We start from the raw sequence: 144,179 nt of genomic DNA on the forward strand, positions 1-144,179 counted from the left end.
GAAATCAACGTCATAAGGCTAGTAGCAGCATGATGAGTGGATTTAGGTACGACGATTCTAAGTGAAATAAGTCACACAGAAAAAGACACTTATCATAAGATATCACTTATAGAGGGAATGTAAAAACCGCGACCTTGAACTGAATTACAAAACAGAACAGAGGCACACGTTTAGAAAAAACACTATGGCTGCTTAACGGGAAAGGTGAGGTGGGGTGATGCATAAAAGAAGGGTTTCAAATTAGCTCAGAGACCGTTCCATAAACCCAATATGTAATAGACACGACCTACTCCTTGCTCAGTGAACTGGACTCAACACCCCCTATTCACCGCCCAAGAATATATCTGACTAGTAAGAATCTTCAAACCTATGTATTGATATCTCTCTGAAAGTGAGTCAAGTGGCTGTAAAGTGGCATAAACACAGCAGTGAAAAGCAGCTAAACCCCTTTATAAAAATCAATCACTTTTAAAAACCCGTGAAACAAAGACAGTGAAAGAGAGAGAAATTCTTACTAAATTCGGTCAGGGGCTGTGATGCCACCTGGATTGACCATATATAGACCCACAGCTGATTGAGACATAAGGGTGGACACTCTTGGGGCTGAGAGGTTTGTGAGGTTGGGTGAGCAAACGTAGACCCTTTAAAGTAATACTGCATGGTTCCCATCCCATGGGTCCCAAATCTCCAGGTTCAAGGGCATCTTCCCACTTTGAAAACAGGCATGAGAAACCCAGAAGATGGTGCACCGTGTGATCGGGAAAGGTTTCTAAAACGCACCTCATTTCTCATCTCCTTGTGCTCGGGTTCGCCATTCCAGCCGCTTTACTAGCAATCTCCCTCCTTGGAGAATCAGCACCTTTAACCTCCTGTTCCGTACAGGTTGCAATTTGTCCTGAGGATGAACGGGAAGAGGGGGAACCAATGAGACACTAGCTCTAGGTGTTGGGACAGGCACAGGTCACTCTATTTTCCCATCAGGAAGAAGAATGAACCACAGGCTCAGCCTGCCGCCAGGAAACAGAATAGTGCCTGAAGCAATCCTGCGCTTTTGCGGCCAGCTCCCAAGAAAGGGAGTTGAAAAATGGAGCTCAGGGGCACTGCAATTCACAAACCTGCAGAGTTATAAATCATAACTCTCGTCCTCAAATATATTGATGGAAGACAACGAAGAGGATTTGAAAGCAAGGCAGAATTGCAGGAAACATATTTCAGGAGGTAGATTCGAATCGCCTTTAAAGCACGGGAAAAGCGGCAAAACCTCGACAATGATGCCCTTGGCCAAAAAGGGCGTATGCGTTTTTTCCTGAATATATTCAGGAAAAAACGCATACGCCCTTTTTGGCCAACCAAGCAACCTGGAAAGGCAAATCAGCGCTACAAAGAAGTCTCGCTTCCCATCGGTCAAAAGGGCCATGCTGAATAAAGTGTCAAAACCAGAAATGCAGGACAGGCCATGGAGAAACGGGAGCCTTGCTACGCTGATGGGCGGGATGTAAATTGCCAACAGCCACTCTGGAGAAGAGTACGGTGTGTCCTGAAACATCGAAAAAACTCAGCTTAGAGAGCATAGGGCACTTCCACTCATGGGCGTATAAATTGGGAAAACTACAAATCAGCAAGACACAGGCACCCCAAAGTTTAGGGCTGCTCTGTTGACAAGAACCTCCACTTCGTTACACCCTAAATATCCCAGGAAAGAGAAAACTGGATAAAGAAGTTGTGGTCCTTATGTACAATGGAATATCACTCAGCCATGAAATCAACATCATAAGGCTAGTAGCAGCATGATGAGTGGATTTAGGTACGACGATTCTAAGTGAAATAAGTCACACAGAAAAAGACACTTATCATAAGATATCACTTATAGAGGGAATGTAAAAACCGCGACCCTTGTACTGAATTACAAAACAGAACAGAGTCATACGTTTAGAAAACACACTATGGCTGCTTAACGGGAAAGGTGAGGTGGGGTGATGCATAAAAGAAGGGTTTCAAATTAGCTCAGATACCATTCCATAAACCCAATATGTAACAGACACGACCTACTCCTTGCTCAGTGAACTGGACTCAACACCCCCTATTCACCGCCCAAGAATATATCTGACTAGTAAGAATCTTCAAACCTATGTATTGATATCTCTCTGAAAGTGAGTCAAGTGGCTGTAAAGCGGCATAAACACAGCAGTGAAAAGCAGCTAAACTCCTTTATAAAAATCAATCACTTTTAAAAACCCGTGAAACAAAGACAGTGAAAGAGAGAGAAATTCTTACTAAATTCGTTCAGGGGCTGTGATGCCACCTGGATTGACGATATCTAGACCCACAGCTGATTGAGACATAAGGGTGGACACTCTTGGGGCTGAGAGGTTTGGTGAGGTTGGGTGAGCAAACGCAGACCCTTTAGAGTAATACTGCGTGGTACCCATCCCATGGGTCCCAAATCTCCAGATTCAAGGGCATCTTCCTACATCCAAAACAGGCATGAGAAACCCAGAAGATGGTGCACCGTGTGATCGGGAAAGGTTTCTAAAACGCACCTCATTTCTCATCTCCTTGTGCTCGGGTTCGCCATTCCAGCCGCTTTACTAGCAATCTCCCTCCTTGGAGAATCAGCACCTTTAACCTCCTGTTCCGTACAGGTTGCAATTTGTCCTGAGGATGAACGGGAAGAGGGGGAACCAATGAGACACTAGCTCTAGGTGTTGGGACAGGCACAGGTCACTCTATTTTCCCATCAGGAAGAAGAATGAACCACAGGCTCAGCCTGCCGCCAGGAAACAGAATAGTGCCTGAAGCAATCCTGCGCTTTTGCGGCCAGCTCCCAAGAAAGGGAGTTGAAAAATGGAGCTCAGGGGCACTGCAATTCACAAACCTGCAGAGTTATAAATCATAACTCTCGTCCTCAAATATATTGATGGAAGACAACGAAGAGGATTTGAAAGCAAGGCAGAATTGCAGGAAACAGATTTCAGGAGGTAGATTCGAATCGCCTTTAAAGCACGGGAAAAGCGGCAAAACCTCGACAATGATGCCCTTGGCCAAAAAGGGCGTATGCGTTTTTTCCTGAATATATTCAGGAAAAAACGCATACGCCCTTTTTGGCCAACCAAGCAACCTGGAAAGGCAAATCAGCGCTACAAAGAAGTCTCGCTTCCCATCGGTCAAAAGGGCCATGCTGAATAAAGTGTCAAAACCAGAAATGCAGGACAGGCCATGGAGAAACGGGAGCCTTGCTACGCTGATGGGCGGGATGTAAATTGCCAACAGCCACTCTGGAGAAGAGTACGGTGTGTCCTGAAACATCGAAAAAACTCAGCTTAGAGAGCATAGGGCACTTCCACTCATGGGCGTATAAATTGGGAAAACTAAAAACCAGCAAGACACAGGCACACCAAAGTTTAGGGCTGCTCTGTTGACAAGAACCTCCACTTCGTTACACCCTAAATATCCCAGGAAAGAGAAAACTGGATAAAGAAGTTGTGGTCCTTATGTACAATGGAATATCACTCAGCCATGAAATCAACATCATAAGGCTAGTAGCAGCATGATGAGTGGATTTAGGTACGACGATTCTAAGTGAAATAAGTCACACAGAAAAAGACACTTATCATAAGATATCACCTATAGAGGGAATGTAAAAACCGCGACCCTTGTACTGAATTACAAAACAGAACAGAGTCATACGTTTAGAAAACACACTATGGCTGCTTAACGGGAAAGGTGAGGTGGGGTGATGCATAAAAGAAGGGTTTCAAATTAGCTCAGATACCATTCCATAAACCCAATATGTAACAGACACGACCTACTCCTTGCTCAGTGAACTGGACTCAACACCCCCTATTCACCGCCCAAGAATATATCTGACTAGTAAGAATCTTCAAACCTATGTATTGATATCTCTCTGAAAGTGAGTCAAGTGGCTGTAAAGCGGCATAAACACAGCAGTGAAAAGCAGCTAAACTCCTTTATAAAAATCAATCACTTTTAAAAACCCGTGAAACAAAGACAGTGAAAGAGAGAGAAATTCTTACTAAATTCGTTCAGGGGCTGTGATGCCACCTGGATTGACCATATCTAGACCCACAGCTGATTGAGACATAAGGGTGGACACTCTTGGGGCTGAGAGGTTTGGTGAGGTTGGGTGAGCAAACGCAGACCCTTTAGAGTAATACTGCGTGGTACCCATCCCATGGGTCCCAAATCTCCAGGTTCAAGGGCATCTTCCCACTTTGAAAACAGGCATGAGAAACCCAGAAGATGGTGCACCGTGTGATCGGGAAAGGTTTCTAAAACGCACCTCATTTCTCATCTCCTTGTGCTCGGGTTCGCCATTCCAGCCGCTTTACTAGCAATCTCCCTCCTTGGAGAATCAGCACCTTTAACCTCCTGTTCCATACAGGTTGCAATTTGTCCTGAGGATGAACGGGAAGAGGGGGAACCAATGAGACACTAGCTCTAGGTGTTGGGACAGGCACAGGTCACTCTATTTTCCCATCAGGAAGAAGAATTAACCACAGGCTCAGCCTGCCGCCAGGAAACGGAATAGGCCCTGAAGCAATCCTGCGCTTTTGCGGCCAGCTCCCAAGAAAGGGAGTTGAAAAATGGAGCTCAGGGGCACTGCAATTCACAAACCTGCAGAGTTATAAATCATAACTCTCGTCCTCAAATATATTGAGGGAAGGCAACGAAGAGGATTTGAAAGCACGGCAGAATTGCAGGAAACAGATTTCAGGAGGTAGATTCAAATCGCCTTTAAAGCACGGGAAAAGCGGCAAAACCTCGACAATGATGCCCTTGGCCAAAAAGGGCGTATGCGTTTTTTCCTGAATATATTCAGGAAAAAACGCATACGCCCTTTTTGGCCAACCAAGCAACCTGGAAAGGCAAATCAGCGCTACAAAGAAGTCTCGCTTCCCATCGGTCAAAAGGGCCATGCTGAATAAAGTGTCAAAACCAGAAATGCAGGACAGGCCATGGAGAAACGGGAGCCTTGCTACGCTGATGGGCGGGATGTAAATTGCCAACAGCCACTCTGGAGAAGTGTACGGTGTGTCCTGAAACATCGAAAAAACTCAGCTTAGAGAGCATAGGGTACTTCCACTCATGGGCGTATAAATTGGGAAAACTAAAAATCAGCAAGACACAGGCACACCAAAGTTTAGGGCTGCTCTGTTGACAAGAACCTCCACTTCGTTACACCCTAAATATCCCAGGAAAGAGAAAAATGGATAAAGAAGTTGTGGTCCTTCTGTACAATGGAATATCTCTCAGCCATGAAATCAACGTCATAAGGCTAGTAGCAGCATGATGAGTGGATTTAGGTACGACGATTCTAAGTGAAATAAGTCACACAGAAAAAGACACTTATCATAAGATATCACTTATAGAGGGAATGTAAAAACCGCGACCTTGAACTGAATTACAAAACAGAACAGAGGCACACGTTTAGAAAAAACACTATGGCTGCTTAACGGGAAAGGTGAGGTGGGGTGATGCATAAAAGAAGGGTTTCAAATTAGCTCAGAGACCGTTCCATAAACCCAATATGTAATAGACACGACCTACTCCTTGCTCAGTGAACTGGACTCAACACCCCCTATTCACCGCCCAAGAATATATCTGACTAGTAAGAAGGTTAAAACCTATGTATTGATATCTCCCTGAAAGTGAGTCAAGTGGCTGTAAAGCGGCATAAACACAGCAGTGAAAAGCAGCTAAACCCCTTTATAAAAATCAATCACTTTTAAAAACCCGTGAAACAAAGACAGTGAAAGAGAGAGAAATTCTTACTAAATTCGGTCAGGGGCTGTGATGCCACCTGGATTGACCATATATAGACCCACAGCTGATTGAGACATAAGGGTGGACACTCTTGGGGCTGAGAGGTTTGTGAGGTTGGGTGAGCAAACGTAGACCCTTTAAAGTAATACTGCATGGTTCCCATCCCATGGGTCCCAAATCTCCAGGTTCAAGGGCATCTTCCCACTTTGAAAACAGGCATGAGAAACCCAGAAGATGGTGCACCGTGTGATCGGGAAAGGTTTCTAAAACGCACCTCATTTCTCATCTCCTTGTGCTCGGGTTCGCCATTCCAGCCGCTTTACTAGCAATCTCCCTCCTTGGAGAATCAGCACCTTTAACCTCCTGTTCCGTACAGGTTGCAATTTGTCCTGAGGATGAACGGGAAGAGGGGGAACCAATGAGACACTAGCTCTAGGTGTTGGGACAGGCACAGGTCACTCTATTTTCCCATCAGGAAGAAGAATGAACCACAGGCTCAGCCTGCCGCCAGGAAACAGAATAGTGCCTGAAGCAATCCTGCGCTTTTGCGGCCAGCTCCCAAGAAAGGGAGTTGAAAAATGGAGCTCAGGGGCACTGCAATTCACAAACCTGCAGAGTTATAAATCATAACTCTCGTCCTCAAATATATTGATGGAAGACAACGAAGAGGATTTGAAAGCAAGGCAGAATTGCAGGAAACATATTTCAGGAGGTAGATTCGAATCGCCTTTAAAGCACGGGAAAAGCGGCAAAACCTCGACAATGATGCCCTTGGCCAAAAAGGGCGTATGCGTTTTTTCCTGAATATATTCAGGAAAAAACGCATACGCCCTTTTTGGCCAACCAAGCAACCTGGAAAGGCAAATCAGCGCTACAAAGAAGTCTCGCTTCCCATCGGTCAAAAGGGCCATGCTGAATAAAGTGTCAAAACCAGAAATGCAGGACAGGCCATGGAGAAACGGGAGCCTTGCTACGCTGATGGGCGGGATGTAAATTGCCAACAGCCACTCTGGAGAAGAGTACGGTGTGTCCTGAAACATCGAAAAAACTCAGCTTAGAGAGCATAGGGCACTTCCACTCATGGGCGTATAAATTGGGAAAACTACAAATCAGCAAGACACAGGCACCCCAAAGTTTAGGGCTGCTCTGTTGACAAGAACCTCCACTTCGTTACACCCTAAATATCCCAGGAAAGAGAAAACTGGATAAAGAAGTTGTGGTCCTTATGTACAATGGAATATCACTCAGCCATGAAATCAACATCATAAGGCTAGTAGCAGCATGATGAGTGGATTTAGGTACGACGATTCTAAGTGAAATAAGTCACACAGAAAAAGACACTTATCATAAGATATCACTTATAGAGGGAATGTAAAAACCGCGACCCTTGTACTGAATTACAAAACAGAACAGAGTCATACGTTTAGAAAACACACTATGGCTGCTTAACGGGAAAGGTGAGGTGGGGTGATGCATAAAAGAAGGGTTTCAAATTAGCTCAGATACCATTCCATAAACCCAATATGTAACAGACACGACCTACTCCTTGCTCAGTGAACTGGACTCAACACCCCCTATTCACCGCCCAAGAATATATCTGACTAGTAAGAATCTTCAAACCTATGTATTGATATCTCTCTGAAAGTGAGTCAAGTGGCTGTAAAGCGGCATAAACACAGCAGTGAAAAGCAGCTAAACTCCTTTATAAAAATCAATCACTTTTAAAAACCCGTGAAACAAAGACAGTGAAAGAGAGAGAAATTCTTACTAAATTCGTTCAGGGGCTGTGATGCCACCTGGATTGACGATATCTAGACCCACAGCTGATTGAGACATAAGGGTGGACACTCTTGGGGCTGAGAGGTTTGGTGAGGTTGGGTGAGCAAACGCAGACCCTTTAGAGTAATACTGCGTGGTACCCATCCCATGGGTCCCAAATCTCCAGATTCAAGGGCATCTTCCTACATCCAAAACAGGCATGAGAAACCCAGAAGATGGTACACCGTGTGATCGGGAAAGGTTTCTAAAACGCACCTCATTTCTCATTTCCTTGTGCTCGGGTTCCCCATTCCAGCCGCTTTGCTAGCAATCTCCCTCCTTGGAGAATCAGCACCTTTAACCTCCTGTTCCGTACAGGTTGCAATTTGTCCTGAGGATGAACGGGAAGAGGGGGAACCAATGAGACACTAGCTCTAGGTGTTGGGACAGGCACAGGTCACTCTATTTTCCCATCAGGAAGAAGAATTAACCACAGGCTCAGCCTGCCGCCCGGGACCAAAATAGGGCCTAAAGCAATCCTGCGCTTTTGCGGCCAGCTCCCAAGAAAGCGAGTTGAAAAATGGAGCTCAGGGGCACTGCAATTCACAAACCTGCAGAGTTATAAATGATAACTCTCGTCCTCAAATATATTGAGGGAAGGCAACGAAGAGGATTTGAAAGCACGGCAGAATTGCAGGAAACAGATTTCAGGAGGTAGATTCAAATCGCCTTTAAAGCACGGGAAAAGCGGCAAAACCTCGACAATGATGCCCTTGGCCAAAAAGGGCGTATGCGTTTTTTCCTGAATATATTCAGGAAAAAACGCATACGCCCTTTTTGGCCAACCAAGCAACCTGGAAAGGCAAATCAGCGCTACAAAGAAGTCTCACTTCCCATCGGTCAAAAGGGCCATGCTGAATAAAGTGTCAAAACCAGAAATGCAGGACAGGCCATGGAGAAACGGGAGCCTTGCTACGCTGATGGGCGGGATGTAAATTGCCAACAGCCACTCTGGAGAAGTGTACGGTGTGTCCTGAAACATCGAAAAAACTCAGCTTAGAGAGCATAGGGCACTTCCACTCATGGGCGTATAAATTGGGAAAACTACAAATCAGCAAGACACAGGCACCCCAAAGTTTAGGGCTGCTCTGTTGACAAGAACCTCCACTTCGTTACACCCTAAATATCCCAGGAAAGAGAAAAATGGATAAAGAAGTTGTGGTCCTTATGTACAAAGGAATATCACTCAGCCATGAAATCAACGTCATAAGGCTAGTAGCAGCATGATGAGTGGATTTAGGTACGACGATTCTAAGTGAAATAAGTCACACAGAAAAAGACACTTATCATAAGATATCACTTATAGAGGGAATGTAAAAACCGCGACCCTTGAACTGAATTACAAAACAGAACAGAGTCACACGTTTAGAAAACACACTATGGCTGCTTAACGGGAAAGGTGAGGTGGGGTGATGCATAAAAGAAGGGTTTCAAATTAGCTCAGAGACCGTTCCATAAACCCAATATGTAATAGACACGACCTACTCCTTGCTCAGTGAACTGGACTCAACACCCCCTATTCACCGCCCAAGAATATATCTGACTAGTAAGAAGGTTAAAACCTATGTATTGATATCTCCCTGAAAGTGAGTCAAGTGGCTGTAAAGCGGCATAAACACAGCAGTGAAAAGCAGCTAAACCCCTTTATAAAAATCAATCACTTTTAAAAACCCGTGAAACAAAGACAGTGAAAGAGAGAGAAATTCTTACTAAATTCGTTCATGGGCTGTGATGCCACCTGGATTGACCATATCTAGACCCACAGCTGATTGAGACATAAGGGTGGACACTCTTGGGGCTGAGAGGCTTGGTGAGGTTGGGTGAGCAAACGCAGACCCTTTAAAGTAATACTGCGTGGTTCCCAGCCCATGGGTCCCAAATCTCCAGGTTCAAGGGCATCTTCCTACTTCGAAAACATGCATGAGAAACCCAGAAGATGGTACACCGTGTGATCGGGAAAGGTTTCTAAAACGCACCTCATTTCTCATCTCCTTGGGCTCGGGTTCGCCATTCCAGGCGCTTTTCTAGCAATCTCCCTCCTTGGAGAATCAGCACCTTTAACCTCCTGTTCCGTACAGGTTGCAATTTGTCCTGAGGATGAACGGGAAGAGGGGGAACCAATGAGACACTAGCTCTAGGTGTTGGGACAGGCACAGGTCACTCTATTTTCCCATCAGGAAGAAGAATTAACCACAGGCTCAGCCTGCCGCCCGGGACCAAAATAGGGCCTGAAGCAATCCTGCGCTTTTGCGGCCAGCTCCCAAGAAAGCGAGTTGAAAAATGGAGCTCAGGGGCACTGCAATTCACAAACCTGCAGAGTTATAAATGATAACTCTCGTCCTCAAATATATTGAGGGAAGGCAACGAAGAGGATTTGAAAGCAAGGCAGAATTGCAGGAAACAGATTTCAGGAGGTAGATTCGAATCGCCTTTAAAGCACGGGAAAAGCGGCAAAACCTCGACAATGATGCCCTTGGCCAAAAAGGGCGTATGCGTTTTTTCCTGAATATATTCAGGAAAAAACGCATACGCCCTTTTTGGCCAACCAAGCAACCTGGAAAGGCAAATCAGCGCTACAAAGAAGTCTCGCTTCCCATCGGTCAAAAGGGCCATGCTGAATAAAGTGTCAAAACCAGAAATGCAGGACAGGCCATGGAGAAACGGGAGCCTTGCTACGCTGATGGGCGGGATGTAAATTGCCAACAGCCACTCTGGAGAAGTGTACGGTGTGTCCTGATACATCGAAAAAACTCAGCTTAGAGAGCATAGGGCACTTCCACTCATGGGCGTATAAATTGGGAAAACTAAAAATCAGCAAGACACAGGCACCCCAAAGTTTAGGGCTGCTCTGTTGACAAGAACCTCCACTTCGTTACACCCTAAATATCCCAGGAAAGAGAAAACTGGATAAAGAAGTTGTGGTCCTTATGTACAATGGAATATCACTCAGCCATGAAATCAACGTCATAAGGCTAGTAGCAGCATGATGAGTGGATTTAGGTACGACGATTCTAAGTGAAATAAGTCACACAGAAAAAGACACTTATCATAAGATATCACTTATAGAGGGAATGTAAAAACCGCGACCCTTGAACTGAATTACAAAACAGAACAGAGTCACACGTTTAGAAAACACACTATGGCTGCTTAACGGGAAAGGTGAGGTGAGGTGATGCATAAAACAAGGGTTTCAAATGAGCTCAGAGACCGTTCCATAAACCCAATATGTAATAGACACGACCTACTCCTTGCTCAGTGAACTGGACTCAACACCCCCTATTCACCGCCCAAGAATATATCTGACTAGTAAGACGGTTAAAACCTATGTATTGATATCTCCCTGTAAGTGAGTCAAGTGGGTGTAAAGCGGCATAAACACAGCAGTGAAAAGCACCTAAACCCCTTTATAAAAATCAATCACTTTTAAAAACCCGTGAAACAAAGACAGTGAAAGAGAGAGAAATTCTTACTAAATTCGTTCAGGGGCTGTGATGCCACCTGGATTGACCATATCTAGACCCACAGCTGATTGAGACATAAGGGTGGACACTCTTGGGGCTGAGAGGTTTGGTGAGGTTGGGTGAGCAAACGCAGACCCTTTAAAGTAATACTGCGTGGTTCCCATCCCATGGGTCCCAAATCTCCAGGTTCAAGGGCATCTTCCTACTTCGAAAACATGCATGAGAAACCCAGAAGATGGTACACCGTGTGATCGGGAAAGGTTTCTAAAACGCACCTCATTTCTCATCTCCTTGTGCTCGGGTTCGCCATTCCAGGGGCTTTACTAGCAATCTCCCTCCTTGGAGAATCAGCACCTTTAACCTCCTGTTCCGTACAGGTTGCTATTTGTCCTGAGGATGAACGGGAAGAGGGGGAACCAATGAGACACTAGCTCTAGGTGTTGGGACAGGCACAGGTCACTCTATTTTCCCATCAGGAAGAAGAATTAACCACAGGCTCAGCCTGCCGCCAGGAAACAGAATAGTGCCTGAAGCAATCCTGCGCTTTTGCGGCCAGCTCCCAAGAAAGGGAGTTGAAAAATGGAGCTCAGGGGCACTGCAATTCACAAACCTGCAGAGTTATAAATCATAACTCTCGTCCTCAAATATATTGATGGAAGACAACGAAGAGGATTTGAAAGCAAGGCAGAATTGCAGGAAACAGATTTCAGGAGGTAGATTCGAATCGCCTTTAAAGCACGGGAAAAGCGGCAAAACCTCGACAATGATGCCCTTGGCCAAAAAGGGCGTATGCGTTTTTTCCTGAATATATTCAGGAAAAAACGCATACGCCCTTTTTGGCCAACCAAGCAACCTGGAAAGGCAAATCAGCGCTACAAAGAAGTCTCGCTTCCCATCGGTCAAAAGGGCCATGCTGAATAAAGTGTCAAAACCAGAAATGCAGGACAGGCCATGGAGAAACGGGAGCCTTGCTACGCTGATGGGCGGGATGTAAATTGCCAACAGCCACTCTGGAGAAGAGTACGGTGTGTCCTGAAACATCGAAAAAACTCAGCTTAGAGAGCATAGGGCACTTCCACTCATGGGCGTATAAATTGGGAAAACTAAAAATCAGCAAGACACAGGCACCCCAAAGTTTAGGGCTGCTCTGTTGACAAGAACCTCCACTTCGTTACACCCTAAATATCCCAGGAAAGAGAAAACTGGATAAAGAAGTTGTGGTCCTTATGTACAATGGAATATCTCTCAGCCATGAAATCAACATCATAAGGCTAGTAGCAGCATGATGAGTGGATTTAGGTACGACGATTCTAAGTGAAATAAGTCACACAGAAAAAGACACTTATCATAAGATATCACCTATAGAGGGAATGTAAAAACCGCGACCCTTGTACTGAATTACAAAACAGAACAGAGTCATACGTTTAGAAAACACACTATGGCTGCTTAACGGGAAAGGTGAGGTGGGGTGATGCATAAAAGAAGGGTTTCAAATTAGCTCAGATACCATTCCATAAACCCAATATGTAACAGACACGACCTACTCCTTGCTCAGTGAACTGGACTCAACACCCCCTATTCACCGCCCAAGAATATATCTGACTAGTAAGAATCTTCAAACCTATGTATTGATATCTCTCTGAAAGTGAGTCAAGTGGCTGTAAAGCGGCATAAACACAGCAGTGAAAAGCAGCTAAACTCCTTTATAAAAATCAATCACTTTTAAAAACCCGTGAAACAAAGACAGTGAAAGAGAGAGAAATTCTTACTAAATTCGTTCAGGGGCTGTGATGCCACCTGGATTGACCATATCTAGACCCACAGCTGATTGAGACATAAGGGTGGACACTCTTGGGGCTGAGAGGTTTGGTGAGGTTGGGTGAGCAAACGCAGACCCTTTAGAGTAATACTGGGTGGTACCCATCCCATGGGTCCCAAATCTCCAGGTTCAAGGGCATCTTCCCACTTTGAAAACAGGCATGAGAAACCCAGAAGATGGTGCACCGTGTGATCGGGAAAGGTTTCTAAAACGCACCTCATTTCTCATCTCCTTGTGCTCGGGTTCGCCATTCCAGCCGCTTTACTAGCAATCTCCCTCCTTGGAGAATCAGCACCTTTAACCTCCTGTTCCATACAGGTTGCAATTTGTCCTGAGGATGAACGGGAAGAGGGGGAACCAATGAGACACTAGCTCTAGGTGTTGGGACAGGCACAGGTCACTCTATTTTCCCATCAGGAAGAAGAATTAACCACAGGCTCAGCCTGCCGCCAGGAAACAGAATAGGCCCTGAAGCAATCCTGCGCTTTTGCGGCCAGCTCCCAAGAAAGGGAGTTGAAAAATGGAGCTCAGGGGCACTGCAATTCACAAACCTGCAGAGTTATAAATCATAACTCTCGTCCTCAAATATATTGATGGAAGACAACGAAGAGGATTTGAAAGCAAGGCAGAATTGCAGGAAACATATTTCAGGAGGTAGATTCGAATCGCCTTTAAAGCACGGGAAAAGCGGCAAAACCTCGACAATGATGCCCTTGGCCAAAAAGGGCGTATGCGTTTTTTCCTGAATATATTCAGGAAAAAACGCATACGCCCTTTTTGGCCAACCAAGCAACCTGGAAAGGCAAATCAGCGCTACAAAGAAGTCTCGCTTCCCATCGGTCAAAAGGGCCATGCTGAATAAAGTGTCAAAACCAGAAATGCAGGACAGGCCATGGAGAAACGGGAGCCTTGCTACGCTGATGGGCGGGATGTAACTTGCCAACAGCCACTCTGGAGAAGAGTACGGTGTGTCCTGAAACATGGAAAAAACTCAGCTTAGAGAGCATAGGGCACTTCCACTCATGGGCGTATAAATTGGGAAAACTAAAAATCAGCAAGACACAGGCACCCCAAAGTTTAGGGCTGCTCTGTTGACAAGAACCTCCACTTCGTTACACCCTAAATATCCCAGGAAAGAGAAAACTGGATAAAGAAGTTGTGGTCCTTATGTACAATGGAATATCACTCAGCCATGAAATCAACATCATAAGGCTAGTAGCAGCATGATGAGTGGATTTAGGTACGACGATTCTAAGTGAAATAAGTCACACAGAAAAAGACACTTATCATAAGATATCACTTATAGAGGGAATGTAAAAACCGCGACACTTGAACTGAATTACAAAACAGAACAGAGGCACACGTTTAGAAAACACACTATGGCTGCTTAACGGGAAAGGTGAGGTGGGGTGATGCATAAAAGAAGGGTTTCAAATTAGCTCAGATACCATTCCATAAACCCAATATGTAACAGACACGACCTACTCCTTGCTCAGTGAACTGGACTCAACACCCCCTATTCACCACCCAAGAATATATCTGACTAATAAGAATGTTAAAACCTATGTATTGATATCACTCTGTAAGTGAGTCAAGTGGGTGTAAAGCGGCATAAACAGAGCAGTGAAAAGCAGCTAAACTCCTTTATAAAAATCAATCACTTTTAAAAACCCGTGAAACAAAGACAGTGAAAGAGAGAGAAATTCTTACTAAATTCGTTCAGGGGCTGTGATGCCACCTGGATTGACCATATCTAGACCCACAGCTGATTGAGACATAAGGGTGGACACTCTTGGGGCTGAGAGGTTTGGTGAGGTTGGGTGAGCAAACGCAGACCCTTTAGAGTAATACTGCGTGGTACCCATCCCATGGGTCCCAAATCTCCAGATTCAAGGGCATCTTCCTACATCCAAAACATGCATGAGAAACCCAGAAGGTGGTACACCGTGTGATCGGGAAAGGTTTCTAAAACGCACCTCATTTCTCATTTCCTTGTGCTCGGGTTCCCCATTCCAGCCGCTTTACTAGCAATCTCCCTCCTTGGAGAATCAGCACCTTTAACCTCCTGTTCCGTACAGGTTGCAATTTGTCCTGAGGATGAACGGGAAGAGGGGGAACCAATGAGACACTAGCTCTAGGTGTTGGGACAGGCACAGGTCACTCTATTTTCCCATCAGGAAGAAGAATTAACCACAGGCTCAGCCTGCCGCCCGGGACCAAAATAGGGCCTAAAGCAATCCTGCGCTTTTGCGGCCAGCTCCCAAGAAAGCGAGTTGAAAAATGGAGCTCAGGGGCACTGCAATTCACAAACCTGCAGAGTTATAAATGATAACTCTCGTCCTCAAATATATTGAGGGAAGGCAACGAAGAGGATTTGAAAGCACGGCAGAATTGCAGGAAACAGATTTCAGGAGGTAGATTCAAATCGCCTTTAAAGCACGGGAAAAGCGGCAAAACCTCGACAATGATGCCCTTGGCCAAAAAGGGCGTATGCGTTTTTTCCTGAATATATTCAGGAAAAAACGCATACGCCCTTTTTGGCCAACCAAGCAACCTGGAAAGGCAAATCAGCGCTACAAAGAAGTCTCACTTCCCATCGGTCAAAAGGGCCATGCTGAATAAAGTGTCAAAACCAGAAATGCAGGACAGGCCATGGAGAAACGGGAGCCTTGCTACGCTGATGGGCGGGATGTAAATTGCCAACAGCCACTCTGGAGAAGTGTACGGTGTGTCCTGAAACATCGAAAAAACTCAGCTTAGAGAGCATAGGGCACTTCCACTCATGGGCGTATAAATTGGGAAAACTACAAATCAGCAAGACACAGGCACCCCAAAGTTTAGGGCTGCTCTGTTGACAAGAACCTCCACTTCGTTACACCCTAAATATCCCAGGAAAGAGAAAAATGGATAAAGAAGTTGTGGTCCTTATGTACAAAGGAATATCACTCAGCCATGAAATCAACGTCATAAGGCTAGTAGCAGCATGATGAGTGGATTTAGGTACGACGATTCTAAGTGAAATAAGTCACACAGAAAAAGACACTTATCATAAGATATCACTTATAGAGGGAATGTAAAAACCGCGACCCTTGAACTGAATTACAAAACAGAACAGAGTCACACGTTTAGAAAACACACTATGGCTGCTTAACGGGAAAGGTGAGGTGGGGTGATGCATAAAAGAAGGGTTTCAAATTAGCTCAGAGACCGTTCCATAAACCCAATATGTAATAGACACGACCTACTCCTTGCTCAGTGAACTGGACTCAACACCCCCTATTCACCGCCCAAGAATATATCTGACTAGTAAGAAGGTTAAAACCTATGTATTGATATCTCCCTGAAAGTGAGTCAAGTGGCTGTAAAGCGGCATAAACACAGCAGTGAAAAGCAGCTAAACCCCTTTATAAAAATCAATCACTTTTAAAAACCCGTGAAACAAAGACAGTGAAAGAGAGAGAAATTCTTACTAAATTCGTTCATGGGCTGTGATGCCACCTGGATTGACCATATCTAGACCCACAGCTGATTGAGACATAAGGGTGGACACTCTTGGGGCTGAGAGGCTTGGTGAGGTTGGGTGAGCAAACGCAGACCCTTTAAAGTAATACTGCGTGGTTCCCATCCCATGGGTCCCAAATCTCCAGGTTCAAGGGCATCTTCCTACTTCGAAAACATGCATGAGAAACCCAGAAGATGGTACACCGTGTGATCGGGAAAGGTTTCTAAAACGCACCTCATTTCTCATCTCCTTGGGCTCGGGTTCGCCATTCCAGCCGCTTTTCTAGCAATCTCCCTCCTTGGAGAATCAGCACCTTTAACCTCCTGTTCCGTACAGGTTGCAATTTGTCCTGAGGATGAACGGGAAGAGGGGGAACCAATGAGACACTAGCTCTAGGTGTTGGGACAGGCACAGGTCACTCTATTTTCCCATCAGGAAGAAGAATTAACCACAGGCTCAGCCTGCCGCCCGGGACCAAAATAGGGCCTGAAGCAATCCTGCGCTTTTGCGGCCAGCTCCCAAGAAAGCGAGTTGAAAAATGGAGCTCAGGGGCACTGCAATTCACAAACCTGCAGAGTTATAAATGATAACTCTTGTCCTCAAATATATTGAGGGAAGGCAACGAAGAGGATTTGAAAGCAAGGCAGAATTGCAGGAAACAGATTTCAGGAGGTAGATTCGAATCGCCTTTAAAGCACGGGAAAAGCGGCAAAACCTCGACAATGATGCCCTTGGCCAAAAGGGGCGTATGCGTTTTTTCCTGAATATATTCAGGAAAAAACGCATACGCCCTTTTTGGCCAACCAAGCAACCTGGAAAGGCAAATCAGCGCTACAAAGAAGTCTCGCTTCCCATCGGTCAAAAGGGCCATGCTGAATAAAGTGTCAAAACCAGAAATGCAGGACAGGCCATGGAGAAACGGGAGCCTTGCTACGCTGATGGGCGGGATGTAAATTGCCAACAGCCACTCTGGAGAAGTGTACGGTGTGTCCTGATACATCGAAAAAACTCAGCTTAGAGAGCATAGGGCACTTCCACTCATGGGCGTATAAATTGGGAAAACTAAAAATCAGCAAGACACAGGCACCCCAAAGTTTAGGGCTGCTCTGTTGACAAGAACCTCCACTTCGTTACACCCTAAATATCCCAGGAAAGAGAAAACTGGATAAAGAAGTTGTGGTCCTTATGTACAATGGAATATCACTCAGCCATGAAATCAACGTCATAAGGCTAGTAGCAGCATGATGAGTGGATTTAGGTACGACGATTCTAAGTGAAATAAGTCACACAGAAAAAGACACTTATCATAAGATATCACTTATAGAGGGAATGTAAAAACCGCGACCCTTGAACTGAATTACAAAACAGAACAGAGTCACACGTTTAGAAAACACACTATGGCTGCTTAACGGGAAAGGTGAGGTGAGGTGATGCATAAAACAAGGGTTTCAAATGAGCTCAGAGACCGTTCCATAAACCCAATATGTAATAGACACGACCTACTCCTTGCTCAGTGAACTGGACTCAACACCCCCTATTCACCGCCCAAGAATATATCTGACTAGTAAGAAGGTTAAAACCTATGTATTGATATCTCCCTGTAAGTGAGTCAAGTGGGTGTAAAGCGGCATAAACACAGCAGTGAAAAGCACCTAAACCCCTTTATAAAAATCAATCACTTTTAAAAACCCGTGAAACAAAGACAGTGAAAGAGAGAGAAATTCTTACTAAATTCGTTCAGGGGCTGTGATGCCACCTGGATTGACCATATCTAGACCCACAGCTGATTGAGACATAAGGGTGGACACTCTTGGGGCTGAGAGGTTTGGTGAGGTTGGGTGAGCAAACGCAGACCCTTTAAAGTAATACTGCGTGGTTCCCATCCCATGGGTCCCAAATCTCCAGGTTCAAGGGCATCTTCCTACTTCGAAAACATGCATGAGAAACCCAGAAGATGGTACACCGTGTGATCGGGAAAGGTTTCTAAAACGCACCTCATTTCTCATCTCCTTGTGCTCGGGTTCGCCATTCCAGCCGCTTTACTAGCAATCTCCCTCCTTGGAGAATCAGCACCTTTAACCTCCTGTTCCGTACAGGTTGCAATTTGTCCTGAGGATGAACGGGAAGAGGGGGAACCAATGAGACACTAGCTCTAGGTGTTGGGACAGGCACAGGTCACTCTATTTTCCCATCAGGAAGAAGAATTAACCACAGGCTCAGCCTGCCGCCCGGGACCAAAATAGGGCCTGAAGCAATCCTGCGCTTTTGCGGCCAGCTCCCAAGAAAGCGAGTTGAAAAATGGAGCTCAGGGGCACTGCAATTCACAAACCTGCAGAGTTATAAATGATAACTCTCGTCCTCAGATATATTGAGGGAAGGCAACGAAGAGGATTTGAAAGCACGGCAGAATTGCAGGAAACAGATTTCAGGAGGTAGATTCAAATCGCCTTTAAAGCACGGGAAAAGCAGCAAAACCTCGACAATGATGCCCTTGGTCATAAAGGGCGTATGCGTTTTTTCCTGAATATATTCAGGAAAAAACGCATACGCCCTTTTTGGCCAACCAAGCAACCTGGAAAGGCAAATCAGCGCTACAAAGAAGTCTCGCTTCCCATCGGTCAAAAGGGCCATGCTGAATAAAGTGTCAAAACCAGAAATGCAGGACAGGCCATGGAGAAACGGGAGCCTTGCTACGCTGATGGGCGGGATGTAAATTGCCAACAGCCACTCTGGAGAAGTGTACGGTGTGTCCTGAAACATCGAAAAAACTCAGCTTAGAGAGCATAGGGTACTTCCACTCATGGGCGTATAAATTGGGAAAACTAAAAATCAGCAAGACACAGGCACACCAAAGTTTAGGGCTGCTCTGTTGACAAGAACCTCCACTTCGTTACACCCTAAATATCCCAGGAAAGAGAAAAATGGATAAAGAAGTTGTGGTCCTTATGTACAATGGAATATCACTCAGCCATGAAATCAACGTCATAAGGCTAGTAGCAGCATGATGAGTGGATTTAGGTACGACGATTCTAAGTGAAATAAGTCACACAGAAAAAGACACTTATCATAAGATATCACTTATAGAGGGAATGTAAAAACCGCGACCTTGAACTGAATTACAAAACAGAACAGAGGCACACGTTTAGAAAAAACACTATGGCTGCTTAACGGGAAAGGTGAGGTGGGGTGATGCATAAAAGAAGGGTTTCAAATTAGCTCAGAGACCGTTCCATAAATCCAATATGTAATAGACACGACCTACTCCTTGCTCAGTGAACTGGACTCAACACCCCCTATTCACCGCCCAAGAATATATCTGACTAGTAAGAATCTTCAAACCTATGTATTGATATCTCTCTGAAAGTGAGTCAAGTGGCTGTAAAGTGGCATAAACACAGCAGTGAAAAGCAGCTAAACCCCTTTATAAAAATCAATCACTTTTAAAAACCCGTGAAACAAAGACAGTGAAAGAGAGAGAAATTCTTACTAAATTCGGTCAGGGGCTGTGATGCCACCTGGATTGACCATATATAGACCCACAGCTGATTGAGACATAAGGGTGGACACTCTTGAGGCTGAGAGGTTTGTGAGGTTGGGTGAGCAAACGCAGACCCTTTAAAGTAATACTGCATGGTTCCCATCCCATGGGTCCCAAATCTCCAGGTTCAAGGGCATCTTCCCACTTTGAAAACAGGCATGAGAAATCCAGAAGATGGTGCACCGTGTGATCGGGAAAGGTTTCTAAAACACACCTCATTTCTCATCTCCTTGTGCTCGGGTTCGCCGTTCCAGCCGCTTTACTAGCAATCTCCCTCCTTGGAGAATCAGCACCTTTAACCTCCTGTTCCGTACAGGTTGCAATTTGTCCTGAGGATGAACGGGAAGAGGGGGAACCAATGAGACACTAGCTCTAGGTGTTGGGACAGGCACAGGTCACTCTATTTTCCCATCAGGAAGAAGAATGAACCACAGGCTCAGCCTGCCGCCAGGAAACAGAATAGTGCCTGAAGCAATCCTGCGCTTTTGCGGCCAGCTCCCAAGAAAGGGAGTTGAAAAATGGAGCTCAGGGGCACTGCAATTCACAAACCTGCAGAGTTATAAATCATAACTCTCGTCCTCAAATATATTGATGGAAGACAACGAAGAGGATTTGAAAGCAAGGCAGAATTGCAGGAAACAGATTTCAGGAGGTAGATTCGAATCGCCTTTAAAGCACGGGAAAAGCGGCAAAACCTCGACAATGATGCCCTTGGCCAAAAAGGGCGTATGCGTTTTTTCCTGAATATATTCAGGAAAAAACGCATACGCCCTTTTTGGCCAACCAAGCAACCTGGAAAGGCAAATCAGCGCTACAAAGAAGTCTCGCTTCCCATCGGTCAAAAGGGCCATGCTGAATAAAGTGTCAAAACCAGAAATGCAGGACAGGCCATGGAGAAACGGGAGCCTTGCTACGCTGATGGGCGGGATGTAAATTGCCAACAGCCACTCTGGAGAAGAGTACGGTGTGTCCTGAAACATCGAAAAAACTCAGCTTAGAGAGCATAGGGCACTTCCACTCATGGGCGTATAAATTGGGAAAACTAAAAATCAGCAAGACACAGGCACACCAAAGTTTAGGGCTGCTCTGTTGACAAGAACCTCCACTTCGTTACACCCTAAATATCCCAGGAAAGAGAAAACTGGATAAAGAAGTTGTGGTCCTTATGTACAATGGAATATCACTCAGCCATGAAATCAACATCATAAGGCTAGTAGCAGCATGATGAGTGGATTTAGGTACGACGATTCTAAGTGAAATAAGTCACACAGAAAAAGACACTTATCATAAGATATCACCTATAGAGGGAATGTAAAAACCGCGACCCTTGTACTGAATTACAAAACAGAACAGAGTCATACGTTTAGAAAACACACTATGGCTGCTTAACGGGAAAGGTGAGGTGGGGTGATGCATAAAAGAAGGGTTTCAAATTAGCTCAGATACCATTCCATAAACCCAATATGTAACAGACACGACCTACTCCTTGCTCAGTGAACTGGACTCAACACCCCCTATTCACCGCCCAAGAATATATCTGACTAGTAAGAATCTTCAAACCTATGTATTGATATCTCTCTGAAAGTGAGTCAAGTGGCTGTAAAGCGGCATAAACACAGCAGTGAAAAGCAGCTAAACTCCTTTATAAAAATCAATCACTTTTAAAAACCCGTGAAACAAAGACAGTGAAAGAGAGAGAAATTCTTACTAAATTCGTTCAGGGGCTGTGATGCCACCTGGATTGACCATATCTAGACCCACAGCTGATTGAGACATAAGGGTGGACACTCTTGGGGCTGAGAGGTTTGGTGAGGTTGGGTGAGCAAACGCAGACCCTTTAGAGTAATACTGCGTGGTACCCATCCCATGGGTCCCAAATCTCCAGGTTCAAGGGCATCTTCCCACTTTGAAAACAGGCATGAGAAACCCAGAAGATGGTGCACCGTGTGATCGGGAAAGGTTTCTAAAACGCACCTCATTTCTCATCTCCTTGTGCTCGGGTTCGCCATTCCAGCCGCTTTACTAGCAATCTCCCTCCTTGGAGAATCAGCACCTTTAACCTCCTGTTCCATACAGGTTGCAATTTGTCCTGAGGATGAACGGGAAGAGGGGGAACCAATGAGACACTAGCTCTAGGTGTTGGGACAGGCACAGGTCACTCTATTTTCCCATCAGGAAGAAGAATTAACCACAGGCTCAGCCTGCCGCCAGGAAACAGAATAGGCCCTGAAGCAATCCTGCGCTTTTGCGGCCAGCTCCCAAGAAAGGGAGTTGAAAAATGGAGCTCAGGGGCACTGCAATTCACAAACCTGCAGAGTTATAAATCATAACTCTCGTCCTCAAATATATTGATGGAAGACAACGAAGAGGATTTGAAAGCAAGGCAGAATTGCAGGAAACATATTTCAGGAGGTAGATTCGAATCGCCTTTAAAGCACGGGAAAAGCGGCAAAACCTCGACAATGATGCCCTTGGCCAAAAAGGGCGTATGCGTTTTTTCCTGAATATATTCAGGAAAAAACGCATACGCCCTTTTTGGCCAACCAAGCAACCTGGAAAGGCAAATCAGCGCTACAAAGAAGTCTCGCTTCCCATCGGTCAAAAGGGCCATGCTGAATAAAGTGTCAAAACCAGAAATGCAGGACAGGCCATGGAGAAACGGGAGCCTTGCTACGCTGATGGGCGGGATGTAACTTGCCAACAGCCACTCTGGAGAAGAGTACGGTGTGTCCTGAAACATCGAAAAAACTCAGCTTAGAGAGCATAGGGCACTTCCACTCATGGGCGTATAAATTGGGAAAACTAAAAATCAGCAAGACACAGGCACCCCAAAGTTTAGGGCTGCTCTGTTGACAAGAACCTCCACTTCGTTACACCCTAAATATCCCAGGAAAGAGAAAACTGGATAAAGAAGTTGTGGTCCTTATGTACAATGGAATATCACTCAGCCATGAAATCAACATCATAAGGCTAGTAGCAGCATGATGAGTGGATTTAGGTATGACGATTCTAAGTGAAATAAGTCACACAGAAAAAGACACTTATCATAAGATATCACTTATAGAGGGAATGTAAAAACCGCGACCCTTGAACTGAATTACAAAACAGAACAGAGGCACACGTTTAGAAAACACACTATGGCTGCTTAACGGGAAAGGTGAGGTGGGGTGATGCATAAAAGAAGGGTTTCAAATTAGCTCAGATACCATTCCATAAACCCAATATGTAACAGACACGACCTACTCCTTGCTCAGTGAACTGGACTCAACACCCCCTATTCACCACCCAAGAATATATCTGACTAATAAGAATGTTAAAACCTATGTATTGATATCACTCTGTAAGTGAGTCAAGTGGGTGTAAAGCGGCATAAACACAGCAGTGAAAAGCAGCTAAACTCCTTTATAAAAATCAATCACTTTTAAAAACCCGTGAAACAAAGACAGTGAAAGAGAGAGAAATTCTTACTAAATTCGTTCAGGGGCTGTGATGCCACCTGGATTGACCATATCTAGACCCACAGCTGATTGAGACATAAGGGTGGACACTCTTGGGGCTGAGAGGTTTGGTGAGGTTGGGTGAGCAAACGCAGACCCTTTAGAGTAATACTGCGTGGTACCCATCCCATGGGTCCCAAATCTCCAGATTCAAGGGCATCTTCCTACATCCAAAACATGCATGAGAAACCCAGAAGGTGGTACACCGTGTGATCGGGAAAGGTTTCTAAAACGCACCTCATTTCTCATTTCCTTGTGCTCGGGTTCCCCATTCCAGCCGCTTTACTAGCAATCTCCCTCCTTGGAGAATCAGCACCTTTAACCTCCTGTTCCGTACAGGTTGCAATTTGTCCTGAGGATGAACGGGAAGAGGGGGAACCAATGAGACACTAGCTCTAGGTGTTGGGACAGGCACAGGTCACTCTATTTTCCCATCAGGAAGAAGAATTAACCACAGGCTCAGCCTGCCGCCCGGGACCAAAATAGGGCCTAAAGCAATCCTGCGCTTTTGCGGCCAGCTCCCAAGAAAGCGAGTTGAAAAATGGAGCTCAGGGGCACTGCAATTCACAAACCTGCAGAGTTATAAATGATAACTCTCGTCCTCAAATATATTGAGGGAAGGCAACGAAGAGGATTTGAAAGCACGGCAGAATTGCAGGAAACAGATTTCAGGAGGTAGATTCAAATCGCCTTTAAAGCACGGGAAAAGCGGCAAAACCTCGACAATGATGCCCTTGGCCAAAAAGGGCGTATGCGTTTTTTCCTGAATATATTCAGGAAAAAACGCATACGCCCTTTTTGGCCAACCAAGCAACCTGGAAAGGCAAATCAGCGCTACAAAGAAGTCTCACTTCCCATCGGTCAAAAGGGCCATGCTGAATAAAGTGTCAAAACCAGAAATGCAGGACAGGCCATGGAGAAACGGGAGCCTTGCTACGCTGATGGGCGGGATGTAAATTGCCAACAGCCACTCTGGAGAAGTGTACGGTGTGTCCTGAAACATCGAAAAAACTCAGCTTAGAGAGCATAGGGCACTTCCACTCATGGGCGTATAAATTGGGAAAACTACAAATCAGCAAGACACAGGCACCCCAAAGTTTAGGGCTGCTCTGTTGACAAGAACCTCCACTTCGTTACACCCTAAATATCCCAGGAAAGAGAAAAATGGATAAAGAAGTTGTGGTCCTTATGTACAAAGGAATATCACTCAGCCATGAAATCAACGTCATAAGGCTAGTAGCAGCATGATGAGTGGATTTAGGTACGACGATTCTAAGTGAAATAAGTCACACAGAAAAAGACACTTATCATAAGATATCACTTATAGAGGGAATGTAAAAACCGCGACCCTTGAACTGAATTACAAAACAGAACAGAGTCACACGTTTAGAAAACACACTATGGCTGCTTAACGGGAAAGGTGAGGTGGGGTGATGCATAAAAGAAGGGTTTCAAATTAGCTCAGAGACCGTTCCATAAACCCAATATGTAATAGACACGACCTACTCCTTGCTCAGTGAACTGGACTCAACACCCCCTATTCACCGACCAAGAATATATCTGACTAGTAAGAAGGTTAAAACCTATGTATTGATATCTCCCTGTAAGTGAGTCAAATGGGTGTAAAGCGGCATAAACACAGCAGTGAAAAGCAGCTAAACCCCTTTATAAAAATCAATCACTTTTAAAAACCCGTGAAACAAAGACAGTGAAAGAGAGAGAAATTCTTACTAAATTCGTTCATGGGCTGTGATGCCACCTGGATTGACCATATCTAGACCCACAGCTGATTGAGACATAAGGGTGGACACTCTTGGGGCTGAGAGGTTTTGTGAGGTTGGGTGAGCAAACGCAGACCCTTTAAAGTAATACTGCGTGGTTCCCATCCCATGGGTCCCAAATCTCCAGGTTCAAGGGCATCTTCCTACTTCGAAAACATGCATGAGAAACCCAGAAGATGGTACACCGTGTGATCGGGAAAGGTTTCTAAAAGGCACCTCATTTCTCATCTCCTTGGGCTCGGGTTCGCCATTCCAGCCGCTTTTCTAGCAATCTCCCTCCTTGGAGAATCAGCACCTTTAACCTCCTGTTCCGTACAGGTTGCAATTTGTCCTGAGGATGAACGGGAAGAGGGGGAACCAATGAGACACTAGCTCTAGGTGTTGGGACAGGTACAGGTCACTCTATTTTCCCATCAGGAAGAAGAATTAACCACAGGCTCAGCCTGCCGCCCGACACCAAAATAGGGCCTGAAGCAATCCTGCGCTTTTGCGGCCAGCTCCCAAGAAAGCGAGTTGAAAAATGGAGCTCAGGGGCACTGCAATTCACAAACCTGCAGAGTTATAAATGATAACTCTCGTCCACAAATATATTGAGGGAAGGCAACGAAGAGGATTTGAAAGCAAGGCAGAATTGCAGGAAACAGATTTCAGGAGGTAGATTCGAATCGCCTTTAAAGCACGGGAAAAGCGGCAAAACCTCGACAATGATGCCCTTGGCCAAAAAGGGCGTATGCGTTTTTTCCTGAATATATTCAGGAAAAAAGGCATACGCCCTTTTTGGCCAACCAAGCAACCTGGAAAGGCAAATCAGTGCCACAAAGAAGTCTCGCTTCCCATCGGTCAAAAGGGCCATGCTGAATAAAGTGTCAAACCCAGAAATGCAGGACAGGCCATGGAGAAACGGGAGCCTTGCTACGCTGATGGGCGGGATGTAAATTGCCAACAGCCCCTCTGGAGAAGTGTACGGTGTGTCCTGAAACATCGAAAAAACTCAGCTTAGAGAGCATAGGGCACTTCCACTCATGGGCGTATAAATTGGGAAAACTAAAAATCAGCAAGACACAGGCACCCCAAAGTTTAGGGCTGCTTTGTTGACAAGAACCTCCACTTCGTTACACCTTAAATATCCCAGGAAAGAGAAAAATGGATAAAGAAGTTGTGGTCTTATGTACAATGGAATATCACTCAGCCATGAAATCAACGTCATAAGGCTAGTAGCAGCATGATGAGTGGATTTAGGTACGACGATTCTAAGTGAAATAAGTCACACAGAAAAAGACACTTATCATAAGATATCACTTATAGAGGGAATGTAAAAACCGCGACCCTTGAACTGAATTACAAAACAGAACAGAGTCACACGTTTAGAAAACACACTATGGCTGCTTAACGGGAAAGGTGAGGTCGGGTGATGCATAAAAGAAGGGTTTCAAATTAGCTCAGAGACCGTTCCATAAACCCAATATGTAATAGACACGACCTACTCCTTGCTCAGTGAACAGGACTCAACACCCCCTATTCACCGCCCAAGAATATATCTGACTAGTAAGAATCTTAAAACCTATGTATTGATATCTCTCTGTAAGTGAGTCAAGTGGGTGTAAAGCGGCATAAACACAGCAGTGAAAAGCAGCTAAACCCCTTTATAAAAATCAATCACTTTAAAAAACCCGTGAAACAAAGACAGTGAAAGAGAGAGAAATTCTTACTAAATTCGTTCAGGGGCTGTGATGCCACCTGGATTGACCATATCTAGACCCACAGCTGATTGAGACACAAGGGTGGACACTCTTGGGCCTGAGAGGTTTGGTGAGGTTGTGTGAGCAAACGCAGACCCTTTAAAGTAATACTGCGTGGTTCCCAGCCCATGGGTCCCAAATCTCCAGGTTCAAGGGCATCTGCCTACTTCGAAAACATGCATGAGAAACCCAGAAGATGGTACACCGTGTGATCGGGAAAGGTTTCTAAAACGCACCTCATTTCTCATCTCCCTGTGCTCGGGTTCGCCATTCCAGCCGCTTTACTAGCAATCTCCCTCCTTGCAGAATCAGCACCTTTAACCTCCTGTTCCGTACAGGTTGCAATTTGTCCTGAGGATGAACGGGAAGAGGGGGAACCAATGAGACACTAGTTCTAGGTGTTGGGACAGGCACAGGTCACTCTATTTTCCCATCAGGAAGAAGAATTAACCACAGGCTCAGCCTGCCGCCCGGGACCAGAATAGGGCCTGAAGCAATCCTGCGCTTTTGCGGCCAGCTCCCAAGAAAGCGAGTTGAAAAATGGAGCTCAGGGGCACTGCAATTCACAAACCTGCAGAGTTATAAATGATAACTCTCTTCCACAAATATATTGACGGCAGACAACGAAGAGGATTTGAAAGCAAGGCAGAATTGCAGGAAACAGATTTCAGGAGGTAGATTCGAATCGCCTTTAAAGCACGGGAAAAGCGGCAAAACCTCGATAATGATGCCCTTGGCCAAAAAGGGTCTATGCGTTTTTTCCTGAATATATTCAGGAAAAAAGGCATACGCCCTTTTTGGCCAACCAAGCAACCTGGAAAGGCAAATCAGCGCTACAAAGAAGTCTCGCTTCCCATCGGTCAAAAGAGCCATGCTGAATAAAGTGTCAAACCCAGAAATGCAGGACAGGCCATGGAGAAACGGGAGCCTTGCTACGCTGATGGGCGGGATGTAAATTGCCAACAGCCACTCTGGAGAAGTGTACGGTGTGTCCTGAAACATCGAAAAAACTCAGCTTAGAGAGCATAGGGCACTTCCACTCATGGGCGTATAAATTGGGAAAACTAAAAATCAGCAAGACACAGGCACCCCAAAGTTTAGGGCTGCTTTGTTGACAAGAACCTCCACTTCGTTACACCTTAAATATCCCAGGAAAGAGAAAAATGGATAAAGAAGTTGTGGTCCTTATGTACAATGGAATATCACTCAGCCATGAAATCAACGTCATAAGGCTAGTAGCAGCATGATGAGTGGATTTAGGTACGACGATTCTAAGTGAAATAAGTCACACAGAAAAAGACACTTATCATAAGATATCACTTATAGAGGGAATGTAAAAACCGCGACCCTTGAACTGAATTACAAAACAGAACAGAGTCACACGTTTAGAAAACACACTATGGCTGCTTAACGGGAAAGGTGAGGTCGGGTGATGCATAAAAGAAGGGTTTCAAATTAGCTCAGAGACCGTTCCATAAACCCAATATGTAATAGACACGACCTACTCCTTGCTCAGTGAACAGGACTCAACACCCCCTATTCACCGCCCAAGAATATATCTGACTAGTAAGAATCTTAAAACCTATGTATTGATATCTCTCTGTAAGTGAGTCAAGTGGGTGTAAAGCGGCATAAACACAGCAGTGAAAAGCAGCTAAACCCCTTTATAAAAATCAATCACTTTAAAAAACCCGTGAAACAAAGACAGTGAAAGAGAGAGAAATTCTTACTAAATTCGTTCAGGGGCTGTGATGCCACCTGGATTGACCATATCTAGACCCACAGCTGATTGAGACACAAGGGTGGACACTCTTGGGCCTGAGAGGTTTGGTGAGGTTGTGTGAGCAAACGCAGACCCTTTAAAGTAATACTGCGTGGTTCCCAGCCCATGGGTCCCAAATCTCCAGGTTCAAGGGCATCTTCCTACTTCGAAAACATGCATGAGAAACCCAGAAGATGGTACACCGTGTGATCGGGAAAGGTTTCTAAAACGCACCTCATTTCTCATCTCCCTGTGCTCGGGTTCGCCATTCCAGCCGCTTTACTAGCAATCTCCCTCCTTGGAGAATCAGCACCTTTAACCTCCTGTTCCGTACAGGTTGCAATTTGTCCTGAGGATGAACGGGAAGAGGGGGAACCAATGAGACACTAGTTCTAGGTGTTGGGACAGGCACAGGTCACTCTATTTTCCCATCAGGAAGAAGAATTAACCACAGGCTCAGCCTGCCGCCCGGGACCAGAATAGGGCCTGAAGCAATCCTGCGCTTTTGCGGCCAGCTCCCAAGAAAGCGAGTTGAAAAATGGAGCTCAGGGGCACTGCAATTCACAAACCTGCAGAGTTATAAATGATAACTCTCTTCCACAAATATATTGACGGCAGACAACGAAGAGGATTTGAAAGCAAGGCAGAATTGCAGGAAACAGATTTCAGGAGGTAGATTCGAATCGCCTTTAAAGCACGGGAAAAGCGGCAAAACCTCGATAATGATGCCCTTGGCCAAAAAGGGTCTATGCGTTTTTTCCTGAATATATTCAGGAAAAAACGCATACGCCCTTTTTGGCCAACCAAGCAACCTGGAAAGGCAAATCAGCGCTACAAAGAAGTCTCGCTTCCCATCGGTCAAAAGGGCCATGCTGAATAAAGTGTCAAACCCAGAAATGCAGGACAGGCCATGGAGAAAAGGGAGCCTAGCTAGGCTGATGGGCGGGATGTAAATTGCCAACAGCCCCTCTGGAGAAGTGTACGGTGTGTCCTGAAACATCGAAAAAACTCAGCTTAGAGAGCATAGGGCACTTCCACTCATGGGCGTATAAATTGGGAAAACTACAAATCAGCAAGACCCAGGCACCCCAAAGTTTAGAGCTGCTCTGTTGACAAGAACCTCCACTTCGTTACACCTTAAATATCCCAGGAAAGAGAAAAATGGATAAAGAAGTTGTGGTCCTTATGTACAATGGAATATCACTCAGCCATGAAATCAACGTCATAAGGCTAGTAGCAGCATGATGAGTGGATTTAGGTACGACGATTCTAAGTGAAATAAGTCACACAGAAAAAGACACTTATCATAAGATATCACTTATAGAGGGAATGTAAAAATTGCTACCCTTGAACTGAATTACAAAACAGAACAGAGTCACACGTTTAGAAAACACACTATGGCTGCTTAACGGGAAAGGTGAGGTGGGGTGATGCATAAAAGAAGGGTTTCAAATTAGCTCAGAGACCGTTCCATAAACCCAATATGTAACAGACACGACCTACTCCTTGCTCAGTGAACTGGACTCAACACCCCCTATTCACCACCCAAGAATATATCTGACTAATAAGAATGTTAAAACCTATGTATCGATATCTCTCTGTAAGTGAGTCAAGTGGGTGTAAAGCGGCATAAACACAGCAGTAAAAAGCAGCTAAACCCCTTTATAAAAATCAATCACTTTTAAAAACCCGTGAAACAAAGACAGTGAAAGATAGAGAAATTCTTACTAAATTCGTTCAGGGGCTGTGATGCCACCTGGATTGACCATATCTAGACCCACAGCTGACTGAGACATAAGGGTGGACACTCTTGGGCCTGAGAGGTTTGGTGAGGTTGTGTGAGCAAACGCAGACCCTTTAAAGTAATACTGCGTGGTTCCCATCCCATGGGTCCCAAATCTCCAGGTTCAAGGGCATCTTCCTACTTCGAAAACATGCATGAGAAACCCAGAAGATGGTACACCGTGAGATCGGGAAAGGTTTCTAAAACGCACCTCATTTCTCATCTCCTTGTGCTCGGGTTCGCCATTCCAGCCGCTTTACTAGCAATCTCCCTCCTTGGAGAATCAGCACCTTTAACCTCATGTTCCGTACCGGTTGCAATTTGAATTGAGGATGAACGGGAAGAGGGGGAACCAATGAGACACTAGCTCTAGGTGTTGGGACAGGAACAGGTCACTCTATTTTCCCATCAGGAAGAAGAATTAACCACAGGCTCAGCCTGCCGCCCGGGACCAGAATAGGGCCTGAAGCAATCCTGCGCTTTTGCGGCCAGCTCCCAAGAAAGCGAGTTGAAACATGGAGCTCAGGGGCACTGCAATTCACAAACCTGCAGAGTTATAAATGATAACTCTCGTTCTCAAATATATTGAGGGAAGGCAACGAAGAGGATTTGAAAGCAAGGCAGAATTGCAGGAAACAGATTTCAGGAGGTAGATTTAAATCGCCTTTAAAGCACGGGAAAAGCGGCAAAACCTCGACAATGATGCCCTTGGCCAAAAAGGGCGTATGCGTTTTTTCCTGAATATATTCAGGCAAAAACGCATACGCCCTTTTTGGCCAACCAAGCAACCTGGAAAGGCAAATCAGCGCCACAAAGAAGTCTCGCTTCCCATCGGTCAAAAGGGCCATGCTGAATAAAGTGTCAAAACCAGAAATGCAGGACAGGCCATGGAGAAACGGGAGCCTTGCTACGCTGATGGGCGGGATGTAAATTGCCAACAGCCACTCTGGAGAAGTGTACGGTGTGTCCTGAAACATCGAAAAAACTCAGCTTAGAGAGCATAGGGCACTTCCACTCATGGGCGTATAAATTGGGAAAACTACAAATCAGCAAGACACAGGCACCCCAAAGTTTAGGGCTGCTCTGTTGACAAGAACCTCCACTTCGTTACACCTTAAATATCCCAGGAAAGAGAAAACTGGATAAAGAAGTTGTGGTCCTTATGTACAATGGAATATCACTCAGCCATGAAATCAACGTCATAAGGCTAGTAGCAGCATGATGAGTGGATTTAGGTACGACGATTCTAAGTGAAATAAGTCACACAGAAAAAGACACTTATCATAAGATATCACTTATAGAGGGAATGTAAAAACCGCGACCCTTGAACTGAATTACAAAACAGAACAGAGTCACACGTTTAGAAAACACACTATGGCTGCTTAACGGGAAAGGTGAGGTCGGGTGATGCGTAACTGAAGGGTTTCAAATTAGCACAGAGACCGTTCCATAAACCCAATATGTAATAGACACGACCTACTCCTTGCTCAGTGAACTGGACTCAACACCCCCTATTCACCGCCCAAGAATATATCTGACTAGTAAGAATCTTAAAACCTATGTATTGATATCTCTCTGTAAGTGAGTCAAGTGGGTGTAAAGCGGCATAAACACAGCAGTGAAAAGCAGCTAAACCCCTTTATAAAAATCAATCACTTTTAAAAACCCGTGAAACAAAGACAGTGAAAGAGAGAGAAATTCTTACTAAATTCGTTCAGGGGCTGTGATGCCACCTGGATTGACCATATCTAGACCCACAGCTGACTGAGACATAATGGTGGACACTCTTGGGGCTGAGAGGTTTGGTGAGGTTGGGTGAGCAAACACAGACCCTTTAGAGTAATACTGCGTGGTACCCATCCCATGGGTCCCAAATCGCCAGGTTCAAAGGCATCTTACTACATCGAAAACATGCATGAGAAACCCAGAAGATGGTACACCGTGTGATCGGGAAAGGTTTCTAAAACGCACCTCATTTCTCATCTCCTTGTGCTCGGGTTCGCCATTCCAGCCGCTTTACTAGCAATCTCCCTCCTTGGAGAATCAGCACCTTTAACCTCCTGTTCCGTACAGGTTGCAATTTGTCCTGAGGATGAACGGGAAGAGGGGGAACCAATGCGAAACTAGCTCTAGGTGTTGGGACAGGCACAGGTCACTCTATTTTCCCATCAGGAAGAAGAATTAACCACAGGCTCAGCCTGCCGCCCGGAAGCAGAATAGTGCCTGAAGCAATCCTGCGCTTTTGCGGTCAGCTCCCAAGAAAACGAGTTGAAAAATGGAGCTCAGGGGCACTGCAATTCACAAACCTGCAGAGATATAAATGATAACTCTCGTCCACAAATATATTGACGGAAGGCAACGAAGAGGATTTGAAAGCAAGGCAGAATTGCAGGAAACAGATTTCAGGAGGTAGATTCGAATCGCCTTTAAAGCACGGGAAAAGCGGCAAAACCTCGACAATGATGCCCTTGGCCAAAAAGGGCGTATGCGTTTTTTCCTGAGTATATTCAGGAAAAAACGCATACGCCCTTTTTGGCCAACCAAGCAACCTGGAAAGGCAAATCAGCGTTACAAAGAAGTCTCGCTTCCCATAGGTCAAAAGGGCCATGCTGAATAAAGTGTCAAAACCAGATATGCAGGACAGGCCATGGAGAAACGGGAGCCTTGCTACGCTGATGGGCGGGATGTAAATTGCCAATAGCCACTCTGGAGAAGTGTACGGTGTGTCCTGAAACATCGAAAAAACTCAGCTTAGAGAGCCTAAGGCACTACCACTAGTGGGCGTATAAACTGGGGAAACTAAAAATCAGCAAGACACAGGCACCCCAAAGTTTAGGGCTGCTCTGTTGACAAGAACCTCCACTTCGTTACATCTTAAATATCCCAGGAAAGAGAAAAATTAATAAAGAAGTTGTGGTCCTTATGTACAATGGAATATCACTCAGCCATGAAATCAACGTCATAAGGCTAGTAGCAGCATGATGAGTGGATTTAGGTACGACGATTCTAAGTGAAATAAGTCCCACAGAAAAAGACACTTATCATAAGATATCACTTATAGAGGGAATGTAAAAACCGCTACCCTTGAACTGAATTACAAAACAGAACAGAGGCACACGTTTAGAAAACACACTATGGCTGCTTAACGGGAAAGGTGAGGTAGGGTGATGCATAAAAGAAGGGTTTCAAATTAGCTCAGAGACCGTTCCATAAACCCAATATGTAATAGACACGACCTACTCCTTGCTCAGTGAACTGGACTCAACACCCCGTATTCACCGCCCAAGAATATATCTGACTAGTAAGAATCTTAAAACCTATGTATTGATATCTCTCTGTAAGTGAGTCAAGTGGGTGTAAAGCGGAATAAACACAGCAGTGAAAAGCAGCTAAACCCCTTTATAAAAATCAATCACTTTTAAAAACCCGTGAAACAAAGACAGTGAAAGACAGAGAAATTCTTACTAAATTCGTTCAGGGGATGTGATGCCACCTGGATTGACCATATCTAGACCCACAGCAGATTGAGACATAAGGGTGGACACTCTTTGGGCTGAGAGGTTTGGTGAGGTTGGGTGAGCAAACGCAGACCCTTTAAAGTAATACTGCGTGGTTCCCATCCCATGGGTCCCAAATCTCCAGGTTCAAGGGCATCTTCCTACTTCGAAAACATGCATGAAAAACCCAGAAGATGGTACACCGTGAGATTCGGAAAGGTTTCTAAAACGCACCTCATTTCTCATCTCCTTATGCTCGGGTTCGCCATTCCAGCCGCTTTACTAGCAATCTCCCTCCTTGGAAAATCAGCACCTTTAACCTCCTGTTCCGTACCGGTTGCAATTTGAATTGAGGATGAACGGGAAGAGGGGGAACCAATGAGACACTAGCTCTAGGTGTTGGGACAGGCACAGGTCACTCTATTTTCCCATCAGGAAAAAGAATTAACCACAGGCTCAGCCTGCCGATCGGGACCAGAATAGGGCCTGAAGCAATCCTGCGCTTTTGCGGCCAGCTCCCAAGAAAGCGAGTTGAAAAATGGAGCTCAGGGGCACTGCAATTCACAAACCTGCAGAGTTATAAATGATAACTCTCGTCCTCAAATATATTGACGGCAGACAACGAAGAGGATTTGAAAGCAAGGCAGAATTGCAGGAAACAGATTTCTGGAGGTAGATTCGAATCGCCTTTAAAGCACGGGAAAAGCGGCAAAACCTCGACCATGATGCCCTTGGCCAAAAAGGGCGTATGCGTTTTTTCCTGAATATATTCAGGAAAAAACGCATACGCCCTTTTTGGCCAACCAAGCAACCTGGAAAGGCAAATCAGCGCTACAAAGAAGTCTCGCTTCCCATCGGTCAAAAGGGCCATGCTGAATAAAGTGTCAAACCCAGAAATGCAGGACAGGCCATGGAGAAACGGGAGCCTTGCTAGGCTGATGGGCGGGATGTAAATTGCCAACAGCCCCTCTGGAGAAGTGTACGGTGTGTCCTGAAACATCGAAAAAACTCAGCTTAGAGAGCATAGGGCACTTCCACTCATGGGCGTATAAATTGGGAAAAGTACAAAGCAGCAAGACCCAGGCACCCCAAAGTTTAGAGCTGCTCTGTTGACAAGAACCTCCACTTCGTTACACCTTAAATATCCCAGGAAAGAGAAAAATGGATAAAGAAGTTGTGGTCCTTATGTACAATGGAATATCACTCAGCCATGAAATCAACGTCATAAGGCTAGTAGCAGCATGATGAGTGGATTTAGGTACGACGATTCTAAGTGAAATAAGTCACACAGAAAAAGACACTTATCATAAGATATCACTTATAGAGGGAATGTAAAAACCGCTACCCTTGAACTGAATTACAAAACAGAACAGAGTCACACGTTTAGAAAACACACTATGGCTGCTTAACGGGAAAGGTGAGGTGGGGTGATGCATAAAAGAAGGGTTTCAAATTAGCTCAGAGACCGTTCCATAAACCCAATATGTAATAGACACGACCTACTCCTTGCTCAGTGAACTGGACTCAACACCCCCTATTCACCGCCCAAGAATATATCTGACTAGTAAGAATCTTAAAACCCATGTATTGATATCTCTCTGTAAGTGAGTCAAGTGGGTGTAAAGCGGCATAAACACAGCAGTGAAAAGCAGCTAAATCCCTTTATAAAAATCAATCACTTTTAAAAACCCGTGAAACAAAGACAGTGAAAGATAGAGAAATTCTTACTAAATTCGTTCAGGGGCTGTGATGCCACCTGGATTGACCATATCTAGACCCACAGCTGATTGAGACACAAGGGTGGACACTCTTGGGCCTGAGAGGTTTGGTGAGGTTGGGTGAGCAAACGCAGACCCTTTAAAGTAATACTGCGTGGTTCCCAGCCCATGGGTCCCAAATGTCCAGGTTCAAGGGCATCTTCCTACTTCGAAAACATGCATGAGAAACCCAGAAGATGGTACACCGTGTGATCGGGAAAGGTTTCTAAAACGCACCTCATTTCTCATCTCCCTGTGCTCGGGTTCGCCATTCCAGCCGCTTTACTAGCAATCTCCCTCCTTGGAGAATCAGCACCTTTAACCTCCTGTTCCGTACAGGTTGCAATTTGTCCTGAGGATGAACGGGAAGAGGGGGAACCAATGAGACACTAGCTCTAGGTGTTGGGACAGGCACAGGTCACTCTATTTTCCCATCAGGATGAAGAATTAACCACAGGCTCAGCCTGCCGCCCGGGACCAGAATAGGGCCTGAAGCAATCCTGCGCTTTTGCGGCCAGCTCCCAAGAAAGCGAGTTGAAACATGGAGCTCAGGGCCACTGCAATTCACAAACCTGCAGAGTTATAAATGATAACTCTCGTCCACAAATATATTGACGGCAGACAACGAAGAGGATTTGAAAGCAAGGCAGAATTGCAGGAAACAAATTTCAGGAGGTAGATTCGAATCGCCTTTAAAGCACGGGAAAAGCGGCAAAACCTCGACAATGATGCCCTTGGCCAAAAAGGGCGTATGCGTTTTTTCCTGAATATATTCAGGAAAAAAGGCATACGCCCTTTTTGGCCAACCAAGCAACCTGGAAAGGGAAATCAGCGCTACAAAGAAGTCTCGCTTCCCATCGGTCAAAAGGGCCATGCTGAATAAAGTGTCAAAACCAGAAATGCAGGACAGGCCATGGAGAAACAGGAGCCTTGCTACGCTGATGGGCGGGATGTAAATTGCCAACAGCCACTCTGGAGAAGTGTACGGTGTGTCCTGAAACATCTAAAAAACTCAGCTTAGAGAGCATAGGGCACTTCCACTCATGGGCGTATAAATTGGGAAAACTACAAATCAGCAAGACCCAGGCACCCCAAAGTTTAGGGCTGCTCTGTTGACAAGAACCTCCACTTCGTTACACCTTAAATATCCCAGGAAAGAGAAAAATGGATAAAGAAGTTGTGGTCCTTATGTACAATGGAATATCACTCAGCCATGAAATCAACGTCATAAGGCTAGTAGCAGCATGATGAGTGGATTTAGGTACGACGATTCTAAGTGAAATAAGTCACACAGAAAAAGACACTTATCATAAGATATCACTTATAGAGGGAATGTAAAAACCTCTACCCTTGAACTGAATTACAAAACAGAACAGAGTCACACGTTTAGAAAACACACTATGGCTGCTTAACGGGAAAGGTGAGGTGGGGTGATGCGTAAAAGAAGGGTTTCAAATTAGCGCACAGACCGTTCCATAAACCCAATATGTAATAGACACGACCTACTCCTTGCTCAGTGAACTGGACTCAACACCCCCTATTCACCGCCCAAGAATATATCTGACTAGTAAGAATCTTAAAACCTATGTATTGATATCTCTCTGTAAGTGAGTCAAGTGGGTGTAAAGCGGCATAAACACAGCAGTGAAAAGCAGCTAAACCCCTTTATAAAAATCAACCACTTTTAAAAACCCGAGAAACAAAGACAGTGAAAGAGAGAGAAATTCTTACTAAATTCGTTCAGGGGCTGTGATGCCACCTGGATTGACCATATCTAGACCCACAGCTGATTGAGACATAAGGGTGGACACTCTTGGGGCTGAGAGTTTTGGTGAGGTTGGGTGAGCAAACGCAGACCCTTTAAATAATACTGCGTGGTTCCCATCCCATGGGTCCCAAATCTGCAGGTTCAAGGGCATCTTCCTACTTCGAAAACATGCATGAGAAACCCAGAAGATGGTACACCGTGTGATCGGGAAAGGTTTCTAAAACGCACCTCATTTCTCATCTCCCTGTGCTCGGGTTCGCCATTCCAGCCGCTTTACTAGCAATCTCCCTCCTTGGAGAATCAGCACCTTTAACCTCCTGTTCCGAACAGGTTGCAATTTGTCCTGAGGATGAACGGGAAGAGGGGGAACCAATGAGACACTAGCTCTAGGTGTTGGGACAGGCACAGGTCACTCTATTTTCCCATCAGGAAGAAGAATTAACCACAGGCTCAGCCTGCCGCCCGGGACCAAAATAGGGCCTGAAGCAATCCTGCGCTTTTGCGGCCAGCTCCCAAGAAAGCGAGTTGAAACATGGAGCTCAGGGCCACTGCAATTCACAAACCTGCAGAGTTATAAATGATAACTCTCGTCCACAAATATATTGACGGCAGACAACGAAGAGGATTTGAAAGCAAGGCAGAATTGCAGGAAACAGATTTCAGGAGGTAGATTCGAATCGCCTTTAAAGCACGGGAAAAGCGGCAAAACCTCGACAATGATGCCCTTGGCCAAAAAGGGCGTATGCGTTTTTTCCTGAATATATTCAGGAAAAAACGCATACGCCCTTTTTGGCCAACCAAGCAACCTGGAAAGGCAAATCAGCGCTACAAAGAAGTCTCGCTTCCCATCGGTCAAAAGGGCCATGCTGAATAAAGTGTCAAAACCAGAAATGCAGGACAGGCCATGGAGAAACGGGAGCCTTGCTACGCTGATGGGCGGGATGTAAATTGCCAACAGCCACTCTGGAGAAGTGTACGGTGTGTCCTGATACATCGAAAAAACTCAGCTTAGAGAGCATAGGGCACTTCCACTCATGGGCGTATAAATTGGGAAAACTAAAAATCAGCAAGACACAGGCACCCCAAAGTTTAGGGCTGCTCTGTTGACAAGAACCTCCACTTCGTTACACCCTAAATATCCCAGGAAAGAGAAAACTGGATAAAGAAGTTGTGGTCCTTATGTACAATGGAATATCACTCAGCCATGAAATCAACGTCATAAGGCTAGTAGCAGCATGATGAGTGGATTTAGGTACGACGATTCTAAGTGAAATAAGTCACACAGAAAAAGACACTTATCATAAGATATCACTTATAGAGGGAATGTAAAAACCGCTACCCTTGAACTGAATTACAAAACAGAACAGAGGCACACGTTTAGAAAACACACTATGGCTGCTTAACGGGAAAGGTGAGGTAGGGTGATGCATAAAAGAAGGGTTTCAAATTAGCTCAGAGACCGTTCCATAAACCCAATATGTAATAGACACGACCTACTCCTTGCTCAGTGAACTGGACTCAACACCCCCTATTCACCGCCCAAGAATATATCTGACTAGTAAGAATCTTCAAACCTATGTATTGATATCTCTCTGAAAGTGAGTCAAGTGGCTGTAAAGCGGCATAAACACAGCAGTGAAAAGCAGCTAAACTCCTTTATAAAAATCAATCACTTTTAAAAACCCGTGAAACAAAGACAGTGAAAGAGAGAGAAATTCTTACTAAATTCGTTCAGGGGCTGTGATGCCACCTGGATTGACCATATCTAGACCCACAGCTGATTGAGACATAAGGGTGGACACTCTTGGGGCTGAGAGGTTTGGTGAGGTTGGGTGAGCAAACGCAGACCCTTTAGAGTAATACTGCGTGGTACCCATCCCATGGGTCCCAAATCTCCAGATTCAAGGGCATCTTCCTCCATCCAAAACATGCATGAGAAACCCAGAAGGTGGTACACCGTGTGATCGGGAAAGGTTTCTAAAACGCACCTCATTTCTCATTTCCTTGTGCTCGGGGTCCCCATTCCAGCCGCTTTACTAGCAATCTCCCTCCTTGGAGAATCAGCACCTTTAACCTCCTGTTCCGTACAGGTTGCAATTTGTCCTGAGGATGAACGGGAAGAGGGGGAACCAATGAGACACTAGCTCTAGGTGTTGGGACAGGCACAGGTCACTCTATTTTCCCATCAGGAAGAAGAATTAACCACAGGCTCAGCCTGCCGCCCGGGACCAAAATAGGGCCTGAAGCAATCCTGCGCTTTTGCGGCCAGCTCCCAAGAAAGCGAGTTGAAAAATGGAGCTCAGGGGCACTGCAATTCACAAACCTGCAGAGTTATAAATGATAACTCTCGTCCTCAAATATATTGAGGGAAGGCAACGAAGAGGATTTGAAAGCACGGCAGAATTGCAGGAAACAGATTTCAGGAGGTAGATTCGAATCGCCTTTAAAGCACGGGAAAAGCGGCAAAACCTCGACAATGATGCCCTTGGCCAAAAAGGGCGTATGCGTTTTTTCCTGAATATATTCAGGAAAAAACGCATACGCCCTTTTTGGCCAACCAAGCAACCTGGAAAGGCAAATCAGCGCTACAAAGAAGTCTCGCTTCCCATCGGTCAAAAGGGCCATGCTGAATAAAGTGTCAAAACCAGAAATGCAGGACAGGCCATGGAGAAATGGGAGCCTTGCTACGCTGATGGGCGGGATGTAAATTGCCAACAGCCACTCTGGAGAAGTGTACGGTGTGTCCTGAAACATCGAAAAAACTCAGCTTAGAGAGCATAGGGTACTTCCACTCATGGGCGTATAAATTGGGAAAACTAAAAATCAGCAAGACACAGGCACACCAAAGTTTAGGGCTGCTCTGTTGACAAGAACCTCCACTTCGTTACACCCTAAATATCCCAGGAAAGAGAAAAATGGATAAAGAAGTTGTGGTCCTTATGTACAATGGAATATCACTCAGCCATGAAATCAACGTCATAAGGCTAGTAGCAGCATGATGAGTGGATTTAGGTACGACGATTCTAAGTGAAATAAGTCACACAGAAAAAGACACTTATCATAAGATATCACTTATAGAGGGAATGTAAAAACCGCGACCTTGAACTGAATTACAAAACAGAACAGAGGCACACGTTTAGAAAAAACACTATGGCTGCTTAACGGGAAAGGTGAGGTGGGGTGATGCATAAAAGAAGGGTTTCAAATTAGCTCAGAGACCGTTCCATAAACCCAATATGTAATAGACACGACCTACTCCTTGCTCAGTGAACTGGACTCAACACCCCCTATTCACCGCCCAAGAATATATCTGACTAGTAAGAATCTTCAAACCTATGTATTGATATCTCTCTGAAAGTGAGTCAAGTGGCTGTAAAGTGGCATAAACACAGCAGTGAAAAGCAGCTAAACCCCTTTATAAAAATCAATCACTTTTAAAAACCCGTGAAACAAAGACAGTGAAAGAGAGAGAAATTCTTACTAAATTCGGTCAGGGGCTGTGATGCCACCTGGATTGACCATATATAGACCCACAGCTGATTGAGACATAAGGGTGGACACTCTTGGGGCTGAGAGGTTTGTGAGGTTGGGTGAGCAAACGTAGACCCTTTAAAGTAATACTGCATGGTTCCCATCCCATGGGTCCCAAATCTCCAGGTTCAAGGGCATCTTCCCACTTTGAAAACAGGCATGAGAAACCCAGAAGATGGTGCACCGTGTGATCGGGAAAGGTTTCTAAAACGCACCTCATTTCTCATCTCCTTGTGCTCGGGTTCGCCATTCCAGCCGCTTTACTAGCAATCTCCCTCCTTGGAGAATCAGCACCTTTAACCTCCTGTTCCGTACAGGTTGCAATTTGTCCTGAGGATGAACGGGAAGAGGGGGAACCAATGAGACACTAGCTCTAGGTGTTGGGACAGGCACAGGTCACTCTATTTTCCCATCAGGAAGAAGAATGAACCACAGGCTCAGCCTGCCGCCAGGAAACAGAATAGGTCCTGAAGCAATCCTGCGCTTTTGCGGCCAGCTCCCAAGAAAGGGAGTTGAAAAATGGAGCTCAGGGGCACTGCAATTCACAAACCTGCAGAGTTATAAATCATAACTCTCGTCCTCAAATATATTGATGGAAGACAACGAAGAGGATTTGAAAGCAAGGCAGAATTGCAGGAAACAGATTTCAGGAGGTAGATTCGAATCGCCTTTAAAGCACGGGAAAAGCGGCAAAACCTCGACAATGATGCCCTTGGCCAAAAAGGGCGTATGCGTTTTTTCCTGAATATATTCAGGAAAAAACGCATACGCCCTTTTTGGCCAACCAAGCAACCTGGAAAGGCAAATCAGCGCTACAAAGAAGTCTCGCTTCCCATCGGTCAAAAGGGCCATGCTGAATAAAGTGTCAAAACCAGAAATGCAGGACAGGCCATGGAGAAACGGGAGCCTTGCTACGCTGATGGGCGGGATGTAAATTGCCAACAGCCACTCTGGAGAAGAGTACGGTGTGTCCTGAAACATCGAAAAAACTCAGCTTAGAGAGCATAGGGCACTTCCACTCATGGGCGTATAAATTGGGAAAACTAAAAACCAGCAAGACACAGGCACACCAAAGTTTAGGGCTGCTCTGTTGACAAGAACCTCCACTTCGTTACACCCTAAATATCCCAGGAAAGAGAAAACTGGATAAAGAAGTTGTGGTCCTTATGTACAATGGAATATCACTCAGCCATGAAATCAACATCATAAGGCTAGTAGCACCATGATGAGTGGATTTAGGTACGACGATTCTAAGTGAAATAAGTCACACAGAAAAAGACACTTATCATAAGATATCACCTATAGAGGGAATGTAAAAACCGCGACCCTTGTACTGAATTACAAAACAGAACAGAGTCATACGTTTAGAAAACACACTATGGCTGCTTAACGGGAAAGGTGAGGTGGGGTGATGCATAAAAGAAGGGTTTCAAATTAGCTCAGATACCATTCCATAAACCCAATATGTAACAGACACGACCTACTCCTTGCTCAGTGAACTGGACTCAACACCCCCTATTCACCGCCCAAGAATATATCTGACTAGTAAGAATCTTCAAACCTATGTATTGATATCTCTCTGAAAGTGAGTCAAGTGGCTGTAAAGCGGCATAAACACAGCAGTGAAAAGCAGCTAAACTCCTTTATAAAAATCAATCACTTTTAAAAACCCGTGAAACAAAGACAGTGAAAGAGAGAGAAATTCTTACTAAATTCGTTCAGGGGCTGTGATGCCACCTGGATTGACCATATCTAGACCCACAGCTGATTGAGACATAAGGGTGGACACTCTTGGGGCTGAGAGGTTTGGTGAGGTTGGGTGAGCAAACGCAGACCCTTTAGAGTAATACTGCGTGGTACCCATCCCATGGGTCCCAAATCTCCAGGTTCAAGGGCATCTTCCCACTTTGAAAACAGGCATGAGAAACCCAGAAGATGGTGCACCGTGTGATCGGGAAAGGTTTCTAAAACGCACCTCATTTCTCATCTCCTTGTGCTCGGGTTCGCCATTCCAGCCGCTTTACTAGCAATCTCCCTCCTTGGAGAATCAGCACCTTTAACCTCCTGTTCCATACAGGTTGCAATTTGTCCTGAGGATGAACGGGAAGAGGGGGAACCAATGAGACACTAGCTCTAGGTGTTGGGACAGGCACAGGTCACTCTATTTTCCCATCAGGAAGAAGAATTAACCACAGGCTCAGCCTGCCGCCAGGAAACAGAATAGGCCCTGAAGCAATCCTGCGCTTTTGCGGCCAGCTCCCAAGAAAGGGAGTTGAAAAATGGAGCTCAGGGGCACTGCAATTCACAAACCTGCAGAGTTATAAATCATAACTCTCGTCCTCAAATATATTGATGGAAGACAACGAAGAGGATTTGAAAGCAAGGCAGAATTGCAGGAAACAGATTTCAGGAGGTAGATTCGAATCGCCTTTAAAGCACGGGAAAAGCGGCAAAACCTCGACAATGATGCCCTTGGCCAAAAAGGGCGTATGCGTTTTTTCCTGAATATATTCAGGAAAAAACGCATACGCCCTTTTTGGCCAACCAAGCAACCTGGAAAGGCAAATCAGCGCTACAAAGAAGTCTCGCTTCCCATCGGTCAAAAGGGCCATGCTGAATAAAGTGTCAAAACCAGAAATGCAGGACAGGCCATGGAGAAACGGGAGCCTTGCTACGCTGATGGGCGGGATGTAAATTGCCAACAGCCACTCTGGAGAAGTGTACGGTGTGTCCTGAAACATCGAAAAAACTCAGCTTAGAGAGCATAGGGCACTTCCACTCATGGGCGTATAAATTGGGAAAACTACAAATCAGCAAGACACAGGCACCCCAAAGTTTAGGGCTGCTCTGTTGACAAGAACCTCCACTTCGTTACACCCTAAATATCCCAGGAAAGAGAAAAATGGATAAAGAAGTTGTGGTCCTTATGTACAAAGGAATATCACTCAGCCATGAAATCAACGTCATAAGGCTAGTAGCAGCATGATGAGTGGATTTAGGTACGACGATTCTAAGTGAAATAAGTCACACAGAAAAAGACACTTATCATAAGATATCACTTATAGAGGGAATGTAAAAACCGCGACCCTTGAACTGAATTACAAAACAGAACAGAGTCACACGTTTAGAAAACACACTATGGCTGCTTAACGGGAATGGTGAGGTGGGGTGATGCATAAAAGAAGGGTTTCAAATTAGCTCAGAGACCGTTCCATAAACCCAATATGTAATAGACACGACCTACTCCTTGCTCAGTGAACTGGACTCAACACCCCCTATTCACCGCCCAAGAATATATCTGACTAGTAAGAAGGTTAAAACCTATGTATTGATATCTCCCTGAAAGTGAGTCAAGTGGCTGTAAAGCGGCATAAACACAGCAGTGAAAAGCAGCTAAACCCCTTTATAAAAATCAATCACTTTTAAAAACCCGTGAAACAAAGACAGTGAAAGAGAGAGAAATTCTTACTAAATTCGTTCATGGGCTGTGATGCCACCTGGATTGACCATATCTAGACCCACAGCTGATTGAGACATAAGGGTGGACACTCTTGGGGCTGAGAGGCTTGGTGAGGTTGGGTGAGCAAACGCAGACCCTTTAAAGTAATACTGCGTGGTTCCCATCCCATGGGTCCCAAATCTCCAGGTTCAAGGGCATCTTCCTACTTCGAAAACATGCATGAGAAACCCAGAAGATGGTACACCGTGTGATCGGGAAAGGTTTCTAAAACGCACCTCATTTCTCATCTCCTTGGGCTCGGGTTCGCCATTCCAGCCGCTTTTCTAGCAATCTCCCTCCTTGGAGAATCAGCACCTTTAACCTCCTGTTCCGTACAGGTTGCAATTTGTCCTGAGGATGAACGGGAAGAGGGGGAACCAATGAGACACTAGCTCTAGGTGTTGGGACAGGCACAGGTCACTCTATTTTCCCATCAGGAAGAAGAATTAACTACAGGCTCAGCCTGCCGCCCGGGACCAAAATAGGGCCTGAAGCAATCCTGCGCTTTTGCGGCCAGCTCCCAAGAAAGCGAGTTGAAAAATGGAGCTCAGGGGCACTGCAATTCACAAACCTGCAGAGTTATAAATGATAACTCTCGTCCTCAAATATATTGAGGGAAGGCAACGAAGAGGATTTGAAAGCAAGGCAGAATTGCAGGAAACAGATTTCAGGAGGTAGATTCGAATCGCCTTTAAAGCACGGGAAAAGCGGCAAAACCTCGACAATGATGCCCTTGGCCAAAAAGGGCGTATGCGTTTTTTCCTGAATATATTCAGGAAAAAACGCATACGCCCTTTTTGGCCAACCAAGCAACCTGTAAAGGCAAATCAGCGCTACAAAGAAGTCTCGCTTCCCATCGGTCAAAAGGGCCATGCTGAATAAAGTGTCAAAACCAGAAATGCAGGACAGGCCATGGAGAAACGGGAGCCTTGCTACGCTGATGGGCGGGATGTAAATTGCCAACAGCCACTCTGGAGAAGTGTACGGTGTGTCCTGATACATCGAAAAAACTCAGCTTAGAGAGCATAGGGCACTTCCACTCATGGGCGTATAAATTGGGAAAACTAAAAATCAGCAAGACACAGGCACCCCAAAGTTTAGGGCTGCTCTGTTGACAAGAACCTCCACTTCGTTACACCCTAAATATCCCAGGAAAGAGAAAACTGGATAAAGAAGTTGTGGTCCTTATGTACAATGGAATATCACTCAGCCATGAAATCAACGTCATAAGGCTAGTAGCAGCATGATGAGTGGATTTAGGTACGACGATTCTAAGTGAAATAAGTCACACAGAAAAAGACACTTATCATAAGATATCACTTATAGAGGGAATGTAAAAACCGCGACCCTTGAACTGAATTACAAAACAGAACAGAGTCACACGTTTAGAAAACACACTATGGCTGCTTAACGGGAAAGGTGAGGTGAGGTGATGCATAAAACAAGGGTTTCAAATGAGCTCAGAGACCGTTCCATAAACCCAATATGTAATAGACACGACCTACTCCTTGCTCAGTGAACTGGACTCAACACCCCCTATTCACCGCCCAAGAATATATCTGACTAGTAAGAAGGTTAAAACCTATGTATTGATATCTCCCTGTAAGTGAGTCAAGTGGGTGTAAAGCGGCATAAACACAGCAGTGAAAAGCACCTAAACCCCTTTATAAAAATCAATCACTTTTAAAAACCCGTGAAACAAAGACAGTGAAAGAGAGAGAAATTCTTACTAAATTCGTTCAGGGGCTGTGATGCCACCTGGATTGACCATATCTAGACCCACAGCTGATTGAGACATAAGGGTGGACACTCTTGGGGCTGAGAGGTTTGGTGAGGTTGGGTGAGCAAACGCAGACCCTTTAAAGTAATACTGCGTGGTTCCCATCCCATGGGTCCCAAATCTCCAGGTTCAAGGGCATCTTCCTACTTCGAAAACATGCATGAGAAACCCAGAAGATGGTGCACCGTGTGATCGGGAAAGGTTTCTAAAACGCACCTCATTTCTCATCTCCTTGTGCTCGGGTTCGCCATTCCAGGGGCTTTACTAGCAATCTCCCTCCTTGGAGAATCAGCACCTTTAACCTCCTGTTCCGTACAGGTTGCTATTTGTCCTGAGGATGAACGGGAAGAGGGGGAACCAATGAGACACTAGCTCTAGGTGTTGGGACAGGCACAGGTCACTCTATTTTCCCATCAGGAAGAAGAATTAACCACAGGCTCAGCCTGCCGCCCGGGACCAAAATAGGGCCTGAAGCAATCCTGCGCTTTTGCGGCCAGCTCCCAAGAAAGCGAGTTGAAAAATGGAGCTCAGGGGCACTGCAATTCACAAACCTGCAGAGTTATAAATGATAACTCTCGTCCTCAAATATATTGAGGGAAGGCAACGAAGAGGATTTGAAAGCACGGCAGAATTGCAGGAAACAGATTTCAGGAGGTAGATTCAAATCGCCTTTAAAGCACGGGAAAAGCAGCAAAACCTCGACAATGATGCCCTTGGCCAAAAAGGGCGTATGCGTTTTTTCCTGAATATATTCAGGAAAAAACGCATACGCCCTTTTTGGCCAACCAAGCAACCTGGAAAGGCAAATCAGCGCTACAAAGAAGTCTCGCTTCCCATCGGTCAAAAGGGCCATGCTGAATAAAGTGTCAAAACCAGAAATGCAGGACAGGCCATGGAGAAACGGGAGCCTTGCTACGCTGATGGGCGGGATGTAAATTGCCAACAGCCTCTCTGGAGAAGTGTACGGTGTGTCCTGAAACATCGAAAAAACTCAGCTTAGAGAGCATAGGGTACTTCCACTCATGGGCGTATAAATTGGGAAAACTAAAAATCAGCAAGACACAGGCACACCAAAGTTTAGGGCTGCTCTGTTGACAAGAACCTCCACTTCGTTACACCCTAAATATCCCAGGAAAGAGAAAAATGGATAAAGAAGTTGTGGTCCTTATGTACAATGGAATATCACTCAGCCATGAAATCAACGTCATAAGGCTAGTAGCAGCATGATGAGTGGATTTAGGTACGACGATTCTAAGTGAAATAAGTCACACAGAAAAAGACACTTATCATAAGATATCACTTATAGAGGGAATGTAAAAACCGCGACCTTGAACTGAATTACAAAACAGAACAGAGGCACACGTTTAGAAAAAACACTATGGCTGCTTAACGGGAAAGGTGAGGTGGGGTGATGCATAAAAGAAGGGTTTCAAATTAGCTCAGAGACCGTTCCATAAACCCAATATGTAATAGACACGACCTACTCCTTGCTCAGTGAACTGGACTCAACACCCCCTATTCACCGCCCAAGAATATATCTGACTAGTAAGAATCTTCAAACCTATGTATTGATATCTCTCTGAAAGTGAGTCAAGTGGCTGTAAAGTGGCATAAACACAGCAGTGAAAAGCAGCTAAACCCCTTTATAAAAATCAATCACTTTTAAAAACCCGTGAAACAAAGACAGTGAAAGAGAGAGAAATTCTTACTAAATTCGGTCAGGGGCTGTGATGCCACCTGGATTGACCATATATAGACCCACAGCTGATTGAGACATAAGGGTGGACACTCTTGAGGCTGAGAGGTTTGTGAGGTTGGGTGAGCAAACGTAGACCCTTTAAAGTAATACTGCATGGTTCCCATCCCATGGGTCCCAAATCTCCAGGTTCAAGGGCATCTTCCCACTTTGAAAACAGGCATGAGAAATCCAGAAGATGGTGCACCGTGTGATCGGGAAAGGTTTCTAAAACGCACCTCATTTCTCATCTCCTTGTGCTCGGGTTCGCCATTCCAGCCGCTTTACTAGCAATCTCCCTCCTTGGAGAATCAGCACCTTTAACCTCCTGTTCCGTACAGGTTGCAATTTGTCCTGAGGATGAACGGGAAGAGGGGGAACCAATGAGACACTAGCTCTAGGTGTTGGGACAGGCACAGGTCACTCTATTTTCCCATCAGGAAGAAGAATTAACCACAGGCTCAGCCTGCCGCCAGGAAACAGAATAGGCCCTGAAGCAATCCTGCGCTTTTGCGGCCAGCTCCCAAGAAAGGGAGTTGAAAAATGGAGCTCAGGGGCACTGCAATTCACAAACCTGCAGAGTTATAAATCATAACTCTCGTCCTCAAATATATTGATGGAAGACAACGAAGAGGATTTGAAAGCAAGGCAGAATTGCAGGAAACAGATTTCAGGAGGTAGATTCGAATCGCCTTTAAAGCACGGGAAAAGCGGCAAAACCTCGACAATGATGCCCTTGGCCAAAAAGGGCGTATGCGTTTTTTCCTGAATATATTCAGGAAAAAACGCATACGCCCTTTTTGGCCAACCAAGCAACCTGGAAAGGCAAATCAGCGCTACAAAGAAGTCTCGCTTCCCATCGGTCAAAAGGGCCATGCTGAATAAAGTGTCAAAACCAGAAATGCAGGACAGGCCATGGAGAAACGGGAGCCTTGCTACGCTGATGGGCGGGATGTAAATTGCCAACAGCCACTCTGGAGAAGAGTACGGTGTGTCCTGAAACATCGAAAAAACTCAGCTTAGAGAGCATAGGGCACTTCCACTCATGGGCGTATAAATTGGGAAAACTAAAAATCAGCAAGACACAGGCACACCAAAGTTTAGGGCTGCTCTGTTGACAAGAACCTCCACTTCGTTACACCCTAAATATCCCAGGAAAGAGAAAACTGGATAAAGAAGTTGTGGTCCTTATGTACAATGGAATATCACTCAGCCATGAAATCAACATCATAAGGCTAGTAGCAGCATGAAGAGTGGATTTAGGTACGACGATTCTAAGTGAAATAAGTCACACAGAAAAAGACACTTATCATAAGATATCACTTATAGAGGGAATGTAAAAACCGCGACCCTTGTACTGAATTACAAAACAGAACAGAGTCATACGTTTAGAAAACACACTATGGCTGCTTAACGGGAAAGGTGAGGTGGGGTGATGCATAAAAGAAGGGTTTCAAATTAGCTCAGATACCATTCCATAAACCCAATATGTAACAGACACGACCTACTCCTTGCTCAGTGAACTGGACTCAACACCCCCTATTCACCGCCCAAGAATATATCTGACTAGTAAGAATCTTCAAACCTATGTATTGATATCTCTCTGAAAGTGAGTCAAGTGGCTGTAAAGCGGCATAAAGACAGCAGTGAAAAGCAGCTAAACTCCTTTATAAAAATCAATCACTTTTAAAAACCCGTGAAACAAAGACAGTGAAAGAGAGAGAAATTCTTACTAAATTCGTTCAGGGGCTGTGATGCCACCTGGATTGACCATATCTAGACCCACAGCTGATTGAGACATAAGGGTGGACACTCTTGGGGCTGAGAGGTTTGGTGAGGTTGGGTGAGCAAACGCAGACCCTTTAGAGTAATACTGCGTGGTACCCATCCCATGGGTCCCAAATCTCCAGGTTCAAGGGCATCTTCCCACTTTGAAAACAGGCATGAGAAACCCAGAAGATGGTGCACCGTGTGATCGGGAAAGGTTTCTAAAACGCACCTCATTTCTCATCTCCTTGTGCTCGGGTTCGCCATTCCAGCCGCTTTACTAGCAATCTCCCTCCTTGGAGAATCAGCACCTTTAACCTCCTGTTCCATACAGGTTGCAATTTGTCCTGAGGATGAACGGGAAGAGGGGGAACCAATGAGACACTAGCTCTAGGTGTTGGGACAGGCACAGGTCACTCTATTTTCCCATCAGGAAGAAGAATTAACCACAGGCTCAGCCTGCCGCCAGGAAACAGAATAGGCCCTGAAGCAATCCTGCGCTTTTGCGGCGAGCTCCCAAGAAAGGGAGTTGAAAAATGGAGCTCAGGGGCACTGCAATTCACAAACCTGCAGAGTTATAAATCATAACTCTCGTCCTCAAATATATTGATGGAAGACAACGAAGAGGATTTGAAAGCAAGGCAGAATTGCAGGAAACAGATTTCAGGAGGTAGATTCGAATCGCCTTTAAAGCACGGGAAAAGCGGCAAAACCTCGACAATGATGCCCTTGGCCAAAAAGGGCGTATGCGTTTTTTCCTGAATATATTCAGGAAAAAACGCATACGCCCTTTTTGGCCAACCAAGCAACCTGGAAAGGCAAATCAGCGCTACAAAGAAGTCTCGCTTCCCATCGGTCAAAAGGGCCATGCTGAATAAAGTGTCAAAACCAGAAATGCAGGACAGGCCATGGAGAAACGGGAGCCTTGCTACGCTGATGGGCGGGATGTAACTTGCCAACAGCCACTCTGGAGAAGAGTACGGTGTGTCCTGAAACATCGAAAAAACTCAGCTTAGAGAGCATAGGGCACTTCCACTCATGGGCGTATAAATTGGGAAAACTAAAAATCAGCAAGACACAGGCACCCCAAAGTTTAGGGCTGCTCTGTTGACAAGAACCTCCACTTCGTTACACCCTAAATATCCCAGGAAAGAGAAAACTGGATAAAGAAGTTGTGGTCCTTATGTACAATGGAATATCACTCAGCCATGAAATCAACATCATAAGGCTAGTAGCAGCATGATGAGTGGATTTAGGTACGACGATTCTAAGTGAAATAAGTCACACAGAAAAAGACACTTATCATAAGATATCACTTATAGAGGGAATGTAAAAACCGCGACCCTTGTACTGAATTACAAAACAGAACAGAGTCATACGTTTAGAAAACACACTATGGCTGCTTAACGGGAAAGGTGAGGTGGGGTGATGCATAAAAGAAGGGTTTCAAATTAGCTCAGATACCATTCCATAAACCCAATATGTAACAGACACGACCTACTCCTTGCTCAGTGAACTGGACTCAACACCCCCTATTCACCACCCAAGAATATATCTGACTAATAAGAATGTTAAAACCCATGTATTGATATCACTCTGTAAGTGAGTCAAGTGGGTGTAAAGCGGCATAAACACAGCAGTGAAAAGCAGCTAAACTCCTTTATAAAAATCAATCACTTTTAAAAACCCGTGAAACAAAGACAGTGAAAGAGAGAGAAATTCTTACTAAATTCGTTCAGGGGCTGTGATGCCACCTGGATTGACCATATCTAGACCCACAGCTGATTGAGACATAAGGGTGGACACTCTTGGGGCTGAGAGGTTTGGTGAGGTTGGGTGAGCAAACGCAGACCCTTTAGAGTAATACTGCGTGGTACCCATCCCATGGGTCCCAAATCTCCAGATTCAAGGGCATCTTCCTACATCCAAAACATGCATGAGAAACCCAGAAGGTGGTACACCGTGTGATCGGGAAAGGTTTCTAAAACGCACCTCATTTCTCATTTCCTTGTGCTCGGGTTCCCCATTCCAGCCGCTTTACTAGCAATCTCCCTCCTTGGAGAATCAGCACCTTTAACCTCCTGTTCCGTACAGGTTGCAATTTGTCCTGAGGATGAACGGGAAGAGGGGGAACCAATGAGACACTAGCTCTAGGTGTTGGGACAGGCACAGGTCACTCTATTTTCCCATCAGGAAGAAGAATGAACCACAGGCTCAGCCTGCCGCCCGGGACCAAAATAGGGCCTAAAGCAATCCTGCGCTTTTGCGGCCAGCTCCCAAGAAAGCGAGTTGAAAAATGGAGCTCAGGGGCACTGCAATTCACAAACCTGCAGAGTTATAAATGATAACTCTCGTCCTCAAATATATTGAGAGAAGGCAACGAAGAGGATTTGAAAGCACGGCAGAATTGCAGGAAACAGATTTCAGGAGGTAGATTCAAATCGCCTTTAAAGCACGGGAAAAGCGGCAAAACCTAGACAATGATGCCCTTGGCCAAAAAGGGCGTATGCGTTTTTTCCTGAATATATTCAGGAAAAAACGCATACGCCCTTTTTGGCCAACCAAGCAACCTGGAAAGGCAAATCAGCGCTACAAAGAAGTCTCACTTCCCATCGGTCAAAAGGGCCATGCTGAATAAAGTGTCAAAACCAGAAATGCAGGACAGGCCATGGAGAAACGGGAGCCTTGCTACGCTGATGGGCGGGATGTAAATTGCCAACAGCCACTCTGGAGAAGTGTACGGTGTGTCCTGAAACATCGAAAAAACTCAGCTTAGAGAGCATAGGGCACTTCCACTCATGGGCGTATAAATTGGGAAAACTACAAATCAGCAAGACACAGGCACCCCAAAGTTTAGGGCTGCTCTGTTGACAAGAACCTCCACTTCGTTACACCCTAAATATCCCAGGAAAGAGAAAAATGGATAAAGAAGTTGTGGTCCTTATGTACAAAGGAATATCACTCAGCCATGAAATCAACGTCATAAGGCTAGTAGCAGCATGATGAGTGGATTTAGGTACGACGATTCTAAGTGAAATAAGTCACACAGAAAAAGACACTTATCATAAGATATCACTTATAGAGGGAATGTAAAAACCGCGACCCTTGAACTGAATTACAAAACAGAACAGAGTCACACGTTTAGAAAACACACTATGGCTGCTTAACGGGAAAGGTGAGGTGGGGTGATGCATAAAAGAAGGGTTTCAAATTAGCTCAGAGACCGTTCCATAAACCCAATATGTAATAGACACGACCTACTCCTTGCTCAGTGAACTGGACTCAACACCCCCTATTCACCGCCCAAGAATATATCTGACTAGTAAGAAGGTTAAAACCTATGTATTGATATCTCCCTGAAAGTGAGTCAAGTGGCTGTAAAGCGGCATAAACACAGCAGTGAAAAGCAGCTAAACCCCTTTATAAAAATCAATCACTTTTAAAAACCCGTGAAACAAAGACAGTGAAAGAGAGAGAAATTCTTACTAAATTCGGTCAGGGGCTGTGATGCCACCTGGATTGACCATATCTAGACCCACAGCTGATTGAGACATAAGGGTGGACACTCTTGGGGCTGAGAGGCTTGGTGAGGTTGGGTGAGCAAACGCAGACCCTTTAAAGTAATACTGCGTGGTTCCCATCCCATGGGTCCCAAATCTCCAGGTTCAAGGGCATCTTCCTACTTCGAAAACATGCATGAGAAACCCAGAAGATGGTACACCGTGTGATCGGGAAAGGTTTCTAAAACGCACCTCATTTCTCATCTCCTTGGGCTCGGGTTCGCCATTCCAGCCGCTTTTCTAGCAATCTCCCTCCTTGGAGAATCAGCACCTTTAACCTCCTGTTCCGTACAGGTTGCAATTTGTCCTGAGGATGAACGGGAAGAGGGGGAACCAATGAGACACTAGCTCTAGGTGTTGGGACAGGCACAGGTCACTCTATTTTCCCATCAGGAAGAAGAATTAACCACAGGCTCAGCCTGCCGCCCGGGACCAAAATAGGGCCTGAAGCAATCCTGCGCTTTTGCGGCCAGCTCCCAAGAAAGCGAGTTGAAAAATGGAGCTCAGGGGCACTGCAATTCACAAACCTGCAGAGTTATAAATGATAACTCTCGTCCTCAAATATATTGAGGGAAGGCAACGAAGAGGATTTGAAAGCAAGGCAGAATTGCAGGAAACAGATTTCAGGAGGTAGATTCGAATCGCCTTTAAAGCACGGGAAAAGCGGCAAAACCTCGACAATGATGCCCTTGGCCAAAAAGGGCGTATGCGTTTTTTCCTGAATATATTCAGGAAAAAACGCATACGCCCTTTTTGGCCAACCAAGCAACCTGGAAAGGCAAATCAGCGCTACAAAGAAGTCTCGCTTCCCATCGGTCAAAAGGGCCATGCTGAATAAAGTGTCAAAACCAGAAATGCAGGACAGGCCATGGAGAAACGGGAGCCTTGCTACGCTGATGGGCGGGATGTAAATTGCCAACAGCCACTCTGGAGAAGTGTACGGTGTGTCCTGATACATCGAAAAAACTCAGCTTAGAGAGCATAGGGCACTTCCACTCATGGGCGTATAAATTGGGAAAACTAAAAATCAGCAAGACACAGGCACCCCAAAGTTTAGGGCTGCTCTGTTGACAAGAACCTCCACTTCGTTACACCCTAAATATCCCAGGAAAGAGAAAACTGGATAAAGAAGTTGTGGTCCTTATGTACAATGGAATATCACTCAGCCATGAAATCAACGTCATAAGGCTAGTAGCAGCATGATGAGTGGATTTAGGTACGACGATTCTAAGTGAAATAAGTCACACAGAAAAAGACACTTATCATAAGATATCACTTATAGAGGGAATGTAAAAACCGCGACCCTTGAACTGAATTACAAAACAGAACAGAGTCACACGTTTAGAAAACACACTATGGCTGCTTAACGGGAAAGGTGAGGTGAGGTGATGCATAAAACAAGGGTTTCAAATGAGCTCAGAGACCGTTCCATAAACCCAATATGTAATAGACACGACCTACTCCTTGCTCAGTGAACTGGACTCAACACCCCCTATTCACCGCCCAAGAATATATCTGACTAGTAAGAAGGTTAAAACCTATGTATTGATATCTCCCTGTAAGTGAGTCAAGTGGGTGTAAAGCGGCATAAACACAGCAGTGAAAAGCAGCTAAACCCCTTTATAAAAATCAATCACTTTTAAAAACCCGTGAAACAAAGACAGTGAAAGAGAGAGAAATTCTTACTAAATTCGTTCAGGGGCTGTGATGCCACCTGGATTGACCATATCTAGACCCACAGCTGATTGAGACATAAGGGTGGACACTCTTGGGGCTGAGAGGTTTGGTGAGGTTGGGTGAGCAAACGCAGACCCTTTAAAGTAATACTGCGTGGTTCCCATCCCATGGGTCCCAAATCTCCAGGTTCAAGGGCATCTTCCTACTTCGAAAACATGCATGAGAAACCCAGAAGATGGTACACCGTGTGATCGGGAAAGGTTTCTAAAACGCACCTCATTTCTCATCTCCTTGTGCTCGGGTTCGCCATTCCAGGGGCTTTACTAGCAATCTCCCTCCTTGGAGAATCAGCACCTTTAACCTCCTGTTCCGTACAGGTTGCTATTTGTCCTGAGGATGAACGGGAAGAGGGGGAACCAATGAGACACTAGCTCTAGGTGTTGGGACAGGCACAGGTCACTCTATTTTCCCATCAGGAAGAAGAATTAACCACAGGCTCAGCCTGCCGCCCGGGACCAAAATAGGGCCTGAAGCAATCCTGCGCTTTTGCGGCCAGCTCCCAAGAAAGCGAGTTGAAAAATGGAGCTCAGGGGCACTGCAATTCACAAACCTGCAGAGTTATAAATGATAACTCTCGTCCTCAAATATATTGAGGGAAGGCAACGAAGAGGATTTGAAAGCACGGCAGAATTGCAGGAAACAGATTTCAGGAGGTAGATTCAAATCGCCTTTAAAGCACGGGAAAAGCAGCAAAACCTCGACAATGATGCCCTTGGCCAAAAAGGGCGTATGCGTTTTTTCCTGAATATATTCAGGAAAAAACGCATACGCCCTTTTTGGCCAACCAAGCAACCTGGAAAGGCAAATCAGCGCTACAAAGAAGTCTCGCTTCCCATCGGTCAAAAGGGCCATGCTGAATAAAGTGTCAAAACCAGAAATGCAGGACAGGCCATGGAGAAACGGGAGCCTTGCTACGCTGATGGGCGGGATGTAAATTGCCAACAGCCTCTCTGGAGAAGTGTACGGTGTGTCCTGAAACATCGAAAAAACTCAGCTTAGAGAGCATAGGGTACTTCCACTCATGGGCGTATAAATTGGGAAAACTAAAAATCAGCAAGACACAGGCACACCAAAGTTTAGGGCTGCTCTGTTGACAAGAACCTCCACTTCGTTACACCCTAAATATCCCAGGAAAGAGAAAAATGGATAAAGAAGTTGTGGTCCTTATGTACAATGGAATATCACTCAGCCATGAAATCAACGTCATAAGGCTAGTAGCAGCATGATGAGTGGATTTAGGTACGACGATTCTAAGTGAAATAAGTCACACAGAAAAAGACACTTATCATAAGATATCACTTATAGAGGGAATGTAAAAACCGCGACCTTGAACTGAATTACAAAACAGAACAGAGGCACACGTTTAGAAAAAACACTATGGCTGCTTAACGGGAAAGGTGAGGTGGGGTGATGCATAAAAGAAGGGTTTCAAATTAGCTCAGAGACCGTTCCATAAACCCAATATGTAATACACACGACCTACTCCTTGCTCAGTGAACTGGACTCAACACCCCCTATTCACCGCCCAAGAATATATCTGACTAGTAAGAATCTTCAAACCTATGTATTGATATCTCTCTGAAAGTGAGTCAAGTGGCTGTAAAGTGGCATAAACACAGCAGTGAAAAGCAGCTAAACCCCTTTATAAAAATCAATCACTTTTAAAAACCCGTGAAACAAAGACAGTGAAAGAGAGAGAAATTCTTACTAAATTCGGTCAGGGGCTGTGATGCCACCTGGATTGACCATATATAGACCCACAGCTGATTGAGACATAAGGGTGGACACTCTTGAGGCTGAGAGGTTTGTGAGGTTGGGTGAGCAAACGTAGACCCTTTAAAGTAATACTGCATGGTTCCCATCCCATGGGTCCCAAATCTCCAGGTTCAAGGGCATCTTCCCACTTTGAAAACAGGCATGAGAAATCCAGAAGATGGTGCACCGTGTGATCGGGAAAGGTTTCTAAAACGCACCTCATTTCTCATCTCCTTGTGCTCGGGTTCGCCATTCCAGCCGCTTTACTAGCAATCTCCCTCCTTGGAGAATCAGCACCTTTAACCTCCTGTTCCGTACAGGTTGCAATTTGTCCTGAGGATGAACGGGAAGAGGGGGAACCAATGAGACACTAGCTCTAGGTGTTGGGACAGGCACAGGTCACTCTATTTTCCCATCAGGAAGAAGAATTAACCACAGGCTCAGCCTGCCGCCAGGAAACAGAATAGGCCCTGAAGCAATCCTGCGCTTTTGCGGCGAGCTCCCAAGAAAGGGAGTTGAAAAATGGAGCTCAGGGGCACTGCAATTCACAAACCTGCAGAGTTATAAATCATAACTCTCGTCCTCAAATATATTGATGGAAGACAACGAAGAGGATTTGAAAGCAAGGCAGAATTGCAGGAAACAGATTTCAGGAGGTAGATTCGAATCGCCTTTAAAGCACGGGAAAAGCGGCAAAACCTCGACAATGATGCCCTTGGCCAAAAAGGGCGTATGCGTTTTTTCCTGAATATATTCAGGAAAAAACGCATACGCCCTTTTTGGCCAACCAAGCAACCTGGAAAGGCAAATCAGCGCTACAAAGAAGTCTCGCTTCCCATCGGTCAAAAGGGCCATGCTGAATAAAGTGTCAAAACCAGAAATGCAGGACAGGCCATGGAGAAACGGGAGCCTTGCTACGCTGATGGGCGGGATGTAAATTGCCAACAGCCACTCTGGAGAAGAGTACGGTGTGTCCTGAAACATCGAAAAAACTCAGCTTAGAGAGCATAGGGCACTTCCACTCATGGGCGTATAAATTGGGAAAACTAAAAATCAGCAAGACACAGGCACACCAAAGTTTAGGGCTGCTCTGTTGACAAGAACCTCCACTTCGTTACACCCTAAATATCCCAGGAAAGAGAAAACTGGATAAAGAAGTTGTGGTCCTTATGTACAATGGAATATCACTCAGCCATGAAATCAACATCATAAGGCTAGTAGCAGCATGATGAGTGGATTTAGGTACGACGATTCTAAGTGAAATAAGTCACACAGAAAAAGACACTTATCATAAGATATCACCTATAGAGGGAATGTAAAAACCGCGACCCTTGTACTGAATTACAAAACAGAACAGAGTCATACGTTTAGAAAACACACTATGGCTGCTTAACGGGAAAGGTGAGGTGGGGTGATGCATAAAAGAAGGGTTTCAAATTAGCTCAGATACCATTCCATAAACCCAATATGTAACAGACACGACCTACTCCTTGCTCAGTGAACTGGACTCAACACCCCCTATTCACCGCCCAGGAATATATCTGACTAGTAAGAATCTTCAAACCTATGTATTGATATCTCTCTGAAAGTGAGTCAAGTGGCTGTAAAGCGGCATAAACACAGCAGTGAAAAGCAGCTAAACTCCTTTATAAAAATCAATCACTTTTAAAAACCCGTGAAACAAAGACAGTGAAAGAGAGAGAAATTCTTACTAAATTCGTTCAGGGGCTGTGATGCCACCTGGATTGACCATATCTAGACCCACAGCTGATTGAGACATAAGGGTGGACACTCTTGGGGCTGAGAGGTTTGGTGAGGTTGGGTGAGCAAACGCAGACCCTTTAGAGTAATACTGCGTGGTACCCATCCCATGGGTCCCAAATCTCCAGGTTCAAGGGCATCTTCCCACTTTGAAAACAGGCATGAGAAACCCAGAAGATGGTGCACCGTGTGATCGGGAAAGGTTTCTAAAACGCACCTCATTTCTCATCTCCTTGTGCTCGGGTTCGCCATTCCAGCCGCTTTACTAGCAATCTCCCTCCTTGGAGAATCAGCACCTTTAACCTCCTGTTCCATACAGGTTGCAATTTGTCCTGAGGATGAACGGGAAGAGGGGGAACCAATGAGACACTAGCTCTAGGTGTTGGGACAGGCACAGGTCACTCTATTTTCCCATCAGGAAGAAGAATTAACCACAGGCTCAGCCTGCCGCCAGGAAACAGAATAGGCCCTGAAGCAATCCTGCGCTTTTGCGGCCAGCTCCCAAGAAAGGGAGTTGAAAAATGGAGCTCAGGGGCACTGCAATTCACAAACCTGCAGAGTTATAAATCATAACTCTCGTCCTCAAATATATTGATGGAAGACAACGAAGAGGATTTGAAAGCAAGGCAGAATTGCAGGAAACATATTTCAGGAGGTAGATTCGAATCGCCTTTAAAGCACGGGAAAAGCGGCAAAACCTCGACAATGATGCCCTTGGCCAAAAAGGGCGTATGCGTTTTTTCCTGAATATATTCAGGAAAAAACGCATACGCCCTTTTTGGCCAACCAAGCAACCTGGAAAGGCAAATCAGCGCTACAAAGAAGTCTCGCTTCCCATCGGTCAAAAGGGCCATGCTGAATAAAGTGTCAAAACCAGAAATGCAGGACAGGCCATGGAGAAACGGGAGCCTTGCTACGCTGATGGGCGGGATGTAACTTGCCAACAGCCACTCTGGAGAAGAGTACGGTGTGTCCTGAAACATCGAAAAAACTCAGCTTAGAGAGCATAGGGCACTTCCACTCATGGGCGTATAAATTGGGAAAACTAAAAATCAGCAAGACACAGGCACCCCAAAGTTTAGGGCTGCTCTGTTGACAAGAACCTCCACTTCGTTACACCCTAAATATCCCAGGAAAGAGAAAACTGGATAAAGAAGTTGTGGTCCTTATGTACAATGGAATATCACTCAGCCATGAAATCAACATCATAAGGCTAGTAGCAGCATGATGAGTGGATTTAGGTACGACGATTCTAAGTGAAATAAGTCACACAGAAAAAGACACTTATCATAAGATATCACTTATAGAGGGAATGTAAAAACCGCGACCTTGAACTGAATTACAAAACAGAACAGAGGCACACGTTTAGAAAAAACACTATGGCTGCTTAACGGGAAAGGTGAGGTGGGGTGATGCATAAAAGAAGGGTTTCAAATTAGCTCAGAGACCGTTCCATAAACCCAATATGTAATACACACGACCTACTCCTTGCTCAGTGAACTGGACTCAACACCCCCTATTCACCGCCCAAGAATATATCTGACTAGTAAGAATCTTCAAACCTATGTATTGATATCTCTCTGAAAGTGAGTCAAGTGGCTGTAAAGTGGCATAAACACAGCAGTGAAAAGCAGCTAAACCCCTTTATAAAAATCAATCACTTTTAAAAACCCGTGAAACAAAGACAGTGAAAGAGAGAGAAATTCTTACTAAATTCGGTCAGGGGCTGTGATGCCACCTGGATTGACCATATATAGACCCACAGCTGATTGAGACATAAGGGTGGACACTCTTGAGGCTGAGAGGTTTGTGAGGTTGGGTGAGCAAACGTAGACCCTTTAAAGTAATACTGCATGGTTCCCATCCCATGGGTCCCAAATCTCCAGGTTCAAGGGCATCTTCCCACTTTGAAAACAGGCATGAGAAATCCAGAAGATGGTGCACCGTGTGATCGGGAAAGGTTTCTAAAACGCACCTCATTTCTCATCTCCTTGTGCTCGGGTTCGCCATTCCAGCCGCTTTACTAGCAATCTCCCTCCTTGGAGAATCAGCACCTTTAACCTCCTGTTCCGTACAGGTTGCAATTTGTCCTGAGGATGAACGGGAAGAGGGGGAACCAATGAGACACTAGCTCTAGGTGTTGGGACAGGCACAGGTCACTCTATTTTCCCATCAGGAAGAAGAATTAACCACAGGCTCAGCCTGCCGCCAGGAAACAGAATAGGCCCTGAAGCAATCCTGCGCTTTTGCGGCGAGCTCCCAAGAAAGGGAGTTGAAAAATGGAGCTCAGGGGCACTGCAATTCACAAACCTGCAGAGTTATAAATCATAACTCTCGTCCTCAAATATATTGATGGAAGACAACGAAGAGGATTTGAAAGCAAGGCAGAATTGCAGGAAACAGATTTCAGGAGGTAGATTCGAATCGCCTTTAAAGCACGGGAAAAGCGGCAAAACCTCGACAATGATGCCCTTGGCCAAAAAGGGCGTATGCGTTTTTTCCTGAATATATTCAGGAAAAAACGCATACGCCCTTTTTGGCCAACCAAGCAACCTGGAAAGGCAAATCAGCGCTACAAAGAAGTCTCGCTTCCCATCGGTCAAAAGGGCCATGCTGAATAAAGTGTCAAAACCAGAAATGCAGGACAGGCCATGGAGAAACGGGAGCCTTGCTACGCTGATGGGCGGGATGTAAATTGCCAACAGCCACTCTGGAGAAGAGTACGGTGTGTCCTGAAACATCGAAAAAACTCAGCTTAGAGAGCATAGGGCACTTCCACTCATGGGCGTATAAATTGGGAAAACTAAAAATCAGCAAGACACAGGCACACCAAAGTTTAGGGCTGCTCTGTTGACAAGAACCTCCACTTCGTTACACCCTAAATATCCCAGGAAAGAGAAAACTGGATAAAGAAGTTGTGGTCCTTATGTACAATGGAATATCACTCAGCCATGAAATCAACATCATAAGGCTAGTAGCAGCATGATGAGTGGATTTAGGTACGACGATTCTAAGTGAAATAAGTCACACAGAAAAAGACACTTATCATAAGATATCACCTATAGAGGGAATGTAAAAACCGCGACCCTTGTACTGAATTACAAAACAGAACAGAGTCATACGTTTAGAAAACACACTATGGCTGCTTAACGGGAAAGGTGAGGTGGGGTGATGCATAAAAGAAGGGTTTCAAATTAGCTCAGATACCATTCCATAAACCCAATATGTAACAGACACGACCTACTCCTTGCTCAGTGAACTGGACTCAACACCCCCTATTCACCGCCCAAGAATATATCTGACTAGTAAGAATCTTCAAACCTATGTATTGATATCTCTCTGAAAGTGAGTCAAGTGGCTGTAAAGCGGCATAAACACAGCAGTGAAAAGCAGCTAAACTCCTTTATAAAAATCAATCACTTTTAAAAACCCGTGAAACAAAGACAGTGAAAGAGAGAGAAATTCTTACTAAATTCGTTCAGGGGCTGTGATGCCACCTGGATTGACCATATCTAGACCCACAGCTGATTGAGACATAAGGGTGGACACTCTTGGGGCTGAGAGGTTTGGTGAGGTTGGGTGAGCAAACGCAGACCCTTTAGAGTAATACTGCGTGGTACCCATCCCATGGGTCCCAAATCTCCAGGTTCAAGGGCATCTTCCCACTTTGAAAACAGGCATGAGAAACCCAGAAGATGGTGCACCGTGTGATCGGGAAAGGTTTCTAAAACGCACCTCATTTCTCATCTCCTTGTGCTCGGGTTCGCCATTCCAGCCGCTTTACTAGCAATCTCCCTCCTTGGAGAATCAGCACCTTTAACCTCCTGTTCCATACAGGTTGCAATTTGTCCTGAGGATGAACGGGAAGAGGGGGAACCAATGAGACACTAGCTCTAGGTGTTGGGACAGGCACAGGTCACTCTATTTTCCCATCAGGAAGAAGAATTAACCACAGGCTCAGCCTGCCGCCAGGAAACAGAATAGGCCCTGAAGCAATCCTGCGCTTTTGCGGCCAGCTCCCAAGAAAGGGAGTTGAAAAATGGAGCTCAGGGGCACTGCAATTCACAAACCTGCAGAGTTATAAATCATAACTCTCGTCCTCAAATATATTGATGGAAGACAACGAAGAGGATTTGAAAGCAAGGCAGAATTGCAGGAAACATATTTCAGGAGGTAGATTCGAATCGCCTTTAAAGCACGGGAAAAGCGGCAAAACCTCGACAATGATGCCCTTGGCCAAAAAGGGCGTATGCGTTTTTTCCTGAATATATTCAGGAAAAAACGCATACGCCCTTTTTGGCCAACCAAGCAACCTGGAAAGGCAAATCAGCGCTACAAAGAAGTCTCGCTTCCCATCGGTCAAAAGGGCCATGCTGAATAAAGTGTCAAAACCAGAAATGCAGGACAGGCCATGGAGAAACGGGAGCCTTGCTACGCTGATGGGCGGGATGTAACTTGCCAACAGCCACTCTGGAGAAGAGTACGGTGTGTCCTGAAACATCGAAAAAACTCAGCTTAGAGAGCATAGGGCACTTCCACTCATGGGCGTATAAATTGGGAAAACTAAAAATCAGCAAGACACAGGCACCCCAAAGTTTAGGGCTGCTCTGTTGACAAGAACCTCCACTTCGTTACACCCTAAATATCCCAGGAAAGAGAAAACTGGATAAAGAAGTTGTGGTCCTTATGTACAATGGAATATCACTCAGCCATGAAATCAACATCATAAGGCTAGTAGCAGCATGATGAGTGGATTTAGGTACGACGATTCTAAGTGAAATAAGTCACACAGAAAAAGACACTTATCATAAGATATCACTTATAGAGGGAATGTAAAAACCGCGACCCTTGAACTGAATTACAAAACAGAACAGAGGCACACGTTTAGAAAACACACTATGGCTGCTTAACGGGAAAGGTGAGGTGGGGTGATGCATAAAAGAAGGGTTTCAAATTAGCTCAGATACCATTCCATAAACCCAATATGTAACAGACACGACCTACTCCTTGCTCAGTGAACTGGACTCAACACCCCCTATTCACCACCCAAGAATATATCTGACTAATAAGAATGTTAAAACCTATGTATTGATATCACTCTGTAAGTGAGTCAAGTGGGTGTAAAGCGGCATAAACACAGCAGTGAAAAGCAGCTAAACTCCTTTATAAAAATCAATCACTTTTAAAAACCCGTGAAACAAAGACAGTGAAAGAGAGAGAAATTCTTACTAAATTCGTTCAGGGGCTGTGATGCCACCTGGATTGACCATATCTAGACCCACAGCTGATTGAGACATAAGGGTGGACACTCTTGGGGCTGAGAGGTTTGGTGAGGTTGGGTGAGCAAACGCAGACCCTTTAGAGTAATACTGCGTGGTACCCATCCCATGGGTCCCAAATCTCCAGATTCAAGGGCATCTTCCTACATCCAAAACATGCATGAGAAACCCAGAAGGTGGTACACCGTGTGATCGGGAAAGGTTTCTAAAACGCACCTCATTTCTCATTTCCTTGTGCTCGGGTTCCCCATTCCAGCCGCTTTACTAGCAATCTCCCTCCTTGGAGAATCAGCACCTTTAACCTCCTGTTCCGTACAGGTTGCAATTTGTCCTGAGGATGAACGGGAAGAGGGGGAACCAATGAGACACTAGCTCTAGGTGTTGGGACAGGCACAGGTCACTCTATTTTCCCATCAGGAAGAAGAATGAACCACAGGCTCAGCCTGCCGCCCGGGACCAAAATAGGGCCTAAAGCAATCCTGCGCTTTTGCGGCCAGCTCCCAAGAAAGCGAGTTGAAAAATGGAGCTCAGGGGCACTGCAATTCACAAACCTGCAGAGTTATAAATGATAACTCTCGTCCTCAAATATATTGAGGGAAGGCAACGAAGAGGATTTGAAAGCACGGCAGAATTGCAGGAAACAGATTTCAGGAGGTAGATTCAAATCGCCTTTAAAGCACGGGAAAAGCGGCAAAACCTCGACAATGATGCCCTTGGCCAAAAAGGGCGTATGCGTTTTTTCCTGAATATATTCAGGAAAAAACGCATACGCCCTTTTTGGCCAACCAAGCAACCTGGAAAGGCAAATCAGCGCTACAAAGAAGTCTCACTTCCCATCGGTCAAAAGGGCCATGCTGAATAAAGTGTCAAAACCAGAAATGCAGGACAGGCCATGGAGAAACGGGAGCCTTGCTACGCTGATGGGCGGGATGTAAATTGCCAACAGCCACTCTGGAGAAGTGTACGGTGTGTCCTGAAACATCGAAAAAACTCAGCTTAGAGAGCATAGGGCACTTCCACTCATGGGCGTATAAATTGGGAAAACTACAAATCAGCAAGACACAGGCACCCCAAAGTTTAGGGCTGCTCTGTTGACAAGAACCTCCACTTCGTTACACCCTAAATATCCCAGGAAAGAGAAAAATGGATAAAGAAGTTGTGGTCCTTATGTACAAAGGAATATCACTCAGCCATGAAATCAACGTCATAAGGCTAGTAGCAGCATGATGAGTGGATTTAGGTACGACGATTCTAAGTGAAATAAGTCACACAGAAAAAGACACTTATCATAAGATATCACTTATAGAGGGAATGTAAAAACCGCGACCCTTGAACTGAATTACAAAACAGAACAGAGTCACACGTTTAGAAAACACACTATGGCTGCTTAACGGGAAAGGTGAGGTGGGGTGATGCATAAAAGAAGGGTTTCAAATTAGCTCAGAGACCGTTCCATAAACCCAATATGTAATAGACACGACCTACTCCTTGCTCAGTGAACTGGACTCAACACCCCCTATTCACCGCCCAAGAATATATCTGACTAGTAAGAAGGTTAAAACCTATGTATTGATATCTCCCTGAAAGTGAGTCAAGTGGCTGTAAAGCGGCATAAACACAGCAGTGAAAAGCAGCTAAACCCCTTTATAAAAATCAATCACTTTTAAAAACCCGTGAAACAAAGACAGTGAAAGAGAGAGAAATTCTTACTAAATTCGTTCATGGGCTGTGATGCCACCTGGATTGACCATATCTAGACCCACAGCTGATTGAGACATAAGGGTGGACACTCTTGGGGCTGAGAGGCTTGGTGAGGTTGGGTGAGCAAACGCAGACCCTTTAAAGTAATACTGCGTGGTTCCCATCCCATGGGTCCCAAATCTCCAGGTTCAAGGGCATCTTCCTACTTCGAAAACATGCATGAGAAACCCAGAAGATGGTACACCGTGTGATCGGGAAAGGTTTCTAAAACGCACCTCATTTCTCATCTCCTTGGGCTCGGGTTCGCCATTCCAGCCGCTTTTCTAGCAATCTCCCTCCTTGGAGAATCAGCACCTTTAACCTCCTGTTCCGTACAGGTTGCAATTTGTCCTGAGGATGAACGGGAAGAGGGGGAACCAATGAGACACTAGCTCTAGGTGTTGGGACAGGCACAGGTCACTCTATTTTCCCATCAGGAAGAAGAATTAACCACAGGCTCAGCCTGCCGCCCGGGACCAAAATAGGGCCTGAAGCAATCCTGCGCTTTTGCGGCCAGCTCCCAAGAAAGCGAGTTGAAAAATGGAGCTCAGGGGCACTGCAATTCACAAACCTGCAGAGTTATAAATGATAACTCTCGTCCTCAAATATATTGAGGGAAGGCAACGAAGAGGATTTGAAAGCAAGGCAGAATTGCAGGAAACAGATTTCAGGAGGTAGATTCGAATCGCCTTTAAAGCACGGGAAAAGCGGCAAAACCTCGACAATGATGCCCTTGGCCAAAAAGGGCGTATGCGTTTTTTCCTGAATATATTCAGGAAAAAACGCATACGCCCTTTTTGGCCAACCAAGCAACCTGGAAAGGCAAATCAGCGCTACAAAGAAGTCTCGCTTCCCATCGGTCAAAAGGGCCATGCTGAATAAAGTGTCAAAACCAGAAATGCAGGACAGGCCATGGAGAAACGGGAGCCTTGCTACGCTGATGGGCGGGATGTAAATTGCCAACAGCCACTCTGGAGAAGTGTACGGTGTGTCCTGATACATCGAAAAAACTCAGCTTAGAGAGCATAGGGCACTTCCACTCATGGGCGTATAAATTGGGAAAACTAAAAATCAGCAAGACACAGGCACCCCAAAGTTTAGGGCTGCTCTGTTGACAAGAACCTCCACTTCGTTACACCCTAAATATCCCAGGAAAGAGAAAACTGGATAAAGAAGTTGTGGTCCTTATGTACAATGGAATATCACTCAGCCATGAAATCAACGTCATAAGGCTAGTAGCAGCATGATGAGTGGATTTAGGTACGACGATTCTAAGTGAAATAAGTCACACAGAAAAAGACACTTATCATAAGATATCACTTATAGAGGGAATGTAAAAACCGCGACCCTTGAACTGAATTACAAAACAGAACAGAGTCACACGTTTAGAAAACACACTATGGCTGCTTAACGGGAAAGGTGAGGTGAGGTGATGCATAAAACAAGGGTTTCAAATGAGCTCAGAGACCGTTCCATAAACCCAATATGTAATAGACACGACCTACTCCTTGCTCAGTGAACTGGACTCAACACCCCCTATTCACCGCCCAAGAATATATCTGACTAGTAAGAAGGTTAAAACCTATGTATTGATATCTCCCTGTAAGTGAGTCAAGTGGGTGTAAAGCGGCATAAACACAGCAGTGAAAAGCACCTAAACCCCTTTATAAAAATCAATCACTTTTAAAAACCCGTGAAACAAAGACAGTGAAAGAGAGAGAAATTCTTACTAAATTCGTTCAGGGGCTGTGATGCCACCTGGATTGACCATATCTAGACCCACAGCTGATTGAGACATAAGGGTGGACACTCTTGGGGCTGAGAGGTTTGGTGAGGTTGGGTGAGCAAACGCAGACCCTTTAAAGTAATACTGCGTGGTTCCCATCCCATGGGTCCCAAATCTCCAGGTTCAAGGGCATCTTCCTACTTCGAAAACATGCATGAGAAACCCAGAAGATGGTACACCGTGTGATCGGGAAAGGTTTCTAAAACGCACCTCATTTCTCATCTCCTTGTGCTCGGGTTCGCCATTCCAGCCGCTTTACTAGCAATCTCCCTCCTTGGAGAATCAGCACCTTTAACCTCCTGTTCCGTACAGGTTGCAATTTGTCCTGAGGATGAACGGGAAGAGGGGGAACCAATGAGACACTAGCTCTAGGTGTTGGGACAGGCACAGGTCACTCTATTTTCCCATCAGGAAGAAGAATGAACCACAGGCTCAGCCTGCCGCCCGGGACCAAAATAGGGCCTGAAGCAATCCTGCGCTTTTGCGGCCAGCTCCCAAGAAAGCGAGTTGAAAAATGGAGCTCAGGGGCACTGCAATTCACAAACCTGCAGAGTTATAAATGATAACTCTCGTCCTCAGATATATTGAGGGAAGGCAACGAGGAGGATTTGAAAGCACGGCAGAATTGCAGGAAACAGATTTCAGGAGGTAGATTCAAATCGCCTTTAAAGCACGGGAAAAGCGGCAAAACCTCGACAATGATGCCCTTGGCCAAAAAGGGCGTATGCGTTTTTTCCTGAATATATTCAGGAAAAAACGCATACGCCCTTTTTGGCCAACCAAGCAACCTGGAAAGGCAAATCAGCGCTACAAAGAAGTCTCGCTTCCCATCGGTCAAAAGGGCCATGCTGAATAAAGTGTCAAAACCAGAAATGCAGGACAGGCCATGGAGAAACGGGAGCCTTGCTACGCTGATGGGCGGGATGTAAATTGCCAACAGCCACTCTGGAGAAGAGTACGGTGTGTCCTGAAACATCGAAAAAACTCAGCTTAGAGAGCATAGGGCACTTCCACTCATGGGCGTATAAATTGGGAAAACTAAAAATCAGCAAGACACAGGCACACCAAAGTTTAGGGCTGCTCTGTTGACAAGAACCTCCACTTCGTTACACCCTAAATATCCCAGGAAAGAGAAAACTGGATAAAGAAGTTGTGGTCCTTATGTACAATGGAATATCACTCAGCCATGAAATCAACATCATAAGGCTAGTAGCAGCATGATGAGTGGATTTAGGTACGACGATTCTAAGTGAAATAAGTCACACAGAAAAAGACACTTATCATAAGATATCACCTATAGAGGGAATGTAAAAACCGCGACCCTTGTACTGAATTACAAAACAGAACAGAGTCATACGTTTAGAAAACACACTATGGCTGCTTAACGGGAATGGTGAGGTGGGGTGATGCATAAAAGAAGGGTTTCAAATTAGCTCAGATACCATTCCATAAACCCAATATGTAACAGACACGACCTACTCCTTGCTCAGTGAACTGGACTCAACACCCCCTATTCACCGCCCAAGAATATATCTGACTAGTAAGAATCTTCAAACCTATGTATTGATATCTCTCTGAAAGTGAGTCAAGTGGCTGTAAAGCGGCATAAACACAGCAGTGAAAAGCAGCTAAACTCCTTTATAAAAATCAATCACTTTTAAAAACCCGTGAAACAAAGACAGTGAAAGAGAGAGAAATTCTTACTAAATTCGTTCAGGGGCTGTGATGCCACCTGGATTGACCATATCTAGACCCACAGCTGATTGAGACATAAGGGTGGACACTCTTGGGGCTGAGAGGTTTGGTGAGGTTGGGTGAGCAAACGCAGACCCTTTAGAGTAATACTGCGTGGTACCCATCCCATGGGTCCCAAATCTCCAGGTTCAAGGGCATCTTCCCACTTTGAAAACAGGCATGAGAAACCCAGAAGATGGTGCACCGTGTGATCGGGAAAGGTTTCTAAAACGCACCTCATTTCTCATCTCCTTGTGCTCGGGTTCGCCATTCCAGCCGCTTTACTAGCAATCTCCCTCCTTGGAGAATCAGCACCTTTAACCTCCTGTTCCATACAGGTTGCAATTTGTCCTGAGGATGAACGGGAAGAGGGGGAACCAATGAGACACTAGCTCTAGGTGTTGGGACAGGCACAGGTCACTCTATTTTCCCATCAGGAAGAAGAATTAACCACAGGCTCAGCCTGCCGCCAGGAAACAGAATAGGCCCTGAAGCAATCCTGCGCTTTTGCGGCCAGCTCCCAAGAAAGGGAGTTGAAAAATGGAGCTCAGGGGCACTGCAATTCACAAACCTGCAGAGTTATAAATCATAACTCTCGTCCTCAAATATATTGATGGAAGACAACGAAGAGGATTTGAAAGCAAGGCAGAATTGCAGGAAACATATTTCAGGAGGTAGATTCGAATCGCCTTTAAAGCACGGGAAAAGCGGCAAAACCTCGACAATGATGCCCTTGGCCAAAAAGGGCGTATGCGTTTTTTCCTGAATATATTCAGGAAAAAACGCATACGCCCTTTTTGGCCAACCAAGCAACCTGGAAAGGCAAATCAGCGCTACAAAGAAGTCTCACTTCCCATCGGTCAAAAGGGCCATGCTGAATAAAGTGTCAAAACCAGAAATGCAGGACAGGCCATGGAGAAACGGGAGCCTTGCTACGCTGATGGGCGGGATGTAAATTGCCAACAGCCACTCTGGAGAAGTGTACGGTGTGTCCTGAAACATCGAAAAAACTCAGCTTAGAGAGCATAGGGCACTTCCACTCATGGGCGTATAAATTGGGAAAACTAAAAATCAGCAAGACACAGGCACCCCAAAGTTTAGGGCTGCTCTGTTGACAAGAACCTCCACTTCGTTACACCCTAAATATCCCAGGAAAGAGAAAAATGGATAAAGAAGTTGTGGTCCTTATGTACAAAGGAATATCACTCAGCCATGAAATCAACGTCATAAGGCTAGTAGCAGCATGATGAGTGGATTTAGGTACGACGATTCTAAGTGAAATAAGTCACACAGAAAAAGACACTTATCATAAGATATCACTTATAGAGGGAATGTAAAAACCGCGACCCTTGAACTGAATTACAAAACAGAACAGAGTCACACGTTTAGAAAACACACTATGGCTGCTTAACGGGAAAGGTGAGGTGGGGTGATGCATAAAAGAAGGGTTTCAAATGAGCTCAGAGACCGTTCCATAAACCCAATATGTAATAGACACGACCTACTCCTTGCTCAGTGAACTGGACTCAACACCCCCTATTCACCGCCCAAGAATATATCTGACTAGTAAGAAGGTTAAAACCTATGTATTGATATCTCTCTGTAAGTGAGTCAAGTGGGTGTAAAGCGGCATAAACACAGCAGTGAAAAGCAGCTAAACCCCTTTATAAAAATCAATCACTTTTAAAAACCCGTGAAACAAAGACAGTGAAAGATAGAGAAATTCTTACTACATTCGTTCAGGGGCTGTGATGCCACCTGGATTGACCATATCTAGACCCACAGCTGATTGAGACATAAGGGTGGACACTCTTGGGGCTGAGAGGTTTGGTGAGGTTGGGTGAGCAAACGCAGACCCTTTAAAGTAATACTGCGTGGTTCCCATCCCATGGGTCCCAAATCTCCAGGTTCAAGGGCATCTTCCTACTTCGAAAACATGCATGAGAAACCCAGAAGATGGTACACCGTGTGATCGGGAAAGGTTTCTAAAACGCACCTCATTTCTCATCTCCCTGTGCTCGGGTTCGCCATTCCAGCCGCTTTACTAGCAATCTCCCTCCTTGGAGAATCAGCACCTTTAACCTCCTGTTCCGTACAGGTTGCAATTTGTCCTGAGGATGAACGGGAAGAGGGGGAACCAATGAGACACTAGCTCTAGGTGTTGGGACAGGCACAGGTCACTCTATTTTCCCATCAGGAAGAAGAATTAACCACAGGCTCAGCCTGCCGCCCGGGACCAGAATAGGGCCTGAAGCAATCCTGCGCTTTTGCGGCCAGCTCCCAAGAAAGCGAGTTGAAAAATGGAGCTCAGGGGCACTGCAATTCACAAACCTGCAGAGTTATAAATGATAACTCTCGTCCACAAATATATTGATGGCAGACAACGAAGAGGATTTGAAAGCAAGGCAGAATTGCAGGAAACAGATTTCAGGAGGTAGATTCGAATCGCCTTTAAAGCACGGGAAAAGCGGCAAAACCTCGACAATGATGCCCTTGGCCAAAAAGGGCGTATGCGTTTTTTCCTGAATATATTCAGGAAAAAACGCATACGCCCTTTTTGGCCAACCAAGCAACCTGGAAAGGCAAATCAGCGCTACAAAGAAGTCTCGCTTCCCACCGGTCAAAATGGCCATGCTGAATAAAGTGTCAAAACCAGAAATGCAGGACAGGCCATGGAGAAACGGGAGCCTTGCTACGCTGATGGGCGGGATGTAAATTGCCAACAGCCACTCTGGAGAAGTGTACGGTGTGTCGTGAAACATCTAAAAAACTCAGCTTAGAGAGCATAGGGCACTTCCACTCATGGGCGTATAAATTGGGAAAACTAAAAATCAGCAAGACACAGGCACCCCAAAGTTTAGGGCTGCTCTGTTGACAAGAACCTCCACTTCGTTACACCTTAAATATCCCAGGAAAGAGAGAAATGGATAAAGAAGTTGTGGTCCTTATGTACAATGGAATATCACTCAGCCATGAAATCAACGTCATAAGGCTAGTAGCAGCATGATGAGTGGATTTAGGTACGACGATTTTAAGTGAAATAAGTCACGCAGAAAAAGACACTTATCATAAGATATCACTTATAGAGCGAATATAAAAACCGCTACCCTTGAACTGAATTACAAAACAGAACAGAGTCACACGTTTAGAAAACACACTATGGCTGCTTAACGGGAAAGGTGAGGTGGGGTGATGCATAAAACAAGGGTTTCAAATTAGCTCAGATACCGTTCCATAAACCCAATATGTAATAGACACGACCTACTCCTTGCTCAGTGAACTGGACTCAACACCCCCTATTCACCGCCCAAGAATATATCTGACTAGTAGGAATCTTAAAACCTATGTATTGATATCTCCCTGTAAGTGAGTCAAGTGGGTGTAAAGGGGCATAAACACAGCAGTGAAAAGCAGCTAAACCCCTTTATAAAAATCAATCACTTTTAAAAACCCGTGAAACAACGACAGTGAAAGATAGAGAAATTCTTACTAAATTCGTTCAGTGGCTGTGATGCCACCTGGATTGACCATATCTAGACCCACAGCTGATTGAGACATAAGGGTGGACACTCTTGGGGCTAAGAGATTTGGTGAGGTTGGGTGAGCAAACGCACACCCTTTAGAGTAATACTGCGTGGTACCCATTCCATGGGTCCCAACTCTCCAGGTTCAAGGGCATCTTCCTACATCGAAAACATGCATGAGAAACCCAGAAGATGGTACATCGTGTGATCGGGAAAGGTTTCTAAAACGCACCTCATTTCTGATCTCCTTGGGCTCGGGTTCGCCATTCCAGCCGCTTTACTAACAATCTCCCTCCTTGGAGAATCAGCACCTTTAACCTCCTGTTCCCTACAGGTTGCAATTTGTCCTGAGGATGAATGGGAAGAGGGTGAACCAATGAGGCACTAGCTCTAGGTGTTGGGACAGGCACAGGTCACTCTATTTTCCCATCAGGAAGAAGAATTAACCACAGGCTCAGCCTTCCGCCCGGAACCAGAATAGGGCCTGAAGCAATCCTGCACTTTTGCCGCCAGCCCCCAAGAAAGCGAGTTGAAACATGGAGCTCAGGGGCACTGCAATTCACAAACCTGCAGAGTTATAAATGATAACTCTCGTCCACAAATATATTGACGGAAGGCAACGAAGAGGATTTGAAAGCAAGGCAGAATTGCAGGAAACAGATTTCAGGAGGTAGATTCGAATCGCCTTTAAAGCACGGGAAAAGCGGCAAAACCTCGACAATGATGCCCTTGGCCAAAAAGGGCGTATGCGTTTCTTGCTGAATATATTCAGGAAAAAACGCATACGCCGTTTTTGGCCAACCAAGCAACCTGGAAAGGCAAATCAGCGCTACAAAGAAGTCTCGCTTCCCATCGGTCAAAAGGGCCATGCTGAATAAAGTGTCAAAACCAGATATGCAGGACAGGCCATGGAGAAACGGGAGCCTTGCTACGCTGATGGGGGGGATGTAAATTGCCAACAGCCACTCTGGAGAAGTGTACGGTGTGTCCTGAAACATCTAAAAAACTCAGCTTAGAGAGCATAGGGCACTTCCACTCATGGGCGTATAAATTGGGAAAACTAAAAATCAGCAAGACACAGGCACCCCAAAGTTTAGGGCTGCTCTGTTGACAAGAACCTCCACTTCGTTACACCTTAAATATCCCAGGAAAGAGAGAAATGGATAAAGAAGTTGTGGTCCTTATGTACAATGGAATATCACTCAGCCGTGAAATCAACGTCATAAGGCTAGTAGCAGCATGATGAGTGGATTTAGGTACGACGATTCTAAGTGAAATAAGTCACACAGAAAAAGACACTTATCATAAGATATCACTTATGGAGGGAATGTAAAAACCGCTACCCTTGAACTGAATTACAAAACAGAACAGAGTCACACGTTTAGAAAACACACTATGGCTGCTTAACGGGAAAGGTGAGGTGGGGTGATGCATAAAAGAAGGGTTTCCAATTAGCTAAGAGACCGTTCCATAAACCCAATATGTAATAGACACGACCTACTCCTTGCTCAGTGAATTGGACTCAACAACCCCTATTCACCGCCCAAGAATATATCTGAGGAGTAAGAATCTTAAAACCTATTTATTGATATCTCCCTGTAAGTGAGTCAAGTGGGTGTAAAGGGGCATAAACACAGCAGTGAAAAGCAGCTAAACCCCTTTATAAAAATCAATCACTTTTAAAAACCCGTGAAACAAAACAGTGAAAGATAGAGAAATTCTTACTAAATTCGTTCAGTGGCTCTGATGCCACCTGGATTGACCATATGTAGACCCATAGCTGATTGAGACATAAGGGTGGACACTCTTGGGGCTAAGAGGTTTGGTGTGGTTGGGTGAGCAAACTCAGACCCTTTAGAGTAATACTGCGTGGTACCCATTCCATGGGTCCCAAATCTCCAGGTTCAAGGGCATCTTCCTACATCGAAAACATGCATGAGAAATCCAGAAGATGGTACACCGTGTGATCGGGAAAGGTTTCTAAAACGCACCTCATTTCTCATCTCCTTGGTCTCGGGTTCGCCATTCCAGCCGCTTTACTAACAATCTCCCTCCTTGGAGAATCAGCACCTTTAACCTCCTCTTCCGTACAGGTTGCAATTTGTCCTGAGGATGAACGGGAAGAGGGGGAACCAATGAGACACTAGCTCTAGGTGTTGGGACAGGCACAGGTCACTCTATTTTCCCATCAGGAAGAAGAATTAACCACAGGCTCAGCCTGCCGCCCGGGACCAGAATAGGGCCTGAAGCAATCCTGCGCTTTTGCGGCCAGCTCCCAAGAAAGAGAGTTGAAACATGGAGCTCAGGTGCACTGCAATTCACAAACCTGCAGAGTTATAAATGATAACTCTCGTCCACAAATATATTGAAGGAAGGCAACGAAGAGGATTTGAAAGCAAGGCAGAATTGCAGGAAACAGATTTCAGGAGGTAGATTCGAATCGCCTTTAAAGCACGGGAAAAGCGGCAAAACCTCGACCATGATGCCCTTGGCCAAAAAGGGCGTAAGCGTTTTTTCCTGAATATATTCAGGAAAAAACGCTTACGCCCTTTTTGGCCAACGAAGCAACCTGGAAAGGCAAATCAGCGCTACAAAGAAGTCTCGCTTCCCATCGGTCAAAAGGGCCATGCTGAATAAAGTGTCAAAACCAGAAATGCAGGACAGGCCATGGAGAAACGGGAGCCTTGCTATGCTGATGGGCGGGATGTAAATTGCCAACAGCCCCTCTGGAGAAGTGTACGGTGTGTCCTGAAACATCGAAAAAACTCAGCTTAGAGAGCATAGGGCACTTCCACTCATGGGCGTATAAATTGGGAAAACTAAAAATCAGCAAGACACAGGCACCCCAAAGTTTAGGGCTGCTCTGTTGACAAGAACCTCCACTTCGTAACACTTTAAATTTCCCAGGAAAGAGAAAAATGGATAAAGAAGTTGTGGTCCTTATGTACAATGGAATATCACTCAGTCATGAAATCAACGTCATAAGGCTAGTAGCAGCATGATGAGTGGATTTAGGTACGACGATAATAAGTGAAATAAGTCACACAGAAAAACACACTTATCTTAAAATATCTTTTATAGATGGAATGTAAAAACCACTACCCTTGAACTGAATTACAAAACAGAACAGAGTCACACGTTTAGAAAACACACTATGGCTGCTTAACGGGAAAGGTGAGGTGGGGTGATGCATAAAAGAAGGGTTTCAAATTAGCTCAGAGACCGTTCCATAAACCCAATATGTAATAGACAACACCTACTCCTTGCTCAGTGATCTGGACTCAAAACCCCCTATTCACCGCCCAAGAATATATCTGACTAGTAAGAATCTTAAAACCTATGTATTGATATCTCTCTGTATGTGAGTCAAGTGGGTGTAAAGCGGCATAAACACAGAAGTAAAAAACAGCTAAACCCCTTTATAAAAATCAATCACTTTTAAAAACCCGTGAAACAAAGACAGTGAAAGAGAGAAAAATGCTTACAAAATTCGTTCAAGGGCTGTGATGCCACCTGGATTGACCATATCTAGACCCACAGCTGATTGAGACATAAGGGTGGACACTCTTGGGGCTGAGAGGTTTGGTGAGGTTGGGTGAGCAAACGCAGACCCTTTAAAGTAATACTGCGTGGGTCCCATCCCATGGGTCCCAAATCTCCAGGTTCAAGGGCATCTTCCCACTTCGAAAACATGCATGAGAAACCCAGAAGATGGTGCACCGTGTGATCGGGAAAGGTTTCTAAAACGCACCTCATTTCTCATCTCCTTGTGCTCGGGTTCTCCATTCCAGCCGCTTTACTAGCAATCTCCCTCCTTTGAGGATCAGCACCTTTAACCTCCTGTTCCGTACAGGTTGCAATTTGTCCTGAGGATGAACGGGAAGAGGGGGAACCAATGAGAGACTAGCTCTAGGTGTTGGGACAGGCACAGGTCACTCTATTTTCCCATCAGGAAGAAGAATTAACCACAGGCTCAGCCTGCCGCCCGGGACCAAAATAGGGCCTGAAGCAATCCTGCGCTTTTGCGGCCAGCTCCCAAGAAAGCGAGTTGAAAAATGGAGCTCAGGGGCACTGCAATTCACAAACCTGCAGAGTTATAAATGATAACTCTCGTCCTCAAATATATTGAGGGAAGGCAACGAAGAGGATTTGAAAGCAAGGCAGAATTGCAGGAAACAGATTTCAGGAGGTAGATTCGAATCGCCTTTAAAGCACGGGAAAAGCGGCAAAACCTCGACAATGATGCCCTTGGCCAAAAAGGGCGTATGCGTTTTTTCCTGAATATATTCAGGAAAAAACGCATACGCCCTTTTTGGCCAACCAAGCAACCTGGAAAGGCAAATCAGCGCTACAAAGAAGTCTCGCTTCCCATCGGTCAAAAGGGCCATGCTGAATAAAGTGTCAAAACCAGAAATGCAGGACAGGCCATGGAGAAACGGGAGCCTTGCTACGCTGATGGGCGGGATGTAAATTGCCAACAGCCACTCTGGAGAAGTGTACGGTGTGTCCTGATACATCGAAAAAACTCAGCTTAGAGAGCATAGGGCACTTCCACTCATGGGCGTATAAATTGGGAAAACTAAAAATCAGCAAGACACAGGCACCCCAAAGTTTAGGGCTGCTCTGTTGACAAGAACCTCCACTTCGTTACACCCTAAATATCCCAGGAAAGAGAAAACTGGATAAAGAAGTTGTGGTCCTTATGTACAATGGAATATCACTCAGCCATGAAATCAACGTCATAAGGCTAGTAGCAGCATGATGAGTGGATTTAGGTACGACGATTCTAAGTGAAATAAGTCACACAGAAAAAGACACTTATCATAAGATATCACTTATAGAGGGAATGTAAAAACCGCGACCCTTGAACTGAATTACAAAACAGAACAGAGTCACACGTTTAGAAAACACACTATGGCTGCTTAACGGGAAAGGTGAGGTGAGGTGATGCATAAAACAAGGGTTTCAAATGAGCTCAGAGACCGTTCCATAAACCCAATATGTAATAGACACGACCTACTCCTTGCTCAGTGAACTGGACTCAACACCCCCTATTCACCGCCCAAGAATATATCTGACTAGTAAGAAGGTTAAAACCTATGTATTGATATCTCCCTGTAAGTGAGTCAAGTGGGTGTAAAGCGGCATAAACACAGCAGTGAAAAGCACCTAAACCCCTTTATAAAAATCAATCACTTTTAAAAACCCGTGAAACAAAGACAGTGAAAGAGAGAGAAATTCTTACTAAATTCGTTCAGGGGCTGTGATGCCACCTGGATTGACCATATCTAGACCCACAGCTGATTGAGACATAAGGGTGGACACTCTTGGGGCTGAGAGGTTTGGTGAGGTTGGGTGAGCAAACGCAGACCCTTTAAAGTAATACTGCGTGGTTCCCATCCCATGGGTCCCAAATCTCCAGGTTCAAGGGCATCTTCCTACTTCGAAAACATGCATGAGAAACCCAGAAGATGGTACACCGTGTGATCGGGAAAGGTTTCTAAAACGCACCTCATTTCTCATCTCCTTGTGCTCGGGTTCGCCATTCCAGCCGCTTTACTAGCAATCTCCCTCCTTGGAGAATCAGCACCTTTAACCTCCTGTTCCGTACAGGTTGCAATTTGTCCTGAGGATGAACGGGAAGAGGGGGAACCAATGAGACACTAGCTCTAGGTGTTGGGACAGGCACAGGTCACTCTATTTTCCCATCAGGAAGAAGAATGAACCACAGGCTCAGCCTGCCGCCCGGGACCAAAATAGGGCCTGAAGCAATCCTGCGCTTTTGCGGCCAGCTCCCAAGAAAGCGAGTTGAAAAATGGAGCTCAGGGGCACTGCAATTCACAAACCTGCAGAGTTATAAATGATAACTCTCGTCCTCAGATATATTGAGGGAAGGCAACGAGGAGGATTTGAAAGCACGGCAGAATTGCAGGAAACAGATTTCAGGAGGTAGATTCAAATCGCCTTTAAAGCACGGGAAAAGCGGCAAAACCTCGACAATGATGCCCTTGGCCAAAAAGGGCGTATGCGTTTTTTCCTGAATATATTCAGGAAAAAACGCATACGCCCTTTTTGGCCAACCAAGCAACCTGGAAAGGCAAATCAGCGCTACAAAGAAGTCTCGCTTCCCATCGGTCAAAAGGGCCATGCTGAATAAAGTGTCAAAACCAGAAATGCAGGACAGGCCATGGAGAAACGGGAGCCTTGCTACGCTGATGGGCGGGATGTAAATTGCCAACAGCCACTCTGGAGAAGAGTACGGTGTGTCCTGAAACATCGAAAAAACTCAGCTTAGAGAGCATAGGGCACTTCCACTCATGGGCGTATAAATTGGGAAAACTAAAAATCAGCAAGACACAGGCACACCAAAGTTTAGGGCTGCTCTGTTGACAAGAACCTCCACTTCGTTACACCCTAAATATCCCAGGAAAGAGAAAACTGGATAAAGAAGTTGTGGTCCTTATGTACAATGGAATATCACTCAGCCATGAAATCAACATCATAAGGCTAGTAGCAGCATGATGAGTGGATTTAGGTACGACGATTCTAAGTGAAATAAGTCACACAGAAAAAGACACTTATCATAAGATATCACCTATAGGGGAATGTAAAAACCGCGACCCTTGTACTGAATTACAAAACAGAACAGAGTCATACGTTTAGAAAACACACTATGGCTGCTTAACGGGAATGGTGAGGTGGGGTGATGCATAAAAGAAGGGTTTCAAATTAGCTCAGATACCATTCCATAAACCCAATATGTAACAGACACGACCTACTCCTTGCTCAGTGAACTGGACTCAACACCCCCTATTCACCGCCCAAGAATATATCTGACTAGTAAGAATCTTCAAACCTATGTATTGATATCTCTCTGAAAGTGAGTCAAGTGGCTGTAAAGCGGCATAAACACAGCAGTGAAAAGCAGCTAAACTCCTTTATAAAAATCAATCACTTTTAAAAACCCGTGAAACAAAGACAGTGAAAGAGAGAGAAATTCTTACTAAATTCGTTCAGGGGCTGTGATGCCACCTGGATTGACCATATCTAGACCCACAGCTGATTGAGACATAAGGGTGGACACTCTTGGGGCTGAGAGGTTTGGTGAGGTTGGGTGAGCAAACGCAGACCCTTTAGAGTAATACTGCGTGGTACCCATCCCATGGGTCCCAAATCTCCAGGTTCAAGGGCATCTTCCCACTTTGAAAACAGGCATGAGAAACCCAGAAGATGGTGCACCGTGTGATCGGGAAAGGTTTCTAAAACGCACCTCATTTCTCATCTCCTTGTGCTCGGGTTCGCCATTCCAGCCGCTTTACTAGCAATCTCCCTCCTTGGAGAATCAGCACCTTTAACCTCCTGTTCCATACAGGTTGCAATTTGTCCTGAGGATGAACGGGAAGAGGGGGAACCAATGAGACACTAGCTCTAGGTGTTGGGACAGGCACAGGTCACTCTATTTTCCCATCAGGAAGAAGAATTAACCACAGGCTCAGCCTGCCGCCAGGAAACAGAATAGGCCCTGAAGCAATCCTGCGCTTTTGCGGCCAGCTCCCAAGAAAGGGAGTTGAAAAATGGAGCTCAGGGGCACTGCAATTCACAAACCTGCAGAGTTATAAATCATAACTCTCGTCCTCAAATATATTGATGGAAGACAACGAAGAGGATTTGAAAGCAAGGCAGAATTGCAGGAAACATATTTCAGGAGGTAGATTCGAATCGCCTTTAAAGCACGGGAAAAGCGGCAAAACCTCGACAATGATGCCCTTGGCCAAAAAGGGCGTATGCGTTTTTTCCTGAATATATTCAGGAAAAAACGCATACGCCCTTTTTGGCCAACCAAGCAACCTGGAAAGGCAAATCAGCGCTACAAAGAAGTCTCGCTTCCCATCGGTCAAAAGGGCCATGCTGAATAAAGTGTCAAAACCAGAAATGCAGGACAGGCCATGGAGAAACGGGAGCCTTGCTACGCTGATGGGCGGGATGTAACTTGCCAACAGCCACTCTGGAGAAGAGTACGGTGTGTCCTGAAACATCGAAAAAACTCAGCTTAGAGAGCATAGGGCACTTCCACTCATGGGCGTATAAATTGGGAAAACTAAAAATCAGCAAGACACAGGCACCCCAAAGTTTAGGGCTGCTCTGTTGACAAGAACCTCCACTTCGTTACACCCTAAATATCCCAGGAAAGAGAAAACTGGATAAAGAAGTTGTGGTCCTTATGTACAATGGAATATCACTCAGCCATGAAATCAACATCATAAGGCTAGTAGCAGCATGATGAGTGGATTTAGGTACGACGATTCTAAGTGAAATAAGTCACACAGAAAAAGACACTTATCATAAGATATCACTTATAGAGGGAATGTAAAAACCGCGACCCTTGAACTGAATTACAAAACAGAACAGAGTCACACGTTTAGAAAACACACTATGGCTGCTTAACGGGAAAGGTGAGGTGGGGTGATGCATAAAAGAAGGGTTTCAAATTAGCGCAGAGACCGTTCCATAAACCCAATATGTAACAGACACGACCTACTCCTTGCTCAGTGAACTGGACTCAACACCCCCTATTCACCACCCAAGAATATATCTGACTAATAAGAATGTTAAAACCTATGTATTGATATCACTCTGTAAGTGAGTCAAGTGGGTGTAAAGCGGCATAAACACAGCAGTGAAAAGCAGCTAAACTCCTTTATAAAAATCAATCACTTTTAAAAACCCGTGAAACAAAGACAGTGAAAGAGAGAGAAATTCTTACTAAATTCGTTCAGGGGCTGTGATGCCACCTGGATTGACCATATCTAGACCCACAGCTGATTGAGACATAAGGGTGGACACTCTTGGGGCTGAGAGGTTTGGTGAGGTTGGGTGAGCAAACGCAGACCCTTTAGAGTAATACTGCGTGGTACCCATCCCATGGGTCCCAAATCTCCAGATTCAAGGGCATCTTCCTACATCCAAAACATGCATGAGAAACCCAGAAGGTGGTACACCGTGTGATCGGGAAAGGTTTCTAAAACGCACCTCATTTCTCATTTCCTTGTGCTCGGGTTCCCCATTCCAGCCGCTTTACTAGCAATCTCCCTCCTTGGAGAATCAGCACCTTTAACCTCCTGTTCCGTACAGGTTGCAATTTGTCCTGAGGATGAACGGGAAGAGGGGGAACCAATGAGACACTAGCTCTAGGTGTTGGGACAGGCACAGGTCACTCTATTTTCCCATCAGGAAGAAGAATTAACCACAGGCTCAGCCTGCCGCCCGGGACCAAAATAGGGCCTAAAGCAATCCTGCGCTTTTGCGGCCAGCTCCCAAGAAAGCGAGTTGAAAAATGGAGCTCAGGGGCACTGCAATTAACAAACCTGCAGAGTTATAAATGATAACTCTCGTCCTCAAATATATTGAGGGAAGGCAACGAAGAGGATTTGAAAGCACGGCAGAATTGCAGGAAACAGATTTCAGGAGGTAGATTCAAATCGCCTTTAAAGCACGGGAAAAGCGGCAAAACCTCGACAATGATGCCCTTGGCCAAAAAGGGCGTATGCGTTTTTTCCTGAATATATTCAGGAAAAAACGCATATGCCCTTTTTGGCCAACCAAGCAACCTGGAAAGGCAAATCAGCGCTACAAAGAAGTCTCACTTCCCATCGGTCAAAAGGGCCATGCTGAATAAAGTGTCAAAACCAGAAATGCAGGACAGGCCATGGAGAAACGGGAGCCTTGCTACGCTGATGGGCGGGATGTAAATTGCCAACAGCCACTCTGGAGAAGTGTACGGTGTGTCCTGAAACATCGAAAAAACTCAGCTTAGAGAGCATAGGGCACTTCCACTCATGGGCGTATAAATTGGGAAAACTACAAATCAGCAAGACACAGGCACCCCAAAGTTTAGGGCTGCTCTGTTGACAAGAACCTCCACTTCGTTACACCCTAAATATCCCAGGAAAGAGAAAAATGGATAAAGAAGTTGTGGTCCTTATGTACAAAGGAATATCACTCAGCCATGAAATCAACGTCATAAGGCTAGTAGCAGCATGATGAGTGGATTTAGGTACGACGATTCTAAGTGAAATAAGTCACACAGAAAAAGACACTTATCATAAGATATCACTTATAGAGGGAATGTAAAAACCGCGACCCTTGAACTGAATTACAAAACAGAACAGAGTCACACGTTTAGAAAACACACTATGGCTGCTTAACGGGAAAGGTGAGGTGGGGTGATGCATAAAAGAAGGGTTTCAAATGAGCTCAGAGACCGTTCCATAAACCCAATATGTAATAGACACGACCTACTCCTTGCTCAGTGAACTGGACTCAACACCCCCTATTCACCGCCCAAGAATATATCTGACTAGTAAGAAGGTTAAAACCTATGTATTGATATCTCCCTGTAAGTGAGTCAAATGGGTGTAAAGCGGCATAAACACAGCAGTGAAAAGCAGCTAAACCCCTTTATAAAAATCAATCACTTTTAAAAACCCGTGAAACAAAGACAGTGAAAGAGAGAGAAATTCTTACTAAATTCGTTCATGGGCTGTGATGCCACCTGGATTGACCATATCTAGACCCACAGCTGATTGAGACATAAGGGTGGACACTCTTGGGGCTGAGAGGTTTGGTGAGGTTGGGTGAGCAAACGCAGACCCTTTAAAGTAATACTGCGTGGTTCCCATCCCATGGGTCCCAAATCTCCAGGTTCAAGGGCATCTTCCTACTTCGAAAACATGCATGAGAAACCCAGAAGATGGTACACCGTGTGATCGGGAAAGGTTTCTAAAACGCACCTCATTTCTCATCTCCTTGTGCTCGGGTTCGCCATTCCAGCCGCTTTTCTAGCAATCTCGTTCCTTGGAGAATCAGCACCTTTAACCTCCTGTTCCGTACAGGTTGCAATTTGTCCTGAGGATGAACGGGAAGAGGGGGAACCAATGAGACACTAGCTCTAGGTGTTGGGACTTGTACAGGTCACTCTATTTTCCCATCAGGAAGAAGAATTAACCACAGGCTCAGCCTGCCGCCCGGGACCAAAATAGGGCCTGAAGCAATCCTGCGCTTTTGCGGCCAGCTCCCAAGAAAGCGAGTTGAAAAATGGAGCTCAGGGGCACTGCAATTCACAAACCTGCAGAGTTATAAATGATAACTCTCGTCCACAAATATATTGAGGGAAGGCAACGAAGAGGATTTGAAAGCAAGGCAGAATTGCAGGAAACAGATTTCAGGAGGTAGATTCAAATCGCCTTTAAAGCACGGGAAAAGCGGCAAAACCTCGACAATGATGCCCTTGGCCAAAAAGGGCGTATGCGTTTTTTCCTGAATATATTCAGGAAAAAACGCATACGCCCTTTTTGGCCAACCAAGCAACCTGGAAAGGCAAATCAGCGCTACAAAGAAGTCTCACTTCCCATCGGTCAAAAGGGCCATGCTGAATAAAGTGTCAAAACCAGAAATGCAGGACAGGCCATGGAGAAACGGGAGCCTTGCTACGCTGATGGGCGGGATGTAAATTGCCAACAGCCACTCTGGAGAAGTGTACGGTGTGTCCTGAAACATCGAAAAAACTCAGCTTAGAGAGCATAGGGCACTTCCACTCATGGGCGTATAAATTGGGAAAACTAAAAATCAGCAAGACACAGGCACCCCAAAGTTTAGGGCTGCTCTGTTGACAAGAACCTCCACTTCGTTACACCCTAAATATCCCAGGAAAGAGAAAAATGGATAAAGAAGTTGTGGTCCTTATGTACAAAGGAATATCACTCAGCCATGAAATCAACGTCATAAGGCTAGTAGCAGCATGATGAGTGGATTTAGGTACGACGATTCTAAGTGAAATAAGTCACACAGAAAAAGACACTTATCATAAGATATCACTTATAGAGGGAATGTAAAAACCGCGACCCTTGAACTGAATTACAAAACAGAACAGAGTCACACGTTTAGAAAACACACTATGGCTGCTTAACGGGAAAGGTGAGGTGGGGTGATGCATAAAAGAAGGGTTTCAAATGAGCTCAGAGACCGTTCCATAAACCCAATATGTAATAGACACGACCTACTCCTTGCTCAGTGAACTGGACTCAACACCCCCTATTCACCGCCCAAGAATATATCTGACTAGTAAGAAGGTTAAAACCTATGTATTGATATCTCTCTGTAAGTGAGTCAAGTGGGTGTAAAGCGGCATAAACACAGCAGTGAAAAGCAGCTAAACCCCTTTATAAAAATCAATCACTTTTAAAAACCCGTGAAACAAAGACAGTGAAAGATAGAGAAATTCTTACTACATTCGTTCAGGGGCTGTGATGCCACCTGGATTGACCATATCTAGACCCACAGCTGATTGAGACATAAGGGTGGACACTCTTGGGGCTGAGAGGTTTGGTGAGGTTGGGTGAGCAAACGCAGACCCTTTAAAGTAATACTGCGTGGTTCCCATCCCATGGGTCCCAAATCTCCAGGTTCAAGGGCATCTTCCTACTTCGAAAACATGCATGAGAAACCCAGAAGATGGTACACCGTGTGATCGGGAAAGGTTTCTAAAACGCACCTCATTTCTCATCTCCCTGTGCTCGGGTTCGCCATTCCAGCCGCTTTACTAGCAATCTCCCTCCTTGGAGAATCAGCACCTTTAACCTCCTGTTCCGTACAGGTTGCAATTTGTCCTGAGGATGAACGGGAAGAGGGGGAACCAATGAGACACTAGCTCTAGGTGTTGGGACAGGCACAGGTCACTCTATTTTCCCATCAGGAAGAAGAATTAACCACAGGCTCAGCCTGCCGCCCGGGACCAGAATAGGGCCTGAAGCAATCCTGCGCTTTTGCGGCCAGCTCCCAAGAAAGCGAGTTGAAAAATGGAGCTCAGGGGCACTGCAATTCACAAACCTGCAGAGTTATAAATGATAACTCTCGTCCACAAATATATTGATGGCAGACAACGAAGAGGATTTGAAAGCAAGGCAGAATTGCAGGAAACAGATTTCAGGAGGTAGATTCGAATCGCCTTTAAAGCACGGGAAAAGCGGCAAAACCTCGACAATGATGCCCTTGGCCAAAAAGGGCGTATGCGTTTTTTCCTGAATATATTCAGGAAAAAACGCATACGCCCTTTTTGGCCAACCAAGCAACCTGGAAAGGCAAATCAGCGCTACAAAGAAGTCTCGCTTCCCACCGGTCAAAATGGCCATGCTGAATAAAGTGTCAAAACCAGAAATGCAGGACAGGCCATGGAGAAACGGGAGCCTTGCTACGCTGATGGGCGGGATGTAAATTGCCAACAGCCACTCTGGAGAAGTGTACGGTGTGTCGTGAAACATCTAAAAAACTCAGCTTAGAGAGCATAGGGCACTTCCACTCATGGGCGTATAAATTGGGAAAACTAAAAATCAGCAAGACACAGGCACCCCAAAGTTTAGGGCTGCTCTGTTGACAAGAACCTCCACTTCGTTACACCTTAAATATCCCAGGAAAGAGAGAAATGGATAAAGAAGTTGTGGTCCTTATGTACAATGGAATATCACTCAGCCATGAAATCAACGTCATAAGGCTAGTAGCAGCATGATGAGTGGATTTAGGTACGACGATTTTAAGTGAAATAAGTCACACAGAAAAAGACACTTATCATAAGATATCACTTATAGAGCGAATATAAAAACCGCTACCCTTGAACTGAATTACAAAACAGAACAGAGTCACACGTTTAGAAAACACACTATGGCTGCTTAACGGGAAAGGTGAGGTGGGGTGATGCATAAAACAAGGGTTTCAAATTAGCTCAGATACCGTTCCATAAACCCAATATGTAATAGACACGACCTACTCCTTGCTCAGTGAACTGGACTCAACACCCCCTATTCACCGCCCAAGAATATATCTGACTAGTAGGAATCTTAAAACCTATGTATTGATATCTCCCTGTAAGTGAGTCAAGTGGGTGTAAAGGGGCATAAACACAGCAGTGAAAAGCAGCTAAACCCCTTTATAAAAATCAATCACTTTTAAAAACCCGTGAAACAAAGACAGTGAAAGATAGAGAAATTCTTACTAAATTCGTTCAGTGGCTGTGATGCCACCTGGATTGACCATATCTAGACCCACAGCTGATTGAGACATAAGGGTGGACACTCTTGGGGCTAAGAGATTTGGTGAGGTTGGGTGAGCAAACGCACACCCTTTAGAGTAATACTGCGTGGTACCCATTCCATGGGTCCCAACTCTCCAGGTTCAAGGGCATCTTCCTACATCGAAAACATGCATGAGAAACCCAGAAGATGGTACATCGTGTGATCGGGAAAGGTTTCTAAAACGCACCTCATTTCTGATCTCCTTGGGCTCGGGTTCGCCATTCCAGCCGCTTTACTAACAATCTCCCTCCTTGGAGAATCAGCACCTTTAACCTCCTGTTCCCTACAGGTTGCAATTTGTCCTGAGGATGAATGGGAAGAGGGGGAACCAATGAGGCACTAGCTCTAGGTGTTGGGACAGGCACAGGTCACTCTATTTTCCCATCAGGAAGAAGAATTAACCACAGGCTCAGCCTTCCGCCCGGAACCAGAATAGGGCCTGAAGCAATCCTGCACTTTTGCCGCCAGCTCCCAAGAAAGCGAGTTGAAACATGGAGCTCAGGGGCACTGCAATTCACAAACCTGCAGAGTTATAAATGATAACTCTCGTCCACAAATATATTGACGGAAGGCAACGAAGAGGATTTGAAAGCAAGGCAGAATTGCAGGAAACAGATTTCAGGAGGTAGATTCGAATCGCCTTTAAAGCACGGGAAAAGCGGCAAAACCTCGACAATGATGCCCTTGGCCAAAAAGGGCGTATGCGTTTCTTGCTGAATATATTCAGGAAAAAACGCATACGCCGTTTTTGGCCAACCAAGCAACCTGGAAAGGCAAATCAGCGCTACAAAGAAGTCTCGCTTCCCATCGGTCAAAAGGGCCATGCTGAATAAAGTGTCAAAACCAGATATGCAGGACAGGCCATGGAGAAACGGGAGCCTTGCTTCGCTGATGGGGGGGATGTAAATTGCCAACAGCCACTCTGGAGAAGTGTACGGTGTGTCCTGAAACATCGAAAAAACTCAGCTTAGAGAGCATAGGGCACTTCCACTCATGGGCGTATAAATTGGGAAAACTAAAAATCAGCAAGACACAGGCACCCCAAAGTTTAGGGCTGCTCTGTTGACAAGAACCTCCACTTCGTTACACCTTAAATATCCCAGGAAAGAGAGAAATGGATAAAGAAGTTGTGGTCCTTATGTACAATGGAATATCACTCAGCCGTGAAATCAACGTCATAAGGCTAGTAGCAGCATGATGAGTGGATTTAGGTACGACGATTCTAAGTGAAATAAGTCACACAGAAAAAGACACTTATCATAAGATATCACTTATGGAGGGAATGTAAAAACCGCTACCCTTGAACTGAATTACAAAACAGAACAGAGGCACACGTTTAGAAAACACACTATGGCTGCTTAACGGGAAAGGTGAGGTGGGGTGATGCATAAAAGAAGGGTTTCCAATTAGCTAAGAGACCGTTCCATAAACCCAATATGTAATAGACACGACCTACTCCTTGCTCAGTGAATTGGACTCAACAACCCCTATTCACCGCCAAAGAATATATCTGAGGAGTAAGAATCTTAAAACCTATTTATTGATATCTCCCTGTAAGTGAGTCAAGTGGGTGTAAAGGGGCATAAACACAGCAGTGAAAAGCAGCTAAACCCCTTTATAAAAATCAATCACTTTTAAAAACCCGTGAAACAAAACAGTGAAAGATAGAAAAATTCTTACTAAATTCGTTCAGTGGCTCTGATGCCACCTGGATTGACCATATGTAGACCCATAGCTGATTGAGACATAAGGGTGGACACTCTTGGGGCTAAGAGGTTTGGTGTGGTTGGGTGAGCAAACTCAGACCCTTTAGAGTAATACTGCGTGGTACCCATTCCATGGGTCCCAAATCTCCAGGTTCAAGGGCATCTTCCTACATCGAAAACATGCATGAGAAATCCAGAAGATGGTACACCGTGTGATCGGGAAAGGTTTCTAAAACGCACCTCATTTCTCATCTCCTTGGTCTCGGGTTCGCCATTCCAGCCGCTTTACTAACAATCTCCCTCCTTGGAGAATCAGCACCTTTAACCTCCTCTTCCGTACAGGTTGCAATTTGTCCTGAGGATGAACGGGAAGAGGGGGAACCAATGAGACACTAGCTCTAGGTGTTGGGACAGGCACAGGTCACTCTATTTTCCCATCAGGAAGAAGAATTAACCACATGCTCAGCCTGCCGCCCGGGACCAGAATAGGGCCTGAAGCAATCCTGCGCTTTTGCGGCCAGCTCCCAAGAAAGAGAGTTGAAACATGGAGCTCAGGTGCACTGCAATTCACAAACCTGCAGAGTTATAAATGATAACTCTCGTCCACAAATATATTGAAGGAAGGCAACGAAGAGGATTTGAAAGCAAGGCAGAATTGCAGGAAACAGATTTCAGGAGGTAGATTCGAATCGCCTTTAAAGCACGGGAAAAGCGGCAAAACCTCGACCATGATGCCCTCGGCCAAAAAGGGCGTAAGCGTTTTTTCCTGAATATATTCAGGAAAAAACGCTTACGCCCTTTTTGGCCAACGAAGCAACCTGGAAAGGCAAATCAGCGCTACAAAGAAGTCTCGCTTCCCATCGGTCAAAAGGGCCATGCTGAATAAAGTGTCAAAACCAGAAATGCAGGACAGGCCATGGAGAAACGGGAGCCTTGCTATGCTGATGGGCGGGATGTAAATTGCCAACAGCCCCTCTGGAGAAGTGTACGGTGTGTCCTGAAACATCGAAAAAACTCAGCTTAGAGAGCATAGGGCACTTCCACTCATGGGCGTATAAATTGGGAAAACTAAAAATCAGCAAGACACAGGCACCCCAAAGTTTAGGGCTGCTCTGTTGACAAGAACCTCCACTTCGTAACACTTTAAATTTCCCAGGAAAGAGAAAAATGGATAAAGAAGTTGTGGTCCTTATGTACAATGGAATATCACTCAGTCATGAAATCAACGTCATAAGGCTAGTAGCAGCATGATGAGTGGATTTAGGTACGACCATAATAAGTGAAATAAGTCACACAGAAAAACACACTTATCTTAAAATATCACTTATAGATGGAATGTAAAAACCACTACCCTTGAACTGAATTACAAAACAGAACAGAGTCACACGTTTAGAAAACACACTATGGCTGCTTAACGGGAAAGGTGAGGTGGGGTGATGCATAAAAGAAGGGTTTCAAATTAGCTCAGAGACCGTTCCATAAACCCAATATGTAATAGACAACACCTACTCCTTGCTCAGTGATCTGGACTCAAAACCCCCTATTCACCACCCAAGAATATATCTGACTAGTAAGAATCTTAAAACCTATGTATTGATATCTCTCTGTATGTGAGTCAAGTGGGTGTAAAGCGGCATAAACACAGAAGTAAAAAACAGCTAAACCCCTTTATAAAAATCAATCACTTTTAAAAACCCGTGAAACAAAGACAGTGAAAGAGAGAAAAATGCTTACAAAATTCGTTCAAGGGCTGTGATGCCACCTGGATTGACCATATCTAGACCCACAGCTGATTGAGACATAAGGGTGGACACTCTTGGGGCTGAGAGGTTTGGTGAGGTTGGGTGAGCAAACGCAGACCCTTTAAAGTAATACTGCGTGGGTCCCATCCCATGGGTCCCAAATCTCCAGGTTCAAGGGCATCTTCCCACTTCGAAAACATGCATGAGAAACCCAGAAGATGGTGCACCGTGTGATCGGGAAAGGTTTTTAAAACGCACCTCATTTCTCATCTCCTTGTGCTCGGGTTCTCCATTCCAGCCGCTTTACTAGCAATCTCCCTCCTTTGAGGATCAGCACCTTTAACCTCCTGTTCCGTACAGGTTGCAATTTGTCCTGAGGATGAACGGGAAGAGGGGGAACCAATGAGAGACTAGCTCTAGGTGTTGGGACAGGCACAGGTCACTCTATTTTCCCATCAGGAAGAAGAATTAACCACCGGCTCAGCCTGCCGCCCGTGACCAGTATAGGGCCTGAAGCAATCCTGCGCTTTTGCGGCCAGCTCCCAAGAAAGCGAGTTGAAAAATGGAGCTCAGGGGCACTGCAATTCACAAACCTGCAGAGTTATAAATGATAACTCTCGTCCACAAATATATTGAGGGAAGGCAACGAAGAGGATTTGAAAGCAAGGTAGAATTGCAGGAAACAGATTTCAGGAGGTAGATTCGAATCGCCTTTAAAGCACAGGGAAAGCGGCAAAACCTCGACCATGATGCCCTTGGCCAAAAAGGGCGTATGCGTTTTTTCCTGAATATATTCAGGAAAAAACGCATACGCCCTTTTTGGCCAACCAAGCAACCTGGAAAGGCAAATCAGCGCTACAAAGAAGTCTCGCTTCCCATCGGTCAAAAGGGTCATGCTGAATAAAGTGTCAAAACCAGAAATGCAGGACAGGCCATGGAGAAACGGGAGCCTTGCTACGCTGATGGGCGGGATGTAAATTGCTAACAGCCACTCTGGAGAAGTGTACGGTGTGTCCTGAAACATCGAAAAAACTCAGCTTAGAGAGCATAGGGCACTTCCCCTCATGGGCGTATAAATTGGGAAAACTAAAAATCAGCAAGACACAGGCACCCCAAAGTTTAGGGCTGCTCTGTTGTCAAGAACCTCCACTTCGTTACACCTTAAATATCCCAGGAAAGAGAAAAATGGATAAAGAAGTTGTGGTCCTTATGTACAATGGAATATCACTCAGCCATGAAATCAACGTCATAAGGCTAGTAGCAGCATGATGAGTGGATTTAGGTACGACGATTCTAAGTGAAATAAGTCACACAGAAAAAGACACTTATCATAAGATATCGCTTATAGAGGTCATGTAAAAACCGCTACCCTTGAACTGAATTACAAAACAGAACAGAGTCACACGTTTAGAAAACACACTATGGCTGCTTAACGGGAAAGGTGAGGTGAGGTGATGCATAAAACAAAGGTTTCAAATTAGCTCACATACCGTTCCATAAACCCAATATTTAATAGACACGACCTACTCCTTGCTCAGTGAACTGGACTCAAAACCCCCTATTCACCGCCCAAGAATATATCTGACCAGTAAGAATCTTAAAACCTATGTATTGATATCTCTCTGTATGTGAGTCAAGTGGGTGTAAACCGGCATAAACACAGCAGTGAAAAACAGCTAAACCCCTTTATAAAAATCAATTGCTTTTAAAAACCCGTGAAACAAAGACAGTGAAAGAGAGAGAAATTCTTACAAAATTCGTTCAAGGGCTTTGATGCCACCTGGATTGACCATATCTTAACCCACAGCTGATTGAGACATAAGTGTGCACACTCTTGGGGCTGAGAGGTTTGGTGAGGTTGGGTGAGCAAACGCAGACCCTTTAGAGTAATACTGCATGGTACCCATCCCATGGGTCCCAAATCTCCAGGTTCAAGGGCATCTTCCTACATCGAAAACATGCATGAGAAACCCAGAAGATGGTACACCGTGTGATCGGGAAAGGTTTCTAAAACGCAGCTCATTTCTCATCTCCTTGTGCTCGGGTTCGCCATTCCAGCCGCTTTACTAGCAATCTCCCTCCTTGGAGAATCAGCACCTTTAACCTCCTGTTCCGTACAGGTTGCAATTTGTCCTGAGGATGAACGGGAAGAGGGGGAACCAATGAGACACTAGCTCTAGGTGTTGGGACAGGCACAGGTCACTCTATTTTCCCATCAGGAAGAAGAATTAACCACAGGCTCGGCCTGCCGCCCGGGACCAGAATAGGGCGTGAAGCAATCCTGCGCTTTTGCGGCCAGCTCCCAAGAAAGCGAGTTGAAAAATGGAGCTCAGGGGCACTGCAATTCACAAACCTGCAGAGTTATAAATGATAACTCTCGTCCACAAATATATTGACGGAAGGCAACGAAGAGGATTTGAAAGCAAGGCAGAATTGCAGGAAACAGATTTCAGGAGGTAGATTCGAATCGCCTTTAAAGCACAGGAAAAGCGGCAAAACCTCGACAATGATGCCCTTGGCCAAAAAGGGCGTATGCGTTTTTTCCTGAATATATTCAGGAAAAAACGCATACGCCCTTTTTGGCCAACCAAGCAACCTGGAAAGGCAAATCAGCGCTACAAAGAAGGCTAGCTTCCCTTCGGTCAAAACGGCAATGCTAAATAAAGTGTCAAAACCAGAAATGCAGGACAGGCCATGGAGAAACGGGAGCCTTGCTACGCTGATGGGCGGGATGTAAATTGCCAACAGCCACTCTGGAGAAGTGTACGGTGTGTCCTGAAACATCGAAAAAACTCAGCTTAGAGAGCATAGGGCACTTCCACTCATGGGCGTATAAATTGGGAAAACTACAAATCAGCAAGACCCAGGCACCCCAAAGTTTAGGGCTGCTCTGTTGACAAGAACCTCCACTTCGTTACACCTTAAATATCCCAGGAAAGAGAAAAATGGATAAAGAAGTTGTGGTCCTTATGTACAATGGAATATCACTCAGCCATGAAATCAACGTCATAAGGCTAGTAGCAGCATGATGAGTGGATTTAGGTACGACGATTCTAAGTGAAATAAGTCACACAGAAAAAGACACTTATCATAAGATATCACTTATAGAGGGAATGTAAAAACCGCGACCCTTGAACTGAATTACGAAACAGAACAGAGTCACACATTTAGAAAACACACTATGGCTGCTTAACGGGAAAGGTGAGGTGGGGTGATGCATAAAACAAGGGTTTCAAATTAGCTCAGATACTGTTCCATAAACCCAATATGTAATAGACACGACCTACACCTTGCTCAGTGAACTGGACTCAACACCCCTTATTCACCGCCCAAGAATATATCTGACTAGTAAGAATGTTAAAACCTATGTATTGATATCTCTCTGTAAGTGAGTCAAGTGGGTGTAAAGCGGCATAAACACAACAGTGAAAAGCAGCTAAACCCCTTTTTAAAAATCAATTACTTTTAAAAACCCGTGAAGCAAAGACAGTGAAAGAGAGAGAAATTCTTACTAAATTCGTTCAGGGGTTGTGATGCCACCTGGATTGACCATATCTAGACCCACAGCTGATTGAGACATAAGGGTGGACACTCTTGGGGCTGAGAGGTTTGGTGAGGTTGGGTGAGCAAACGCAGACCCTTTAAAGTAATACTGCGTGGGTCCCATCCCATGTGTTCCAAATCTCCAGGTTCAATGGCATCTTCCTACAGAGAAAAAATTCTTCGGAAACCCGGTGGATGGTATACAGTGTGATCGAGAATGGTTTCTGAAACGCACCTTATTCCTCATCTCTTGGTGCTCGGGTTCGCCATTCCAGCCGCTTTACTAACAATCTCCCCACTTGGAGAATCAGCACCTTTAACCTCCTGTTCCGTACAGGTTGCAATTTGTCCTGCGGATGAATGGGAAGAGGGGGAACCCATGAGAGGCTAGCTCTAGGTGTTGGGACAGGCCCAGGTCACCCTAATTTCCCATCAGGAAGAAGAATTAACCACAGGCTCAGCCTGCGCCCCGGAACCTGAATAGGGCCTGAAGCAATCCTGCGGGTTTGCGTCCAGCTCCCAAAAAAGCGATTTGGAAAATGGAGCTCAGGAGCACGGCAATTCACAAATCTGCAGAGTTATAAATGATAACTCTCGTGTAAAAATGTATTGAGGTAAGGCAACGAAGAGGATTTCAAAGCAAGACAGAATTGCAGGAAACAGTTTTTCACAGGTAGTTTGGACTCGCCTTTAAAGCACATGAAATTCCGCAGAACTTCGACAATGATGCACTTGGCCAAAAAGGGCGTCTGCGTTCTTTCCTGAATAAATTTTGGAAAAAACGCAGATGCTCTTTTTGGCCAATTAAACAAGCGGGCAATGCAAAGCAGTATTACAAAAATGTCTCACTTCTCATTGGTCCAAAGGCCCATGCTGAAAAAGTGTAAAACCCAGAAATGCAGGACAGGCCATGGAGAAAAGGGAGCCTTGTTATGCTGATCGGCGGGATGTAAATTGCCACCGGCCACTCTTGAGAAGTGTATGCTGTATCTTAAAACTTCTAAAAAACAGAGCTACAGAGCATACAGCACTTCCCCTCATGGGCGTATATCTTGGGAAAACCAAAAAATCGACAAGACACAGGCACCCCAAAGTTTAGGGCTGCTCTGTTTAGAAATGCCTCGATTTGGGTACAACTTACATGTCCTTGGAAGGAAAAAATGGAGAAAGAAGATGTGGTACTTATGTACAATGAAATATTACTCAGCAATTAAATCAATGCAATAAGGCCAGTGGCAGCAACTCGTGGAGACTGAGGTACGATCATTCTAAGTGACATAAGTCAGACATAAAAAGAGAATTATCATAAGGTATCACTTATAGATAGTATCTAAAATGCTTTCACATGAACGCAATTACAAAACAGAAACGGAGTCACACATTTAGAAAACACACTTATGGCTGCTAAAGGAGAAAGGTGGGGCGGGGTGATGCATAAACCAGGAGGTTGAAATTAGCACAGATACGGTTCCATAAACAAAATAGGTATTCGACAGGACCTACTCTATAGCTCAAAGAGCTGGACTCAGCACACTGTTGTCACCAGAAAAGGATATATAAGACTGGTAAGAATCTGTAAAAGAATTTATTGATGTCTCTCTTTAAGTGAATCAAGTGGATAGATGTAGAGCAGGAAGAAACCCAGTATTGAAAATCAGCTATACCCCATTATAAAATTAAATAACAAGAACAAAATAAAGACAGTGAGAGAGAGAGAAATTCTTACAAAATGTGTTCAAGGGCTGTGATGCAACCTGGACTGACCATATCTAGACACAGAGCTGGATGGGACCTAAGGCTCTACACTCGTTGGTCTGAGAGGCTTCGTGAGGATGGGACAGCAAATGCAGCACTTTTAGAGTAATACTGCCTGGCCCCCATTCCATGGGTTGCATATCTCCAGGTGCAGGGGACCCTTCCTACAGCTAAAACATGCATGGCACATCCAGAGGATGGTACACCGTCTGATCGGGAAGAGTTTGGAAAAGTCACCTCATCTCCACGTCTCCTGGTATTCGGGTTCCCCAGCTCCTTTCCTTAGAGTCTCCCCACTTTGGGAAGGCAGCACACTCAACAGCCGGTTTTGCACGGCTTGGAATTTTCCGGTGAAGAAGGGGAATGGCGGGATGGAATGAGACACAAGCCTTAGATGTTTGGACAGGCATATGCCACTCTAGTTTCCTACCTGGAAGAAGAATTTCCCTATCCTTCAGGTGCCCCAGTAACTGGAATGGGTCTGTAGAAATCCTGCCCCTTTGTATCTGCTTCCCTAAACAAGTTGAAAACCGGTGCTCAGGGGCACTGCAATTCACAAACATGCAGGGTTGTAATTGACACCTCTAATGGAGTCATTTCTTGAGCCAAGTATTCGTAAAGGCCTTGTAAGCAAGGCAGAATTGCAGGAAAGGGATTTCAAGGGGTAGTTTGCACTCGTCATTAAAGCACATGCAAAGCTGCTGAACATCGCCAATGATGCAGTTTGCCAAAAAGGCCGTATGCGTTATTCCTTAATCTATTCAGGAAAAACCCTTACTCCATTTTTGGCCAACAGAACAGGCGGGCAATGTAAATTAATACTACAAAGAGATATCACTTCGCACCAGTCAGAATGGCCAACCTCACAAACTGTAAAACCTGAAATGCAGGACAGGGCGTGGAGAAAAGGGAACCCTGACAAGCTGATGGTGGGAATGTAAATTGCTAACAGCCACTCTGGAGAAGTGGGTGGTGATTCCTTAAAAATCTAAAAACCAGAGCTTCAGAGCATATGGCGCTTCCACTCCTGGGCCTGTATCTTGGAAAAAAACGTAAATTGACAGGACCCAGGCACTCTAAAATTTATGCAGCCCTGTTTACAAGAGCCTCTACTCGGAAGCTACCTAAAAGTCCTTGGAAGGAAGAATGGATAAAGAAATTATGGTAGATATGTACAATGGAATATTACTCAGCCATGAAGTGAATGAAATAAGGCCATTTAGGGCCACTCAGAAGGACCTACATACATTCATACTAAGTGTCATAAATCAGGCAATGAAAAATATCATATGATATTACTTATCGGTGGAATCTAAAAATTGATAGAAAGGTACTATCTTACAACACAGAAACAGAGTCCCAGACTTAGAACACAAACTTATGGTTACCAAACTGGAAAGGTGTGTTGGAGGCATAAATCATGAGGTTGGAGTTAGTATATACATATTTACAGAGAGAAAACTTGTAATCAACATGGACCTGCTGTAGAGCACTTGGAACTCTTCTCAACACCCTTTAGCAACCTCAATGGGAAAATAATTCTAAAAAGAATATATAGTTATCTCTGTATAAATGAATCATGTTGGTGTATGTCAAAAATGAACACAACATGATAAATCAACTATGTACTCCATTATAAATTTAAAATTAAGTTAAAGAAAAGAAAAAGGATCACTAAATTTGTTTAGTCGCAGTGAACGTACTCGTGTCACATCCCTGGACACAGACACAATTTGGTCCCAAGGCTGGACTGTTGTGGGCCTGAGGACCTCGGGAGGATATGCCAGCTAATTCGCCCCCCTTGAACATGTAGTACCTGGTCCCCTCTGCATGGGATCACTATCTCCAGATCTAAGTGTGCCCTCATACTACTAAACCAACCCTCTGACACCCAAAGGATGGTGGACTCTCTGGGCTGGATGACATTTGGAAAATCACCTGCTCTCAACATATCCTGGTGTTTGGGTTCCGACCTCCCGACTCCTTCGTAAGGGTCATCCCACTCTACAAGACAGCACCCTCAACAGGTGATTTTGCAGGGGTTTATACTTGTTCGGGGGATGAAGGGTAAGGGGGAAGAAGGAATGGGACAGAAGCCCTTACATGTTTGGTCAGGCACATTCCACTCTAATTTAATACCCAAGAACAGGACTTGCCCTACATCTAAGGTTGTGTCAGTAACCAGAGAGGGACAGTAGAAATCCTGCCGCCTTCTGTTTACCATAACAACAATTTTAAAACTGGACCTTATACGCACTTCATATTCACAATGCCTGGGGAGCTGTAAATGACAACAGCCCTCAAAAAATGTCTTGGGGTAGGTAATCGAAGTAGACTTCAAAACAAGGCAACCTTTCAATAACCCTTTTTCTAGGGGTAAATCTTACTGACACTGTTCAAAAAAAAAAGCACATATGAAGATACTCACCATTGCTTTATGTTAGACAAATGCAAATCAGATGTACAAAGAAGTATCACCTGGAACCACTCAGAATAGCCACCATCACAATGTCTACAAACAAGAAATGCTTCAGAGGGTGTGGAAAAAAGAGAAACCTACTACTTTTTTTTTTTTTAATCTGCGTTGGGTCTTCGTTGCTGAGCGCGGCTTTTCTATAGTTGCAGCAAGCGGGGGCTACTCATCATTGTGGTACGAAGCCTTCTCTTTGTGGTGGCTTCTCTTGTTGTGGAGCACAAGCTGTAGGCACACAGGCTTCAGTAGTTGTGGCTCGCGGGCTCTAGAGCGCAGACTGAGTAGTTGTGGTGCACGGGCTTACTTGTTCTGTGGCATGTGAGATCTTCCCGGGCCAGGGCTCCAACCTGTGTCCCCTGAACTGGCAGGCAGATTCTTAACCACTGCACCACCAATTCTATGCTATCGGTGGCAATGCCAATTGGTAACAGCCACTATGGAGCACAGAATGGAGGTTACCAGAGTAAGGGGAGGTGGGAGGGATAAATTGGAAATTGGGATTGACATATACACACCACTATATATAAAAGAGATAACAAATAAGGGCTTACTGTATAGCACAGGGAACTCTACTCAATACTCTGTAATGACCTGTATGGGAAAGGAATCCAAAAAGGATTGGATATATGTATAACTGCTTCACTGTGCTGTGCAGCAGAAAGTAACACAACATTGTAAATCAACTCTATTCCAAAAAAATTGAAATTGAAATGAAATGAAGTAAAATAAAATAAAATAGAGCTACCAGATGATCCAGCAAGTTCACTCCTGTGTGCATATCTGGAGGACAGCATAAATCGAAAAGACACATCTTCCCCAATGTTCACTGCAACACTTTTTACAATAGCGAAGACATGGAAGCAACCAAAATGTCCATCAACATATGAATATAGGTAAAGAATATGTGATACATATATATAATGGAATATGACTCAGCCATAAAATAGAAGAAAATAATGTCAGTTGCAGTAACATGGATGGACCTAGAGATGATTGTACTAAGTGAAGTAAGTCAGACAGAGTAAGACAAATATTGGATGATATCACTTCTAGGTGGAAGCTAAACATTGATACAAATGAACTAACTTACAAAACAGAGGCAGACTCACAGACTTGGAAAACAAACTTATGGTTACCAAAGGGGAGAGGTGGGGGGTAGGGATAAATCAGGAGCTTGGGGTAAACATACGAATACTACTATATATAACAGATAAGCAACAAGGACCTACTGTATAGCACAGGGAGCTCTACTCAGTATTCTGGGAATACCGTTATCAGAAAAGAATCTGATAAAGAATGAATATATGCATATGTGTAACTGAATCACTTGCTGTGCAGCTGAAATGAACACAACATTGTAAATCAACTATACTCCAATAAAATTTAAATTTCAAAATAAAGAAAATCACCTATATTTCAAAAGAAAAAAAAAAAGAATTCCCATCTCTTTATATGGCTTGATAGCTTACTTTTTTAGTGCTCAATATTATCCCATTCCCAGAATATATTAATACTATATCATTTCATTCACCTATTGGAGGACACCTTAGTTTCATTCACATTTTGGCAATATTGAATTAGGTGCTATAAGTATCCATATGCAGGTTTTCCTCTGGAAGTATGTTTTAAACTACTTTCAGTAAATATCCATGAGAACACTTGACGGATTGTACAGTAAGGGAATGCTCAATATTCTAGCAAGTGTCAATCAGACTACCAAAGTAGCTGTATTATTTTTCATTTCCACCAATGACAAATGACATTTCCTATTGTTCCACATCTCCTACAGAATTTGTTCTTGTCATTGTTCACATTTTAGCCATTCTAAGTGTTACATAGTGGTATGGAATTGTATTTTTAATTTGCTTTTTCATGGCAGCATGTAATCTGGATTATTCTTCTGTATACTTATATGCATAGTGTCTATTTTCTTTGGTGAGGTGTCCATAAAGTATATTGGTCCACATTTTATTTAGGTTGCTTTCATTTTTTTCTACCCAATCTGTATTTGTTTTATTTATTTTCGTGCCTTATTGCATTAGCAAGGACTTGGAGTAAAATATGGAAAAGGAGTCATGAAAGGGGACATCCTTGCTTTTACCTGAACTTAGTGGAAAAGCTTCATGGTTTTGACCATTAATCATGATGTAAGATAAAAGTTTCCTGTAAATCTTTGTTATCAACTTGAGAAAGCTCCAGTCTATTTCTTTAACTGAGAGTTTTTATGAAGAATGGGTGTTAGATTTTTTCAAAGGTCTTCTGAATCTATTGATATGCTAATGATTGTCTTTAAGGTGTTGATATGATGGATATAATTATTTGATTCTAGAATGTTGAACCAGCCTTTCATACCTGGGATTATTTCCTCTCATTCATGATATAAAATTCTCTCAAAATATTGTTGGATTCGATTTGGTAATATTTTGTTGAGGATTTTTGCATTGATGTTCCTGAGAGATATTGGTCAGTTTTCTTTACTATTCATATGTTCTTCTAAGTTTGGATGTTGTGGATTTAGTGTCAGACATTCATTTGGGGAGATTCTCAGTCATTTTTAAAAAATATTTTCTGTTCTTTATTATCTTTATTCTCCTCCTGCTATACCCATTATGTATAGGTCACAGCATTTTTCATTGTTCCACAATTATTGATTACTCTGTTCTGTTGATTTCTTTCCTGCCCATTTTCTCTTTTCTTTTGAGATTTAAAGGTTTCTCCTGATACGTCTTCAAGCTCACAGATATTTCTCCTCAGCCAGCTCTTTGACTGCTAAAACAAAATACGAGAGACTTGGTATTTTATAAACAACAGAATATTTTTGTTTTCTCATAATTGCTGAGGCTGAAAAGTTCAAGAACAAGTAACCAGGGGCTTCCCTGGAGGTGCAGTGGTTAAGAATCTGCCTACCAATAAAGGGGACAAGGGTTCGAGCCCTGGTCCAGGAAGATCCCACATACCCTGGAACAACTAAGCCCGTGCACCACAAATACTGAGCCTGTGCTCTAGAGGCCACAGGCCACAACTACTGAGCCCGTGAGCCACAACTACTGAAACCCACACGCCTAGAGCCCGTGCTCCACAACAAGAGAAGCCACTCAATGAGAAGCCCGCGCACCGCACCAAAGACCCAACACAGCCAAAAAATTAATTAATTAATTATCTAATTATTTTTTTTAAAAAAAGAACAAGTTGCCAGCTGACTTAGTGTCTGGCGAGGGACCAATTTCTGGTTCATAATGTGGGTCTTCTCGCTCGGCAATGAAATCATGGAATGGGCATAAGATCTTCTGCGTGCTACATTTATTAGGTCACTAATCCCATGTTTGAGGTCTCTGGCCTCATAACCTAATCACCTCCCAAAAGCCCCACCTCCTAATACCATCAACATGGGAGCTAGGTTTCAAAATTTTAAAATTAGAGGTACAAAATATTTACACCATAACAGGGACCACAGAGTTAACTGATTTTTCCTTTCATGTTAAAGGTTTGCCCATTTATATTTATTATATAATCCCAAAACCCTTGTTTTTTTTTTTTTATAAGATTCTTTTTCGGTATACGCCAGTACAGACCACTGAGTAGAGTTCCCTGTGCTATAAAGCAGGTCTTTATCTATTTTATATATAGTAGTGTGTATAAGTCAGTCCCAATCTCCCAATTTATCCCTTCCCCACTTATTCCCTGGTAACCATAAGTTTGTTTTCTATATCCATGATTCTATTTCTGTTGTGTAAATAAGTTCATTTGTACCTTTTTTTTCTTTTTTAGATTCCTCATATAAGCAATATCATATGATATCTGTCTTTCTGTGTCTGACTTGCTTCACTCAGTATAACAATCTCTAGGTCCATCCATGTTGCTACAAAACCCTTAATTGTTAAGGATAACTCTCAATTTTTCCCAGTATCATCAGCAATTCTTTCTGGCAGACACGTGATAACACTTTTTAAACAGGGATATTGAGACCAAGGCTCCTGACCTGCAAACAAACAAAACATCATTCATATAGTGAAAACTTTGCAAATCAAAGGATGAAAGCACTTGGTCTAAATCCCTTTGCACCCACTGCTGACAGAGGGCAGAGGAGTTTGACTCACTAATCTTCCTTACGTGCACTTCTTCCTAATGGGGTATTCCATCTAAAACTTATAAGAAGCGGGGATGTATCATGGAACACACCAATCGCTACTACAGATTCTGAAGCAGCAAAACAAAACAAAACAAAACAAAAAAACATGATGAATCCATCCAAAGGGTTCTGTCCACATTGTTACAATAGTTTCCTTCACACTGTGAACCCTTTTCAAACCCTATCACTTGAACCTATTTTTATTTTTTTCAACAAAAATAATGTTAATCTGCAGTCAGACACTCCAGTAATATTACACTATCCCTTGTGCAAGTATGTAGGGATTTGAGGAGCTATGGGAGGCCACCATGAGAGGTTGCCTAGAGTAATTCGGACATTTCATTTAATGTTGGTTCTCCTCCCTAAGATGTCTGCTATCCTCTTCTTTTTGTAGCTACTAGCATTGAGAAAGTGACCAAGATAAGGCCCTTCTCTTTTACTGCCCATGAATGCAACTGTGATTAACCCCACAGAACTTGGTGCTTCCAGAATCCCCTGAACCTACTGACCCTCCATGCATGGCATGACATAGATAAGGATGGTGACGTGTATCCTTGTATAGAGCATGTTATAAAATGTTTGACTCTTCCCTTCCTCATAATTCCAAAGAATAGATTTCTTTGGATTTCTGCTTAATGCTGCTGGAGTTGGTACAAAAGTTGAGGGAGGTATCAGGGCACACCAAAAGAGAGGGTAACTGCACAGAAAATACAAGCAGGTACATTTCTGTGTAGTTTCAAGCAGCTTATTTGCTATATCAACCATGGTGACATGTTGACCTGACCCTTCCTCTTTCTACTAGTAGTACAACAAACATAAAGGATATTTAGGCTGCTTGTTTTATCCCCACCTCTCACAATTGCTCTGCATTAACATATAGGACAATGAAGGGCCCTTTCTACCATCTTAACCAATATTTGAGAACTAGAAAATGTCCAGATTTTTCTGGGGTTTATTTTCATATTCCCCAATCAGGCCTATGAAGGAATCTTACCTATTGTGTTTAGTGAAGTCATATCTCTGACGGCATCCCATCATCGACAAAACTGGAAAGAAATTTGAAGGGTCTTCGATTTTACCATATTTGAAATAACAATATTTTAGCCTGCCACGTTTTTGGATTTTAGAAAAAAATATTTTAAATGAGACAAAAAATCATTTTTATGACACAAAAAGACAGCAATAGTTTTATATTTTTATCTGTTCCACTTGCACACAAGTGTCTCATGGGGTTATGTAAAGCTCTCCTGTTGGGTGCTGTGCATGGTGCAAGTATGGATTAAAGCTTAGGAATCTTAAGCTTCAGTCACCTGAAACATTTAAATTAGGATGCAAGCAATCCTGTCCAACATTTGAAAAGAGCAAGACACTCTCTTTATTTTATTTGTTAGGTAATGAATCTGTCTTTTCCCCAAGGAGAGAAACAAGTGGCATCTTCCATCAATGTGTTGCACAAACATCTTTGAACAGAGAGTGCAAGCAGAGGCTGATACAGGATGTGAAAAAAAAAAAAAAAAAGAGAGACCCTTCTGGCATTTTCTCCTAACGTATTGCAATCTCCCATTTAAAATGTGGGAATAATCAATCTTCTGAGGAAAAAGGCCCAAGGAAGGTTTTTGCTTCTGTGGAATAAGGGGATTGCTAAAGATTTCAGGAGGCAAGACGAATTAGTGAGAATGACCATGAGAAATCAGAGAAAAGTCAGATCCATGGATGAAGTGATGTTTACCACTGTGGATCAATGAGAAGTAGGAGCAAATGAAAAGAAAGCTGATACAACATTTTCTGAATAAATGTAACCTTTCAGCTGTCATAGAAAAATTAATACTCACTATGATACAACATATTTAGTTTAGAAAGTTAACTTAAATTTAAAGCTTAATAATTACATTTATTGAAGAAATGAAAACATATTTGTGGTTTAGAATAAATAATGTGTTCTGCTACAGGTAAGAAGTCTACATAAATAAATAGAAATAAGACTAAATAAATAAAGAGGAAAATAACAAATTAGATGTTATTAACATTAAAAACTGACACTCATCTAAAGAAAGAGAAGGAGAGAGAGAAAGAGAGAAGAACTCATCTCAAGCATGTATTAAAAACTCCTAAATAAGAAGTCTTCAGATGTTAAAAAAAAAGGAAGTCTTCAATAAGAAGATAATGGAATAGCAAAATGGGGGAAATATACCAAAAGATATTTCAAAAAAGAGAGTACAGAATGTTAAGTAAACATATCAAAAGATGCTTGGCTTCTTAGTAGTCAATTAAATGCAAAAGCGTGATACCTGGAATTATCACTCACCAACCAGAAAGTTCAAATGAAAATGACAGGTATTATCAAGTTTGACAAGAATGTGTATAATCCTTGAATCTCATTCACTGCTGCTGAAGATGAAAAATCATACAAATGTTTTGAAAATATTTAGAAATATCTAAAAAGATAAACACAAGAAAGCTATGACTCGAAAATTTTACTACTACGTGTATACTGAACAATAATTTATACACACACCACCAAAGCTCAAGTTCTAGAATTTATATACCAGTGCTGTTCTCAATAGACACAAACTGAAAATCACTCATATTGTAATACACATTGGAATAAATTAATTAATAGTTAAATATTTACATTATGGAATCCTATGCAACAGTGGCAATGCATGATCACAACAACAGGCAACCATATAGGCATATTCACAAACAACATAAAATTAAAAAGCCCAATCCAAAAGTGATTTTACTGTGCCATAACATTTATATAAAATACAAAATACAGGTAAAGTTATCTTTTTGTTAGATACCGGAACAATATTAAACCTTAAGGGGAGTCACTAGAATGGGACCAGGGGGCCTCTGAGTATCTGGCAATTTTCTGTGTCTTTATCTAGAAGCTATGTTTAGAGTGTATTCAGATGCTGAATTTTCTGAAATTTGTCATTTCCTTACAAACCATGCATGTTTTTCGTTGTTTTTTATACATAACAAAAACTAAAAAAGATAGACCGGGAAGGTAATTGTATTAGCACTTTAATATCCATGCTTTTCAAGGTGGAAGTGAAAAGTATTAAATACTTGACATTGTGATTACTTCTTAAAAGTAAGGTGAAAATTTGAGGTTAATAAATAAGACATGCTTCTTCATATATAATCCTCAAAGAGGAGGGGTAGAAAGGAGTATTATTTTTTTTTCTTTAATACAGAATCGTTAAGATAGAAAATAATGAAAACAGACTAGGTTTAAAAAAGAGCACACTGGACTTCCCTGGTGGCACAATGGGTAAGAATTTGCCTGCCAATGCCGGGAACAGGGGTTCCATCCCTGGTCTGGGAAGATCCCACATGCCACAGAGCAACTAAGCCCGTGTGCCACAATTACTGAGCCTGTGCTCTAGAGCCTGCAAGCAACAACTATTGAGCCTGCATGACACAACTACTGAAGCCCATGCACCTAGAGCCCATACTCCACAACAAGAGAAACCACCGCAAGGAGAAGCCCGTGCACCACAACGGTGAGTAACCCCTGCTTCTCTAGTAACAACTGGAGAAACCCTGTGCAGCAACGAAGACCCAACACAACCAAACATTTAAAAAATTAAATCTTTTGACTTCTGAGATGACTCACTCACGTGGCTGTAGGTAAGAGGCCTCAGTTCCTTGCCACATGGATCTCTCCTTAGGGCTGCTTGAGTGTCCTCATGACATGGCAGCTGGCTTACCCCAGGATGAGTGATCTAGCAGAAACCAAAGCAGAAGCTGCAATGTCTTTTATAACTTTGGAAGCTGCACTTTGTCATTTCTGCAATTTCTTATTAGTTAAACAGTCAACCCTTTTCAAGTACGAGGAGCCACACTGGTACATGGAGACTGGGAGATAATTAGGGGATAATTAGGTCCATCTTGGAGGCTGGCTACCAAAGTGGCTGACTAGCCAAAGTCTGAATTTTGTTTTCTTCATTTCTGGAGAGAAAATGGTCAGTGAACCTCATTGGTGGTCTTTGAGATGTACCAAAGCTACCTCTTGCTCTCACCCCCAGCTGTGTGGCTGACAGGGTCTTGGTGCTCCAGCCGGGTGTCAAGCCTGTGCCTCTGAGGTGGGAGAGCCGAGTTCAGGACATTGGTCTACCAGAGACCTCTGGCACCTTGTAATATCAAATGGCGAAAGCTCTTCCAGAGATATCCGTCTCAACGCTAAGACCCATCTCCACTCAGAGACCAGCAAGATCCAGTGCTGGACATCCCATGCCAAACAACTAGCAAGACAGGAATGCAGGCCCACCCATTAGCAGAGAGGCTGCCGAAAATCACAATAAGGTCACAGACACGCCAAAACACACCACCAGATGCGGATCTGTCCACCAGAAAGACAAGATCCAGACACAACCACCAGAACACAGGCACCAGTCCCCTCCATCAGAAAGCCTACACAACCCACTGAACCAACCTTAGCCACTGGGGGCAGACACCAAATACAACGGGAACTACGAATCTGCAGCCTCTGAAAAGGAGACCCCAAACACAGTCCCCAAAGCCAAATGAGAAGACACAGAAACACACAGCAGATGAAGGAGCAAGGTAAAAACCCACCAGACCAAACAAATGTGGAGGAAATAGGCAGTCTACCTGAAAATGAATTCAGAGTAATGATGATAAAGATGATCCCAAATCTTGGTACTGGAATGGAGAATAGACAAGAAACGTTTAACAAGGACCTAGAAGAACTAAAGAGCAAACAAACAATGATGAACAACACAATAAACGGAATTAAAAATTCTCTAGAAGGAAACAATAGCAGAATAACTGAGGCAGAAGAATGGATAAATGACCTGGAAGATAAAATAGTGGAAATAACTACTGCAAAGCAAAATAAAGAAAAAAGAATGAAAAGAATTGAGGACAATCTGAGACATCTCTGGGAAAACATTAAACGCACCAACATTCGAATATAGGGGTCCCAGAAGTAGAAGAGAAAGAGAAAGACACTGAGAAAATATTTAAAGAGATTATAGTTGAAAACTTCCCTAATATGGGAAAGGAAATCGTTAATCAAGTCCAGGAAGCGCAGGGAGTCCCATACAAGATAAACCCAAGGAGAAACATGCCAAAACATCTATTAATCAAACTATCAAAAATTAAATACAAAGAAAAAATATTAAAAGCAGCAAGGGAAAAACAACAAATAACATACAAGGGAATCCCCGTAAGGTTAACAGCTGAACTTTCAGCAGAAACTCTGCAAGCCAGAAGGGACTGGCAGGACATATTTAAAGTAATGAAAGGGGAAAAGCTACAACCAAGATTACTCGACCCACCAAGGATCTCGTTCAGATTCGACAGAGAAATTAAAACCTTTACAGACAAGCAAAAGCTAAGAGAATTCAGCACCACCAAACCCGCTTTACAACAAATGCTAAAGGAACTTCTCTAGGCAGGAAACACAAGAGAAGGAAAAGACCTACAATAAGAAACCCAAAACAATTAAGAAAATGATAATAAGAACATACATATCAATAATTACCTTAAATGTAAATGGATTAAATGCTCCAACCAAAAGACATAGACTGGCTGAATGGATCCGAAAACACGACCGGTATGTATGTGGTCTACAAGAGACCCACTTCAGACATAGGGACACATACAGATGGAAAGTGAGGGGATGGAATAAGATATTCCATGCAAATGGAAATCAAAAGAAAGCTAGAGTAGCAATTCTCATATCAGACAAAAAAGACTTTAAAATAAAGACTATTACAGGAGACAAAGAAGGACACTACATAATGATCAAGGGATCAATCCAAGAAGAAGATATAACAATTGTATAATTTTATGCACCCAACATAGGAGCACCTCAATACATAAGGCAAATGCTAACAGCCATAAAAGGGGAAATCGACAGTAACACAATCATAGTAGGGGACTTTAGCACCCCTCTTTCACCAATGAACAGATCATCCACAATGAAAATAAATAAGGAAACACAAGCTTTAAATGATACATTAAACAAGATGGACTTAATTGATATTTATAGGACATTCCATCCAAAAACAACAGAATACACTTTTTCTCAAGTGCTCCTGGAACATTCTCCAGGATAGATCATATCTTGGGTCACAAATCAAGCCTTGGTAAATATAAGAAAATTGAAATCGTATCAAGTATCTTTTCCAACCACAATGCTATCAGACTAGATATCAATTACAGGGAAAAAGTCTGTAAAAAATAAAAACACATGGACGCTCAACAAGACACTACTTAATAACCAAGACATCACTGAAGAAATCAAAGAGGAAATAAAAAAATACCTAGAAACAAATGACAATGAAAACATGAAGACCCAAAACCTATGGGATGCAGCAAGAGCAGTTCTAAGAGAGAAGTTTGTAGCAATACAATCCTACCTCAAGAAACAAGAAATATCTCAAATAAACAAGTTAACCTTACACCTAAAGCAATTAGAGAAAGAAAGAAAAAAAAAAAAAAAAAAAACAAAGTCAGCAGAGGAAAGACATCATAAAGATCAGACCAGAAATAAATGAAAAAGAAATGAAGGAAACAACAGCAAAGATCAAAAAAACTAAAAGCTGGTTCCTTGAGAGGATAAACAAAATTGATAAACCATTAGCCAGACTCATCAAGAAAAAAAGGGAGACGACTCAAATCAATAGAATTACAAATGAAAAAGAAGAAGTAACAACTGACACTGCAGACATACAAAGGATCATGAGAGATTACTGCAAGCAACTATATGCCAATAAAATGGACAACCTGGAAGAAATGGACAAATGCTTAGAAAAGCACAACCTTCCAAGACTGAACCAGGAAGAAATAGAAACTACAAACAAACCAATCCCAAGCACTGAACTTGAGACTGTGATTAAAAATCTTCCAACAAACAAAAGCCCAGGACCAGATGGCTTCACAGGCAAATTCTATCAAACATTTAGAGAAGAGTTAACACCTATCCTTCTCAAACTCTTCCAAAATATAGCAGAGGGAAGAACTCTCCCAAACTTATTCTATGAGACCACCATCTCCCTGACACCAAAACCAGACAAAGATGTCACAAAGAAAGAAAACTACAGGTCAATATCACTGATGAACATAGCTGCAAAAATCCACTGCACAATACCAGCAAACAAAATCCAACAGCGCCTTAAAAGGATCATACACCATGATCAAGTGGGGTTTATCCCAGGGATGCAAGGATTCTTCAATACATGCAAATCAATGTGATACACCATATTAAAAAACTGAAGGATAAAAACAATATGGTCATCTCAATAGATGCAGAAAATGCTTTCGACAATATTAAACACCCATTTATCATAAAAACCCTCCAGAAAGTAGGCATAGAGGGAACTTTCCTCAACATAATAAAAGCCATATATGACAAACCCACAGCCAGCATCGTTCTCAATGGTGAAAAAGTGAAACCATTTCCACCAAGATCAGGAACAAGACAAGGTTGCCCACTCTCACCACTATTATTCCACACACTTTTGGAATTTTTAGCTACAGCAATCAGAGAAGAAAAAGAAATAAAAGGAATCCAAATCGGAAAAGAAGAAGTTAAGCTCTCACTGTTTGCAGATGACATGATACTATACATAGAGAATCCTAAAGATGCTACCAGAAACCTACTAGAGTTAATCAATGAACTGGTAAGGTTGCAGGATACAAAATTAATGTACAGATATCTCTTTCATTCCTATACACTAAAGATGAAAATTCTGAAAGAGAAATTAGGGAAACACTCCCATTTACCACTGCAACACAAAGAATAAAATACCTAGGAATAAACCTACCTAAGGAGACAAAAGACGTTTACTCAACAAATTATAAGACACTGATGAAAGAAATCAAAGGTGACACAAACAGATACAGAGATATACCATGTTCTTGGATTGGAAGAATCAGCATTGTGAAAATGACTCTACTACCCAAAGCAATCTACAGATTCAATGCAATCCCTATCAAACTACCAATGGAATTTTTCAGAGAACTAGAACAAAAAAATTTCACCATTTGTATGGAAACACAAAAGACCCCGAACAGCCAAAGCAATCTTGAGAAGAAAAACAGAGCTGGAGGAATCAGGCTCCCTGACTTCAGACAATACTACAAAGCTACAGTAGTCAAGACAGTATGGTACTGGCACAAAAACAGAAATATAGAGCAATGGAACAGGAGAGAAAGCCCAGACATAAACCCATACACATATGGTCACCTTATTTTTGATAAAGGAGGCAAGAATATACAATGGAGAAATCACAGCCTCTTCAATAAGTGGTGCTGGGAAAACTGGACAGCTACCAGTAAAAGAATGAAATTAGAAGACTCCCTAACACCATACACAAAAATAAACTCAAAATGGATTAAAGACCTAAATGTAAGGCCAGACACTATCAAACTCTTAGAGGAAAACATAGGCAGAACACTCTATGACATCAATCACAGCAAGATCCTTTTTGACCCACCTCCTAGAAAACGGAAATTAAAAAGAAACATAAACAAATGAGACCTAAGGAGACTTAAAAGCTTTTGCACAGCAAAGGAAAACATAAACAAGACGAAAAGGCCACCCTCAGAATGGGAGAAAATATTTGCCAACGAAGCAGCTGACAAAGGATTAATCTCCAAACTTTACAAGCAGCCCATGCAGCTCAATATCAAAAAACAAACAAACAAACAAACAACCCAATCCATAAATGGGCAGAAGACCTAAATAGACATTTCTCCAAAGAAGATATACAGATTGCCAACAAACACATGAAAGAATGCTCAACATCACTGATCATTAGAGAAATGCAAGTCGAAATTACAATGAGGTATCACCACACACAGGTAAGAATGGCCATCATCAAAAAAATCTACAAACAATAAATGCTGCAGAGGTGTGGAAAAAAGGGAACCCTCTTGCACCGTTGGTGGGAGTGTAAATTGATACAGCCACTATCGAGAACGGTATCGAGGTTCCTTAAAAAACTAAAAATAGAACTACCATATGACACAGCAATCCCACTACTGGGCATACACCTGGAGAAAACCATAATTCAAAAAGAGTCATGTTCCACAATGTTCATTGCAGCTCTATTTGCAATAGCCAGGACATGGAAGCAACCTAAGTGTCCATCAACTGATGAATGGGTAAAAAAGATGTTGCACATCTTCAATATAAAATGGAATATTACTCAGCCATAAAAAGAAATGAAATTGAGTTATTTGTAGTGAGATGGATGGACCTAGAGTCTGTCATACAGAGTGAAGTAAGTCAGAAAGAGAAAAACAAATACTGTATGCTAACACATATATGTGGAATCTAAAAAGAAAAGGAAAAGAAACGGTTGGGAAGAATCTAGGGACAGGACAGGAATAAAGACGCAGACATAGAGAATGGACTTGAGGACATGGGGAGGGGGAAGGGTAAGCTGGGACGAAGTGAGAGAGTGGCATGGACTTATATATACTACCAAATGTAAAATAGCTAGCTAGTAGGAAACAGCTGCATAGAAGAGGGAGATCAGCTCAGTGCTTTATGACCACTTAGAGGGGTGGGATAGGGAGGGCGGGAGGGAGACGCAACAGGGAGGAGATATGGGGATATATGGATATGTATAGCTGATTCACTTTGTTCTAAAGCAGAGACTAACACACCATTGTAAAGCAATTAGGGTCCAATAAAGATGTTAAAATTAAATACATAAATAAATGAATAATTTATGCCCCCCCTCCAAATTAAATCTTTTTTAAAAATAAATAAATAAAAAAGAGCACTCCATGACATGGAACGCTAAACCTAAGTATTTTCAGTACTATAGTAAATGTAAATGGATTAATATCTCCTATTAAAGTGTAATTTTTTATATTATGTGGAACTAAATTTTTTTCACAATATACAGGTAAAATAAAAGAATTACATTAGAAAGGAGAAAACATTCCATGTATTTAAAAACAATAAAACAATAAGCATATAATATGCATCTTAGATATAAGTAGTCTTTAAGTTCAGAACAATTTGTCATTATTGTAATTAGTATTATTATACCAATTTCTTTAAAACATTTCAATACTTGTTGTATTTGAGAAAATATTTTAATATTTTTTCTTCTCTCTTTTGTGGTCCAATACATGGTAAGTATTTAGCTGCTAACATAACTTAAAAATATATTTTGTTTTTTTTACAGCCGAACAAAACTGAATCAAGAAGAAATAGATAACTTGAACATACTGATCACTAAAAGCAAAATACAGGGCTTCCCTGGTGGCGCGGTGGTTGAGAATCTGCCTGCCAATGCAGGGGACACGGGTTCGAGCCCTGGTCTAGGAAGATCCCACATGCCGCGGAGCAACTGGGCCCGTGAGCCACAACTACTGAGCCTGAGCGTCTGGAGCCCGTGCTCCACAACAAGAGAGGTCACGATAGTGAGAGGCCCACGCACCGTGATGAAGAGTGGCCCCCGCTCGCTGCAACTAGAGAAAGCCCTCGCACAGAAACGAAGACCCAACACAGCCAAAATAAATAAATAAATAACTAGAATTTAAAAAAAAAAATAGAATCTGTAATTTAAAAAACTCCCTACCAACAGAAGTCCAGGATCAGATGGTTTCACAGGCAAATTCTACCAAATATAAAAAGCAGAACTTACACTGATTCTTCTCAAACTCTTCGAAAAGATTGAAGAGTAAGGAATACTTCCAAAGACATTCTATGAAGCCACTATCACGCTGATATCAAAAAACAGATGGGGAGGGGGGACTTCCCTGGTGGCACAGTGGTTAAGAATCTGTCTGCCACTGCAGGGGACATAGGTTCGAGACCTGGTCTGGAAAGATCCCACATGCCATGGAGCAACTAAGCCTGTGTGCCACAACTACTGAGCCTGCGCTCTACAGCCCACGAGCCACAACTACTGAGCCTGATAGCCACAACTGCTGAAGCCCACGCACCTAGAGCCCATGATCTGCAACAAAAGAAGCCACCACAATGAACAGCCTGCACACCACAACGAAGAGTAGCCCCCGCTCACCGCAACTAGAGAGAGCCCGAGCACAGCAACGAATGCCCAATGCATCCAGAAATAAAGAAAGAAAGAAATTTACTTAAAAAAAAAAACAAATAAAAGTGATGGGGACTTTTCTGGTGGTCCAGCAGTTAAGATTTCGCCTTCCAGTGCAGGGGGTGCAGGTTCGATCCCTGGTTTTGGAGCTAAGATCCCACATGCCTCACAAACAAGAAACCAAAACATGAAACAGAAGCAATATTGGAACAAATTCAATAAAGACTTTAAAAAAAAAAACACAGAGAAAGACACTACCAAAAAAGAAAACTGCAGGCCAATATCGTTGATAAATATAGATGCAAAAATTCTCAACTGAATATTAGAAAACCGAATCCGACAACACATAAGAGGATCATACACCATGACCAAATTTGATTCACCCCAGTTTCACAAAGCTGTTTCAACATATGCAAATCAATCAACATGATACACCCCATCGACAAAGGAAAAACAAGAAACAAACGATCATCTCAATAGATGGCGAAAAAGCATTTGAAAAGCTTCAACATCCATTCATGGTAAAAACACTTACCAACGTGGGTACAGAGGAAACATATCTCAACATAATAAAAGCTATTTATGACAAACCCACAGCCAATATAATACTCAACGTTCATAAGCTGAAAGCCTTCCCGCTAAAATCTGGAACAAGACAAGGATGCCCACTCTCACGTCTTCTCTTCAACATAGTATTGGAAGTCCTAGCCACAACAATCAGACAAGAAAAAGAAATAAAATCTAACCAAATTGGAAGGGAAGAGGTAAAGTTGCCATTATATGCAGATGACATGATAATATATATAAAGGAAACCCTAAAAATTCCACACAAACACTACTAGAACTGATAAACAAATTCAGCAAAGTAGCAGGATACAAGATTAACATATATAAATTGGTTGCATTTCCTGGTTTTTCTTTCTTTTTTTTTTAAATTTATTTTGGCTGCATTGGGTCTTCATTGCTGTGCACGGGCTTTCTCTAGTTGTGGCCAGTGGGGACTAGACTTTCTTGTGGTGCGCAGGCTTCTCATTGCAGTGGCTTCTCTTGTTGTGGAGCACGGGCTCTAGGCATGCAGGCTTAAGTAGTTGTGGCACATGGGCTCAGTATTTGTGGCTCACTGGCTCTAGAGTGCAGGCTAAGTAGTTGTGGCACACAGGTTTAGTTGCTCCACGGCATGTGAGATCTTCCTGCATCAGGGCTCAAACCCGTGTCCCCTGTATTGGCAGGCGGATTCTCAACCACGGAGCCACCAGGGAAGTCCCTGGTTGCATTTCTTTACACTAACAATGAAATATCAGAAAGGAAATGTAAACAAGCAATCCTTTTTTTAATGGCATCAAAAAAATAAAATGCTTAGGAATAAACCTCACCAAGGAGGTGAAAGACTTATATACTGAGAACTACAAAACATTAGTAAAGGAAGCTGAAGATGATTCAAAGAAATGGAAAGACATCCCACGCTCTTGGATGGGAGGAATTAATACTGTTAAAATGGCTATACTACCCAAAGCAATCTACAGATTTAATGTGATCCCTATCAAATTACCCATGACATCTTCCCCAGAACTAGAACAAATAATCCTAAAATGTATCTGGAACCATAAAAAGTCAGAAATGTGAACACAATCCCCAGGAAAAAGAACAAAGCAGGAGGCATAACCCTCCTAAACTTCAGAAAATACTACAAAGTTACAGTAATCAAAGCCGCATTGTATTGGCACAGAAAGAGATACATGGATCAATGGAATAGAATCGAGAGCTAAGAAATAAACCCACACACCTATGGTCAATTAACCTTTGACAAAGGAGGCAAGAATATACAATGGGGAAAAGACAGTCTCTTCAGCAAGTGGTGTTTTGAAAGTTGGACAGCCGTATGCAAATCAGTGAAGTCAGAACATACCCTCACACCATACACAAAAATAAACTCAAAACGGCTTATATGCTTAAATATAAGATAGGACACCTTATAACTCCTAGAAGAGAACATAAGCAAAACATTCTCTGACATAAGTCATACCAAAATTTTCCTAGGTAGTTCTCCCTAGGCAGTACAAATACAGTAAGTCACCTACATACGAACCTTCAAGCTGCAAACTTTCAAAGATGCAAACGTCCATTCGCGTGTCCAATCATGTAAGTTAGTTCACGTGTCTGACATACATTGTCACGTGCGTGCTTCCTCTATATGTGGTTGTGCTTTTGTGTACTTTACAGTACTGTATAGAGTACAGTAGTACAGTACCTTTATTTCAAGCCCAAGATGTCTGGAAGCAAGCGTAAAAGCAGACGTGATGTAGCTGGTACTGTGAAGAAGCGCCAAGCGATAATGACGGGAAAAAAAGTGAAAGTAATTGAGAGAGTGGAGCGAGGCAAAAAGATGTTAGACATCGCTCATTCTTATAATATGAATCATTCAATCATTGGCACGAATCTAAAGGACAAGGACAAGATCATGGAACATGTGAAGTCTGCTGTGCCGACGATGTTGACACAATATCCAAGAAGCATGGAAAAGTGATGGAGGAGATGGAGAAACTTCTCAGTGTGCGGATGCAGGATCAACATCAGCGCTGAGTCCTGCTCAACTTAACGCTGATTCAAGAGAAAGCTAAAAGCCTTTATGAAGACTTGAAGAAGAAACACGGCAAAGAATCAGAGGGCACATCTTTTAATGCCAGCCATGGCTGGTTTCATCGGTTCAAGGCTAGAGCCAGCCTTCACAATGTAAAAGTAAGTGCAGAGACAGCAAGTGCAGATAGGGTAGCTGTCCAGGAACTTCCAGAAACACTTTGAGAAATTATTGATGATGGTGTGTATTTACCCAACCAGGTTTTTAATGTGGATGAGACACAACTGTACTGGAAGAGGATGCCAGACCGAAGTTACGTCAGTAAGGAGGAAAAGTTGATGCCGGGCTGTAAAGCAGCAAAGGATAGGCTAAGTGTTGTTTGGTGGCAATGCTTCCGGTGAATTGAAGCTGAAACCTCTCTTAGTTTATCATTCACAGAACCCAAGAACCCTTAAAAACATAGCCAAGGGCTCTCTTCCTGTTGTGTGGAAGCGTAACCCCAAATCCCGGATTACACAGGCCACGTTCCAGGACTGGTTTTGCCACCACTTTATCCCAGATGTAGAGGAATATTGCTTGGAGAAGGACGTTCCAGCAAAACATTCTTTTGCTGCTCGACTATGCTCTGGGCCACCCCCCATTCATGGATGACTTTCATCCCAACGTCAAAGTCCTGCATCTGTCACCAAATACTACGTTGCTCATCCAACCTATGGACCAGGGCGTTATAGCGACTTTCAAGAAATATTATTTATGTCACACTTTTTGTCAGGCAGTAAAGGTAAGTGACAAATCAGGAACAACCTAGGGACAACTTTGGGAGGACTATAACATCTACAAGACCATAAAAAACATTGACTTTGCATGATGTGAGGGTATGGCGGTCACGATGAATGGGGTTTGGAAGAACCTTTGCCCACAGTTTGTTCATGATTTTTGTGGATTTGAGAAGGTAGATCAGAAGTCCGAAGAGGTCTTCAGCAACGTAGTGACCCTCAGCGAGAAGCTGGAGCTAGATCTGCAAGAGGACGATTTCGCTGAACTCCTTGCTGTGCAACATGAGGAGCTTACTGATGGAATTGGAGGCCCAGAGAAAGGATGAAGAGGGACAGGAGGAAGAAAAAGTAACTGAAGAACTGAAGAGATTCACGACACAGAAAATGGCAAGGGAATCTTCGTTATTTGAGGAAGCACTGTTAGTTTTTGAGGCACAGGACCCGAACCTAGAATGGGACCCAAAGGTGGCAGCAGCCATTCAGATTGCAATCCAGTGTTACCTTGTCATCTATGATGAGAAAAAAAGAGCTACTACCCAGACATCAATGGATCATTCTTTCAAGAGGGTAGATAGAATTAAATCCAGCAAGGAACCAGAACCTTTGCCATCAACGTCAGGTATGAGTGAAATTGCAGCTTGCCCTCTGTCTCCTACTGCTGATAATCCTTCACCCCTACCATCTCCCACCTCCCCTCCCTCCTCCAACCAGTAACTCTGCTCGCCTGTTCCCTCGATGCCAGCCCGAGTATCCCAGCTGTTGTACTGTATTACTGTACTTTTCAAGTTACTGTACTGTAAGATTAAAAATGCTTTCTTTGTTTTTGTGCTTGTTTTTTTAATGTATTGTTTGCGTGAAAAGTATTATAAACCTATTACGGTACAATACCATATAGCCGACTGTGTAAGTTGGGTACCTAGGCGAACTTTGTTGGACTTACAAACAAATTGAACTTACAAACGCACTCTTGGAACAGAACTTGTTCATATGTAGGGGACTTACTGTAAAAGCAAAAAAGAAACAGGAACTAATCAAACTTATAAGCTTTTGCACAGCAAAGGAAACCATAATCAAAATGAAAATACAACCTATGGACTGGGAGAAAATATTAGCAAATGATGAGACTGACAAGGGCTTAATTTCCAAACTATACAAACAGCTCATACAACTCAATAACAAAATAACAAACAACTCAATGGAAAAATGGGTAGAAGACCTAAATAAACATTTCTCCAAAGAAGACATACAGAGAGCCAATAGGCACACGAAAAGATGCTCATCATCACTAATTATTAGATAAATGCAAATCCAAATTACAGTGAGGTATCACTTCACACTGATCAGAATGGCCATCATTAAAAAAAATCTACAATTAACAAATGCTGGAGGGGGTATGGAGAAAAGGGAACTCTTCTACACTGTCGGTGGCCATGTAAGTTGGTGCAGCCACTAAGGAAAACAGTATGGAGGTTCCTCAAAAAAACTATAGAGTTGCCATATGATCTAGCAATCCCACTTGTGGACATATATCTAGACAAAACTATAATTCAAAAAGATACATGAAACCCTATGTTCATAGCAGCACTATTTATAACAGCCAAGACATGGAAACAACCTAAATGTTCATTGAAAAACGAGTGTATAAAGAAGGTGTGGTATACGTATACAAAAGATATTACTCAGACATAAAAAAGAATGAAATAATGCCATTTGCAGCAACATGGATGGACCTAGAGATAATGATACTAAGTGAAGTAAGTCAGAGAGAGAAAGACAAATACCATATAATATCACTTATATGTGGAATCGAAAACAGGACACAAATGAGCATGTCAGCGAAACAGAAACAAACACACAGATATAGAAAAGAGAGTTGTGGTTGCCAAGGAGAGAGTGAAGGAAAGATTGGGAGTTTTGGAATAGCAGAAGCAAACTATTCTACATAGGATAGACAACCCACCAAGACCTACTGTATAGCACAGGAAACTATATTCAATATCCTGTGATAAACCATAATGGAAAAGAATAGATATAGACATATAGATATAGATATATAGATATAGATAGATATATAGATAGATATATATAAAACTGAATCACTTTGCTGAACAGCAGAAATTAATACAACAATGTATAAAGGCTGCAGAGGGTGTGGAGAAAAGGGAACCCTCCTGAACTGTTGGTGGGAATGTAAACTGATACAGCCACTATGGAGAACAGTATGGAGATTCCTTAAAAGCTAAAAAATAGAACTACCATACGACCCAGCAATCCCACTACTGGGCATATACCCGGAGAAAACCATAATTCAAAAAGATACAGGTACCACAATGTTCACTGTAGCACTATTTACAATAGCCAGGACATAGAAGCAACCTAAATGTCCATCGACAGATGAATATATAAAGAAGATGTGGCACATCTATACAATGGAGTATTACTCAGCCATAAAAAGGAACAAAATTGAGTTATTTGCAGTGAGGTGGTTGGACCTAGAGTCTGTCATACAGAGTGAAGTAAGTCAGAAAGAGAAAAACAAATACCGTACGCTAACACATATATATGGAATCTAGAAAAATGGTACTGACGAACCTAGTGACAGGGCAGGAATAAAGACACAGATGTAGAGAACGGACTTAAGGACACAGGGGGCAACGGGAGACAGGGACATAGTGAGAGAGTAGCACTGACATATATACACTACCAAATGTAAAATACCTAGTGGTAAGCTGCCGCATAGCACAGGGAGATCAGCTCGGTGCTTTATGTCCCCCAGAGGGGTGGGATAGGGAGTGTGGGAGGGAGGCTCAAGGGGGGGGGGGATATGGGGAATATATGTATACATATAGCTGATTCACTTTGTTGTAAAGCAGAAACTAATACAGTGTTATAAAGTAAGTATACTCCAATAAACATGTATTTAAAACACCCACAACATTGTAAATCAACTACACTTGAAAATATTTCTTAAGTGCAAACAATTTTCTGAATGTAAGTTTTACTGTGTGTGTGTGTACCACAGGTTCAATATATATGAATTATGTCAAATTGATTACATTGCTTTTCAAAATAAAGAATTTTTGATATTTTACATCAGCCTCATGTTATAAATGCAGAAAAACTATATTATTTTTTTCTAAAGTTCAGAAATAGCCATTTTGCTCATTCGGTATGCTATAAACCATTAATTCTTAAAAAGGGATTCGTCACCTCTTCCTTCCAAAGAAATATTTCTCCACTCAGACAAGTTTAATAGAATGTTCCACCATGAACTGACTTCCCACCTTAGAGACACGAGATTTGCATCCTGAAATCTCTTTCTTGCAAAAATGTCCAATTATCATCCTAGCATTACAGAAAAGAAATGCTTTTTTCCAGATCTCAAATTCCATACAACTTTAGTCAAGACATCACGTATGTTTTTTTCACACACACACACAGACTGTATTTTATTTTTACAAGAGATAAATCAACTGACACCAAGCACTGTCAATGGATGACCACAACAAAAGCAACAATGATTGCAATTACCAAACACGAAACACACTCATACTATGTCATAATATTGACATTCAGTCCAGTAATCCTCCACTGTAACAGCTCCTTTACTTTGCAGTGAAAGACATCATGCATTTTTAAATAATCAGCACTCACCTGAGGTCTTTAAAAATCAACATAAACATAATTTTGTGTTCTTTCATTTACTCTGGTTCTAAGTGGTCATTTCTAAACGAAAGTATTTAAGTATGTTAACGTCATCTTATTTTTTTTTTATTAACGTCATCTTATAACATCATATTTCAAATGACTACCGTGTCTCCAAAGATGAAATATGAGGAACTCACAATTAGGCTCTCCAAAGTTTTCATCTCTGAATGTGTATGACCCTTCTGCTGAACTCCACACTGTTCATTATTCTCTGAGAATATTCTTTTTCTTGTATGGCCATCTCACATGCTCTTTCATTTCATGAAGTTTTTTCCTACAATGTTATGCCTAGTTTATTTCTGAGAATATGCATTATTTCAGAATGATATTTATAGACACAAAGACTTCTCTATAATTCCCTGAGAGTTTCAAGAACTGCTTCCTCTTTTTTTTTTTTTTTTTAATACCTAGATTCTGAAGCTCTCCACAAAGCATTACTAAACCTGCATTTACATAAGTATCTACATATTAATCACACATTAATGCATTCACAATTGTATTATGATTTATTGCTAATTTTGGAGCTGTCTTATTTACCACCTTCTTGGAAATCACTTTAATATTTGCACTTAGGACTTGAAAGGGAATGGATAAATAAAAACCTGAAGAATATGCAAATACAATTTATATATTTCTCATAAAATTAGGTGATTATCTAACCTTTATCCAGAAAAAAAGAAGAGCCCAGATACTCTGCAGGCATGATCCTCGAGAATGTGTGGTCTTCCAGCAGGAAAACATGCAGTAATCCATGTGGCAGAGTTTACCTGTGACCAGCTGGGGTTAGTGACCTATGCATTCCTTACATGCAACATATCAGGAGTGGAAAAAGGGAATTTGTCCGTTGTGGCAATAAGTATAATGAAGATTTGTAGCAGGTCATGCTCATATGTTCAACACAAGTACAATCAAAAGTTTGCTCAATTCTGGTAGATCTAAGTCTGTATCTGTTACCTTGTCTTTAACGAGGAAATGTCAGAACTGACTTACCAAAAAAAAAGTGTTTTGTTTGTTTGTTTGTTTTAATTAGAGTCACGGTGAGTAAGGCAGAGTTGAGAACAGCTAATGTTACTTAGTGATTCTCTCATCAGGAAATACAGTTTCTACTTCCCTGTTTATTCTCCACATCCTGTAGTAAGTAAAGTTTCAATGAAAGATAAATGTACAGCGTGAAAAGAAAAGAAAACTTACATGTGTTGATAAGGTCATTTTGACAGGTTTTACCACGTATGTCAATGTTTCTGGGGATGGACGCAAGCCAGAGCTCCCTACTCTGACATTTTCACTGATGTCATTCCCCTTGATCCTCAATTTGAAAGTGGATAAAAATGTTTTCTATGCTTTCTTCTTTAAGAAATTAAATAAAGAATGCTTTCTAGACATGATCCTCTAACGATTTGTAGTCAGTGGTCATCAACAGAGGAAAAGCACAGAATCTCATCCCCACAGAAGGGTGACATTCAGTCAGGTAAGAAAATTCTCCCCGAAATCAGAGCTTCATCTTTAACATGCAATCAAAGGCTTTCACAGGTTCTTCATCACTCTGCACTCAGCCCTACCATATGGGATTGGCTCTGAGAATCTCACATCAGATGACTGACAAACATGTCATAGTACACTGATCTGCTACCAGATCCTGCCTCTCTTAATGATCTCCCACAGGGACATTGGAATATTCTAGGATATTTCCTGGAGCCCTCTATTCTACACAGGTACACTTCCAAGTAGAAGCAGAAGCTTGGATTCTCACTGGGACCCCTGCTCTGTCCAACCAACCTCTCTAGAAATATGATGTTCTAATCTCTCCTGATTAGAACATTTCAAGGTCTCTCCCTGTGCTAATTTAGTAAAGGTAAAAGAGAAACAAGAAAGAGCAAACTATGCAGGGAGCAATATATAAGATTCCTTTACTTAACGTATTTATCTGATATACCCAAATCCTGAGAAATATAGATTCATTTCATAATGTTCAAGAAAAGAGGAGGAGGAACCTCCATGCCAACAGTATATATAAAATGGAATCAATATTGCATAAGCTCCAGCTTAAGCTTAGCTACGAGGTACTAACCCTTCTCATAAAGAAGCAATAGTTCTCCATCATTTGAAGCACACTGAGGACTCAGACAGCTGGACACTGAAGGTGTAGCCTCCTCACTCGAATTCTGTACCTGCATCACAGAGCAGTGAAATATTCCCAAAGAATTATTAAGGATGAGGGGGGAAGGCGAAATAAAAAAGATGAATCCATAGTCTGTCCTACCGTCTGTTCTGTTGGATATTACCACCATCTTGGCCCAATATGACCTTCCCACTTTTCTCTGGGTCTCCCTACTTTCCACCTCCATCCTCTCATTGTATCTTACCTACACTTGGGAACGACTCTAGTTTTTCCACTTATCTTTATCAACAAGTAATCCAAATAGCAACTGTGTATATAACTCCTTAGAAACCTCAGGTCTGACTCAGTAATAATACATGACCTTCAAAGTCCAAAGTTTTCCTAATTCCCTTCATTATTATTTTTTTTCTAATTTCCATGTACTTACACTCTTAAGACCTCCACTGTTCTCAGGTTCGTCTTCCCTGCAAAATCTGTCAACCTAGACATAGACTTAAGTACCACCCTCTAATTATCTCCTAGGGAATCCAATTTTTAAAAAAGCCTCAGCAAGCCTTATGGACTTTATTAAAGACTCTTTAAGATAACCCATGGGAGATAGCAGCACACCCACAGATATCTATCTAATACACCCTCAGAGTAATTTTTTTTTTTCTCTTTTATAAAGTCTCTTCTGGCCAATGAAGACTCTCAGCTCTTCTTCTTCAACATATGCAGTGTCTCACCCTTCTGATTGCTCTCTGCTCTATCCCAGGTCCACTCCCTTTCCTGATATTACATTCTTTCCCAATTTTGTATGTTGGTAAAATCAAATAACATAAAATATAACATGTTAGTTATTATAAAGTGCACCGTTCAGTGATATTAAATGCATTCATATTATTGGGCGATCAACATCACCATTTATCTTTCTAATTCTTTTCTACGTTTTAAAACCGTAACTCTATATCCTTTAAATATAACTTTCCTTTTTGTTCCATAACCACCTGAAAAGCGTCATTACCCTCCCAATTTCTGTGGTTTTGACTACCCTAAGTACCCCCATAAAATTGAAATAAGTAGTTGTATTGTTATGACTCACTAAAAGTCACAAAAATGGCATTTTTGGTAGCTAAATTTCCTCAAGATTCATCCATGTTGTAGCATATTCCTAGATCTTTTCCTTCTTAACACTGAATAATATTGTATTATATGGGTATACCACACTTTGCTTATCCAGGAACTAGTGGATGAACACTTAGGTTGCTTTCATATTATAGCTACTGTGATGATTACTGCCCTAAACACTGGAGTACAAATATTTCTTTAAGACCCTGATTTCAATACCTTTGGGTATACCTCATAGTAAAATTCCTGGATCATGTAGTAAGTCTATTTTTCAATATCTGAAAAATTGCCATACTCTTTTGCAAAGCAGCTGTATCATTCTGCATTCCCTCTGACATAGCACAATGGTTCCAACTCCCTCACATCCTCACCAATAGTTGTTTTCTGCTTGTGTATGTGTGTGTGTGCTTGTGTGTGTATGCATGCACACAAATATATAAACATGCATTTAGTGATATGGAGCATCTATTCAAGTGCTTAGTCATTTGTACATCTTTTTGAAGAACCATCTATTCAAGTCTTTTATCCATTTTTGAATCAGGGTGTTTGCTTTTTGTTCAGTTGTAGGAGTTCTCTGTATATTCTGAATAGAAATCTCTTGTCAGATAGATGGCTCTGAAATATTTTCTCCCATCTTGTGGGTTGCCATTTTATTCTGTTTACATTTCTTTGATACACATTTTTTTAACTTATGTACTGCAAATTGTTTATTTTTTTGTTAGCTGTACCTTTGTTGTTCCTTCGTTTCATATGGAGGAAAACACTGCCAAATCCAATATCATGAAGCTCTTGTCCTGTATCTTCTTCTAAGACTTTTTATATTATTAGGTCTTATATTTAGTTTCTTGATACGTTGATACGTTGAATTTTTGCATATGATGTTAGGTAAGGGTCCATCTTCCTTCTTTTGCATGTTGACCACAAGACTTCTCAGCACCATGTGTTGAAAATACTATCCTTTCCACTTTGAAAAGTCTTGGCAACTTGTCAAAAATCATTTGGCCATATATCAGGGTTTATTTCTGGGTGTTGTATTCTATTCTATTCTATTGGTCTTGAATAAGGGAGAAAATAGTATAACCTATCCAGGTTGATGAAGAACATAAAGAAAGACCAGGACTGAGAATTAGGAGGGCAATATAAAACAGCAGGGAGTAAAAGACAGTGTGAGAGAAGATCTTGTATTTGCGAGTTCATGGAAATAGGATCATGCTAAAACCACTAAGCGCCTGACTTTGAACAATACGGTAAATGTGCCAGCAAGAAACATAACACTTACCCATCTCTGGGAAATATAGTATGGGCATAAAGATAAACTACACACAAATATATTAAAAAGGGAAGGGTTTTCATGGTGTGAGAATATTGTGGCATTTGACATACAATTTACTTCTGTTCTACCATTGTCTCTAAAATTTATCAAAGTGTATATACAAGCAATTCCAATTCTGGTAATGTGCTTGACAGGTTTATATATGAACTTCAGTAGAGCAGTAAATGTACATTCATAGTAGGACTGTTCCCTAAACCAAAAAACAAAACACAAAACCTGCAAAGACTAGAGTTCACTTTGTCAACACACATACAGATGCAATGATGGTTAACGGTCCGAAAACAGAAGGTGAGCATGGGTGCAAGAGGTTAATCCCCAGGCTGGGGTGGGGTGCAGAGTTTGAGGGTATCACAAGTAGAAAAGGCTTTTGTCCTATCCTTGTTTTTTGAGGTATGGAAATTCACAGGTCACTACCTTCATTTCAAACTGAATGAATGCACTATTCAATTTTTTTAAACAGGCAAAGTAAACATGAGTGATAATAAATTTCAAACTGTCGCTAATCCAATAAGATACTAAGAAAACTTAAATAACATGATTTAAGAATGAAGTAGAGAGATTGTCCAACATGGTAGCATTCAAAGACCCAGAGCTTGATGCCTCTCATGGGCACACCAAAGTCACAACTGTTTACAGAACAGCAATTGATGAAAAAGGCCGGGACCTACCATAAAAGATGTTTTACAGCTAAAGATATAAGGAAGGCACCTCGACAAGACAGAAAGGAAGGGCAAAATCTCAATAGAGTCAAGACCCATACCACCAAGTGGGTGGCCCACAAATGGGAGAATAATTACAATTTCAGAGGTGCTCCCAGCTAGCAAGGGGTATGAAGCCAACATCAGGCTCCCAAGCCCAGGGATCCTGTTGTGGAAAGAAGAGTTCCTAGAAAGTTGGGCTTTGAAGACCAGTAGTGCTTATTTTCCAGAGAGCCAGAGGGTTGTGGGAAATAGAGATTCCACTCTTAAAAGATGCTCACAAAATCCCACATGATCTGAGAATCAGAACAGAAGCAGTCATTTGAAAGGATCCCGGGTCACACCTACCTCCTGATCTTGGAGAGTCTCCCAGAGAGGCAAGAGGCAACTACAGCACAGCCTCAGGGACAGAGACACTGGCAGCAGCCATTCGGGGGAGCTCCTTCTACCTCGTGGATGCTGGTACCAGCAAGCATAATTTCAGAATCCTCCCTGTAGCTTATCAGCCTCAGGACCGAGCCCCACCCATTTCCACCAGACTACAGACACAAGTACTAGGATGCTGCAGGCCAAGCAACTAACTGAGCAGGGGCATAGCCCCATCCACCAGCAAACAGGCTGCCTTCAGATCCTCTCAGTGCACAGCTGCCCCTGGACATGGGTCCAGCCACCAAAAGCCCCAGGACCAGCCTCCACACCTCAGTGGACAAGCACCAGCCCCAGAGTCCCTGGCCCCTCTGACAAGTGAGCCTGCTCTGGCCTTGGAGTCAGCCTCACCATCGGCAGGTGGTAACTGCACAGGGACTGGATGGAGCTTGGACCTACCCAACAGCAAACCTGCTTTAGCAGTGGGATCAGCCTCATCCACCAACAGGCACACACCAGCTCCAGGAATACCACAGCCCAGCAGCCTGTGTAACCAGGCCACTTAATTGCAGGCCAGAAGCAGCCATGGACTCAGCTGGGTCCTGACCCTGCCCATCAGAATGCCAACACAAGATTAGGGATACCCCCGGCCCTGCAGAGAGCTGTGTCAGGAACAGTGATCCAACACCAACTCTGTGGCTCCTGGGCCCTGCAGCCAGAACGCAGAACCTGTCTCTTCCTCCCAGTAGCCAGCATAGCCCCAGAACCAGTGACTGGGCACTAGCCCTGATATCACCTGGACTGCAATTCTACCCATAAGTGAACCAGCACCAGATTTGGTGTCCCCCAGAGTTGTGCAGCCAGCTGCCTTATGATTTAGTCTCACCAAGCAGCACAGATAGCCTCCATACAAGGCAGAGCCTGGCAAACAAGTAGTCTGGGGGCAGCCAAGCCTACCAGACCACCCACAGTAGTCAGCCCACCACAGCAGAAGAGCCCAAGCAGCCCACATAGGGGGTACACCTAGAATATATAGCTCTAGTGACCAGGGGAGAGGGGGCTGCTGGGACCCATAGGACAGCTCCTACAAAAGGCCACTTCCCCAAGGTCAGGAAATGTAACGAACCTACTACACACATAGCAATAAAAACAGGAAGTTAAGAAAAATGAGGTGACACAGAAACACGATCCAAATGAAGGACCAAGATAAGAATTCAGAAGAAGATCTAAGTGAAGTGGAGATAGCCAGTCTCCTCAACAAAGGGTTCAAGGTAATGACTGTAAAGATGATCAAAGAACTCAGGAGAAGAATGGACGACCAGAGCAAGAAGTTAGAATTTTTTTAAAAAGAGTTAGACATTAAAGAACAACAAAACAGAGATGAGGAATACAATAACTGAAATGAAAAATACATTAAAGGAAACTACTGTAGACTAAATGATACAGAGGAATGAATCAGAAAACTGAAGGACAGAGTACTGGCAATCACTGAAGATGAACGGTAAAACAATAGATTAAACTGAAATGAGGAAAGTTGAACAGACTTGTGAAACAACATCAAGTGTACTAATATTTGCATCATACTGGTCCCAGAAGCAAAAAGGAAAGACAAAGCAGTGTAGAACATACCTGAAGACATAAGAGTTGAAAACTTCCCTAACCTGGGAAAGAAAACAGACATCCAAGTCCAGTAAACACAGTAAGGCCAAAAAAGGATCAACCCAAAGAGGACCACACCAAGACTCATGGTAATTAAAATGGAAAAAAAAAAATAAAGATAAAAAGACACTATTAAAAGGAGCAAAGGAAAAGCAACAAGTTACAAACATGGGAAATTGCATAAAGTTATCTGCTGACTTTTCAGGATAACCTCTGCATGCCAGAAGGGAGTGGCATGGTATATTTAAAGTCATGAAAGGGAAAAGCCTATAAGCAAAAATACTCTACCCAGCAAGGCTCTCCCTCAGCTTTGATGGTGAGATCTAAAGTTTTACAGAGAAGCAAAACTAAAAGAGCTCAGCATCGCCAAATCAGCTTTATGAGAAATCTTAAAGGGGCTTTTCTAAGTGAAAAAGTAAAGGTCACGATTGAAACATAAAAATTAGGAAAGGAAACTTACTACAGGAAAAACCTCATTGGTTAAGGCAAATATTCAACAAAGGTAGTAAATCAACCATGGACACAGCTAATAGGAAGGATGAAAAAAAAAACAGTAATAAAATCATCTATATTCACAATAAGAAGTTAAGGGACACACAAAACAAGTAGATGTAAAATATAAGGTCAAATTCAGTAACTGTGGGGGAGCAGAGTAACAATGCAGGGTTGTTAGTGTCCATGTGAAATTAAGAGCTCAGCAACTTAAATAATCACACACACACACACACACACACACATAAACAAAACTGAAAGAAATCCAAACATAATATTAAAGATAGTCCTCACATCACAGATGAAGGGAATAAAAGGGGAAGAAAGGAACACTGAAGAAATTAAAGAGGGATTCTAAAAATACCCAAGACAAATGAAAATGAACACACAATGATCCAAAATCTATGGGACACAGCCAATGCAGTTCACAGGGGGAAGTTATAGTGATACAAGCTTATTCTTAGGAATCAAGAAAAATATCAAATAAACAACCTAACATTACACCTGAAGGAATTAGAAAAAGAAGAAAAAACAAAACTCAAAGCTGTCAGAAAGAAAAATTAAGAAAACTATACCATATGCAATGACATCAAAAAGAATAAGATACCTAGGAATAAACACACCTAAGCAGGTAAAAGACATGTGCTCAGAAATCTCTCAGCCATTGGTGAAAGAAGTTGAAGACAACACAAAAAGATGGAAAAATATAGCATGTGCATCGACTGGAAGAATTAATACTGTTAAAATAACCATGCTACCAAAGACCATCTACAGATTTAATGCAATCCCTATCAGAATACCAAAGCATTTTCACAGAACTTGAAAAAGTAATTTTAAAATTTGTATAGAAACACAAAGACCCCAAATAGCCAAACAATCTTGAGAAAGAACACAGCTGGAGGCATCACGCACCTTGACTTCAGACTATACTGCAAAGCGACAGTAATCAAAGAGAAAGGTACCAGAGCAAAAACAGACACAAAGATCACTGGAATAGAATAGAGATCCCAGAAATAAGCCCACACACTTATATTTAATTGATTTATGACAAAGCAGGCAATATGGAGAAAAAACTGCCTCTTCAATAAGTGGTACTGGGAAAACTGGTCAGCTACATGGAAAAGAATAAAATTAGATTATTTTAGCACACCACATATAAAATAAATGCAAAACTGAATAAAGACCTAAATGTAGGACCAGAAACCATAAAACCCCTAGAGGAAAATATAGAACATTCTTCAACATAAATGATAGCAACAGTTTTAGGTTCAGTCTACTAAGGCAAATGAAACAAAAGCAAAAATAAACAAATGGGACTTCACTAAACTTAAAAGATTTTGCACAGCAAAGGAAACCAAAGACAAAATGAAAAGACAACCTGCTGAGGGAGAGACAATATTTGCACATGATAAGAGGTTAACATCAAAAAAGATGACCAAGCAAGGGTTCATACCTAAACTACAGAAACAGCACATACAACTCAATATCAAAAAAACACCCAAAATCTTTTTTTAAAAAATGAGAAGACCTAAATGGACATTTTTTCCAAGGAAAAACTACATATAGAGAGCCAGAACTCACAAAGATGCTAAACATAGCTAATCGGCAGTAAAATGCAAATCAAAACTATGAGACATATCACCTCAGTCTTGTCAGAATGGCTGTCATCCAAAAGATCACAAATAACAAAGGTTGGTGAGGATGTGGAGAAAGGGAAACTCTTGTACACTCTTGATGTGAATGTGAAGTAGTGCAGCTACTGTGGAAAGCAGAATGGAGGTTCCACAAAAAACGAAAAATAGAACTACCATGATATCCAGCAATTTCACTGTTGGGTATATCAGAAGAAAACAAAAACACTATTTCAAAAAAAATAACTGCACACCAATGTTCATAACAGTGTTATTTGCCATAGCCAAGATATAGAGTCAAACTAAGTGTTCATCAATAGCTTCGTGGATAAAAAAGATTTTTTATGATGACTTCAGCAAAAAATGAAATTTTGCCATTTGCAAGAACATGGATGGATTTGGAGGGTATTATGCTTAGTAAAATAAACCGCAGAGAAAACAAGCATGGCATGTTATGAGAAAAAAAGCATGGTATGGTATGAGAAAACAAGCATGGTATGTTATCACTTACACGTGGCATCTAAAAAATTGAATACAATAACAACAAAAAAACAGACTCACAGATTAAAGAACAGACTAGTGGTTACCAGCAGGGACAGATAGGGTGGAGGAGCAAAATAGTGGTAGGAGATGTTGAGGTACAATCCACTATGTATAAAATCAATAATCTACAGTGATGTACTGTATAGCATGGGGAATATAGCCACTCTTTTACAATAACTATAAATGGAGAAGAACCTAAACATTTATGAATCACTATGCTGTACCTCTGAAACTAATATAATAATGTAAATTAACTATAGATCAATAAAATATAAAGTAAGAAATAATAAAGGGGAGACACAGATTATTAGATAGAAATCAATTAAATAAACACAAGTTTTGGAAACCAAGGAATTAAAAAACAACACGTAAGACACAACATTGGCATTTAAAGTGTACAATCTATTCATTTAAAAGAAATCATTTAAGTGGTAAAAAATGGTACCCATTCTCACAATTTTGTATATCTAGGATAAATTATTATCTACAAAAATATGTTACAAATATTCACTCAAAAAGAAAGAGAAAATTGGGATAAACCCATTTTAGTATCCAAAATATCAAAGTCTCTATGCAAAATTGATTTGAATAAGTTCTGTTAGCCACTTCTAGTTTCTTTGTGATGTAAAATCTTTTAAAGCATAAAAATCAGCCTTTCTACATTATTCCATTAGACATACATAGAAGTTAAAAGAAATGAGAAGACAGAACAATCAACCAGGAAGGTGAATTTACTGAGAAACAGTCATTCGTTCTCCCTCCTCCTTTTCTTTTCCTCCTTTTCCAGGTCTCTTTGGGTTCCGATCAAGAGAAATCTTGAGAGTTCTGAGAATATTTCTTTGAGGGCTTCAAATCACCATACCTACATCCTCTGCCACAACTACACACACGGGAACAAAAATAAACCTCTGCTATCTACTCACGTAGGAGGGATTCATGCAAAATAAACTCCTACATGGAGACCAACAGGTGAGTTTTCTACCTGTTCTTTCTAATGTCCTTCCATTATGGTAAATCCCACACATTATGAGGAAGAAACGGTTATGTGAGCTTTTCCTTGAAGTCAAAAAACTTGCATTCATTTCAAGTACCTGGTGATCATAGGGTACAGCCAGGGAAGGTGCTATCCCCCTTGGGGGGAGGGGCGGTGGATGGGCTCCCGCACCCATGCACCTCCTGATGCACAGATTCTGGAGAAACAAAGGGCAGTCACACCGCAGTCAGCCTGTCAGGCTGTCGGGCCACTGGGCAACCCGACCAGCCTGGAAGTGGCCCATCAGTTTGCTGAAAGCAAAACCCTGTCCCCCCTGTGAAGCCAGGCAATTTGGGTCAGAGAGTCAGAGGAGACCGGTAATCAACTCCTCCTCTCTGCTCACCTCCTTGGGGTTACAGCAACCCCATCTCCAAACCCAAATCTGACCCTGGAGTGCCAAACTGGGAGTGGCAGGTGGGCTCTGCCGGTGCTTCAGCGCCCTCTGGAGGTTGTCTGCTCTAATGGCAACTCTCAGCCCTTCCTCCTCCTCCTTCCCTAGTCCTGGGGGCTGCCTTGGCCTCCTGCAGCTGCTGGCCTGAATTCATTCTTCTTTTTTCTCCAATTACAATGAAGTGTCTTACAGAGGTTTGGAATCTCTTGAAGAAGGAAGATCTTTTAGCCAATACACCTTAGCCGTGAGAAGTTGGTTTCAAGAATGAACCTGAAATACTGTATTTTTCTCCTGATGATTCCAAGGAGAGACAGCTCAAGTTTTCTAAATCATAAGAAAAACCAAGGTAAATATGATACTCTGAGCCAGAGATGAAAAAGCAGTTTTTAGCACCCCCTCCTCATGTCATATGACCGGGATTTAAATCAATCAACTGCCACTGGTTTTTAAATCAAGTGACCCAACTTTAAATCCATCAGCTGCTTCCCTGTAACTCACGTGACTTGGCTTTGAATAGTAAGAAATGCAGAGGTATAAAAATGATGTTCTGAACAATAAATGGAAAGACAACATTTTAGAAAGTTTTTTCCTTTTCGAATGGACCATTCATTGCCTACAGAATAAAGGATTCCCTTGTGGATTTCTTGAACTGTAAACACATACATTGTCCCCGTTGGCTTGATTGACTTAGATTTTGGGGGTTTTTTGTTGTTGTTGTTGTTAACATCTTTATTGGAGTATAATTGCTTTACCTTGTTGTGTTAGCTTCTGCTGTATAACAAAGTGAATCAACTATTCGTATACATATATCCCCATATCCTCTCCCTCTTGTGTCTCCCTCCCACCTTCCCTATCCCACCCCTCTAGGTGGTCACAAAGCACTGAGCTGATCTCCCTGTGCTATATGCAGCTGCTTCCCAATAGCTATCTATTTCACCTTTGGTAGTGTATATATGTCCATGCCACTCTCTCACTTCATCCCAGCATACCCTTCCCCCTCCCTGTGTCCTCAGGTCCGTTCTCTACATCTACGTCTTTATTCCTCGGCAGCGACTCCTGCTAGGGACGGATACTTCCTTTTATGCTCAGGGAAATCCCCTAGTTTGGATATGATTTGAGTTTGATCCTGTGAAACCATCAGAACTTCCCACCAGAGATAAATGAGGAGATTCTGGCCTTTATTAGTATGCATGATGAACACGGGTGTCCTGGCTGTACTTGCCAACCCTCCTATTTTACCCACCTATTTTTATCCACCTTCCTCCCTGTGAGTACCTTTGACCAACCCTGAGTTCAGACTCCTGACCTATTACAGTGACTTTGTCAGCCTTTCTTTAAAAATGGACAGGTAATAAAACGAATTTAACCTAGAAGCAGCAGCTCAGTAAGGGAAATAAAATCATCAGAAGTTATCTAATCACCGCCACAGCCATCCAGGGCTCTGTCTTACCTGCTGGGTCATAAGAATGGGACCTTCCTAAACTTGAAGGGCATCCAATCAAATAGGTAAAGGTCTGCTCACCTCTGGCTCTTGGAGGGATTGCTAGGCACTCTACCCAGTGTATACTAACTGCAAAACACTGTCATGGTTGTGAAACACCTATGTTCCAGGAAAGCTTTTTGGGGTGCATGGGGAAGGTTTCTTTTTGACATCAAGCAAAAAATAAATCACCAAGCTCTTTGAGCACAGGAGTTCTTAAGAGGGCAGTAGAAGGAAGGAATGGGCAGAAAAGATGATCTCCAGTGAAGTGAAGGCCGTTTTTCCAAAAGAGTAGGATTTAGTCTCAGTTTAAGGAGAACACTTTTAAATAGCTGGGACAGCTCCAAACTGCAGTTTAGGGAACGAGTGCTTCAAAAGAACAGTGCTTTAAAAGTCCTGGCAAGGCAGCAAGAGGATGAAGAGTTGGTTTTGCATAGTTTTGAACACAGGAGTAAAGAAGCAGAGGCATCTCTGACTAAAAAGGCCCTGAGATCCTATGGCATCAATTGCAGGGTCAGTTGCAGGGGCAGGGGGTGTGGAGGGCGATATTTCTCTCTCAACGTCTCCCAGGGCAGCCACCCCTCCCGACCCCACCCCCCCCACTCCCTTCACCCTTCCTCCCTCCACTGTTGGGTCCCCAGGGACAGCACTTTTCAAGCTGGAGCCCTCAGGCACCATCTCTGCTGTCTGGATTCTTCCTGGAGCCTGGCAAGTTCTGGGACAGGAAGGCGGGTCTGCAAGGCCGCTGCGGTGCAGTCGGACCTGGAGGCCTGGAGGGGAACTGGAGCCCTGAAGCCCACCCACGTCCTTGAAGCCGAGGGAGGAACACATCCTCCTAACAGTACTTCTCAGGGGTCAGCGTGCTCCCCACCCGACGGTGATCCATACTCACTTGAGGCAGCAAGGACTGCCTCTAACTGGCCCCCTCGATTCCGCCTTAAGGGTCCTCGCACATGTGTGATAGCGCAGGCCCCGGATCTCTTTAGTCATCTGAGGCCAGTGCTGCCGGCATCCCTCCAGTCCCATCCCCCAGCCCCTCCCTCTGGGACTGTATCTAATAGAAGAAAGAGCACAGAGGAATTGGCTGAATCAAGGGACCTGGGAGCCTGGGGATGAGTTTGAAGACCGAGAACCTAAGGCGCAATTACATATTATTGGAAACTCTTGTGGAGTGTGTGTGGGGGGGAGGTTAGGAGGCTGAGAGGCTGAGTCGACCTGGTGAGTCCAGCCCCAGGACACCACACAGCCCTGTCCCCCTTTCCCTGCCATCAGACAAGCGGTGCCGCAACTCCAGCCGGGACTCTGCACTTCCCCCTCCCTGATTCTCCAGAAGAGCAGGTGGCCCCCCTCTGAGGGCAGGGGCAAGACAACGGACCAAGTCCCCCTGCACTAAGGCGCTACTGGAATCTCTTCCTGAACAGCAGTGCTGGCTTGGAGCGAACCCGTGCACCGCCAAAGTTGGTCTCGTCCTGCAGCTGAGGGACGCAGGCTTTAAGTCAGCTGCCTTGGCTTTAAATCAATCAGTCCCCCCTTTAAGTCAGGTGACCCAACTTTAAATCACTGTGTGCCCCTCAAGCCTGCCACTTCAAAAGTTGGGAACTTCACTTTGATCCCAGCACCTCACACAGCTGAATGCACACTGTAGTCACCCCCAAGCCTGGCTTAGAGGCAGGCTATAAGGTAAGGGGATGGGCTGCACACATGGTGAGGAGGGTGCACTTCATGTACCAGAAGGGTCCAGGTACTCTGGGTACAGCAAGCAGTGCACGATACAGCAGCTCCCTGGCAAAGCTGGTGATGCACAGGGGGAGCAGGCACACCCAGGCACGCAGACGTTCCAGGCCGGGAGCTGGGGCACAGCCAGCCGGGAGGGTGTGAAAGCCGAGGATCTGAGCCTTCTTGAGAAAGGCAGACACAGAGGATGGATGAGAAACAAAGACCAGATGAAACATGGATTTGAAAAGCACACCCTGCTCTTGAAATTGGGGTGGGGTCACCCCAGATTTGAGTCTTCTTACGCCCCAGTACCTAGTGCTTTGGTATTTGCACAATTACTTCTAAAATGTGACTGATAATATCTAAACCATAGAATGCTGCATTTGGAGTGGTTTTGCGTGTTTATGTTTCTATAGTGGAATAATCTTTTCTACAAGAAAAATGTACACAATCTGGAATAAATTCAAACCCCTCTTTAAAAAGTACTATATCGGACTTCCCTGGTGGCGCAGTGGTGAAGAATCTGCCTGCCAAGGTAGGGGACATGGGTTCGAGCCCTGGTCAGGGAAGATCCCACATGCCGTGAAGCAGCTAAGCCCATGGGCCACAACTACAGAGCCTGCAGACCACAACTACTGAAGCCCGCGCGCCTAGAACCGGTGCTCCACAACAAGCGCAGCAAGAGAGGCCACCGCAATGAGAAACCCGCGCACCGCAACAAAGAGTAGCCCCCGCTTGCCGCAACTAGAGAAAGCCTGCGCATAGCAACGAAGACCCAACGCAGCCAAAAACAAATTAATTAATTAATTAGTTAACTATTTAAAAAAAAAGTACTATATCCTTCTGTGCAGCTTCTCTGGGAAGAACAGAGAGATGGCGTAGGAGAGTGAGAAAGACCAATATTTAGTGCACATCTCTCATGCAGGTGCTCTGCTGGCTCAGATAGATTTATCCCCACTTTACAAAGGAGGAAATAATCTCAGAGAGGTTTAGTAATTTTCCCAAAGCCAAACAGCTATGGAGTGGCAGAACCAAGATCTGAACCAAGTCTGTTACCTTCAAAGCCTAAGTCCTCATCACAACAAAACTCAATTAATATTTACATTTATCGAATTACATTGCAACCTGGGGAGTTCTTGGCACAATCCTGAATAAGAGTGAGAAAGAAAGAAATAGCATTGTTCCTACAGTCAACCCAAATTTTTGGAGCAGCTGCTAGATGCCTGGCCCTTTTTGGGGTTCAGCAGTGATCAAGACAGGAAGAGTCCTGCTTTCATGAACCACGTAGTGGGGAGGAGAGACGGGTGCAACTTGGGTGAGGGATTTCACCTTGCTGGACCTCTGTTTTGTCATCTGGAAAATGGGATGGGTGTTCCTCATTTTCTGGGATTGTCCAGCCCTCACATTCTCTGATTCCATAAGAAGCATTTGTTTTCCTGTTTCTTTAAACTTCATTCAGGCCGTGAGCTGTGATGAATGTTGTTAGCTGCTCCCCAAATCACTCTATCCCCACCCTTTCCCTGTGATCAGGTCTTTCCCGAAACATGACTCACAGTCAGTCAAGTCACAGAACCTAAGGGGCACCCAGCAGAAAAATTCCAACCCTTGCTTCCCAGGAGCTCTGCGGTCTACCTGCCAGGTAAACTTAACTCACCTGGCACAAGGTGGCCATCCCTGGTTTCACATCAACATGATCTCAGGCACAAACCTCCTTGTTTTTCCATTTTGTCTTTAAGTTACTTGTTGAAACAACTGCACAAATATGACACAGATATAAAATCAGGCATCTTCTGCCCCCAGTGCCTACTAATAAATGATTTTCTGCCACTTTAATGATAAAGATAGAACATTTCAACATTCTGCTGCCCTTATTATTTGTCATTTTTGTTGATATTTCTATTGACTACATCTTTCAATATTTTAACAATGGAACATTTATTTAGGTGGTTCCAGACCCAGCCTTTAGTGGTAAAGGTTTTGTTGTGATATTTCTATTATGTTTCCTTTAAAAATCATTATCCTATTTAAATGGATTAAGTCAATTCTATAGGCATTTATCTTATGATATTGATGAAATTGATACATAGAGGGCAGTAGTACAAGTTGATTGGACTTGAGAACCTCTATTAGCACAGTTAAGTATAAATATGATCTATATGTAAACCAAAGTACAGGCCGAGTGAGATTCTCTGACTTTTTTCCACTGTCTGCCCCTTTAAGCCTGAGGGAAATGGAATATTTCTTGCCCTATCAGTAAACAAAGGATGTCACAGTCTTCAGCACTTGCAGCCCTCCAATGTGAGCCGGCGGGCCCTGAGGCACTCAGGATATGCAAATACAGAATGCAGGCCCCAGAGAGCTGAGGTGCATATCAAAGGAAGGATTTCAGTGAGCCCAGGCAAAGAAAAGCGCCGCATTCCTCACCTTGGGAGAGCTGGTTTTCCTTAGTTAACAATCACCTTTTGATGTTCCCCATTACCTGCGCCAGTCCCCTGCCCTGTCCCCTCCCCCCGGTACTTTAGCTCAGGGAGGAAGGAGCGCAGAGGGACTTGGCTGAATAAGGGGCCTGCGCGCCTCGGGAGGAGTTTTCAGCCGCTTTCCCCGCAGTCGGGAGGAGGGGCGCTGACCCTGCGCCTCCCTTGCCCCGTTTCCCCTCAGGACGCTCAGGCCGACCCCCTCCCCACGCCCACCAGGCCTCGCGAGCCAGGCCGAGGGCAGGGGCGAGAGGAGGGACCGAAGTTCCCGGGGACCAGACGCTGGAGGCCGCTCTTTCTGCACAGCAGCGGCGGGTGGCAGCGAACCCCTGCCCCTCAGAAGCTGGTCTTGTGCTGCCGCCCGGGCACCGGACCAGGCGGAGGGTCGGCGCCCACTTACCCGGCCCGCCGTCCCCGCGACTATCATGGCTTCGGACGCCGGGGCACCTCCAGAGCCGGCAGCCTCAGTGAGGTCGCCCTCCCCTCGGGCTCCGGGGCAGTTCCGTGAGGGCGGAGGGAAGAGACGCCGCCCGAGCCGGGAGTTCCAGCTCTGAGGAAACGCGGGCTCTGTTCAGCGCGCAGTGGGTGGGACCGCTCTGCCCCGAGGCCTTCCGGGAGGGAGCGGGGCGGCGGGGGAGGGAGCCGCCAGGAGCGCAGGGCCCCGTCGGGGGTCCTGGAGGGGCGGCCCGGCCTGGGGGCCACGCCCACTGTGGCCGCAGCCCAGGCCTTTTTCCTGGAATCCTACACAAAAAAATTAGAAAGATACACAGTCTATAGTAAATATTCACAAATGATTGTTGCTGCTGTGCTCACTATTCTATTAAAGGTGTAAAATCCATAAAACACTTTAAGTTCAAAATTAAATATGAATTTTTACCTTTCTAATTATGTCTCTGATATTCACAGTTGTGGTTAATGAATCAGAGACTGTGGCATCACTAGTTAAAAATGAGCTTGTTAAAAAAATAGAACTCAGGCCCACCGGACCTACTGAATCACAATCTGCACTTTTACAATCTCCCCAGTGTTCTTGTGCACCCATGAATAGTTGAAAGGTACATTTCTACCTCGACAGGTCTTTTCTCTATGAGAAATACACACATTTTATCCAGTTTGACATAAATAAAACACTCAAAAATGCATATGCCTGTGTTGAAACCATCATTTTATCATTTCTTTTCCAGACAAGTATAGTCTCTATACTGGTTTTGTGGATCACATGCTATACTCTTTTCTTGTAGTTAGAAATAAGGTAGAGAAAGTTACTTTGTAAAAAAAAAAAAAAATATATATATATATATATATATATTAGTGGATAATTGAAGACACTCTTCTAAATTAAAACCTTCTCTTAACTTGCTGTTTTCTTCTTGGGTCATATTATGAACTCTTCCCGTGGCCACATGGCATGTGTACGTTTAATTTCAGGGACTGCTGACATTCCAGGATGTGGCCATAGATTTCTGTCAAGAGGAGTGAGAATGCCTGGACCAAGATCAATGGGAATTGTACAGGGATGTGATGTTAGAGAAGTATAGGAACCTGCTCTCCTTGGGTGAGGATACCTTCCTTCCAGAATTCCTTATCCAACCACAGGGTTTGGAGTCCTTCATTTGTAGAATGTCTCCTGGAATCTTCTGCTTCCTACAATAGGGTTTCAGATTGCAACGTTTCAGGAAAGATTGGGAGTTTGTGGGTATAATTTTTCTTATTCTTTTAAAATTGCAGCCTCCCTTTTAATATACTTTGTAACTGCTTGGGATGTGTCTATATGAACTGTGTGCTATATGCTTCTGTTATAGTCCTTACAATATTTTATTGTCTTATTTTCTGTAACAATTTTCCATGGATTCTTTGGGCTTAAGGTATATTAAAAGGGAGACTGCGAATCTGGGACTTCCCTGGTGATGCAGTGATTAAGAATTCGCCTGCCAATGCAGGGGACCCGGTTCGATCCCCGGTCCGGGAAGATCTCACGTGCCACGGAACAACTAAGCCAGTGGGCCACAACTACTGAGTGTGCACGCCACAACTACTGAAGCCGGTGTGTCTTGAGCCCGTGCGCCATTTATTTTTTGGAGAATAAAACCACTTCTGAGTGATTAAAATTTAGGCCAGCTAGTCAAAATGCTTTATCACCTGTTCTTCTAAAACACTGGTCAATGGAACAAGTTTTACTAGGGATAACAGTGTAATTGTATTCTGGAGTTCATATGGGCAATATGGTTTATGACCTTGACGCTGGATCACGACATTTCAACGGTATAACTGCTATTAATTGTCTGTTTGTTCAACGATTAAAGTCTCACGTGATCTGAGTTCAGACGGGAGTCATCCTGGTTGGTTTCTGTCTATTGCAGTTTTCTTCCAGTATGAAAGGACAAGAGCAATACGGCTTACTTTACAAAGTGTCTTCAAACTAAATGATGATATAATCTACATTCAATTAATTTATACATACCCTACTGTAGAACAGGGTTCGTTACGGTGGCAGAGCCCGGTAATTATGTAAAACTGAAACTTTTTCTGCACTGGTTCAAGTCCTCTTCCTAAGAATATGTTTATAATCAACATTCTTTCACAAATTACCCAATTTAATTCACCATAGCATTCCTCATATTAACTAAATGGAAAATCCTAGGCTATATACAAATCCAGAAAGGGCCAAAAATCATCAGCCCCCATGGATGATTACAACCCATTGCTGAGGCGTTCAAATTACTTATTAAAGAACCACTATGTCCATCAACATCATCAATTTATATATTATTGCCCCAATGCTAGCCTTAACCCTGGCTCTCACAACATGAATTCCTCTTCCCATATCTTATCCACTAATTAGTATAAATGTAGGCATATTATTTCTATTAGCCATGTCACACCTAGCCATTTATTCCATCCTCAGATCTGGATGAACTTCACCTTCAAAATACTCACTCACTGGAGCTCTAGGAACAATAGCACAGACAATCATCTCATATGAAGTAATGTAGCAGTTATTCTATTCTCAGTCTTACTGGTAAATGGATCATTTACACTTTCAACAGTAATTATTACACAAGAACACCTATGACTAATTTTCTCCTGACCCCTACCCAGAATTTGATTATCTCCGCAGTAGCAGAAATCCAATGAAGCCCCACTTGATTTAACGGAAGTAGCATCAAAACCTGTATATGTCTTCAATGTAGAAAATGTAGCAGGCCCATTCAGCCCGTCCCTCCTAGAGAATATGTCAATTTCCCTATAATAAACATTTCCACAGCAATCTATTTTTAGGAGCATTCGACAATCCCTAGGTGCCAGAATTATATACAGCCCAAGTCATCATTAAAACACATCTAACAATCTCCTTTCTATGAATTTGAGCCTCCTACCTACAATTTTGATATGATCAACGCATACATCTCTTATAAAAAGTTTTTTTACGACTAACATTAACCCTATGTATATGAGAGTTTTCACTACTTGTCATCATACCAGGCAACCCACCACAAATTTAAGAAATATGTCTGACAAAAGAGTTACTTTGATAGAGTAAATCATAGAGGTTTCAATGCTCTTATTCCTGGAATTGAATTCTTCCTAATAATTTTACATTCTCCATGCTACCTACCACATTACACCACATGCTATATAGTAAAGTTCTCTAAGTAAGCTTCAGGCCCATACCCCCAAAATATTTTTGTATATCCTTCCTGTGCTAATAAACTCTCATTGTTTTTTACCATCATTCTACTGACCGTTTTCTCAGGAAATATAATTGTATAACAAGCTCACACTGGTTAATGGTATCCCCATTCTAATAAAAAAAACATGAACCCATAAGCAACAGAAGCATCCAACAAATATTTCCTAAAACAGTCCACCACGTCAATACTACTTATAATGGCTATTATCATTAATCTAATATACTCTGGTCAAAGAGCACAATGAATAACAAGAATCTTTAATCCAGCAGCATCCACCCTCATGACAATCGCCCTTGTCACAAAAGTAGGACTTTCCCCATTTCACTTCTGAGTGCCTGAAGTCACACAAGGCATCCCATGAACAGCAGACCTGATGCTATCAACATGACAAAATTGCACCCCTATCAGTTTTATACCACATGTCACCATCCATCAACCTAAATATACTATTAATCATAGTGATATTATAAATCATAGCTGGAGGCGGAGGCAGACTTCGCCATACTCACCTGGAAAATATTACACCCTCCTCATCAATTGCCCATATAGGATGAATAACAGCTATTATAATGTATATTCAGATTATAACAATCCTAAACATACTAATTTATATCATAACAACACTCTCTTCTTCTTATTTATGCCCAGATCATGTACTACAAGAGTATCATTATCACACACATGAGATAAAACACCTCCCATCACAATCATTTTCCTCACCATTATAGTATCATTAGGACATCGCCCATCACTATCAGGGTTTCTACCCAAATGAATAATTATCCAAGAGATAACAAAAACGACAACATCATTCTACCAACACTAATAGCCATCATAGCAGTCCTCAGCATATATGTCTACTTGCAGCTAACATACTCCACATCACTAACTATATTCCCTTCATTAAACAACACCAACACAAAACAATTTGAACATACAAAGAAATAACCTTCCTATCATTACCAATCATAATACCCACACGATTACTACACACAACACCCATTCTATCGGTGCTGGACTAGGAGTTTAGGTTAGTTCAGACCAAGAGCTTTCAAAACCCTAAACAAGTGAAATTTACTTAATTCCTAAAAATAAGGATTGCAAGACTTTATTCTACATCAATTGAATGTAAAGCAAACACTGTATTGAAGCCAAATCTTTACGAGATTGATGAGTTTTAACCCCAGGAAACTTTAGTTAACAGGCAAATCCTCTAGTCAGCTGGCTTCAGTCTACTTCTCCTTCATTTGAGAAAGAAATAAAGAAAAAAAAAAAAAAGGCAGGAACATCACTGGCAGAATTGAAGCTGCTTCTCTGAAGTTACAATTCAATTTGTTGATTCACCACAGGGTTTGCCAGAAAGAGGGCTCAATCTCTGTCTTTAGATTTACAGTCTAATGCTAACTCAGTCATTTTACCTCTGTTCATACACTGCTGATTATTTTCAACAAATCACAAAGATATCGGCATTTTATATTTACTATTTGGTGCTTGAGCTGGAGTAGCAGGCAGCACCTTAATTATATTAATCCAGGCTGAGCTATGCTGACCTGGACCGCTACTTGGAGATGCCCAAATCTGTAAGGTAGTCATAACAGTCCCTGCACTTGTAATAATTTTCTTTATAGCTGTACCCGTTATGATTGCAGGCTTTGAAAACTGACTTGGGCCACTAATAACTCGGACACCTGAAGTAGCATTTCCCCCAATAAATCATATAAACTTTTGACTACTTCCCCCATCATTCTTACTCCTACTCATATCACCAATAGTAGAAGCTGGTTCTGGTACCAGTGGAACCGTGTATTCAGCTCTAGCCTGCAATCTGGCCCATGCAGGAGCCTCTGTCGACCTAACTGTTTTCTCCTTACATTTAGCAGGTGTCTCCTCAATTCTTGGTATTATTACTTTTATTACTATAGTCTTTAATACAAAACCAGCAGTCATATCCCAATACCAAACACCATTATTTGTTTAATCTTCCCCAACTATAGCCATATTACTATAATTACCAATCTCAGTCCAAGCAGCCAGAATTGCCATGCTGTTAAGAGATAGAAATCTAAACACTACTTTCTTTGACCCTGCAGGAGGAGACCGAATCCTATACCAACACCTCTTTTGATACTTTGCTCTCCCTGAAGTCTGTATTCATGGCCTAACAGGGTTTGTTATAAACTCACATATCATTACATACTATTTAGGACAAAAATTGCCTTTCAGCTATCTGGGAATAGTATGAGTCATGTCCACTGGTTTTTTAGGAGTTCTCTTGTGGGCCCATCATATGTTTACCGTAGGGATAGCTGTGGACTCAGGAGCATACTTTGCATCAGCTACCGTAATTACTTCTATCCCTACAGGAGTAAAAGTATCTAGCTGATTAGCAAGTCTTTATTTAATTTTTCTTTTTCTTTGGTTTTTTTTTTTTTTTTTTTTGGCTGAGTTGGGTCTTGGTTGCTGCGCATGGGCTTTCTCTGGTTGCGGTGAGCGGCAGCTACTCTTCGTTGCGGTGTGCGGCCCTTTCATTGCAGTGGCTTCTCTTGTTGCAGAGCACGGCCTCTAGGCGCGTGGGCTTCAGTAGTTGTGGCTTGCGGGCTCTAGAGGGCAGGCTCAGTAGTTGTGGCACACGGGCTTTTTGCTCCGCGGCATGTGGAATCTTCCCAGACAAGGGCTCGAACCCGTGTCCCCTGCATTGGCAGGCGAATTCTTAACCACTGCGTCACCAGGGAAGTCCCTGGTTAGCAACTGTTCACGGAGGTAATACTATATGACCTCCCACTATATTATGAGTTTTAGGCTTTAGTTTTTCTTTTTACAGTAGGTGGTTTGACAGGAATCATCTTAGCCAACTCATCCCCAGACATTGTCCTCCAGGATACATACTAGGTAGTAGCACACTTCCATGACCTAATGTCCATGGGAGCAGTCTTCACTATTATAGGAGGCTTCCTACACTGATCCCCACTCTTCTCAGGTTATACAGTTAACTCAGCATGAGCAAAAATTCACTTCACAAGTATATTTGTAGTAGTAAATATGACTTCCTGCAGCACTTTCGTGGCCTCTCAGGGATGTCACTACGTTAGTCTGAGTACCCTGAGGCACACACAACATGAAATATTTTGTCTTTAGGCTCATTCATCTCAGTAGCAGCAGTAATG

The sequence above is a fragment of the Balaenoptera borealis genome (genome assembly GCF_965194805.1).
Source record: "Balaenoptera borealis genome assembly, chromosome: 7".
Lineage (NCBI taxonomy): Eukaryota > Metazoa > Chordata > Mammalia > Artiodactyla > Balaenopteridae > Balaenoptera > Balaenoptera borealis.